The sequence below is a fragment of the Idiotropiscis lumnitzeri genome, chromosome 1 (genome assembly GCF_059441095.1).
Source record: "Idiotropiscis lumnitzeri isolate Australia: NSW breed Sydney's pygmy pipehorse chromosome 1, RoL_Ilum_1.0, whole genome shotgun sequence".
Lineage (NCBI taxonomy): Eukaryota > Metazoa > Chordata > Actinopteri > Syngnathiformes > Syngnathidae > Idiotropiscis > Idiotropiscis lumnitzeri.
The window spans coordinates 37,331,310-37,475,488 of NC_142391.1; the positions used below are offsets into that span (position 1 = coordinate 37,331,310).

At 40.3% G+C, this 144,179-nt stretch overlaps 5 protein-coding genes across 13 annotated transcripts; 3 read left to right on the plus strand and 2 right to left on the minus strand.

Moving 5' to 3' along the window:
- Positions 1-3,009: 3,009 nt before the first annotated feature.
- slc20a1a (solute carrier family 20 member 1a) lies at positions 3,010-10,067 on the minus strand. Its single transcript, XM_088299392.1, has 11 exons — positions 9,943-10,067; positions 8,649-9,190; positions 8,399-8,539; positions 8,191-8,276; positions 7,983-8,079; positions 6,810-6,929; positions 6,522-6,722; positions 5,941-6,400; positions 4,800-4,985; positions 4,636-4,720; positions 3,010-4,220 (listed from the first exon to the last, which is right to left on the minus strand). Exons 2-11 carry the CDS (start codon positions 8,998-9,000, stop codon positions 4,065-4,067), a joined length of 1,884 nt encoding a protein of 627 aa, XP_088155518.1. The 5' UTR covers positions 9,001-9,190; positions 9,943-10,067; the 3' UTR covers positions 3,010-4,064.
- A 2,463-nt stretch (positions 10,068-12,530) lies between these two features.
- Positions 12,531-16,086, minus strand: vgll4l (vestigial like 4 like). Its single transcript, XM_088305966.1, has 5 exons — positions 15,886-16,086; positions 14,494-14,614; positions 14,110-14,383; positions 13,365-13,446; positions 12,531-13,232 (listed from the first exon to the last, which is right to left on the minus strand). The coding sequence occupies exons 1-5, from the start codon at positions 15,986-15,988 to the stop codon at positions 12,931-12,933; spliced, it is 882 nt and encodes a 293-aa protein (XP_088162092.1). The 5' UTR covers positions 15,989-16,086; the 3' UTR covers positions 12,531-12,930.
- Positions 16,087-18,864: 2,778 nt separating this feature from the next.
- syn1 (synapsin I) lies at positions 18,865-28,402 on the plus strand. Its single transcript, XM_088299404.1, has 14 exons — positions 18,865-19,127; positions 19,421-19,753; positions 20,856-20,916; positions 21,431-21,522; positions 22,031-22,187; positions 22,281-22,370; positions 22,644-22,706; positions 22,798-22,940; positions 23,016-23,090; positions 23,173-23,275; positions 23,353-23,481; positions 24,135-24,204; positions 25,422-25,857; positions 26,749-28,402. The coding sequence occupies exons 2-14, from the start codon at positions 19,431-19,433 to the stop codon at positions 26,882-26,884; spliced, it is 1,878 nt and encodes a 625-aa protein (XP_088155530.1). The 5' UTR covers positions 18,865-19,127; positions 19,421-19,430; the 3' UTR covers positions 26,885-28,402.
- An 8,043-nt stretch (positions 28,403-36,445) lies between these two features.
- unm_hu7912 (un-named hu7912) lies at positions 36,446-44,148 on the plus strand. The gene is made up of 2 exons (XM_088299418.1): positions 36,446-36,684; positions 39,701-44,148. Exon 2 carries the CDS (start codon positions 39,750-39,752, stop codon positions 42,945-42,947), a length of 3,198 nt encoding a protein of 1,065 aa, XP_088155544.1. The 5' UTR covers positions 36,446-36,684; positions 39,701-39,749; the 3' UTR covers positions 42,948-44,148.
- Positions 44,149-45,182: 1,034 nt separating this feature from the next.
- gapvd1 (GTPase activating protein and VPS9 domains 1) lies at positions 45,183-72,869 on the plus strand. 9 transcript variants are annotated; one of them, XM_088299429.1, is made up of 29 exons: positions 45,183-45,339; positions 49,573-49,791; positions 49,915-50,182; positions 50,276-50,848; positions 50,950-51,033; positions 51,113-51,247; positions 51,730-51,922; positions 52,495-52,575; positions 54,442-54,599; positions 54,793-54,922; positions 57,615-57,740; positions 57,976-58,149; positions 60,945-61,082; positions 62,597-62,731; positions 63,374-63,493; positions 63,719-63,796; positions 64,429-64,775; positions 65,179-65,266; positions 66,008-66,040; positions 66,590-66,661; positions 66,815-66,943; positions 67,628-67,754; positions 67,826-67,938; positions 68,240-68,399; positions 68,481-68,668; positions 68,801-69,014; positions 70,038-70,110; positions 70,196-70,393; positions 70,593-72,869. In XM_088299429.1, exons 2-29 carry the CDS (start codon positions 49,607-49,609, stop codon positions 70,731-70,733), a joined length of 4,461 nt encoding a protein of 1,486 aa, XP_088155555.1. In that variant the 5' UTR covers positions 45,183-45,339; positions 49,573-49,606; the 3' UTR covers positions 70,734-72,869. The 9 variants fall into 9 exon arrangements, with proteins under 9 accessions (XP_088155555.1, XP_088155619.1, XP_088155571.1 ...); XM_088299493.1 differs by having other exon boundaries at positions 64,654-64,775; XM_088299445.1 differs by having other exon boundaries at positions 54,445-54,599.
- Positions 72,870-144,179: the final 71,310 nt, after the last annotated feature.

Below are 144,179 nucleotides of genomic sequence, written 5' to 3' on the forward strand. Positions count from 1 at the left end.
CATTGACAAGACTCACACTACACCATTTAGACCCCAGTCAGATGGCCAGGTTGAACGCTTCAACGCTACTCTCCAGAAGATTCTGGCCTCCACCGCGGAACGTTGCCATTGGGACTGGGACCTTATGGTTCCTTATGCTGTCATGGCCTACAGGGCAACTAAACACAGTTCCACCGGGTTCACTCCAAATTTCATGATGTTCGGCAGAGAAGTGAGCGAACCAGTGGACCTAGTTGCCGGATTGCCACCCGACCCAGACATTCAACCGTCCGTTCCAGAGTACGTCAAACAGCTGCGTGAACGGCTGGAGCTGGCCCATCTGATCACCAGAGAAGCTCTGGGTGAGTGTGTTACGCGTGCAAAAAGACAGTACGACAAAAACTGTTGCCATTCGCAGTACAAGATTGGAGATCCTGTGTGGTACCTTGTAAAAGGTACGCACCACATCAAGAACAAAGTGAGGAAGTTCCTTCCGTCATATGAAGGGCCATTCTTTGTCCTTGGACAATTGGACGACCTGGTCTACCGTATTCAGAAGAACCCGAGATCCAAGGTGAAAGTTGTTCACCACGATCAACTTAAACATTATCGCAGCCGTGAGCCCCTGGACAACACCTGGGCTTTGGACCGAGCTCAGAGGTGAGCACCTACCGAGGTTCCTCCGCCAGCTGTGGAGGATGGCCCAGCAGACCATGATCTAGGCCTGCGTGATTTGTTCTCAAGCGTGACTGACGATCCTGGCACCATTTCACCATCTGCATCTGACCCCACACCGGTTGTGCTCATTCCATCCTCCCCTTCCCATGGAGACCATGAAAATGGTGGGGGCGCGGTGGGTGAGTCACTCCAGCTGGGCCTGCCAGTCCAACGACCAGGACGTCCCCGCAGGGCACCTGACCGTTATGGTGCCTGGGTGACTTGAATGGTGTGAGGAGCACTTGAATGTTCTAGGCAGTTCTCAGGGCCTTACCTAAATTTTATACAATTTTTCTACTTCGTCCATGTTTGAATGGAAGTTGTTTATATATGCGATTTTTCAATGTGTTTCGCTGTTGAAAAAAAAAACCCTGCCAGTGCTACGCTTCTGACCTGTCACTGTAAATTGCTTTATCTCAGGAATTCCGCCGGTCGCCTTAAACTGATTACTCAGGAGTGGATTTTCAGCTCCTTCCTCGTGGCGCTTATTTTCACCGTGGTTAATATGTATTTTCTTATATGAACCTATTATTGTTACCAAGCTGTCATTTACCATACCTCGCTTGTATAAGAGAATGATAATCACAACTGTCTTTTGGGCTCCAAGCCTCTTATAGATGTTGTAGGTCAGCTCGTGTTTCTGTGCTGGAGTGGAATTGTTTAAATACCATCCAGAGTGGGGGTAGTGTTGCAAGTATGGTGACAAGCTTGCGTGACGTGTGGGGTGCGCATGCGTGGAGGAGGGAGGGGGCGGATGTTGTTGGAGTGTTGAATGAATGAAAGGAGGAAGTGAAAAATGGAAGAGGGAAGAGCATGAAAACAATAAAGCGAGGCTACAGGTACACCACTGTCTCCCTGCTGGCGTGTTATTATTGATTGGGAGGACTCCGCATTTCGACGACGTGCGCCGATCACGATCCCCGGGCAACTCCGGCCGCGAAGACGGACTCCGCATTCCGACGACGTGCGCCGATCACGATCCCCGGGCAACTCCGGCCTTGGAGACGAATCTCCCCTGCGCCCCCCCGACCACGGTCAGGAGGAAACCGAGCAAGAACGGATAACACTTGGATAATTAGGCTTTCCATTTTTTTTAGGCTGATAATTCTTTGATTTATGAAAAAAAAGGTAAAAGGTGTTAACTCAATGCTTAGCACTTGATATATTTCTGCAGGAGATATTTTACTGTTTTTTTTTTTCTGGAAGTGGCAAACTTAAATTCCTGGAGCCACATTTTCTTGAATGTGGAATAAACGCCTTATATTTGTTTGACTGGCAAATGTGGGAACCTTGCTAAATATTTAGTATATAAGTGCGCTCTGTTGAAAATGACTAAATATTGAAACTATATAAAAATGTGAACATAGGCTAGTTGGACTTTGGTTCTGACCTTTTAATTGGAAGAAATTTTAGTCGTGGACCTCTGTGACTTTTAATTGAATACCTCTGGTGTAGTGGTACATCCACCTGACTTGTATGCGGGCAGCGTGGGTTCGGGTTCCCACTATATCTTTGCTGCTGTAACACTTCAAATTTCCCCATTGTGGGACTAATAAAGGACATCTTTATCTTTATCTTTATCTTTATCTATTTCTATGTCTGCCCTGTGACTGGCTGGCGACCAGTTCAGGGTGTAGTGCGCCTTTCGCCCGTAGTCACCTGGGATAGGCTCCAGCACCCTCCTCCTGTACAAGATAAATGGTGTGGATTATGACATGACATGATCTGTATCAGCCTTTCCGCCATTTTTGGAGGTCGAGATCGGAAAGATTACAAATTTGAAATTAAAACACTAGGAAACAGCTTCCTAGTTCATCTTACAGTGTAGTCGGTGTGCAAAAATGAGTGCCAAAAAGTTGACAGAGATTAGAGAAAGTTTGACTATGCAGTGGACATGAAGCAATGTAAAAATAGTTGTCATTACCACAATGTTCCCTTCATAATAGCCAGCTTTAAGTGGTCCACACACACTAAGAAATGGACAAATGAGAACAAAGCGCCACATACTTTTACACGCTTGTGAATGTTTTTTTTTTTTTAATGAGTTTTGTGGACACAAGTAAATTTAGCAACTATAAATCAAGAGTATTTGGTGTAAACATGATTGAATAAGATCATAAAAAGATCAAGATTAACTTGAAATTATGTTCAAGGTTATTAAATGGAAACAACATTCTTGGATAGGTTAGTGAATTTAGTATAACATACACATTGTTGTTCTAAAGGTTGTTTCACTAGTTTGCTAATGTTGCTAACTAAAGTTAATCATCAGTGAGCAGTGTGAGCACCCTTCACAGACACACTGAAATTGACTCTTTGTCGCTGACAGTAGTTGTCAAACTTGCCACACATGCTGTGATGAGTTTAATTTTTACCCCGATAAAAAGTAAACAAGAGAGGAAGTTGGCTGGCAAATACTCACGTAAGCAGGATAGTAATATATAACAAGTAGCAGATAACAAAGACAAATGAATCACATAGTCGTAGATTTAGTCACCACTCAACATGATTCTCTCCACACTAGGTTTACCTGAAAAAAGTAAAGGTTTCAAAACATATTGGAGAGTTACCTTGGGTCCTTGACAAATTATCTTTTTGCACTGATACCAAATTGGCACCTTTAAATGTTGAAATGAAAATTTGTCCCTGCTATCTGTATTGTTGCAGACAAACAGAGCAAAGTAATTCAGTGTTTGGCATTGACGATACAAAGCACTTAAACATTAAAGCTGCCGAACATAACAAAGCCTTGACCTTCAGCATGGCAGCTGCGGACGATTCCCAATTAAGGTGCATGATGTCACGAGAAAACAATCCTCATTGTCGTTTTAAAATCAAGATTTGACATTTTCTTAACATTTTATATGGATGCGTGTCAACAAAGATTGAGGGTACTGTATTCACTACTTAATCACTTGCACATTCTTTGAAATCACAGTTATAACGTGTATGGAATGATAAATACATAATTATGGAAATTATATTGTCACATAATATTACGTACAAGTCGGTTGTCATACAGCTCTACACCACTGTAATCTACAATCAGCATAATTCTAACACAAAGTATAATTAACTTTATACCTCTCTGACATTAATACTTCAGCTCAGTTTGATCTTGATATGTACATTAGTATCTAATAAAGTGTTGTATGTGCATCTCACATTGCTTTGTCGTAATCATTCATTTCATATTTTTAAATACATCATGCAGATAGATGCAGCATATAACATTTCTTCTTGATCTTATTTCAAAATTACAGTCATAACAACATACTTTATTACATAAAGTAAAATCAAACAATTTCTCCTCAACAAAAACTGCTGGCTATCGATTGAGGTTATAAAGCAGGGAGTGAAGATTCTGATCACAGAATGATGTGTATGAAGAGAGCCATGATGGCAGCACTGATGAGACCTGAGATAGGAACAGTGACAAACCAGGCAATGAATATGTTCCTGAACAAATGCCAGTCCACGGATTTCCTTGAGCGCAGCCATCCCACAGCAACAACAGATCCCACCTGCGTTCACATGATTTGGTGCATTTTACAAAATGTTGCTGGTCCGTCATCCGTCAGTAGGTTGGGTAACTGTCCGTCAATTGCCATTTTTCATGACGAACCTAACTGCAATTGTTAGTTGGTCACTACATCAGTTGAGTATGTCAGTAAGTCAGTTGGTTTGTCAATTTGTCCTACTGGCCCCTCTCCAAAAAATGTCAGCAAAACAGAAATCCGTCAGTGACGGATTGATAGACTGTCACTGACAGACGCGAACGAAAATCTACTTCCGTCAGTGCTCAGTCCGTTATTTTTAAATGGTGTCCTGTCATTCGTCAGCAAAATGGGTGTCTTGCAGTGACGGACCAGTCCATCAGAATTCCCATCTCGGGTGCATTCATTCAACAACATAATTGTTATCTTCGATTTTCATTACCTTGCAGTGTGTTGTGCTGACAGGAAGCCCAACATTGGATGCCACCACAACGGTTAGGGCGGAGGCCAACTCGATGCTGAAGCCACTAAAATGGAGGATAATATATAAACATGCTTCACCTGTGTCATGTAATGAGTGTGAGGCAACACAGTACTATATCATACCTCGAGGGTGTAATGATGGTAAGATCTTTGCCCATGGTTTGAATCACCCTGCGGCCCCATACCCAGAGTCCCATACAGATGCCTACTCCACCAAATAGAAGTAGCCAGATAGGAGTTGGTGCATTGGATGCAACCGAGCCACTCTCGTACAAAAGCCAAAGGGCCACAAGTGGACCAATAGCATTGCTGGAGAACAAAATATGTTGTGAATCAATTAAAATTACCCCCCATAAAAATTGATAGTTTTTCACCTTATCTCCAAGGGAAAGCCTAGACACTCTGCGGGGGGAAACACATTTCGGATCTTATTCTTTCATTTATGACCCATAGCTCTTGACCATAGGTGAGAGTAGGAACATAAACAGTCTTGTGATTTGAGAGTTCGCCTTCCGGCTTGACGCCCTCTTCATCATGACGGACCGATACGGATCAGATACCAATCCACCTATCTCCCTTTCCATGCTACACTCACTTGACCTCAAGATACTTGAACTCTTCCAGTGTTAGAGTAAATGACCTGAAAGGCAGGATCTTATCAATGACCTGGAGAGGGTACGCCACTCTTTTCCGAGTAAGGATCATGGTCTCAGATTTGTGCTGATTTTCATTCCAACCACTGCACACTCACATTAACCACTCCAGTGAGAGTTGAAAATCACGGCTTGAAGAAGCTAACAGTACCACATCATCTGCAAAAAGCAAAGATGTCACGCTCGACCACCGACACCCTTTCCACTGCACTTAGAAATGCTGTCCATATAAGTTATAAACAGAATCTGAGGCAAAGGGTAGCCTTGGCAGAGTCCAACTCTCACTGGAAACAAACAAAACTTATTGCCGGAAATACGGCTCAAACATTGGCACTGGTCGTACAGCGATCGAACAGCTCCGAACGTCCTCACACCACCTTCCCTGCTAGAGAGGTGACATTCCATGCCCCCCGCCAGCTTCTGTGGCCAGCTATCTGACCGTCAAGGGCCCCATCTTTGATCGCCGCCCAGCTCACTGCACACTCAACCCCTAAGGCCCATCCCATTGGTGGTGAGCTCATTGGAAGTGGGACCCACATTGCATTTTCAGGCTGTGCCACCAAGCGCTATAAAATAGATTGTATTACTACTTGTACATATTCCAGTCTTACCTGACGTCATTGCCACCATGTGCAAAGGAGCCAAAGCATGCCGTTAGTATCTGCAGGAACTGAAAAAGGGAGGACACAGCTGGTTGGTCGAGCTCCAGCTCATCTTCCTTAGGAGGATTCACCCAAGTGGACTCCTGTGTCATGTTGGCATCCTTCAATGAACTTCCTCTAGCCATTGCTGAACTGTAGCTGCTGTAGCTGCCCACTCTTGACCTACTCCTCCTGTCATCGTCCTTGTTCTTAGGTTCTCCCTGGATGCCGTAGATGGCCATGGTGTAGGAGGTGTAGCTGTTGTTTCTCCGGATTGGCCGCTCCTCTGTTTCACTGTCACCGATGCAGTCACCGACCTTAGCCATGTGTAGCCTGTGTAGCAGGTCTTTGTAAAGACTGGCGTCTTTCTGGATTGCATGCATCTGTCCACTATGAGGGTCTGTGATCACCATGGGATCAATATTACTATCTGGAAACATAAATCATATCATTTCATTTGTGAACTTTCCTAAAGGGTCAAATTACTCTCTTTGACAACTTCAAATATGACTGAAAACTTGAATTAATTAAGTCAATCCAATATTCCTCACCATTACTAACATCCACGTCTTTGGACTCCTTGTCTAGGTCAGCCTCTTCGGACCCTCCAAGTTTAAAAGCAACATTCTGACTGTCTTTTGGAGGGCTTTCGGGTTGTGGGTGGTGCAGTACTGATGAGTCCACTGCTTGAGTATGATCATTAGTGTTCTTTTCCATCAGAGGAGTCTCACAGGGACCAGCACCTATTTCTACTTCTCAAGAGCCACATGAGAGATCTTCAGCTGCATGTACAAAAAGAATTCAGTCTTTTGTGTTTCGTTCCTAAAATAAATACTCACGTTTTATCTTTCTCTTTAGGTATGGACAGACTTTAAACCAAACGACCAATGTTGTGATGACACCACATCCTATCGAGATGCAAAGCGTACCCCACCATGGCACCCTGTCAAACCCCAGCACTATGCACAAATGAACAAAAGGCGCACGTCCATCTCTGCATCTTTTATTAATTATAAACAATGCCCTCTGCTTCTAAAGCTGACACAGGTTCTTTTGAATGAGTGAGACATTTTTTAAAAGACCATTGTAGGGGGAAATAAAATCACAAAATTCAAGATAAATATGTATTAGAGAGAAGATGATAGGCCAATGATGCTGCTGTAGTCCGTCTGTGAGTCCCAGTTAGCCAAACGGCATAGAGAACGGACTTAATGTTACCACAACGTATGCCGATGCTGCGTGTTTGCTTGTGCAGTTACTGCGAGTGACGTGGAAATTATGATCCCGACGCGGAATGGCTGTCACCAGCGAGGGACGGACCGGGCCCACGTGGGTCGACTTGAAATACTGATGGGAACTTAAGTAGCGGACTAACAATGCCCACCTCTGAGGTACAGTATACGCTTTTTCGAAATTCATGGATTACTTTTTTTGAACAAAAGTAATAATGTTTTTGTCTTCTCTTTTGTTGTTGTATTTACAGTGCGCTGACAACAATATCAGTAAAAGTACATTCATTTAACAAGAGAAGCGACTTGCAGTCCTCTAAAAAGATTATAGTTTTATTATAGTTTATTTAGGACACCAGTCAGATAATTGTTTGTTGTTAACATGTAATCTTTTTTATTTATTTATTTATTTTTTTTGCTCTCGATAACTTTAGGAAAATGAATATAGAACAATGAATGGCTAATTTCCTAACTGTGCTATTTTATTTTGTAGGCAACTGCAGTTTAACTTTATGGGTGTAGCCCATCTTTAAAATGCATATCGCCTCCCTATGAATATCAAACACACACATGAGGGAAGTGTGTTTGTAGAAGTTTGATGCAATGACCGAATGTGAGAGTTTCTGCAACACTCTGACAGATGATAAATGCTGCGGTGAACGTGTGCTGGGTTATGGGGTGGGATAAGATCAGTGCAAAGCCACTCCTCTGTGTTTTTACAAAGCAATAGTTATGGTTTCTTACGTTCATCTATGGTGTTGTGTGCACAGTGGAGTCACTCACTTGGTGCTCCTGTAAACATGATTGAGAAGAGGTTGATGCACACAGTAATGGCGTAGAACAGTGGAAGAGCTCGGAGGCCATTGGGGAGCGGGTCAGCCTGCGGCATTAAAAAGGGGAACACTTGATAATTATGTACTGAGATGTACTGTACATATATGCCTGACAACAGAACTGATTTAAATGACAATGACAAAACGAAATGCCTTACCTTAATTAAAATGAATTTGCGGACAAAGTAAAAAAGAACCCATGACAAGATGCCAGACAGCACTGGTGACAGGAACCAGGAGGCCACTGCCAGCCCCCCCCCAAACAACAAAACAGAACATAATGATAAAATAATAAATGTTATTAAACATAATAACATGTCCAATTTACACATAATTCACCTTTGAGTAGAAAAAAAATACACTCACCTATGCGGAGAAGCTCCACCCATTTGACCCCATGGTGACCTCTGGCTACCATAGAAAAACCTATTGTGGCTCCAACAATGCAGTGGGTTCCAGAAATAGGGAGCCTCAGGAAGGATGCGGCCAACTGCCACACGGCCGAGCCTGGAAAAGCAGAACAAGGCCTGTGCTCCAATGTTGGGAAGATGTCTCATTTTCTTCATTCAAATTTCCGGTAAGCTCAAATAACAAGGCACAAGAATAGACTGCTTACCAAACATTGCGCTTATTGACCCCGCCATAAGGACATGTTCAGAGCCGTTGTACATCTGGACGTCAATGATGCCCGTTCGGATGGTTTCACTGACTTTGGCCCCCAGCAGGACCGAGCCCACTGTCTCAAAGATGGTGGCCAGGATGCAGGCCTGTCGCAATGTGACCACCCCAGAGCCGACTGCCGTACCGAACGAGTTGGCCACATCATTGGCCCCAACGGAAAAAGCCAGGATAAAGGCAATTACAAAGCCCAATATCAAGAGCCACAAGTAACCGGACATGTCCGACTGGGAGGTCAGAGCCACCGTCGTGGTGGCAGCAGTGACGGCCACGAATGTGGTTGAATCCATTATTGCCTTGTAAAAGAAGTTTCAATCAACTGAGTGGAGTAGTATGGAATGACTGTCATAAAAATATTAATATTAATCTTGCTGCTATCTAGGTATGTATGGCTTGTCTACAGGGACCAAAACAAGATGGGAGGATGTCTGGAAGAAAGAAATGGCATCCATTGTGACAGTAAAACCGTGGGGAGGTGTGCTGCAAAAACAGAAGTGCATGGGTTACTCAACAATAATGCAAGAGCCATAAATTATTGTTTCTTACATTTACAATATGTTATCATGCCCATAACATTGCGTAAGTTGGATCAAGATGACATTTTTGATTTTACAGCAATGCTTTAGGAAAGGGTGAAGAGGGAAGTGGTCTTTGATAAAGGGAAAGTAAATGTCATTACTAGTGAGAGAAATGAAAAAGCATAACTCCAGTGTTATCTGTCAGAGCCGTTTTAGTGGTGGGTGGGGGAGCAGGGAGGTGGTTCATCAGGTCATGCTTCTGACTTCAGTAAGCATAACGTACTCGCATTAGTACCAAGAATAGCAGCAACAAGTCGAATGAAATCAACATTGACGTCAGGTGACATTGCACTTGATTGATTTTTTTGAGCAAGATAGAGTATGTAATGTTTTAAATTACAGAATGGATAAGGTTATCACGTGTCTATCTGTGACAGTTACTAAATGTAATGATAGTTTTCGTGGAATTCCAACAACACCAGTTCTGCTACAAAACATCAGAATAGAGTGCTTGAGAGCTTTGAATAATTGGACCTTTCAAAGTTGCCAGAAGTCAGTATTTAAGAACAAAGTGACCATCACAATAGAAAATAGTGGCATTTTAATCTCCTTAGCTGCTCTTACATAACACAAATTGAATAACATTATGGCAAAAACACAAGAAAGCAAGCACAGGAGAGCAGAGGAAAGTGAGGATAATAAGTGTGTACTCACGTTTGTACGAGGGGTGGAAGTTTTCTCTGTTCTTTGTTGTGTGTCCCACTGTTAGGAGCAAAGCAGCCTCTCTCTCCACTAGCAGGGGCTATGCCTCCACTGAGGAAGGTGCCTGCCGGTCTACCGTTTATATACTGAGCAGGTTGAGTGCACGCCTTTCCACTGTGGTCATGAGACTTCTGCTGCCCAAAGCTGATGCTTTGCCTCTTTGTTTGCATGGTAGACACAATTAAAGTGGTCTTCAAGGAATACCTGCAGAATAGATTGTGGGACCCCAATGGTATAATTTTGTTGGAGTCAAATTTATACAACAATAAAAAAAACAAAAATATAAGTTATTTAGGCTTACTAAATGTGTAGACTTTAATCTTACAGAGTACCGTTTGCGTGTCAGCCCACCTTTCTGAAGGTGCTTTAGAGTATTTGTTAAGTGATTAATTAATTTATCAAATTATATTGTAACTTTTCTAGGAGAAGATTTAGTTTCCCACCCTCACTTACCAGAACAATGCACTATTAAGAGAAATATAAATACCACAAACCTTTGCAGATTGAAGCATTGTTAATTAGACTAATCAATTAACTAATGCTTATATAAGTGACTCATGTGTAAGCATGGAAAGAGTGAAGCCATCTGAAAATGTGTTACTGTTCAACCTATTATGCACCCACTATTGGCTCATACAGCAAAAAATATATACTCAAGCTCCATTGTGCGTCAGCAAAATTTTTATACTTGTTTCCGAAATGCTACAGTGCCTCCAAATCTGCTGATAGCTTCCTCCTTATTACTCATTTACTTTAGTGCCTGTTATAGGAGGCAGTTTAGCTATGTAACAAATAATGAGCCATTATTGTATGACATTTCTGTCAAGGATGTGACCTCTAATGGTGGGGATTCTCAACTGAGACTGACATTTTTGACAGTTTTAACTATTAATGTTTATTCAGAAAATTATTTTTAAGTCATTATGAACGATAGTTTAGCCCAAAATTACAAGTAGGCAACAATAGTAAATTGTGGAACATTTCGTACCGCCAGATTTTGCCTGTGTAAATTAGTTGTGTTTGCTATAGATAAACACATGCAAATATTACAGCACTTGTTATTTATTCTACTTAACGCTTTATTTTTATTCTTGAGTTTGCTCAGTTTTCACTGCTCCCATATTTAGGTCATTCGAGATTCTATTGTTTCCTCATTGGCGATTGTATTTCCTGGAAGATCTGCTATTCTGACAGCTGGAGCTGTTGTCTGATTTGTTGACATTAGGCTAATTATACATAACTTAAATTTGGCCAATTTTCCTGGATTATACACTTACATTGTAATTGACACTTTCTGAGCTCTACTCTGATAAACACTGTTTTGGGGCTATAGTTGAGGAGTAAAAATGATAAATTTGTTGCTCTTCCGCCAAAATGCATTGAACAATACATGTTTTGCAGCAGCGTGAGAATAGGTTATTCTGTCATTCTTATGGCTGCTTAGTTTTGGGTGGGTAAAAACATCTTAAATGTCTTATTCTGTAATGAAGTATCATGATGGAGTATGTATATCATTCAACTCTTGCAAAAATGAGCAATAATCACACAGCAGACATAATAATAGAGAGTCCTACCTGCATGATCTAAAAAGATCCAATGGTCTTTTTGAATAATACTCGGAGTGGGATCCTTTTAATTGTATGTTACCGTAATTAATGTGGTTATGATTTGATATCGAACACAATCTCTTTCCTCTTTCCGCATCAAACTCACGTTGTTGCTGTTAATGTAATTGCCTCTAGATGGTGCTAGAGCCACTTACTCACAATCCCCAGGGCAACTCATGTTCCAAGTAGACATAACCAGTTTTAGCACTTTGTGATGACAAGCAACACTCCTCGATTCAGTCCACCTTCGATGCTCATTTGGGATGTTAGAGGTGGACAAGCAATGCAGTATTTTGATATAAACAGGGGTTTAAGACATTTTACTCTCTAAACTAAGATACATCATTCATGAAACCCCACTTTTAAAAATATATCAAACATGAATGAAATACAAATGAAGTCATAGTGAACCTTTTGAACATGATCATATTTAAGGCCTGACAAGATAGGGCATGCAAATAAGTAACTGAAGCGCGCGGCTAGTTCTCAAACCCAACCCTTCCATTCCCCTCTTCCCTCCCTCCATTCCCTTGCCAAACAGGATCTGTAGGATCTCACAGTCATTTTCTCAGGAGACAGGAATGTCAGAACACAAGGTCTCGTGCATGTTTCTACACGTAGGCCACATTCCCTCAAATTTACAGTAAAAAGTCCAAAGTGTGTTGTTCACACATCTATTTAATTTCCACTTAGGTGTTTTACACCTCTCTATGTAAAACACCATATGTGCACCGGACGTGTCCCAGACGTATACTGACTCACCACACTTGTCTGGGGGACTGCCCTTCCCAGTTTTAATCACAATACTCACATTCCAAAAAGACTTTTTTGATATTTTGCTCCCATTAAAATAACAAACAACTTAATTAGCCATACCATGGGTATGTTGCGAATGAGAGGGTCCATGAATAATTAAAAAAAAAAAAAATCACCTTTATTTTACATTTTTATTTATTCCAAACATTTCAAAGCCTTTTAAAGGTCTCTCTTTTGCATAAAAAATGGAATCACAAAAATACACATGAAATTTACAATAGGCCTGCCAGGTAAACCACAAAGATGAAATTAATATAAATAGAATGAAATGCAATGTGACATTACAAGAAAAAAAAACATAAGAAATGTGAAGGATTTATTTGATGATTCTTCTATCATACCAGTGGTAGGCTGAAGAAAGAATTTGAATGATGCTATAATTGCCTGAATCAGTGAAGGCACACAGTAGTCCAATCTGACATCACTCCTAAAAAACTGTCCTTTGTTCAACAAGCAGTGTGGAAAACTTGCTATGTTAAAAGTCAATTCTCTGCCAAGGTCAGAGGTCAAATTTGAGTTAATTTACAGACCAATGGCTGGAGGCTGGTGGCGATTTGCTTGCAGATTCTTTCATGGATGGATGTGGGCTTTGCAAGTAGGCTGGTGAGTGAGTAATGCTCGGACTGCTGGGGGGTGTAGATGAGCAGGAGGAAGACTTGGACTTAATCTGCAGCCACTTATCTCCCAAGGCCTTGGCGAAGTGGTCATCGACCGACACGCTGATAGAGAGCTGCTGGGAGTGAGTTTTCTGATAATTTGCTCCAAGGCTCCGCTGGAAATGCTCCTCAACCACATGGTCATAGTTGCATGTGGAGATTACTGAAACAGAAAACACAAAGATAAAAACTCAACAAAGAGCCTCCAGTGGCTTTGTGAGAGGTTTCTTTCTTTTTTTTTTTTTCATTATGATGCACAATCAGGTGGATGGGTGATTACTACAGTGAGACGGACCTGATGACTGACTCTGGTGGACATCGGAGCTCACGGTGGGCTTTCTCAATGAAGAGACACAAGTGATCACAGACGGGCGTATCTGGAAATACATGTATGGTGATGCTTATTTTAAAATAGAATGCCAGTGAGACCTTCCCAAATTCCAAACAATGCAACAATTCCATAACTTAGCCATTTCTTTTGACATTATATTTAATGAATTGTATGTGTATTACCATCAAATTTAGGGATTGGTATCTCATTCGACAATGTAGCCACTAATTTTACAGTCCTTACCTATTTTATTTCATTTTATTTCAAATTTTTGTGATAAAATCTAATAGCATTCATAAACATTTTTTTGCCTTGAAGTTGCCATTTAAAATTGGTAACATCTCAGAAATAACTCTTTCGAAAATAGCGTATGAATTTAATATGAAAACAAAATGATTTGAAAACTGCTTGAACTGGTTTTGCCAACAGAGGACAGAGTGCATCCGCAGCATATAAACAGCAGTTTGTTTGGTCTTGTTGATGGCATTCCTTCCCTCCATTGCTCACATTTTCTTCCCGAATCTGGCTGGGTTGCATAGCTTGGACAAGCTAGGGCATGCGTGTGTACAGCTGGATTCACAGACTGCACAAGATGTACCATGCTGGTAAACTATAAAGGCACTAACTGAATTCTGTGTACTTGCCAGAGGTTATGACATCCCGATTGACCTTGAAATTTGATTTGGTTTCTTTTTTCCAAAATCTTTACCTGCATCTGACTTGTGCTGGCGTTTTTAGTTTTCTCTTCTGTGCTCTCTGGGTCCTGGTCCTTTCTCGGTTTCTTGATGAGGGCAAGAGGTTCATCCATCACTGGGGTGTAGTACACATGAGAGGGCACAGGGCTGGTTGAACTTGGTGTTGGACTCCAGGTGGAAGTGGGACTTTGAGGGTTATTGAACATGACGGTTGGTGGTACTGATGCTGGTACAGTTGGTGCTCTCTGAGTACCTTTACCATTGCTTCTGCTAAGCACCCGCTCGCGCCTGAAAAAAAAAAAAAAGTCAATGAATAAATAAATAAAACAAAAAAGGCAATATTACCATGGGAAATGATGAAATAAAAGTATGAGCTTGAATACAATCGTTACCCTAACCTTTCCTCCAGAGTCAGACATCTATCATGGTTGCGCTTGCGTTTGGGATACACTGTTGGGGTCCGAGTTCGTTCATTTGTCATATGTCTGAATCTGTCTTCACTTCTCAGATGAGGCTGACCTGAAAAAATAAGAAAAATAGTTTATGAAAGGGGTCGTTTTAACACACTGTGTTGATCATTAGTTAAAACAAATTCATAATTGTGATGGGTGAATTGTGGATCTAATTTAACTGATTTAACTTTAATTTAACCGAAGAAAAGGGCTGCTTGTTTTGATACAAGACATTGAGCACGCATGACTGTTTTCTTTTGTGTGAAAAACATTTTTGCTTTCCCGGGCTCACCGTTAATTGAAAACTCCGTTAAGTTGCAAAACTCGATCGACCTGATCTGTGAGAGTTACAACACTACACAGCTGATTCAATGCTAACGGTAAATGTTGTTTTTCGGCGTAATACTGGCATTTGTCCCAGTCACACCTTCAAAGGGGCAATCAACACATTTTCTAATGATGGGGCAACACAGTTTTGTCATCGATTGAATTTCCTCTAAAAGACAAGGTGAAACATAGCGACAATAGCTACATATATTTTGTTACATTTTGGTCACATTTATAATTTGAGAATTTGTGTTATGAATGCATGTCATTTACCACAGTGTATTCACTTTGCCCGCATGTTGCGAAAAGACCTGCATAGTAAATCATAGCATGCGTAATGAGACATTTGAGACTTTTCTTTGGCTATAGCGGTTGCTTAGCTAGCGTGTTCTAATTCACATTGATGCCAGTCGTTCATCTCCATTCAAATCATGCAGGAAGTGCGCCAAAAGAAAACTAATTTGCCACCAGCTTACTGATTCAAATACAATGGAGGATGATCTATTTTGCATTGTATAAAAGGCTGTCCACAGAACCTTAATGCCTTTTTTAGTGCTCCCTCCACCTGTGAGCTACTCCCTGCCATTGTGGAGACGAGGGTGGTGGGGGCAGGTTTAACCACACCTATGCTGATTTTCTACAGCCTCAGGCGTGGATATTTCCCTCATTAGGAAAGGAATATGGTGCATTATCCTTTCATTTGTTCTTTCAATGACGATTGATGATAAAAAAAAACAACTCAGGTTTAGCATGACAACACAGCTGATAGCATCTAATCTCAGACATTTGACAAAAAATATTTTCTGTTACTTTGGAAACCACACCAATTCCAGTATATGATGTGATAGAATATAAATAGAATATAGAATATAGATAAAATATATATATGACAATTTAATGACAAGTTGAAACATTTGATGATTTCTGTGATCATTGTGTTAAAATGACACCACTCAACCATAGCATTACTGTATGCAGATTAAGGATTTAAAAACAAAGAGGAAAGCTTACCCTCTAAAATGTAGACCTTGAAGCCGCTGCTCATACGAGTAATGTAGTGGAAGTTTGCCACAGCCATGTCTGATTGCCTTCTTTCAAGTGAAGTCCAAAACATAGAATGAACACCTGACTGCTAGAGAATGCGTCACACAATGAGCCTCAGTGGTGGACTGTGTTGGAAAAGGTAACGAGATTGTGGGTCTGAGCTCTTAGCCAGGTAACGTATCAGGTGAGTGCAAACAGAGGATGAGGCTTCCCAGGGACACATTCCCTGCATTCCGATTGGCTCCCGGGAGAGCCAATCAAAGGCTCTTCATTACACTGCGTTGTTGTTGTCCTTTAGGAGGTATGCAAGGCACAGGTCGAAGATTGGGACTCAAGCTCAGAGGCTGACAAATGTCAAAATGCTGATGATTGTATATGAATTAGGATGTGCTTTCTACTGCACAAATTACACTCATGAATTTATTTTAATTTGTCCATGGGGCATGTAGAAAATGATGATGCTTTTTGTCCACCAGCACCAGCAACCCCCCGCGCCCCCACCCCACCAACACCAACTCCCCTCCCGTCTGGAGTGCAATCTCACCAAACAGCATTTTTTTGTGTCATGAGCCCACCATAGTTCCAAGCTCTCCTCAAACGTGCCCATACACGCACACATCTGCAATGTGCCACACTGCTAATCCACAGACTTTTGTCCCTGACCACTCAATGACACCCAAGTCTTGGAAATGTTACTGCTGCATGGGGAAAAACTGAACAATGCCTCCTGGAATGTTTTTAAAAATTACAATGTAAAATCAATGCAGCGATGCGCCTGTTTTGTATTTTATTAAATCAGTTACTCAGCAAGATTGGGTCAAACGTTGCAAAAAGCTTCTCATTGATGCGCTCAAGTGTCAACACATGCAACATTACATTTAGCTCAATAGCACCCTCTTTAGGCACACTTTGCATCGCCACCACCCGATGTACATGGAAGTGTTCCTTTCCAGTGATTTTTGAGTTTCACATTGGAAAAAAATCTCACGGCGCACCACTTAGCAAACAATGTACAAAAAGTGGAAATACAGGTTAAGTATGTACCTTCTGTCATCTAGTGGAAGAACATTTGACTGTTTTGCCTGTATGGTTGCCATAGTAAACGATCAAGACAGTTATTAGAAAGTAATTATTTGTGTTTAAATAATTGAAATTTAATAACTTAAGATCTTTTATGGCACACTAATGTGCTACGGCACACTGGATGATATATATATAATTTGGACCTGTAATACGAGGCAATTCTTCTGTTATATGAATGACAATATACAAAAAGTTAATTGTATCTACTGCCATCTAGTGGAAAATCATTTGATTGTTCTGCCTGTCATTTTATGTCCCTGGCGCGGATAGACGTGGAACAGATTGTCTGAATTCACATTGATTGATTGATTGGTTGTTTCATTCATTCATTCATTCATTCATTCATTCAATTTACACCTACCTACACAATAATATTTTTTTATTCAAAGCGATAACAAATTGGAAGAAATGCCCGACCAGACAGTGAAAATTCTCAAATGGCATTATGCACAGAAAGATATGATATTAAGAAACCAAACACGTCACCAGTGGACTCTCAGGATGGATTGTGTGACAATTTGTGAAGGAAAAGCTTGCTGGGGTTGATAGCTTACTTTGACTTTCTTACTTACCTTGCTTATTACTGCGCATTGCGGTTTTCTGTAAAGACCTGAAAAAGCATTTCAAATGAAGAATGCAATCTTTTGAAGTCAATAGGTCGCAGATTTGATGCATTTATTGCAAGTAAGGGTTATGCCACCAAATATTCACTTTAACTTAATTTAATAATGTCAGTTCCAATATTTTTTTCTCACTTGAAAAGGGGATGTTTCAAACAAAATTTGCTGTGTCCCGAGTTGTTTGACATGCCTATATTGAAATGATAGTTAGAATTCTCAATGTTTGCCCCATATTCATCATTTGATCTGAAACCCAACTATCTTAAGTATACAACAAAAATATAGGAATTGACCTTGCCTTTCCAATACTTTTGGAGGAGACTGTATACATCTTAATAGACGATGGCTCAACAATAAGACGTGTAAAGTTGCTCCCACGGACCATCTGAGTAACCTGCGGGCTTCCCCAAAGATGGGACATTGTTGTTTGAAATAATGATATGTTTCTGTTTCCTATAAATTGTTAAATCATTAACATGATCTGTGTGTCTCAAACTGTTCTTTGCATTAAGCTGTACCCAGGAGCTCGTGTGACGTGGGTGAGTGTAAAATGAATGAATGGATGAATGAATGGATGGATGGATGAATGGATCAATGAATGAGCTAACTTCAAATTTGTAGCACATATGGGAGGAAACGTTATATTAAGACCACTCTCACTGATGCGGTGCAGCTCTACAGCACAGTGAACATTAAATCTGTCAATTAAACACCGTGTGCATTTAATCTGAGAATTATGTTTTTGCTTTAGCTCTTGCATCGCTCACAAAATATTGAGAAGCTATGTGGCCGTAAAAAGAAACGGGGAAAAAAACACGTGTTGTATGAAGTCTAAATGCCACGGTTGCTTTGTTGAGCATATAGGGGATGCGATAGAAAATCAACATCCATATGCCTGTTGAGGCAACAGGAAGCATCATGTCTGACAGAGTGACGCCCCTTTTTGCGCCTTCTCTGCTCAGCATCACTTCGCGTTTTTGCTCATGAATGTTCCGTCAAGTTACACGCAAACTCAACACTTACCGGAAGTGCTTCGGGCAGCGCCATCAATAATAACCAAATTGTAGGTCCTGTTATATTCTAAACGTAACCAATCAAACATAAATCCACATAAATAAGCGTGGCGTGATTACAAAACAGAAACAACATTGTGTCGACAGCGCCAGATTAGCAGGTTAAAGCCAAAATAACGGCACCATAACGGAAGTGTGTCATTCCAACCCTCGCACCTTTACGCAGATCCCTTCTTGCAGGCAACACCAACCCCTCCCGGCAGCTTTACTCGGTTCCACGGTGACGCAGGGCAATGGGGAAAAACTGTGACTGGAGGGCAAGGACGCAGGGCACGACAGTGAAAAGCAGGAAAGACTTTTGATTGATGCACGACCTTCGAGGACACGCGTGTCAATTGTACTAGGCCTCCACGTAATCGAGGGTGCTCCTCCCTGTGGAACACTGTAACACATCAACATCGTTTTAGGGCGGATCACTTGGCTACACTCCCAGGTAGGCTTCATTGAGTAATTGCATACACTCACGGACCGTATTTTCCTTATCGAATCAAATCTGACTGCTCACCCCAATTTAATCCTCAACGAAGCGCTCTGAAATACTGCATCTATTTTATTCACAATTTAATGGACTCTGTAAATATATATTTGCTAATAATTGAGCATAAATGTAGTTTCCCGTTTCAGTACATGGGGAAAATAGCCCGTGATCTTTCCAATTAGTCTTGACAACTTGTGCGACGCATCCAGTGGGCGGACACGTCTTTTTCTTGCCTCTTTACACCTCAGAGTCTCCATAATGAACTACCTTCGTCGTCGACTCTCGGACAGCAATTTCATGTCCAACCTGCCCAACGGCTACATGGGCGACCTACAGCGGGCCGAGCCCCCGCCTCAGCAGCAGACGAGCCCAGCAGTGTCCCCGGGGCCGGCGGAGAGGCGCCAGCCCGTCAGCCAGCAACAGTCTGCGGGCGGAGGCTCCGGTTTCTTCTCGTCCATATCCAATGCTGTCAAGCAAACCACGGCCGCCGCCGCAGCCACCTTATCCGAGGCTGCAGACCGGGCGGGGGTCTCTAGCAGTGCTAAGATCCTCCTGGTGGTTGACGACCAGCAGACCGACTGGTAAGAGCAGAAGCGCAGCCGCCTCTAGACTGCATTGTTGGCCAGTGGCCACAACGTGGACAGGTAGAAGGTCATGAGTCATCCGGCACTGAGTTATCAAACGTCATATGAACAAGTGTCCCGTTACCTTCTCTTTTGAAGGCTATTAGCATATTGCAGCACAGAGCGTTTTTCCCCATGACAGAAATACTCCTCCATGTTTTGCATGTTATGAAAGGTTGCATAGCAATGTCAGCACACATACCTTGAGCGCAAGTTAATTGACCTATTTTTCCCACAAAGCTTAATAAACAAGTGTTAGTGACAATAGTTTCTATTTTTACATTTGATATGTAAAAACTTAAAAATAAGACAAATGGGATATGCCAATGTGACTGAGACCATCATGATGATGCAAGTTTTGAAAACTGATCCATCAAAAACAAATCTGGCAAATTGGTTCGGCCTTTCTGTGTTCTGGCTTATTTTTACCGGGTCGCACATTCCAAAAATGTGTGCTTTATGCATCCATCTATTTTATTTATCGGTTATTCTCACCCAGGTCTCCCAAATGAGGTCAAGGTAGGATATGCTCAGCTAGTTGGGCAAATACAGCCAAAAAACATTCACATTCACAATCACAATTTGGTCTTCAATAAACTTACGGGGATGTGGGAGGAAGCCTTAAAAACACTGGAAGAGCATGCCAAACCCACACAGAATGGCAGGAGCCCAGATTCAAGCACCCAACTTCACAACTGGGAGGCATTTGTGCTAGCCGCTTGGCATTCATGCTTGCCATATCTCAAATTTCAATTTTGGTACAGATTTGAGCAAGAAACACGACGTAGTCACAAAATTTGCAGGAGGCCACATCAGATATGAATGAGATGGCCTCTAGGGCATTGAGCATGAAGAATGAATGTTCATTGAATGAACTTTTTCCAGCCTTGAATAATAAATAAACCGCAAGTACACCAATTTTTTTTTTTTTGTTCCGACATCTGTGGGGCCCGCCAGCCAAGTCCAAAGTGGCCCGCGGAGTAGTACCGGTCCGCGCCCCTGTGGTTGGGTTTGAGGTTAAGGAATAAACATTTTATTTCTATCCTTGTTTCACATATAGGGTGAGAATTTTCAGAGGAAGAAAGGTCCACGGTGGAGAATATGACATCAAGGTCGAACAAGTAGGTTTTACAAAATCAAACTATTAATGTTTATGTTCTCTTTCACATAATCTAATGTAAAGGCTTTGCCAAACAACAATCAAATTTATCCAACTGTGAGGTGTTGTTGTGAGAATGTTCTTATTCAGTACCTGACTAAATTAGATGTCCTGTAACATCATGAGTAAGATAGGATTATATTAGTAAATCATAACATTTTATAAAAAGAGCAATGATTACGAAATTGCTCATTTCTAATTTAGATATTATTCCTGACTTTGATGATATAGAGATATTAAAAAGGTTGTTCTTCATCTTGTGTCTGTCTGTCATGGTCACTTTGTTTAGCTTCTAATTTCGCTTTTATTTTCCATCATTTCCCATATTTGAAGAGCATTAGGAGGCTGACTGACATTTTCTGATTGCACCTTGCTCTGTCTTGATTGTTTGTCACAGTCAATCACCTTTAGTCAATGTGCTTGTACAGTATATGAGATTGTTTGTCGCGACTAAATCTCGTCACTGTTGTTTTCAGGCAGAATTTTCCGAAATCAACCTGGTGGCTGACTCATCCGGCACTTACACAGTCAGCATTGATGCAATTAGGAACGGCCATAAGATTAACAAGTAAGTGCAAGTGTTTAGTATGGCTGAAGAAATTTTATTGCTGATAACGCACACAAGAACTGAAAATTGAACAATGGGAAGATAGTTTCCTATATTTGTATGCGTTTTTTTTTGCAGTCAAATCAGAGTTGGCTCTCTGCTATAGCTCACCCCAGAGATGTTTGGTGGGGGTTGAGGTCAGGCAACTTTGAGGCAATCCAAGAATGCCTTTATGGACTTTAATGTATTCAATAGAACACATACGTGTTGGTACAAAAACAGTCAAACTAGTTATAAGTCCACAATCTACTCCAGCTCTCTCACAAAGTCAGCCGCGATAGATTCCAGCTCACTCGCGTCCTTCATGAGGACAGTATAGAAATGAATAGGCGTGTGTCTCTAGTTTTGGGCCCTTGAAGAGAATTTTCTCAACACTCTTGTTAATATAGATAAGAGTATTATCACACGTTGTATCTGTCGTTTACCATATTTTTATTCTTTGTAACATTTTTATAATGTGATATTCCAGGTCCTTTAAACCGGACTTTGTACTGATCAGACAACATGCCTTCAGTATGGACAAGAATGGAGACCACCGGAACTTAGTTATTGGTCTGCAGTATGCAGGACTGCCAAGTGTTAACTCTTTACACTCTGTCTACAATTTCTGTGACAAACCATGGGTGGTAGGTTGTTTGATATTCATAAAGCCTTATGCTTACTTACATATTTATACTATTGATGAGATGCATTTTGAAATATGTTTTGCTTTTTTCTAGTTTGCACAGATGTCGAGGCTACACAAACAGCTGGGTCCAGAGGAGTTCCCACTGATTGAACAGGTTTATTATCCAAATCACAAGGAAATGGTAAGATGTGACACTTGCTTATTTCTTCCTCCAATAGAACAGGCGTTGGTGGTCATCTCTGAAAAAGTCCAACATGTCAATATTCTACTGTGAGACCAATCACAGACCGTCTGTGTCTGGTCTCACGAAGTTGAGTTTGGTTAAATTTCCGCATTTGTCACATAATGAATGTGATATCATTTCATATAATCCAAAATGTCTGACAGAAAGGCCAAATAGATGCTTCCTGCTTCATGAGAATCTAAATAATTTTTTATTTTACTCTTTTATTAGATAACATCCTCCCAGTTCCCTGTTGTGATAAAGATGGGCCATGCTCACTCAGGAATGGGAAAAGTACAACCACATTTCAGATTCTTCAATTAGAACAAATGAGTACATTTACTTACTTTCTCATTTTTTAATATTTGCATGCTTGCTACTATAGGTGAAAGTGGACAACCAATATGACTTTCAAGATATTGCCAGTGTTGTTGCCCTGACCAAGACATACGCCACATCCGAGCCATTTATTGATGCCAAGTATGATGTCCGCATTCAGAAGATTGGTGAAAATTACAAGGCTTACATGTGAGGGCCTCCTTTAATTTAAGATACCATCTGCACGAAAAGAAAATGCTCACATGATTTTATTATCATTAACAGGAGAACATCTATTTCTGGCAATTGGAAAACCAACACAGGCTCATCAATGCTTGAGCAAGTTGCCATGTCAGACAAGTAAGATTTCACATTATATTAGTTGCTTGTACGGCACAATGCATTATTCAGGCCAACGGTTATGAATGACATGATACTACAGGTACAGGATGTGGGTGGACACTTGTGCCGACATCTTTGGAGGTTTGGATATCTGTGCTGTGGAGGCTCTGCATGGTAAAGATGGAATGGACTACATAATAGAGGTACTGGAGAGCAGGGCAATCAGATTAAGGGAGGGCCAGTAAGAGATCTATGAATGCATTGTCATCTTGTTTCCTAGGTAGATGACTGCTCAATGCCACTGATCGGGGACCAACAGGATGAGGATCGTGTACAGATTGCAGAACTGGTGGTTTTGAAAATGAACCAGATGATTCAACCAGCTTCAAGCTCTTCTACAGCACCACAGGTACAGAAAGCATCAAATATTTATTGAAGGAGAAATACAAATTAAACAAAGATATATAGTAAAATATTATAGCATAATAATTATAATATTTTAATATATTATTTTTTATGATTATTATTATTATTATATAATATTATTCTAATACATTATAATAAAATGTAATATATTGGTATCCAATATATTATTATCAGGGAAATGTACATAGAGATATATTGTACGGTATTATATTATGAAGTAATTACTGAATTTTTTTGCAGCCAAAATTTATAGATTTTATATATATATATTAAGATATATGTAATTTGAGTTCACATATTGACTGGTCTCTTCAATGTTAATTGGACCATTAAAAAAAAAAGAAGGTTGATTAATACATCCATCTACAGCCTGTCATCTCATGTCATACACACCTTTCCGTGATGTGGAGTTTGTGCACATTGCCATTGGCCCCGTGGGGCCATGAGCCAGGTCTCGCTCTACTGAAGCATTTCCTTACACGACCGGTTGTTTTAGTGGTAGTGGAAAATGTGAGCACTGCATGATAGGCTGCTGCCATGCAAAAATAGCGAGGGGCGCAGGAAACATGCTATTTGGGGGCAAAGGGTCCCAATTAATGTTTGTTTTCCATAAATGTCTTGCTGTTTGCATTTTAGAAAGCAGTTTCTCCTCAGCCCGTCTCCCAACCGAGAATTCCACAGTCTCAACAGCGACCCTCACCTCAGGGTAAGAAGTAATTGAATACACTACAAAGACAAGATATTCAATGTTCAAACTGATGAACAATATTGCTTTTTTTGCAAATATTCTCTCAATTTGAATTTGATGTCTGCAACACAGGTCAAAAAAGATGGGACAGGGCAACAAAAGACTGGGAATGTAGTAGAATGTTCAAAAAACGTGTTTAGAACATTCTGCAGGTGAACAGGTGATCTAACTGTTTATCGTAATTTTGAAAGTCAAGGTTTCAATAATCACTAATTCTGTCCGTCAATGGTGTTGAGCTTTATTTTTTCTTTTTGAGGGGTCTTTTTAGGCGAACATTGTCCCGCTCCAACATGAAGGGCTGCTTGTAGAGATCACTAAAAGTGCACTAACTCTAGCTCTTCCACATACGCCTTTTTGCGAATGAATTGTTTTGTCCTAAACCAGCGGTCTCAAACTTAAACTCCAATCCTAGAGGGCTGCTAGAAGTTTCCCCCCTGCAACTTACCTGATTGAAATGATCTGCTCATGATCAAGTTGTTGCAGGAGGAAACCTTTAAAACATGCATGAAAGCAGCCCTCGAGGACTGGAGTTTAAAATAACAAGAAAACAAACTAACATGTAAAAAACATGTCCAGTCCAGATCTGTCTCCCTACCTTATGAAGCACAAATGATCTCAACAGAGACTGTTGAACAACTGAAGTTGAACATCAAGCAACAACAAATTACAAATGGGAACAAATAAAATCTTAGCGTCCTCAGTTCCCATCCAACTTTATTGACTTTTGTAAAAAGGAATGATGGAACGTCCTTGTCCCAGCTTTTATGAAATGTGTTGCAGGTTTCAAATTCAAAATAAGCAAATATTTGCAAAAATAATGTGCACATTAATTATCTTGTTTTTCTAGTGTAATTATCTGAAAATAGCATGAAAAAAATTTGCAACTCATTGCATTTTATTTACTAGGTTTTCATCCCAAATTCATTGGAATTGGCATTTGTGTTCAGATATTATTGTTTGACTGCCTTTACCATATTAATGTGTGCATATCTGCACTGTAAGGAGATCACCGTTTGCCATTGCAGTGTTCGGTTTTAAGTGTCAGACAGAATACAGTAGTACATGATAATGCTTTTCCAAACATCATGTAAATTTCTGTAAACAACAACTTTTGCTCCCTTCCAGTTCAATTCAAAAAGTCCATATAATGCATTTTAAAATTTTTTCCCCAACAGGTGGTAATCAACAAGGTGCTGCTGCACAGGCCCAGCAACCTGCAGCGAGCCCGAGTTCAGCTGATCCTAATTCCCAGACCAAGGTCAACCAAGGGCCTCCGAGCAAGGGAGCTCCTCAGCGAAGCCAAGGAGGCTCTCCGCAAGCTCAGAGGCAACAGTCTGCCACACAACAGCAACAAAGACCTCCTCCAGGGGGTGCTGGTCAGAAACCTCAGCAACAGAGACCCACCCAGCCCCCCAGACAGCAATCCCAAGGGGGGCAGCAGAGAACCGCTGGCCAGCAGGGGCGCTCTGGTGTGACCACCACCCAGCAGCCACGACCAGCTGGCCAGGGCCAGGGAGCTCCTGGGGGACGGCCACCAGTGCAACAAAAGCCCCAACCCCCACAAAAACCCAGTCCGGACAACACGGCTGGGGGCGGTTCCCCCCAACTGAAGTAAGTAAGTGTAGTCATTAATGAGTATTTATGGTAGGCTACAATACATGTACTGTATATGACCAATAATTTGTCTCCTTTTTAATGATGAGAAAACCTCACACCTCAAATCTTACTTTGTTTGCATTGATATGTGCATGAGTAACATCGATTTTCTGTTTGCAATGATTCACCGGTATGTGCATGATTCTTGTTCTTCAACAATTTCAAAATATTACATTTCAGTGATCATGACCCATCAAACGAATAATTGCTGAAGGTGACGCCCGGTTGTACATGAAAAATAGTTTTGGTGCTACAGTAAAACACAAAACCAACGAAAAAAACACTTTCTATAATGATTGTCCACAGTCTAAAATAGCATTTTTTTTTTCTTTTGTATTGTGGAGGGTGGCATAGCGGCCGACTCACAATGCTGAGGTTGGAGGTTTGAATACGGGTACTGCCGTTCCTATGTGTGGTTTGTTAGGGACGATTAAAGGAATGGACGAAAACCCACTTCCTTAACATCTCGTCCTCCATCCCCAAAATGGGTGCCAGGACGGACGGAAAAACCTTTCTGTCCCTGGGACGAAATTTCCGTCTCTGTTGATTACCAAGATAAATGTTTTTAAGTGACCAAAATAAGAAAATCACATAATGCAATTATTGTATAAAAATAGAGTGAAATTTTATTAATAGACAATTGTGTCCATCAAGTCTCACATAGCATCAAGTAACATCATTCATTTATGATTCATATCACTTTCAAGCAAACCCTTAAAAAGTCAGGGTTCAGCTTGTCCTCTCTCTCTCTTCTTTTCTCACCATGGTCCAGTCTTACCATTCCATAAGTTTGCTGCATGATGTTAATAGTCTCTCCCTCTCTATTGCCACCTCCTCTCTTCATAGCAAATCCCAGTCTCTTAACAATACCTTCAACATTCCAGAAAGCCCCACGCCACGAGCCAGCCTTAGCCAGGCTCAGGTGAAGGCTGAAACCATTGGCGATCTACGCAAATCTTTTGCCAGTCTCCTCTCAGACTGAGACATCATCATCATCATCATTATCATCATCCTTATCTCCCACTCCCACTGAAATAAGGATATGCAATTTCAGCAGGATGTGGTCCTCATTCACCAAAACCCCCCAAAAAACATGATGTTGAAATGTACATAGTCACTAAAGAGCGCCTAGAACAAAGAATACAAAACACTTTAAACTTGAGTCTGAAACATTCCTGCCTAGCCACAATTTTAAATCATTACACACACGACACAAAAGCCTGTATATGCATGAGCACACCCAAGCGAGAATGGCAGCAAATATACCGAACTACTTCCACTTGTTTATTGGCCCTGCGCCTCTTCAGTTCAAACCTATTTTGATAAACCAACCAACAAAATCAATTACTCTCATAGTTGCACACATCTCGAGCATATAGAATGTCCAGTGTTTGAGTTGTTGGACAGTAATGGTGATGTTTTAGCTGCACGTCAACGGGGGGCAATGGTTGCGTTTTCCAATGCTACGCATTGGTGCTTGTAAATGTCTTGTCATGTAAGTCAGCTTGTTTTAATAAGCCTGGCCAAGTTAGCCTTGTAGATCTTGTGAGTGCGTTGCCCCTGCTTTATTCCATTTTTTTTCTACTTGCATAAAAACAAGAGCTTAAAAAAATGTCTAACCAAATGGCGCTCACTGTCCACTTGATTGTGACGTGTTTTTGTGAGTCTTCCATTCTGTTTGTGTTTGTTTACCAATAATGAGGGCAAAAGCATGCATTCAAATGAGGTAGGAGTGTTTTTCTTATTTACATTGCATTTGCACACAGTTCAATGCATAATTATACTTGAAATCAGTGAAATTAACTGACGCATAGTCTGTATTTTCAGTTTTACTACTGTAACATTTGACAAGGCAGCAACTTTGGCGTGGAAAAACAGAACAATGCACTGGGATGCAGTAGAGAAAGATGCAGTTAGCAGATGCATTGAGCAAAATATATTCACGTAATTTGAACACATCTGCACAATTCAAATCAATGTTAAGAAGAAAGGTCTGGTTAAATGAAAAATTATGCACTTAGTGAATGGTTGCCCGTGCGTGACCAGAGAGCCCCGCCCCCCCCCCCAAAAAAAACCAATAAGCCAAGTATATTGTATGGTCCATCTGTAAAATAAAGACATACTTTCCTAATAATTGTGTAGATTTGTAGTTGATAAAGCACGTGTGCTGATATAGTCGTTGCTTCACTTCTGCACTGAAAACCACATCTTTGGTACATCCTGACTGTAAGGGAAAAATAAACTCCTCACTCATCATTTTCGAGGCACTAAAATGTCTTCCAGGGGGAATGGAATTATTTCCACTTGAATGTGTATCTATAATGGCAATATCTTGCTTTTTAAAGAAGATCCAAAGTGTAAATGAGTCCGGCTTACCATGTAGATTCCTCATGCTGTCCTTGTGAGTTGTAGCTACAGTGACCCCTTGTGCTATGTGGTGCATAAATGTGTGAATGTTCTGTAACTGGTCAAAACAAATAGATTGTTGTGTTGGTACAGAACGCCAGATTGTCGCCAATATTCTTCGGCTGATATCTGTGCTAGTTGCTAATTGTTTGATTCTGAACCTCATTTTTTTTAACTACTGAATGATTACATTGTGCAATTGTTTTTGAATGATTGTCTATTTGAATGAAGTGTTTTTCTTTCATGAAGCAATATGGTGCTTGTGAGTTAATACATTGTTTGTGATTCAAGGCTTCGGAACTTTGGAATGACTTTCCAGTGTGCATGTCAAATGTTTGTGTCTTTATTTATTTATTTATTTTACTACAATCTGTCATGTCACTTAGCGTGACAGGTAACTGTAACTGTTGTCATATAGTAATTGTATCGTTAAATATTGTTATATATTGTTTTACTATTTAACATGATAAATTGCCTCTGACCTGTGACACAGCTGTCTTTTTTTTGTGTTGGGAAGATTTCATTTATGATTGCTTCATTTGACAGTGAATGTAACGTTTTGCTTTATGCCTTGTTTGCTTATTGTGGAAAGACAAAAATCCTTGTAGCTGTGACATCATGTGATTGTCAATCGATGCCTGCCAAATAACAACAAAAAAATATATAGATGTAAATGGGGGGGAAATAAAACGCTAAAGTGCTGGCTTATACAAAATGAAAATATATAATGTAAATCATGGTGGATTATAAAAGTGTATGTAAATTGATGTTAGATGCAATGTTTGTATTATATGATGTGCAAATGAATGTTACTGAAATATGCACATGCCTAATAAAGTCAATAACCAACAAAAATAATAAAATGGACTCTAATATGCAGGATAACACTTTAAGTCATTATGACCACTGGTTATAAGATTTTTTTTTTACTTATCTCTATAACCAAATATTATTCTGTGCTTTATTCCGTTTATAGATCGCCTTACATCACGCAATTGTACTTGCACGCATCTGACCACAAGGTGGCGGAAGCCTGCATTTTACGCACCCTGGCCTGCAACTGCCAAGAACAAGTTACTGCATGCATAATTCATAGGATTTAGAGCATCTGAACATTTTTTTTTTAAATCATTTAGTGCTTTACATTTGCATGAGCTGTTGCACATTTACCACGTGCTTTGAAAACAGTGACAAAGTGACAAATACAGTAGAGCATTGTTGAAAGCTTATTCTTAACACTCTATAAAGTAGCTGGAATGTAACAACTTTCCATATGAATTTGTGAATCCATTCATTGTATGTGTGCCCACTGTGGATAAATGAGGGTCTTAAGACACTGCTTGCTTGCTGTATTAAAAATACAGCATATTTTGTCGCCATTACAATACCGTAATGTTGTCTGACAAAGACTTTATTGGTTCAATTGACAATAGGCGCAAGACTCAGAAAGTCTTTAAATATTGAGCAATTACCCGGGATATGCTGTGGGTGGCACAGTGTGCAAATGGTTAGCGCATCCGCCACAGTCCTGAGGTTGAGGCTTTGAATCTGGGCTGTGGCCTTTTTAGGTGGCGATTGCGATGGGTGTTCTCCCCCTTCTCATGTGGATTTTCTCTGGGTATTCCGGCTACTTAATAAAAACATGCTTCTCAGGTTAATAGAAGGCAGTAAACTGTCCTTAGGTGTCATTGGTTGTTTGTCGCTGTTTGCCCTCCAGTGTACTCCATCTCTTGCCTGATGTCCTCTGGAGAATAGTGAGGGTAACTGGTTTAGAAAGCGGATGCTGGCATGGGCTCACTTATTCATTTAACATAAACAGCGAAAAACATGAGAGTCCCATTCAACCATTTTCAAGTAGAACAGAGATTTTAATCCAGGCCTACTTGTTTAACATTACGTCTTCCTAGAGGAGTTGTTGTATATGCAAACACACTCCATATACAGTATTTTCAGTGAATGTCAGAGGAATGGCTTTGAGTCCAAAAACAGATACTGGGTCTATCTTGTCTCATAACCACTATTGCATACGCCTGCCTAAACATGATGGCTGTTTTATGTAGTGTGAAATAGGTTTCATTCTTCATCACCAAATGGAGGTATTTCTTGCTGCTGAAGCTTTCATTGCAGAGTTAAGTGCCAGGAGGGCAAAATCCAAATTACAGAGAAGTTATATGACTCCACTCCATAAAGTCATTGTCTTTTTAACGTGTTATATGCTTGCTTGTATTTCTTATAACATGGCCAGTAGTCGATTGAATTATTTCAAAGTAAATTCAAGCTTGCTTAGACGGGGTGATGCCCATACAACCAGAGAAGACGCAACAAAATACGGTATAACAGACACATACATGTTTCAACCACTCACGTTCTCATTCTATAATATTACAGGTCTCAAGTGAAACACTTTAGGGATATTTGTACTTTGTTATGAACAGAACAAGGACAAAAGAGAAAGTGCTTGTCGTGATGCAGGGAGCCTGACGACTTCTTCAAGAGATAGGTTATTTCGAGAGTTGACCCATTTAAACCGCCCTATGAAGCTGAGAATACACGTGCATCTGGATGACTGCAGCTGCCAACCGCAATAAGTAATTACATGCTGTCCATTTAAGGCGCAATTAAATCAGCAAAATGAAGAAAGTGTCAAAGCTGATTTGCAAGTTCAATTTGATGGGTGGCTGAGCAAAATAAACAACTGTATTTGATTGCATGTTTAAATGTCTTTTGATTTATTTTTCGCCTTTCACTGAAATCGAACCATATTTGGTAACCTAAATGGTTGTCCAACGACAGAAATAATGATGATGGAGTACTGAGACACTGTCAACAATTTTAGTATTCTTTGAAATTTTTAATGGACAGTTTGGGGAGAGCCTTTTTCTGCAGCTTGATTGTGACATACGTCCATGGAGGCATAGTTGGATGACTACGGTGTGGAAGAACTCATTTTCATAAAACTTCAATGGGATCCTCAAGATGTGATCCAACATGTTGTATAAAGTCTTCTGTGGAAAACTGATGGCGGGTAAAACCTGATCACTTCATCGCTACAACATTATGTGTATGTCATTTGCAAAGTAACACAAGAGCCCTTCAGTTTTCAGTGAGAAATTTATTTTGCAATATATTTGTCAATGCCATTGCCTACTGTAATTCATCACAGCAAGGGTTGTGCAAAATTTTGAATAATTATAAGAGCAGGTAAGAAAAAAATATTATACACTGGCAGTCTCAACCACTGGTGACGGGCCACGGTCAATTTCGCTCCATACCCATCATCCTTCTACCAGCATACTCACTTTTTGTCCAAACCATCAACGTCGGCTTTCTCTAACTTTTTCCCCTAAAACATCTAACCTTGGCCGTCCCACTGATGAGCTAATTTCTCAACTTATCCATCCTGATGGCTCCTTAAATAAACCTCAAAATCGTAATTTTCGTGAACTTCAGCTCTGCTTTCTGTTGTTTCTTCAGAGTCACGGTCTCCAATACCGTATGTCATGCGAGAAGAGAATACCAAGCCACCTTCTTGCATTATGTATTTATCGTGACTGGTGATTCCCACACAACAAGACTGCTCTGCACAATATGCTGCGAGCAGCTTCTCCAATAAGTCAATGAAGCGTTCATCAACAAATGTAAGCCCTTGAGAGCGTACTACCAGGTCACTAACCTGGTGTTGCTCAGTCTAAAAGTAGTTAAAGAATTAATCTATTCCACGACTAAGACTGCATTGTTTTTACCCTTGTTATGGTGTTGGCGCTGGTTGGTACATTTAAAAATCACAGTGGATACGCTGTAATTGTTGCAGCAGTGAATTCTTCTGTCCCCCTTTACAAGGCTTTGGCTGATCTTTGTTGCTATACTCACTATATATTCATTAGTCAGTGCGAAATTCACTTGTTTCCCTCAGCTCGCTGCGTTTGAATAGTAAAATTGACTTGTACCAGTCACAACACACAAGCTAAATCCTTGGCCCATGAGGAGTAGGCCCTTGCATTGTACGGTTGTTGAACAGAGCGTAAACACGGTCCAAGAAGGGGATTACTGTTGCATCCTCACTGGGGCTACAAAAGCATTGTTGTCTTCCATTTAATAAAATGGACATGAATGATGGCTGTATGCAGAAAAGGAAAATAATGAAATCAGTCACTGTATAAAGAACGAACGAAAATGTGATGAAGAATATTTTTCTGTAGGTGTGATGTTACAGCATTACATAAGAATTTCACAGAGACACAGTGCAACCACAAATAATTCAAATGATCAGAAGCCCTCTACAACCACTTCCTATTATAAACTTGTCCACATCACAGAGTGACAGATGAGGAAGGATGAGAGAGGAGTGTGGGGTAAAGATTTAATTAAGCCTCACCATGGGATGTCGCGGAGTGACTCCAGAGAGCAGGACAGAGGAGTTTGTGTTTGCTCAGTGCAGCTGGGAATAATATCCACTCTATTCTAAACGTTGACCCGCATGAGTGTGGGTAGTTGTCAAGGCATCGTCCCATCTTTCAATCTTCCCGGAAGGTGTCTCCTTATGGTACACCTTATGTTAACACGTTAGTTGGACATATAGAAGAGGATAGATAAACATGCCACAAAAAGCAGGATTGGAAACAGACTTCAAATACACTGCATGTTGTGATTTCAAACAATGACATGGATTTTTATAGTCTGGATGACTCCCATCAGCACATTACTTCATTCCCTTTGAAATCTATTCACTCGCTATTGCTCCTACTCAGTGTGTGTTGCCATGGATACCACTCCCAAATGATTTGGCTCATATACAGATTTGTTGTGTTGTGAGTGTTACTTGGAGTGGATGGGAATGTTCTGTTTTTTCCTGAAAACAAAGTCATCATACTTTGCCAAAAATGATTTAATTTAGAAGTAATAGTGTGTGTGCATGTGTGTGCGTGCATGCGCGTGTGTGTGTTTAAATATCATTCCATTGTAGTTGGCCCCAAAACTACTCCACCAATATGCCACTTCATCTGAATGGAAATACTGTAATAACTATATAATAACTATGTATAACTATAATAGATAGATAGATAGATGAAGCCTATCAAGAATATTTTAATCAATCCAGATTCTACACTGTCGCAATGAAAATGCTCCTCAACTGAGCTTTAAAGTACTGTAAATCTGCTTTACACTGTGCTCAAACTTTAAAATGAAGTCTTGGATGAGAGGAGTGGACAGAGGATTATTTCGTTGAAGATTTAAACGCTTCAAGTGGACTTTATTCAAGAAATGCTTAAGACAGATGTTGCCAAGAGTTTGCGAAAGCCCTTTGCTGCTACACTTAAGTCGCTATCTCATCCCATCTACTGTAATTAGATGTAATTCAAAAGTTTTTTTATGCGCAATATTGCTTTATATTGAGACGTATTTCCAATGTTGTTTTTTTTTAGCTTTGAAGCAATAACACATTACACAATACTACCATCACTGCAAATTGCAGCCACAATAATAAACAGGCTGTTAAAGAAATCGACCTCGAACAGTGTCTAACATATCTTTGGAAAAGCATCAGTTTCTGGAGGACAAGAAAATATTTCTCCAAGAAGACCACCGACTTCCCATGATTTTCTGCGATTCTCCCGCAACACAGTCCAGCGAAGATTTGTTGGCCTAACATTTGCAGCTATAACTAATGTGACTTCTTTCTGTCATCCGACACATCATTATACCGTTGTTAAAAATGACTCAAGCTGAGTCAGACTCGAGTGATTATTTCATGAATTGCAATTGTGTGCACTCTTTTATGAAAATGTGAGGGTGAATTTCATCCTACTGGCTTATTAGGACAGACTACAGTAGTAGAAGCAAAGTGGAGCATTTTTTTCATTAATGTTAATACTTTGATGGATTGAATGGTTATTACTCCTTCAATTGAAGTACTTGTAATCAAGAGAGAGCTATTGATTTCCTATCCACAAAGCCTTCAAGGTGCCTGAGACACCTGCTAGCAGCCAGCTGACAGGCACTTATGCCTGCAAACCAACAGCTGACATGAACTGATGCCAGTGCACAGTGCTGCATGAGGGTGAGTCACACATGCTCTCATATGATCCACTCTGTGGGGTTCTGAATGCCACACAACATGATTTCCACCGTACAGTCATAACTGTGATATGATGCGGGTTTTCAGGATTGTTTTGTAACAAGGATGCATGAGTTGATTTGTGCTCTTCATCAAGCATGTGCGAGCAACAAAACTGCATATCCTGCAACAAAATGATTTCCAGGCTGATCAGCACAGCTCGTCTGTTGTTGTGATTTGTATCTACCGTGGGAGCGCTTCACTAAGCACATTTCCTGCAGCAGTCACATGCCGTGGGCAGGATGGGGCTCACAGCCAACTATCCCTACCATCGATTACAATGATGCAGATTCGATGGAAAGTTGAGAATGACGCCACAAAGGGAAAGAAACCAACAAAAGTGTGATGATCAATTAATCTGATGTTTCACAAGATTGCTACCTGGTATGTTTTCTACTTGTCTGATTGCAAACTTGATGTAAATGCACAATTACGGCCCTCAACCACACCATAATATATGATTAATTTTCTTTACACACACCAGTAATGGACCTCGTAAACCAACCCGGGATTGTTTTTGTTTTGAGATTGTTTCACGTTTTGAATCAGATTAGAATGATTTAGATTAAGATACTTTCCACTCGTGTTTTTGTTTCCCGAGTCTTTCACTCTTTTCTGACATGCTCCTCGTGTCCTCCAGTCAGCCCTTTCACTGCTTGTTCCTTACTCACCTTTAGTAGTAATTCTGAGTATTTATTTCCGCCTTTTATCTTGGTTACCATGTTGCCATTAAGTCGTTCCTCATTCCAATGAAGAATATCTGCATTAATTTTTGGTTTCTGTTAGGCACTGAATAGGGGTGGGTATACTTATACTTGGTGCCTGTACATTGAGGTTCACCACAGAGGATGAGATAGTAGCCTCCCTCCACCTTCGAGTGGGGGCGCGGGTCCTGACTGTTGTTTGTGCCTATGCACCAAACAGCAGTTCAGAGTGTGTCATCATCTACACCGCTTATCCTGTACAGGGTTGCAGGGGTGATGGAGCCTATCCCAGCATACTATGGGCGAAAGGTGCACTACACCCTGAACTGGTCGTCAGCCAGCCGCAGGGACACACAATGACACTATCACTGAGTGGGAACCGATCTCACGCTGCCCGCACACAAGTCAGGCAGGTGTACCAGTTCAGAGTACCCACCCTGACTCATTGTACTCCATTGTTCTGCGGGGTGATTTCAACACTCACGTGGGCAATGACAGTCAAACCTGCAAGGGCATGATTGGGATCAACAGCCCCTCCAATCAGAACCTGCTTGGTGTTCTCTCATTGGACTTCTGTGCTCATCAGGGTTTGTCAATCTGAAACACCATTTCAAGCATTAAGAGTATCCATATATGGACTTGACCAGACCAACCAAAGCCACAGCTCGACTCTGTGGTTGTCTCATTGGACTTGTGGCTGCATGTCTTTGACACTCAGGTGAAGGGTGGGGCGAAGCTACAACTGCTTCTGGTGGTATGTTGGCGCCAATGGTGGTGGAAGATGCTGGTCCAGCATGGCAGATGGGTTTGCTGTGAACATCTGTCTAAATCCCCTATCAGTAGCAGTTTCAACTCTTTACCTCTGGCAGAACTTAACCTACGTCCTGGGGGAGCTGGACCCTCCATTGTTGAGGTGGTCAGTGCCTGTCTGGCGGCAACCCTCAAACCCGTTGGTGGATGGATGCCGTCAAGATGAAGGAGGCAGCATATGGAGAGAAATTCTGTGTAAGGAGTAAATATGAAAGTCACCAGAAAAGTAAGTAGTCAGGTCAAATCAATACTTGAGAGCTTAAACAAAATATTTGTAAATACTGCCCACCACTGCCAACATAGGCATTGACATTGGCTTAGGTCTTCTATAGATAGAGTGTATTCATAGGGTAAAACGATTCTGTAGCTCATGTTAGGTGATCAGCGTCATGTAGCAATACTTCATTTGTTCAGCACATCATCCGCGGACGATGAAACTGCATCACTTGGAGGACACCCCCAGCCTTAGCCACACACGCACTGGAACGTAACCACGCCTCTCGACGCAGACTCAGTTATGTCCCCCTCCTCTTCCTCCATCTCGTACAAACACACCCACGCACGCTCTGTTCCACATTTAACACGACTGGAGGGAACGTCTTGAAGCTGATCGATGTAAAGCATCCGAGACAGGAGATCGACGCAAGGAGGCTCTCGGCAGGTGCGGCAGGCTGCAGCGCACATCGCCCCCTCCTCCGACTCCTCCGCCTCACCGTCTCCTCTCCTGATCAACTGCATGTGAAACCAGTAAGCCTTGACCTTCACTTGCCAAGTCTTAATTTTTGAGAACTTAGCCAAAAGTCAAGTAGCCGCTTACTTTGTCCCGGTTTGAACCCGATGATTGTCTTCTTTTTCCTGCGCAAATGATGTCATTCGCGTCGTACGAAACGGGCCCATGGTGCCGCAGCATCAAAATGAACATCACACTACAAACTGACGACTTAACGCCGAGCCAGTGTTTGCAAGCTTTAAGAAATGGCTAACCTCATTCCAAATGCAGCATTACGTTTTGCAAAGTTTGGCATTTGGTTGCCCAATTATCAACCAAATCAGAGAATTATCACAAAAGATTTCACGTAAAAACAGATAGTACAACATCAGGGCCTACCCTTTTTAAAACACGATTGAGTTGCAAGTATCAATTTGCTGATTCAGTGTCCATTTTGTCAGAGATTTTGACCCTTGTGTGGTGAATGGTGCTGTGTGCTGTAACTATGGAGACAGGATGTGGCATGCGATTTTAAAACTTGAGGGGTGAGAAAGAAGAAAGAGTGAAAGAAAGGGGTTGCACAGCTACTGAGAAGCTGCATTTGACCGTGAATAAAAAAAAAATACTTTGCATTTCGTATCTCTTGCCTGCCATACAAGTCCTTTAAGTGCTTTGGAGGAAAACCTAAATAAGTGCAAACCTTGAGGCTGATTCTGCATGGGCTTGTCGAAGTTTGCCAATGGTAGTGCTTTTTTCCTGTTGCAGATTTTTATTTTATTTTATAATTAATGGTGGTATTAGCCCATGATTGTGTGTCAGGACTGCGGAGTCATCACAGCGCATTCAGTGTAGTTGTATTGTATAAGTGACAAAGCTTGACTGAACTGAGCATTCAGTCTGCTATTTTAACATACTTAGATTAGTGCAGGAGAAATAGATTAAATTACGATGACTACACAATTATTGTGGAAAAAACATCTGATTTAAATAAAATGTAGCTTTTTTAATACAAATGCATATACTGTAAGGGCATTTTCTCATATACTTAAAAAAATAGGCCTATGAAAAGAAAAGTGCAATGTTAAAGGCTTGGCTGCTGAGATTATTTGAGGGTGAGCAAATGTGATATTTAGGTGTGTTGGCGAGACATGGCAGGGACATGGCTGGTCAGTTCTCGCTCATTGCAATGAACAGATGGCAGCTCAGGGTTAGCTCATGGGTGAGGGCCAATAAGAGAAACTATGTACGTGTTACACATGAAAAAAAAAACAAGAATTTAAGGACCCAAGAAATAGGCCTAATTAAATATTCTCAGTTCTTCAACTGAAGATTTATTGCTTTTTGTATTGCCTTGATGACTATTATTATTCGTTCAAGCCAGTTAATTTTATAGCAGTGCTACTAGTGTTTTTTCAGTATATCAATACAGTATAATAATTTAACTTACATGATAAACATCTTTGTCTGTTGGGATAGTTGGATGGGGGGTTGCTTGTACTGAAACTGAATTTAATTTCTTATACGGACATGTTATTTGGAGTATTGCTCCAATCCACATTGTTGGAAGAATGGAGGTTGTGTTTGGTTAACCATTAATGGAGTCAGATAATTAATTCGAACTATTTTGGTAAACGAGTTTTTAACTTTAACATAATTAAAATGGAATTATATTGAAAATGGTTTTATTTATTTACATAAATTTTTCACAATTGTGAACCTGTTTAAAAACGTTTGCGCACACCAATTTACTTCCAACACCTCACCTCTTCATGTATTTGGATTCGTCATCCACTGAAATAATAATGGCAAAAACAGTTTTTGGGTTATCTTACATGAACCAACAAGTATACTGCTAGCGAACAAACATGGCATTCCACATTCTTTTATCAAAAACTATTTCGCCTAGGCCAGTGGTTCTCAATTATTTCCTGCCACGCCCCATCGTACCAAGAAGAAAACAATTCGTGCCCCCCACCACCTTTTTTTTTTTTTACATTTCATACTAATGTACATGTTCTTTGTATATTATTGTTAGATTGTCAATAAAATATCCCTTAACAAAGCTAAATTGATTCAAAAAATATATCATTTTAAGAACGACTATTGTGAGGATCTCTGAACTTAATACTGTTGTGCAAATATTGATGAGATGATATATATTTACAATACAGTTTGTATTAGTTTTTTTTAACTTTATTAACATGAACAAACCAAACAGTTATAAATACGTACAGAATACAGATAAGACAAAAAGAGCCAGGGGGATTTTAAACAAAAATTCTATATAAATAAAAAAAAGCAACAGTTTTAATGTTTTTTTTTAAGTTTACAATACGTTTGACGTCGAACCTCTTCGTCGTGATGACATTTCCGTGTTCCAGCCTGAGAGCGCCTGCTAAATTGCTAACGTAGCCGTCGTCTTATTTTATGTTTAGATACGTAATGGTTGCAATACAACATTTCTGTTCATAGCTGCTGGCTCTCCGCCCAAACGCGGTTCGAGTCAGACTTCTGTTAAAAGTCAAGCATACATCGAAGCAATTCATTTTAGCGATTAGCGCGCTTAGTGCCTCCTTGCTCGCCTCCTTGTTTATAACGCTACTTGTTTGCAGAGTCGTTTATTTGCCATCACGTAGCTTGTAGCGGCGAAAGAAATCACTTCCGGGTCAACGAGCGACAGGGCGATGCTTTTTTTTTTTTAAACCAGTACTGCGTGACAGGGCGACACTTATTTTTAAACCAGTTCTGCGTGAACTAGGGGCACAAACAGCTTTGACAAGCTTAAACTAGCGTTGTCTGAGATCGCCTTTTTCGGTCCCAAAACTATGCAAAAAAACATGTTCCCCAGGGTCCCACCCTCAGCATCACACCGGGGGGGGCATCCCCCACTATTTGAGAATCACTGGCCTAGGCTGAGGTTTGTGATGTAATCTTGGAGACGTATTAGAAAGGGGGGTTGCAAGCATATGACATTTACATAGTAAAGTGCATTGAACATTTAATCTCATTCAATCTCAATTGTATTTGACTCACCATATCATTTCCTTCCTTCAGGCTGTGTTGAAATGTCACACTGAATGGAGGCCATCGAAGTTCCATTAAGATGACCCGGACACATCCACCTGATATCCTGACATCTACTCTATATCAGGACATTCCTTTATATCCAACCACCGAACACGCCATTTCTGCTCACTCCTCTTTGCAATGTGACTTGAAGATGATTGATAAAGCAGAAATCATCAACAAAAGACATTGCCGCAGCTTTGATTTTCTTGAATCACTGGACGACCCACAGTCTATGTCTTCCACAATGGAGTATCCTTTAAAGCGTCCAGAACAGCAGACATTACAGAAAGATCTAACATGGAATGGTCTAGATCAACCAGGATATCTTCGCTTCTCATCTCCAGATTTATTTAACTACAGGCAAATCCAACAACACACCAGTCAAGATAAAACCAGCCACCTCACGTGGTCAGATTCTGTAAATAGAAAAAGATCTCGAAGTGCTCTCAGAATCAAATCTACGCTCACCCCTGTGCCCATCTCTGTGTCTCCTGTGGAGGCCAACCAAGTCACCGATTCACCAGACACTTTGAGGTCCTCTGAAACGCAAAGAGAAGCACATTCCTCCAATAGGGCTTTTTTGAATGAGGTCCACCCGATTAAACTACAACCCCACTCTCCCCTCTATGTCTCTGACTGTTTTGATGAGGGTAAATCAGAAAAAACAGCCACAACGCCTCATGTCCGGTGCCGTGTGGACATTAAACCAGATGCTGCTGTTCTTCAACACACATCTAGGCAGATCCCCAATATCAGGCCTGAACGACTCGCTTGGCAACGATACTCACAGGCTAGTAGCTGTCGAGGTTTGTATGTACCACGACAGATTTCCTCACCTACACCGACTCCGAGTGAATGCTACAATGGAGATTTTAGACAAGGATATCACTACACTACAAGCATGTCTCCTGTCTCCTACCAGCATCTGGACATGTACCGAATGCCGTCACAAACAGCAGTGTATCTAAATCAGGAACAAAGAGCTTACTCAAACCCAAACATCCCAACAAAGTTTTTCTATACAGAGGACCCAGTACGCTATCCAGTTCATCCCTATTCAAGAGCATACTTTCAAGAAGATAGGTCCAGTTTAGCCAGCCGTGGAAGTACTATAACGACTCAGTATGAGCCAAGGAATCGATGGGTACATACACTTCCTCTCAGATCATACTACACAGATCATTTTTCAAACCAAGAGCCAACACACTCTGTATATAGTACTCCCTACCCTACGAGTGAGACAGGGTCCTGCTTTTCTCAAACCCCCTCAAGTTCGTACTTTGGGGATGACCCCCGTTTCAATCCATACCACCAAAGTTGCTCCAATCTATATTACAACAAGCCGTTTAACTCTCAGGAGGAGCGGTACTTTCCATCCAGGCAATACCACACAGAAGGACGGAGACGCGCCCGCATGTCACAGGCCTTTTCAGATGACTGGTATCGCTCAAGTATATCTGGTTATTCCAACCAGTCTTCTCATCTCACCCCACCGAGAGTAAGTACGGACACTGGTGTACCCCCGTGGTATTCTACTTATGGCACAGAGACAGGTAGACTTAGGACTGAGGCCAAAAACCACTCCAAGTCTTGGGACAATATTCTGTATCCCACCCATGACAGAGACCAATCTGTGCTTCGTGGAAGAAGCTATGAGAACCTATTCAACCAACCAAGGCATGGTGCATCTCCCAGTGTCTCATCTCAACCTGTTATCCTGAACCTTTCAAGCTCGCCAAAGCGCTATGCTGCCCTGTCTCTCTCTGAGACTTCGTTAGAACGAGGTCCAAGCAATCCATGGAAGAATAACAAGAGTGGCCACTGGTTTGTGACCCCTGAGATCACCATAACAGACAATGACATATGTGCTGGTAACCGTGAGCAGCGTGGTGTGCACGCTGTCAACTGGAATACTCTGGACAGTAAAAAGAAATTTGCCCCAACGGTGATTGATGTTAAGAAGTCATTTAACAAAGCAGAAATGACCAAAGAAAGGAAACGCAACAATGTCTCCCTTCAGCAGAGTCTGGAGCAACTTGATGAGTTGTTAGCTGACTTAGTGGTTGATTACAAACCGCCAACCAGCAGGAAGCCTAGTGGGGACTTTTTGGATCAGCTTAAACAACTGATTACTGTAGATGATGAAAAAGTCAAGGGATCTTCTGAGATTGAAAATCTTGAATGCCTGAACACACAGCTCCCATCTTCAAAATCCAGTCCTGACACAATCAAAGACCCTGATAGTGGGTGTGATGCTTTGCAAAGAAGCGCAGAAGAATGTTCTCCAGACCACAGCGTGGAGGAAGATGAAACCATGGTGTGTGCTAACACGAAGTGCAAACGTTCTGAAAATATGTTCAATGCATGCTTGTACTTCAAATCATGTCATAGCTGTTACACCTTTTACTGCTCACGAAACTGTCGCAGGGATGATTGGGAGTCCCACAAAGAAACGTGTCTGTATGGCCGAGTGAGTAGTGTGTGTCGGCACACTATCAAGTTTTGCAGAGAAAATTCTGAGATTCATAAAGCCTTCTCTCGTATTGCTAAAGCTGGTTACCTCTCCAGAGGCAGAGGTGTTCTCTTTCTGGGTTTTGCCAATCCAGAGACGGCTGAAAACTTTCTCCAAGTTGGACTTGAGGGCCTTGTCATGTCGCCCACATACCTGTCTCTCAGAGAGCTGGATGGCTTTAAAGACAATTTAGGTGAATACTGTAAGGAACTGCAGCAGGCAGGTAATGAGTATGACCCCAATGAATGTTTCCTCTTGAATGTATCTGTAGCTGTTGGTGAACTAGTGCCTCACAGACCCTCACCAAGGGTCCAAACACCAACAGTTCGAAAATATGCAAAGGTTTCCTTGGCTTCTTCAAGCCCAGAAAAAAGAATACTGAAGAAGGAGAGTGAAATGGAAACTCTCATCCTTACTCCGCCTCCAGGGACGCCAGCCATTGACCAGGAGGGGGAGGAGGGAAGGAAAGCCAGAGAGGTGTGCTTTGTCAACATTCAACGTGAGCTCAGGACCAGAGGAGTGTTCCTTCGACACGAGTACCCCAAAATATATAATCAGCTATGTGAATTTGTGGAGAGCAACAAAAGGTTCACCCCAACAACCATTTACCCATTAGATAAAAGAACAGGGAAGCAGTTTATGTGCATGATCATGGCTGCATCAGAGCCAAGAACATTAGACTGGGTGGACACGCCCAATCTTTTGGATGATATTATCTAGGAGAGCACAGGATAGGAATTATAATGATGTCAGAAAATGTAAATATTGTACATAAATTTTAATTTGGGAAATTGATGATTGACAGAATAATTTGCATACGGCCAATTGCACTCCCTGTTTGTGACCTTTAGCACACCGACATTGCCCTATCATACACCCATGCACACAAACACCCACATACTTACGCTTACTATCGCTTTGATTTTCTTGCTCTCGGAGAACTTTAAAGACTGCATGCAAACTCGGCACAACACAACATTCCATGTGTTTGAATGTGTATGAATTATTCAGTTTCTGCTCTACAACTTACAAAGCACACCACATTTATTGTATTCTATATGCACATCTTTGAGCCACATAATAGACACAAATAAGTCCCACAAAACAAATTGATGTGAAATTTCCATTATACCCATGTAATATTAAAATTACAACAGGTGACTAGTATTAAGAGTATATTACATTATTATATTTAGTAAACTGTATTTGTGTGGCTATTTTTATATCAGTCTTTTAGTTAATTGTTTGATAGATGAAGTACAATCAAGACAGCATTTTTACTTTTCCACCTATGTATTTTAAATGAAACATGCTTGGTCAAACTGCTTTGTTTGAAAGTGGCCTTCATTTGAAAACGTGTATTTTAAATAAAGCAAAGTATAATTTTTAAATCTTTCTTCTGGCTTGACAGGTTGTCTTAACAACCCCTTTAAACCATTCAATTATTTTGCTAAAAGCATGTTATTTTTAATTCAGGTATGTTATAAATATTACAGAATTTAAAACAAAAATTAAGATATTACATTTGTTATAAAAAAGAGTACGTTACCTTAATGATTATAAGATCACTTGAATAAGGCAAACTAATAGTGCAGTATGTTTTTAGACAATATGCAATACGAAAGCAGAAATAAACAAAATAGTAAAATGATTATCATTATTGACATGTTTTTTTTTTCTTTTGAACTATGTTTTGTGAAGACTTATTTTCGGTAACAGTAAATGATACAAATGTTCCTAAAAAATCTGCAATGCTAAACCTAGATATAGCCTATGCCTGCTTCCGTTGTTATTGCTGTCCAAGCTAACATTGCTCTTTTACCGGATTATATCTTTGTGCAAGATTTAAAATTTATATTTTGTGATGTTTATAGCTTATATATATAGATATATAATAAATGGAATTGAACAAAAGAAATCATTTGGTTGCATTTATTTTACATCCACACATTTTAGTTCTTTATTGATCCTTTTTGTGTTTTTCTATTTTATTTGTTCGATTACTCAAACATTAAATTCACTGTCTGCTAATTATTTCCCTCAAAGTGAAAAACACTATATTAAGGATATTTTTAATGGTGCATGATTTTTTTTCAGATTAAGTCTTATGAGTGTACAATGGGGGGCTCAATCGCTCAAACGTAAGTCTATCATCGAGCTTTAAAAAAACAACATTTTGAGCCATCCGGCTCCAGGATTTTTTTTCTCTCTCCGGCTAAATGGGGGGATTGACCACTGCATCCGGGGTTGGGAAAATAATTCATAAATATATTTTAGAATATCAAATAAAATACTGGAGGGGCTTAACAGGGTAGAGCTACGGAGATTTGTGATGGAGCTGGAGCACACCTTTGGTCCGAGTGTCGCACTATCTCTGATTTTGTGTCATCTCAAATGATTTGCCCAGTCAGCTACAGATCTTAAAGTTGTTGCACTGTTGCGCATTACTGATGGCCAGAGTATGCATTGTTTTCCCTATTAGACTGCCATCTAGCGGGGTAATGCGTTCATTGCCGCGTGGTTGTCAGTATGCTGCAAAAAAAAAAGAAGAAAAAAAAAGGCTACGTGAAATCTTTAAAGAATGAAGTGAATGTAGCGTAAAAAGGATTTCAATGATGAGTCAATTTCGGATCATTGAAATAAATAATAACTGCAATGCAATTAATTCAAATAAAGACAAAGATCACTTATTGTGAAAAACGGTTCCGCAGCAGCTCTTAAAACTCCAGGTAAAATTTGGATGGAAGATTGAAATTACGAGTGACGTTTATCACGACTCATTAAACCCCAGAATCGAACTATTCATTCTATTAGAGAGAGAGAGAGAGACATTAAAAGTTATAGAAAAACAATAATTTAGAAAAATTGTTCTCGAAATGTCAAAACACGAGCTGTTTATGTATTTTTTTTTTACTCTGCCTTTAACAAGGATTGCGCATGCGCGCTGCGAGCTTCTCCTCGTGATGACAGCAAGTGACAGTCCAGTTTCGCTCCTGCAGCACCCAGTGAGGGACGGCCAACCGCAGACAAACAATTTCTCGAGCCTGCTAAATCTCATGATCGGCTGTCTTTGGTAGTACTGCGATACAACAACACATCACATTTAAGTTCGGTGAGTTGTCCGAATTACGTTGCATCTTTTGTTGAGCTTATATTGGGCACTGTTTAGCTTGCAACCAAAGCTAAGCTAACATAGCTAACCGAGGTTAGCTCGTCGTTAGCTTTCCGCACTTGACTAGCAGAGGTTAGCAGCCTAACTTGGTGAATGTTGGCAGGCTAATGTTTGTTGTCTTAGGGTCCTTCTAACAAATCAGTCCGAACGCCGGACACTTTAATATCTTGGCTTCTGTCGATGTTGCCCAAAGCTTGTATGTGAGTAGCCCAATGTAGGAGTCTCGGTTTATGTGGGTTTATGTTCAACTACGTTTTGACAGTATTCGAATGAAATATGCTTGGTTGGTCGGCTTTAAAGCTACTGGACCGGTGCGCCAACGCAATAATTAATCCCACACACAACTGGTTTGAAACATAAATTTGTGTTAAACGTGCCAAAATTGCTAAGCTCATTTTGGCGTATTTAGCTTGTTAATTCGCTTATAAGATTGACTGAACCTTTTAAAAAAATAATACTGTCTCTTCAAATACCTTTGTGGGTTATTATGACACTTACCACCGACCTGAGTTAAACTACCATTTTGCTGTTTCGTGAGATGCAGCAGGTTGTTTTTTCCCCTCTTTGGTTGATGTGCTGAAATTGTCTTTCACTACAGTTGTTGTTACTATTTAGTGGGAGAGGCGCTCTTCTTTACGTTTGCCTACTTCCCTCAAAGAATCTTACCAGTCATTCATGTATTTTTCTTATTGATGTTTTAAAGAGTTAAGGCAAAAATGTTCTTTACAATAACGTTGTGCCCCACCAATAGTCTGGTTGCAGTACTGTGATTCATATTGCGTTTATGGAATATGAATTAACCAGAAAAATTCCTTTTTTCCATCTCAGGAGGCTGCCATTTTTTTACTTGCTGTTGCCTGAAAAGACCTCACATTGACTAAAAGCGCAGATTGCTAACGTCACGTGTCCAAACCTAGGAAACAGGTAAGTCATGATGACCCTGAGGCACTGTGATGTCATTTTCAGGGGACAGCAAGTGGCAAAATTGGAGCCCCTGGGACAAAAAAAACTGTTGCGCATTTCTACCTCATTCATATTCTACAAGCGCAATATTAATGCAAATCCCTTGTTTAGACTAGTGGGGTTGCACCGACCATATTACTGTAAAGAACATTTATGACTTGACTTCCCCTTTATCTGAGCTTAATTCAGACAGCGGCACAGAAATATTCTGTTCAGATCAGAAAGTGGTGTAATTTTGTTTTCAGCCATTGTCATGGGAAGAGATGATGCTACTTGTGTAGTTTGCTGATGGGCAGTGTCGGATATTATCTGTAAAGGAAGTGAGAAGAGGATGTTGACTTATTTGCTTAACTTTGTGTGTGAGTGTGTATGTGCTAGAGAAATACTGTTACTTAATGGTGCTGTGATGTTTGCACATGTTTTAATCTTGGAAAATTTACCAAATAATATTGGTGGTTGTTCTATTTATTTAATCTACTTTGTTGCCTCTACCTGAATTACCGGTACTGTATTGTCAAGTGTGTTGGTCTTGAGTTACCCCCTTGTGTAGTTTCTCTTTTGCTTCATAGTTCCTCCGTGGTCTACGAGTGGCCCACCAGCAGTTAAATGCAGCTGGTACTGCTATCATTGGAACTTGCTCAGGAGGCCTTTTAATAGATGCCTGTTCACCCCCCAGCAACTCACTTAAGGCTATTTTGTTTTTCAGTCCCATCCAAATATGTCAGGAATGTGCTGCTTTACAAGTTCTGATGTGGAAGTTCATCATGACCATCCTACTTGACTAGTTACCTGTCAGTACATTAAAACATCCAGTAAAAATATGTAATGTATGTGAAGCACGATACATGCATCCCGGTTTCTAATTAATAAATCGGTTAAATCTTAACCGATTTTGAGACCCAACACATAACGAGCGTGGGGAAAAAAAGTAGTAGTGGCAATAGCATAATCCTCTGGTTGATTTCTTCAGTGGCTCTGCCGAACTCTATGATGGCGCAAAGATTTGTAACCGTAAATATTAAACGTTTGTCATTTATGATTGTCGGTCCAGATCTGGGAGGGAGAAAAACACTCACCACCGCTCGCACCACAGGATGAGCTTTGATCAGTCAATCAAAGAAATTGAAATTGGCAAAATGCATGAATTTGGTCCAGTTGTCGCGATGTTTGTCACCTCACTTAAGTGAATAGGCTCAAGCTAAAAGAAGAAAACCAATTTCCATAACGTCTTCCTTAGAGGTGAGGCATGGAAGATCATTAAATATTTGTGAAGATTTAGACAAAGGAATTTTTCCCCACCCAAAAATGGTTAATCTTGGAAATTGAGACATCTATAACACTTTTCCTCTGTAGAATTGTTTGGCCTTGGCAGCTGGCTACACTGCTGGTCAGTAGTTCAATTATTTCTTTTTTGTATATTGGCACAAAACAATACCAAAAAAAGTCTCAAAGACAGTTTAGGTATTTTGTTCAGAAAGAACATTCGCACAAGAGTTTTCTTAACCAAATTTAAAGTGTGTTGCTCAAGACCCGAGGGAATATTGATCCACGTTTTAATGATACCTGTTTTAGAATAAGTTTGCAAACAGCAGTCTGCTCTTTAGACATTGGTGTGATCACTATTCCTCGTTCTCCTTCCAATGGAAGTCCATGTATGGCTCATCATTATGTGTTTAAATCTGCATAACCAATTTAATTTGTCAGGCACATCACTTCTAATGCTGTGGTTGTCTATTAGCTTACGAGCTTTGTCTCTGCCTTGCAGCCGTTCCATTTTGAAGGTAGTTTCCAGCAGTCTTGTCTCATTCCAATCCACGGAACCTGAACTGTTTACTATGTTTCAAAGCATCCACAAAGAGAGACTATTGTGCAGAAGATTCCCCAAGTAATCATTCAATTTTCATGCTTTTTTTGCTCAGTTTGTTTGCCTTGGCTTTCTATGGCTTGAAAAGGGAGAGTGATTAGCATTTTCTACTGTGTTGTGATTTCAGATGCTCGCGAAAAATGTGCTTTCACTGCTACTTTGTTTTGTGACACGTGTTGTTGAGCTCCTTTAAAAGACAAAAGGAAAATATACATTTATTATTTGGATTGTAGTGGAAACAGGTGTCAGTCTGGAGAGAGTGGCGGTATTGGTTAGTACATTTGCCTCATAAATGGTTACCAGGTTCTGTGTTCATATCTCATCTTGGGCCTTCCTGTGTGGCATTTGCATGCTCAAGGGTTTTCTCTGGGTACTGGCAACCAGTCGAGGGTCCTTCCCTCTCACCCGCAGTAATTTGGGATAGGCTCCAGCGTTCCCGTGATACAAATGAGGTCAAGCAGTATATATCTCTAATCTCGTTGCACACTTGAGTACAATGACAATAAAGGGATTTCTGATTCTGATTCTGAAAGTGGATGTAGGTGGCAAGATTAGAAGAAAAAATTGTGACCTTAAGGTCAAGTGACTCAATGTGGTAAATTTATAATGTCAAACTACTGAGGGAATTATTATTTTTGTTATTGGCATACATATGATGACCTGACAAGTGAGTGATTTAAATTAAGTCACTATGCAAGATGGACCATAAGTTTCCATACGTAGGGTTTGTATACTTATACTAATACATTTTCCTATGTGAGGAAACATATGGGCCACCCTGTATATAAAGAACCCACATATGTTGCAGGATATCAGCCACTGTATATTTGAGTAATGAATCATAAGTTTGCATCTGTTCTTTCCAGAGGAAACCACTGACGTTCACAAACCTCTGACATTTCCTTTTGCTATCATTAACATTCATTATTGAATTCAAGCCAACTCATCCCATCATACTGTCATTACTGAACATTTCTCACGCTTGTCTATGTAAAGGATAATCCAAGCGTTATTTGTCGTATTATGTTCCTCTAAACAGACTTTGTAAACACCGTTCCCTGAACTTCCTATTCAAGTAAACACATTTGGCTGGATATATCTCAGTGCGGTGTTGTTGGTTATTTCTTTCCATTTTTTGCTTACTATGTAATGACAGTCAAAGTAGCTCTTTTTTCCCCAGGTCAGTTAGTCATTTTAAATGTGAACATCAGAATGGATGGATGAATGGTCACTTCGGTCAGCTTTTTATCAAGAAGTTACATTATTCTTTTTCGTTTTTGGTCACTAAGAATTAGTAGTGCGGAATCGTTTTACTTACATAGTTGCCTCTCTGCTCTGTGTATTAGCACTTTGCCTCAAAGTCTGTGAGAGCTGGTGAAGATGGTGAAGCCAGACATTCATACTCTGGCCCACCACCTGAAGCAGGAGCGGCTCTATGTGGCATCAGAGAAGCAGCTGATCCAGAGACTCAACAGCGATGTCCTGAAGACTGCCGAGAGGCTGTACCGGGCCGCATGGATTGCCAAGCAACAGCGGATCAACCTCGATCGGCTCATTCTCACCAGGTCAGATGACACTTTAGAATCTTCACTTGTTTGTAGAAACTTGGCAAACTATTGATTGATATTTTCTTGAAGGGAGATGAGATGGATCATAACATGATCTCTTATCTTTTTCTGCCATTTTAGTGTGGAAGCCTCACCAGCTGAATGCTGCCAGCATGCCAAAATGCTGGAAGACACGCAGTTTGTTGATGGCTACAAAACTCTTGGCTTCCATGAGACCATCTATGGTGAATTCCTGGCTCGGTTAAGGGAAAACCCCAGACTGGTGGCATCATGTCTCGTGGCAGGGGAAAGGCTCAACCAGGAGCACACTCAGGGGGTCATCCACACAGTCTTCACCTCACTTTATGGCAACTGTATCATGCAGGAAGATGAGAGCTACTTGTTACAGGTATGGCCAACATGTCCACACGCTTAGTGACCAGTTTAGACATCACACAGAGATAAAATAGAATTGTCTTCCTTCCTCCTTGACTACTCCCAGGTGTTGCGGTACCTAGTAGAATTTGAGCTAAAGGAGAGTGACAACCCCCGGCGGCTACTGCGACGAGGCACATGTGCCTTCAGCATCCTTTTCAAGCTCTTCTCTGAGGGCCTTTACTCAGCCAAACTCTTCCTAACTGCCACCCTCCATGAACCCATTATGCAGTTGTTGGTGGAAGATGAGGACCACCTGGAGACAGACCCAGGCAAGGTGACTGAGCGGCTGACTCCAGTCCAGCAGGAGCGCTTCGGAGAGAAGGGCTCTGAAGCGTACAAACAAAGAGTACAGGCAGCCGTGGAGACCAATGAAGCAAAGTTAGTTGCTCTGGTCAACAAGTTTATTGGTTATTTGAAGCAGAACACCTACTGCTTTCCCCATAGCCTGAGATGGATTGTGTCGCAAATGTACAAGACATTGTCATGTGTGGAAGGTTTAGAGGTAGGTGAGGTGCGGACCATGTGTACCGACCTACTTTTGACCTGCTTCATCTGTCCGGCAATTGTTAACCCGGAACAGTATGGTATCATCTCAGATGCGCCCATAAATGAAGTGGCTCGCTTCAATTTAATGCAAGTAAGTAGATTGTGAAGTATATATTTTTTTACCTTTTCACAAGGCTGCTATGTACTGTGTATTGCATGATATTCACATTTTTTTTTTTTATCTTTTCAAAGGTCGGCCAGCTTTTGCAGCAGCTGGCGATGGCTGACGACGATGCTGACCCGAGACGAAAAAGTTGTTTGTCCAAATTTGATAAGGTAAGAATTTAATTCAGGTGTATTTTTTATTCAAACATTATTTCTAAAGATTGTTATCAAGGAAATATTTTTTTTCCAGAGTTGTGTGGCTGCTTTTCTTGATGTCGTGATTGGTGGAAGAGCAGTTGAAACACCACCCATGTCCTCAATGAACCTTCTCGAAGGCCTAAGCAGGACTGCAGTCTATGTTACGCATCATCAGCTGATAGCATTGGTAACATTTTTGCTGCTACAATAAAATCTTAAATCATATCGTTCAAATTTTAGGGCTTCTTTGGGTCACGTTAGCGTTCCGTTCCTATGACGGCAACAAAACCCAAATTTGTACACAAGTCAGAATGCGTTATAGTCTATTCCTAACCTAACCATACCATAGCACTAGTAAAGTCATGATTACCGTTACATAGCCGTCTCGGGTTGCCAAGTCACAGTTGGACATAAAACACCAATTATATAACTATAATTGAAGAAGCCTGTGATGTATGACACATGAAATGTTTTAGACAAGTATTTCTATAAAAAAAAAATTGGAGTTCTCCAATTTGCCCTAATCAATCAGTGTTATTCAGCATATGTTCATCAATCTCTACCTATTGCTATTGTGGATGGCAACTGATCAGAATTTGAATATTTATTTTTGTCGCTTGTTTGGGATGTGAAAACCTCAACCAAGAATGTAATTCTCTTCATGCATAGGTGGATTTTGTGCGTAGGGTAATGGCTGGAGACCACCTTAGGGAGGAGGAGCACATGGCCCTGGAAACCCTGTTGGCCAATGTGCCCCAATCACAAACGGGGAAGAGCAGCAGTTTGGAACTTACCCCTTCCAACACCCCCCAGCTCTCCCCTTCCACCACTCCTGCTAATAAGAAGAACCGACTCCCCATAGGTACCGACCTCCTCTGCCTGCTCCTTTTGTTTTTTAAAATGAATTTATTAGTATGCTGAATATGATGCAACCGCTTGTAAATTCTTCATTTGCAGGTGTGCGAGCCATTTTACACTCGCTTGTTTAAATGCGAACTAGAGGAACAATTACAATATTGTTTGTAATGAGGAGCAAAATAAACAAGCTGGGCAGTGAATGGCTAGTTAGAGCCCTATGTTTTTATAGGAAGTTAATGAGCTTCTTCCCATCTTGTTCTAAACATAATTAGCTTGGTCTGGATTGGGGCTCAATTACAGAAATGACAACCAATTAAATTACCAAATATAAATGAACTCAACTTTAATTGGAATGGGTGGAAAAGATGCCTCAACTACGTTCATTACTATTTTCAAGACAAATGGTTGTAACGCAACGCCTTCTTAATTAGAAGTGGACCACTTGCTTATGAAATATGATTGTTATACACAAAGTCTGACTACTCAAATTACTTCTGTGAGATGTATTCTGTATTCTTTCTCCCGCTCCCTACCTTTGTCGTTTTCCCCTCTCTTGTGCTGCCAATGAATGACCAGGACAACATTTAGCCGCTCTAACATCCTGGGACCCTTCAACCACCTCCCTGTCTGCTCATATTCCATTAGTAACCCCTTTTGGTGGGTAACCTGTCAGTTGCATCAAAGCTACAAGTTATTCTTCTTGTGTTTTTATCTGGCGTTTTGTTAGCATCCTGCATGCACCAATCACCATTGGAGTTCGACCCTGGTGCTGACACTGCTCTGCTGTTGTACATGTGCTTTGCGTCCTGCTTGCTTAACATTGCATCGTAATTTGGTCCATAAATTAGGCCAATATTTTTGTCGCTCCTTGTGTTATGTAACTATTCATATCCACAATTCGTATTATATCCAAGATGAAAATAAAGTTGCGCAAATTCGAGGTAGTCACAGACCAGTAGATCAATGTCTGCTAGTCTGCCATTGAATCATATAATGAAGTGATGAAATACAGTGGGACGTAAAGGCATACGCCATACTAATGTACCTCAAAGAGCCAATCCTGAGACTTTTAAAAGGGAAATGATAATACCTCTAAAAGGCAATTTTTTAGCGCAGTCCCAGCTTTAAGAATGAAATACCAAAGCGGTACCACGGAACTTATGAGGTTAAAGACGAGCATTTTTTAAGTTGCTGGTCGACCTCAGGTTTATGTGAATTTAGCACACATTTCTCCCAGACAAAAGAAGATTGAATGAATCCATTCAACTGTTCAACAGTTCCCAATAGAAAGCCTTGTTTACATTATGGTGCAGGCAATTGTTCCATTTATGTTTCACGGTCATTAGTGTGTTTCTGTTTTCATATTACTCTCATCATCTTTTCTAATTTGATGTTGACTTATTGTCCAGTTATACTTTATTTTACATAGAATCCAGTACAAGTTTGTTCTTAGATGTTCCCTTAATTAACTCACTCACTGCCAGCCCCCAGTTAAAATACTTTTTGGCTACTATACCCGTCAATGGCAGTGAATGAATAAAAGTCTTGTGCATTTACTTAAATCTCATGATGAACTCTCAAGTGGCATAATTCATGACTATAGTTCAACCTCTAAATTTTGTGTGACCATTAAGGCATATTTTTCCCTGATATTTTAGTGGGTTTAGAATTTTTTTTTTTTTCTTGAGTCTTCTGCTCAAAATTAATTTGCGATGGAACGTGACATCGCAACAAAGAACTGCTCACTAAGTTTCATATGGCAAAGGCTTGGACCAATCGATCCATTATTGGAAACGTTTACTCCCTTTAGTCACATTATCTCAGAATTAAATTAAATTATTATTAAATTAAATTAAAAATTAATTAATATTAAAGTATCAAAGTACTACTTTCCAAGGATATTTTGTCTGCCCTTGCTCCTCCTTGACTTTAAACTGTCTATCATTCTCAATTGTTCCAGTGTTCTAATTAAAAAAAATTACATTGGCAGATTAAAGACTGCAGTGTGTGAGTGACACTTTTTTTGACTATGTACCTTCTATATAAGATAATTTTTGGTCGTAGAATAATAAACAACAGGTGTTTTCTGCCAATTTTTGGTCAACCTGCATAGGACTTAAGTTGTTTCTTTCTAAAATGGAAAGACTCTCCACAGAATCAGTGCAGGAATAATAGCTACAAAAACCAGTGTTATATTCTTCAAGCCCAATTTTTTGACAGTAACGTTATGCTTTGCTCTGTGCGTGTGCTGTTATCGTTATTGTGTCAGGGAAATCCATTTTTTCTCTTGAATAAGGCCCGTGCATACTTGAATAATATTTTAACTCAAACCTTCATTAAGATGGTTTTTATATCGATTAACATCACCATGAGTTAATCATGAATTGCTGCAATACCTCATTCAACAAGTCCAAACATAATTTATCTTGAAGATGCACTCAATTAAATTACACATTAAACAGAAATGTTTTAAATTATTGTCTGAATGCAATCTTGACATTTTCCTCTCCAACCACCAAACAGCAGCAGCTCGAAGCCGCAGCCGTACCAACATTGCCCAGGAGGGGGAAGCAGAGGCTAGCTCTCAAGAGTCGTTGCAGGAGCTGATGCCAGAAGAGGTGCTTGTGATATCGTTTGGAAATGGCCCTCAGACTGTCCCTGGAATGATGTCAGAGAATGAGGTAATGTGACTTGAATTAATGCATTTTACTGAAGTAGCGGTAATGATGATATAAATAAAATGACAAATTTTTTTCGCCCTCACTATCTTGTCATCCATTTTATGATTTTTAATGGTCATCATAATTCTTAATATCTCATGCAAACTCTTATTTGGAATCAATATTCTTGACTGTACTGTTTTGTCCACCATAGGTTTTGAACTTGCAGATGGCTGATGCTGCTCAAGGCGACAGCCATGCAGATGACACAAAGCTGCATGGTAAACCAGACAAAACGCTGCGCTTTTCACTCTGCAGTGACAACTTGGAAGGCATCTCTGAGGGTTAGTTTTCTGTCTTAAAGTCAAGTAAAGATATTAGAAGGGCACAGAGACGAGGCATGTCTGCCAATAATCATTGCGCAAATCTACAAAAATATATTTGATTGTTCTTTCACTATACCTGCACTAAATCATGAATAGATTATCTAAAAAAGTATCACAATATTAGCTCTATGTTGAAAGGCGGACGGAAAAAATTGCTGTTGTGACTTCTTCGCATGGCTCTGCCTCAAAATAGCAATGCCCCACATGTCCCAAGTTTTATATTCATGGTCAACTTAACAGTTGAATGAACAGTTGAATGAATTAGTTTTTTAAGTACAATTTCAATTATAGTTGCTTTGGTGCATTTCTCAAATCTCAGACATTTTTCAAAACACACATCATTGTGACATGTGTGCACATCACAAATAAAGTTGCTGCCCCAGGGGTCGAATGAAGGAGCACAAGGACGAACGGCAATGCCTTTACCTTTTTAACTGTATTCATACCTTCCCTGCTGGATATTAATATCGCTTGACTTTATCGACAGTGAATTACAGTACATCTGAACTTTTCATCGCCAGTTTATGTTGACCAGAATTGTGCAGACAACAACAGACAAAACTTGGTGAGGTTAAGTGCCTCAGAAAATGGACAGATGCATAGCAAAGACTGTCATTTCATTTAATAGTCGTTATTAATTACTAGAATAACGGCCATGGCTCACTGGAAGTGCATCCGTGGTGAGTGATCTTTGAAATGTCTTCACTTGAAAATGACCATCACCACTCAAATAGGGTCCTGCATTTATTTAAAAATACGTGCGTGCGCAGGTATGTGCAAAAGTCACTTAATAATTCTGTGTTGTTGTTTGAAGCGCTAATATTAAATATACAGTAAAAGGCTAAAAGTATAGTAAGTATAAACAATTAATCAAAATTCAATTACGATTACAATTATTACACTCAACATTTACAAAATTGATGTAATCCTAAAAAACATACAGTATTTATTACATATATAAGACATTGTTTAAATAGTACTCATTATACAATGCATATAGTCAGTATACCTGATTTCAAAACTTGAGCGTTCTATTAAAATTGTTCTAGAAGCAGTAAACATTTTCTTCTGCCAATTTCCGGCCAGTGAACGGGACGCTAGAGAAAGACGGAACAGGTAACGCGTATGAGGACGAGTCACGAGGCGAGCAGCAGCATTTTTGTACTCAGCGGAGCTTGATGGAGGATTGGCTGGCTTGAAAATAAAGTGCATTACATGTTCAGTGTTGCCTCCGGGTACTCCGGTTTCCTTCCACATTCCAAAAACATGCATGGCAGGCCGATTGAACACTCTAAATTGCCCCTAGGTATGAGTATGAGCGCGGAGGGTTGTTTGTCTATGTGTGCCCTGCAATTGGCTGGCAACCAGTTCAGGGTGTCCCCCGCCTACTTCCCGAAGATACCGTATTTTCGCACCCAAAAGACGCGCCGTGTCAAAGGGCGCAACACCTGTTGAGGGCGCTATTTCTGTCTTTGTAACATATACTGGACGCACCGCCTGACAAGACGATAGCACAGCTGCTGTTAGCATAGCATGAACTTGGCAGAGCTGCCCACACTGACACAGCCGATAGCAGCCTACTATGCCCCAATAACATAAGCAATCACCCCATTGTTGCAGCAGACGCCAAGTCTCTATTGACAATAGCTGACATTGACAATGGCTCAGGCCAATATTAGGTGCATTGGCAATAGCCTACAAAGCAACGTCAGGGGAGCGACTTGGCTGCTTACCACACTCCTTAGAGTCACGGTTTAAAAAAAAATAAAAAACTCATCATACAAGCAAACAATGAAACATAGAAATAAGATTAACACAAACATGTATCTCTCATGCCATCAATATACCCAAAAAAAATGAAAATAACACAAAAGCCACTCAGCCTTAGCTAATTCAAGCAATGCATTCTGGGAGCAGAGACCCACAATCCCATAGCTGTTTAGAGAGATTTGCATGGCTGTTTAAAGAGATGTGCTGTTATGCTTTGGACTTTTTGTCTGTTGTCTAAACCTGGGACGTTTCTTGCTTGCAATAACATAAATGATAAGACAGACTAAAACATTGTGGACAGCTGCCCTTTGTCCAGCTTTTTCCAACACCATCACCCAAACATTATAGTCAGATGGTGTATTTGTCACGGTCGATTGTAAGCATGGACAACTCACTCTTTGCCCAGCAGGGTGTGCTAACATGCACTTCCAACAGCTCGTTGATGACAAGGGCTGATGGACGTGAGTGGTACTTTGTCCATTTAATGGACGCATCGACTGACAGGGCGCTTTGTTTGTTAAGGGGAATTTTTGTGACTTTAAAGTGCGCCTTATGACTGCGAAAATACGGTAGTTGGGATAGGCTCCAGCACCCCCCCGCGACACTGGTGAGGAGAAGCGGTACAGAAGATGGATGGATGGATACATGTTCAGTGATACAAACATTTACTTTTGATAGGTAAACTAAGGAACTGCAAAAGGAAATTGCTTTTACAAGGGAACCATGATGTTTTGCTATTTGCATATATTGTTTTGAGAAATTCACTTAGAGTTTTGAAAATTTCAAATCTGATCAGAGAAATGTTCGACTGAGGAAAAACTGCCAAATAAAAGTGAAAGTGAACTGGACATCAAGTTGTTCTTTTAAATCTGTTCCTCAGGTCCATCTAATCGTTCAAATTCAGTGTCATCTCTTGACCTGGAGGGCGAGTCTGTTTCTGAGCTGGGTGCTGGACCCTCAGGAAGCAATGGGGTGGAGGCGCTCCAGCTTTTGGAGCATGAACAAGGTGTGTGGCAAAGTTGAAAATTATTTTTAACTACCCCTGTCATTCCTGCTTCAACAGGTGAATTAGCATTTTGAAAACATTTTAATTTGGGAGTCTTAGTACTGTGGTGTGTGTTGAACGCACTTTTTCCTATCCCGTTTATTTGCTGTCAAACAAGGGTGGGGAGAAACAGTCAATATTTTATATTTGTATGTGTGTACAATATAAATAATACTATATGGTGCGTTTCAATCAGCCACTACTCAGGACAACTTGGACGATAAACTGCGCAAGTTTGAAATCAGAGACATGATGGGCCTAACGGAAGATCGGGACATCTCTGAGACAGTCAGCGAGACCTGGAGCACTGATGTGCTTGGCAGTGACTTTGACCCCAACATGGATGAAGATCGACTTCAGGAAATAGCAGGTATGGCCCGGTTTTGCCACTGCGGAGTAATTCTTCTCTGCTTTTGGATATCGTACATTCAGTTTGACCTTGTAGGGATTGTTGTCTCTGTTGAACAAATAGTTTCAGAAAATGTCACCACCTTATGGCCCATTTGTGAAATAATAGCATGAGGTATATCTATTCCTGAACATGGAATTCACTGTGTAGGTCTGCAGGAGAAAAAAAACAATTCTGTGTATCGTTTGACATTTAATGGTTGAAGTAAAAAGCTAAGATGGCAAAATGAGGAATATTTGGTTCTTCCATTCAACAGACACATTTTATTTCAGATTTTTTTTAAAATTTTAAATAACAGGAACGTTGTTCAAAATTTATTAACCTCAGGAATCTTAGTTACATATTCTCAGACTGAACTAAGATCATTTCCAAATGCATGTAGCATTACTAATTAACAATTAATGGTTACAAGGCCAAATTATTTGAAGTTATCTAAGAGAATATATGACAATCTATGAATGAATGTTTTTAAATTTCAGCTTGTGAATGTCACATGTCTGAACTCAGAAAACAAGTGAGCCGTGACGGGTCGGTACCTGAGCCCTTAGGCACTGTAAATTCAAATTCAGTCGACATCAAGTGGGAAAAATAAAACTGGATTTTTCTGTTGGAATCATATTCCACAAATGTAGAACAGGGCTCTACACTAACTTTTGCACTCGTAGTGCTGGTGCTTTTCAGTTGGCCTCACTGCACAGGATTTGGTCGCACCCTTTTTTGGGGAGATACAGCATGATAACCATATTTGCTGTATAGTCATCTCATTTTGCAATCTGTTGTTTCATATTATGTAAAAATTGACAGTGACTGAAAATATATTTGCCAAATATTGTACTGTAGTAACTTAGTTTGCAACAAGTAGCGGCTGACAAATAGTTCAGTTCTATATAATAACTCTGAGAAGACTAAAAATGAATCAATACCACGGCAAAAACAGGAAAAAGCATTAAAATAACTGAAATGTAAACAACTTAAAACTCAAGTTTAATTTACTTGTATTAATTCAACAAAATAATATATGGATACTTATTAAAATGCTTTTGATAACATTGAACATGTTTATTTCTATTCGTATCGATAGGAGCATTAAAACTAGCACTTGCACAAGTGCAACCGGATGAAATTTTGACGAGTAGACTCTGACAACTGTCAGCACATTATGTGATACCAATCAGCATACTGTGTTTAGGTTAGTGAGTGCACATAGAATATACTATTGTAAAGAAAATGTTTGACTTGACTTCCCCTTTAAATATGCAGTGACTCCAAATGAAAGTCTAAGAACATTGCATTCATGTGAAAATGGCAGAAAAGTCATAGGTATCAAAATCTTTCCCTTCATGTGGGGGCTTTTATCATGTGTCACAAAATATCCAATGGATCCAATGTGGTACATTAAAATAAATTTTTATTCTAGATAACTTGGAGAAGACCATTGAGTGGTTCATTCTAGTTAAAGCGCCAAGGACCAATCTTAAGGCTTGCCCTAATGACTTCAAGAATATCACAACAAGGTGTTTACATTGTTGCAATGGAGAATAGAGAATCATCAACTGACAGTATTTGTGAAACTATTTCAGTATTCCTTCAAATTATTTCATAGATTTTATCTTGCACTATTTCTTTAAATATAGTATTGATGTCTCCATATTTCCCTGCCTTAGTGCTTCTGTTACCAAGCTCTCTTTCTCTCCATCTTCCTCCCTCTCTGACATTCATTTGGTCCCTGCAGTCTTATTGACCTTGGTTCCTTCTCATTTGCATGCGCCATTTTTCATTCTTCGGAATATGGCGTTGGGGGACTTTTCCGTCATTAAGTGAATTTACAGCGATTTCCTTATGTGTTTTCTCCAAGGGATTGGGTTATGAGATGCACATTAAATATCCATTAATACCTCATTATCCCACTGATAAGATTACCATGATAATGAGGCAGAAATTCTAATTGTTTCGCTTCTTGTTGTGCCACTCATTTAATCATCCACCTGAAAGACAAGCACTCTTGAACATTGTAAACATGGACAGCGGGATAGAACTCTCCCATCACAACATGCTGGCGTATGTGCTTGCTCCCGGTGCATGTGTGTCATGAAGTGGAAGTATAATGGACGTGCACGAGCGCCTATCACTGGGCGTCTTGAGCCTAGAACACTGATTCCGACATGTTTTTTGCCACTCCTCTGCATTCTTCTGCCTTGCTAATTTGTGTTCTCCGGAATGCTAGTGGACAGTATGCAGGACACTAATTTGTTTATGAGGAATGTGAGTGTAATCAACAGCTCAAAGTTGAGGCCCGGAAGGCCAAACCAGGTGATATCTTCCCAATTACCTCTAACCTTGGTGACGCATGTATAATTCTGCTGTTTCAAGCATAAAATGTACAGTATTTGAGCTCCATCTTTCTCCATCTGTGCATGCTGAGCAACAGCTCATGTTTCCTTTTTGGTGAGTGTTTATGCTCACTGTCTATCCCACAGCTTTTGTTTCTTTGTGTTGGTACGTACCAGGATTCTTGATAATCTCCTTCCATTTATTACTGTACTTCAATTTTCAACCAATGTCATTATGTTTCAGCTAAGATTATTTTGATAATTTTTAACCAATTTTCCGCTTAGGTGTTGTCTCAAACTACGAGGATCATTAAAACTCAAAGAGAAACTTTAGAAGCTTAAGAATGGAAAAAATGGCTTTGACAATGAAGGTGACTTTTAGGTACAGAAGGAGGGTCAGTCTTTTTCCTCTTATATTTTTCTCAGGGGCAGCTGCAGAGAACATGCTCGGCAGCCTGCTGTGCCTCCCAGGATCGGGCTCAGTGCTGCTGGACCCCTACGGCTCCACAATCTCAGAGACCACAAGCGAGGCATGGAGTGTGGAGGTCCTGCCAAGTGATTCAGGTGGGGTCTCCTGAGTTCATGCGGCTGACCGTTTGTTGTCTTGGGTCATTCTTATGATGCCTGCTTTTTACTCCCGCAACAGTCATTAATATGTGTTTCCATGCACGTATTTGTATGCATATTCATGTTTCTACTCCTTTTTAAGTGGGGGTTGGGAGACCAGGTGTGGTTGCGATATGTGTTCCACACCTACAATGTGTGTACACATCTGTCATCATATTTGTATGCACTTGCCTGTCTTTCAGGGCAGATCCTTGTGTGCCAATAAAAGGCAGCTCCCCGTTTCCTTAGAGGGACCACCAGGTGTGTTTGCACCTGTGGTGGAACAGTGGGGAGGGATGCACAAGGACAGCAGCTGTCTTCAGTCAGTTTATATGGCATCCACACTCATGTACATTTTAGCGTGCCATGTTGGTGATCGCATTTGGATATCAGTTGTCCAGTTAGAAGTCAAACGCACACATTCTCACTTGACACTTTATTGGCTCAACCTGCACGATACAATTAGTGCTGTTACGACAATCCTGCCAAAGGAAAATAATCAGCAGTTTTGATTGATACCATCCAATCAATGTGTTAGTTGAGCGGTTTACTGTAGTATATAGAACACTACTGCATACTCTCTTGAGCTACATATTTTACGTAAAATTAGAACTTTGTCAATCCCTATTGAGTGTTCTAGTCTTTGCACAGACGTAAGATCGTAAGGCACAGATCTTGTGGGATCTCATTAGATTAGATTGTGTACGGTATTTGTGACTAGTAAGTGATTAGGCAAGCATTATTTACAAACTAGAGTTTCAGAAATTTTAAAGAAAAGCAAATAAATATTTCTATATATTTTTTTTGTTTGAATCATAAGATTCCAATCTTTATGAATGAGATATGGACTCGGCTCTGTATATATATTTTTTTAGTTCAAGTTCTTTATAAACAGCATTGTATTGTTGGAAACAGTGTCTTATGTTTATTTAAATTGTACACCTTTTAATATATGTTCTAGATGGCATGCATGAGTTTCCTCATTGCTTTTTTTTCTGTTTCTGCTTCGGTTCCGCTCAGTAATAGTGCGATCAGAGGCCTTTTTTCAAATACTGTGCTTGTTTCATGGTTCGGAAGCGGAAAACTACACTCGGCAGACCACTTCACCAGCACATTATTACTAACGAGCATGCAAATGAGTACTGCTGTTCATATGGAGCCTCTGGGTTCAACCCAACAGCTCCATTGGGCAAGCAAAGAATTGGCCTCACTAGCTTTATGGTTTTGTTTGGCTCTTATCACTCGTGATAATGTATCCTTTAATTCCATGCATATGTGTGTACTTGGCAATAAGAGGTAGAGTGACAGAATGACCACTATGTAGCAACCACCACTGCTGTATCTGGAGTAGCAACTGTGCTTTAAGATTACACCACAGTTGAAAAGGGGACTTTTACCGCACTACAAGTAAGAAGAGTAGGTTTTAAAATCATCTTTTTAGACTACTTTTTTTTTTTTTGTACCATTTACAGAAGCCCCAGATTTGAAACAGGAGGAACGGCTACAGGAGCTTGAGAGCTGCTCCGGGGTGGGAAGCACCTCAGATGATACAGAAGTCCGGGAGGTCAGCTCTCGACCAAGCACTCCTGGCCTCAGTGTCGTCTCAGGTAAAAAGTTAAACTCTAGTCATACACACTTATACAAAGACAAACACTAACAGTCCCGATTTGCTTGGAATAATACTGTTGTCCAAATGTCCACACGGCCCTGAGAATTAGATTTTGCCATTAGCCCAATTTAATAGATTTTATTTCTCAATGTTTAGCCAGGTAAGTAATTTGATAACAATTTATTTACAATGCTGACCTGGAGGCAATTTATGGTTCTGTGTCTTACCCAAGTACACTTTGCCAGTGGACAGTTGGAACCGGTAGTCGAACCAGCAATACTTCAGTAACTATACGACCAACTCGTCAACTGAATCACAACTGCCGGCAAATGTAACCTCTACCCACTGGCTGCATTGGATGCCGTCTGTATCTGTATCATTCTTAACACTGTAACCCATGGGAGCTTACACCATCATTTTAAAGCACCCACTAGGTTCCCACCTGAGCAATTAAAGTAGTCTAAAGAGGAAAAATACACAATCTGTTTTTGTCTTTCTTTTGACCGCAAATTCATTTCCCATTGGATCTTGCTGCTACTACGTTGCTTTTGTCCTGAGCATAAACAACACTTTGTGTGTGTGTGTGTGTGTGTGTGTGTCTGTGTATGTGTTTTTTTATTTTTTTATTTTTGCCTTGCAGGTATCAGTGCAACCTCAGAGGACATCCCCAACAAGATAGAGGATTTGCGCTCAGAGTGCAGCTCAGACTTTGGGGGAAAAGACTCTGTGACCAGTCCAGATGGGGAAGAGTCAGGCCACGGTAAGAGAGTGTCACATCCCCACTAGGCTTGCTAAGTCATTAGTCCAGTTCAAAACAGCGGGAACCATCAATCGCTGTCACTTCCAGAGTGGTGCTAATCTAAATTGCTCTCTCGTGATCGTGATAGCTCAACAATTCCACTTTTACTGAGAAATATTGTACAGTTGGATATGTATCGGTGGTGGATTTGTAATGGTTGTTAATTATCTTATATCTGCTTTACAGGGGCACACCAACTGACTTCACCAGCCTCACAAGCTGATTCCTTATTGGTCATGTTTGATCCGCTCTCCTGTGGGGAAGGTAAATTTAACTGCTAAAATGCTTAACAGACGATCGGGGTTAGAAATTAGTGTCATTAAAGCTCAACCCTAATGTTGTGAGCCCTCAGCACAGCTTGAGCAAAATAACCCCAAAGTATTGCTGTTCTTCCCCACACATTTTTTTATACCAATTTAATTCGGCCCAGTTTTTTTCCTCGTTTTTTTGTATGGATTGAGCAAGATTGTGTCTTTGCAATGTACGATCAAGATTGTTTGTCGAGGAATGTGATTGGTTGCATGTCTGTGGCAAGGTGAAGGGATGACAGGGTGAGAGATCTCACCCCCAAGCACTTTGGCACAGTCTCCTTGTCCCACTGTGCTTATAGCAAATAAATAAATAAATAAATAGAGGGGGAAAAAAAACGTTTTTGGAAGCTTTTCAGGATATGAGAGGGTGTACCCTTGGAACAGGTGGCCTAGACTGTTCCCATGTTTGTCTTTCCTTAGCATTCTCAGAATGTCATGATTATATGAAAGGACACTTCAAATTTCATCAGTATGTTGTTCATAATTTCATGTCATCTGATCTTTAATTAAATTAGGAGGTGTGCCAAATGCCTAGAGAGTTTACATTTGCTTTATTTTTTTTCCCGGTGACTTTTATTATCCCAGGTTCCGCCACCGGGACAATAGTGAGGCCTAAGGTGCACTATGCCAGGCCTGCTCACCCACCCCCTGATCCTCCCATCCCTGAAGCCAGTGCTCTTGGGCAGGAGATGCGCCACTCTCTTGTCATGCCCCACAGCTTGGCGCAGGCAGAATTTGAGCACAACAAGCAGCGCCACTCCTTCCCTGACCGACTTGTCCGTAGTCGCAGCTCCGACATTGTTTGCCCAGGCCGGCGACCCACGAGTGACCCGGGGCTGAATCGCCGTGTTCCAGTTGAAGAGCGTGACTCTGCTGGAGCCTTTGCTTTAGGTCCATCTTCATCGCCCAGTAAGGACTCCTTGAAAGGAGAGGTAACTATCATGTCCTATGACATTTTACATTAAGGTACATTGTTTTTCAAGATCACGGTGATGTTTCTCTTTCAATATCAGTTCGTTTAATTTTTGTCATAACAAGATTGGTGATTCAATAGCTTGACTTATGGAGGGTTGAACTGTCAAACGCTTACATTTACAGCCCATCCTTCACCTATTATCACAAGCTTTGGGCAGCGATTAAAATTTTTGCAGAAAGGCATGATTGATTGGATATGTGCAAGAATGTGACTGGCCTGTGCAATACTGCATTTTCACTTCTTGATGTTGCAGTGAACTTGTGTCCAAATACTATTGTATTTATGGATCTGGCTTATAAGATTGTGTTCTACCTCTTAATTATTATTTCAACATACAAATGTCTGATTTCCATTAATAGGTTGAGGACAGAAAAGACAGTGATGATGAGAAGTCTGATCGTAACAGGCCATGGTGGAAGAAACGTTTCGTGTCAGCCATCCCAAAAGGTCGGTCTCCTCTTTGCGCAATGGACGAGTCATCCTTCAAAAATAACGTTTGTTTGCAGGGCTCTCTCATTTCTTGTTTCTTAAAGGAACTTTTCTTAATCACAAGTGACAGAAAATCTCACACTTTAAAGAGCAGCACGAAAATCCATTTCTAAAATAAGAATGATGTATGTTCTATATTGCCAATGTTCCAGTTGGAAAATGATGCGTTTTGTTTGTCAGAGTTACTTTACAGACGCGTCTAGTCCCTTTTCGCTCACGTCTCACTAGCTGTAGATTTATATAGTGTTCAAAGTTAATCACTCATCAGAGGAGCGTTCGCTGTGTAGATTGTATGGCCGCTAGCCCTCCCAGCTGTGCTGTCATCCAGCAGCTAATGGTCATTAGATGGACCTCTCTGTCATCACCACTGATAAATGGCACATCTCTTGTTGCAGTTCTACTCTGCCACCATATCTCATGCATCTGTCTGGGGAATAATGAGCTGCGCCCACACAGAGTGACTGCACATTAGTCTTGGAGATAATTGTGTTTCTTAAGTAAACATTAAATTGATATTCATAAAGTGGGTGACACATGGTAAAGTTGGGAGTCGTTGGAGCCTGAGCCACCAGTCTGCTGCCAACCTGTGCGAAGTGCAATGTGTTTGTCCTGCTGCTCTGCCCGACAACACCATTGGTTGTCCTGCAGAGTGGCAGCCTTTCTGCGAAAGGCCAACCCTGTCTATTGTGTCCCTCACAGTGCTGTATTGGACGGCTGAGAGTGACGTCCCAGGTAACGCTGTCGCCATTGAGCTAGCTTTACTGCTGGGGCTGCGCGACCATGCTGCTTAGTAGATGTTGCCGTTTAGAGTCGTAGATGTCACATGGTGCATTTTGAATGCCCACTATACTCATCCATGCATCTTGTTCCATAGCATTATTTTGCAACCTTACTGTGTTGACAATACAAAATATTAACATTTACATGACACTTTCACCCAGGGTTTCCTGTTTCTCATCAAACGTTGGACTCTGTACCTCAATTGTTTGTCCTGTTTTCACCATTTGTGTTAATAGGATAAGCCCCCATAGACATTTGAACTTCATAGACCTAATTATCCATAATGAGTTTCAGTGGACTTTAATGATGTTCTGGTGGCTTATTCACAATTTTAATTATAATTTTTTGCTTCTTTTGGTAGTTTAACTGGAATGAGATTTTACATCAGTTGCCTTTGCGCATTTAAATTGGCTAATAAATTCCACACGGTCAACCTGCCACCCAGTCATTTTGAAATTGTTGTCACACAATACAATTCACACAATCACATGTTTTTCACAGCTCCTATTGCTGCATTTCGAAAACGAGACAAGCATGAGAAAGATGATATTGCTCCGGAGCGAATCCCACAAGGTTTGTTCATCAAATATCCAAGTGTGTGAATCAAATCCACCGTGTTGAGTTGTATTGTAATGGTTTTTTTTTTTTCTTTTGTGTGTGTGTGTGTGTGTGTGTGTGTGTGTGTGTGTGTGTGTGTGTGTGTTTGTGTTTTGGTTGCTTCTTCAGATGACCCTTTACCCAGACAAAGCTCCCAAGTCCAGGCAGCGGAAGACATCCTGGATAAGTACCGAAACATAAAGAGGACCAGCCCGAGTGATGGAGCCACAGCAGGAGCATCTTATGAGGGTGCTGGAGGTCAGGATTAACAGGATTTACACGATTCTTCAAATCATAAAAAAAATAAAATAAAATAAATAATGATTATCACTTGCCTACTTATGTCTAATACTTGAATGTAAACTTAATTACAGTAGGTACACCACCATCAGATATAATGGAAAGCTTTTTATGAGGGCCTTATATAAAGCCATAATACAATTGAGACCTCTGGAAAAATGCAGTACGGTTTAATACAACTGTAAAACACAACCACCAAACTTAACAATATTGTCTTTGCTGCTCCATTAGAAGAATGTTCTGTATTTAAACCAAATATGATGTTTCTGTAAAACATTGCCAAAGCCTGTGTAATGGCTTCTCAAATCGCCTGGTTTGTACACAGGAGCCGTTTCACATTTTCTACCTCTTTGTATTCCCATTTCTGCCTCTGGAATGACAGTGTATAAAGATTAAATAAAAAATTAGTCACATTACACTAGCTACATTTTTGGACAGTCACTCAAAGTCAGTTATTGATATTGTCAATTTGGTGATATGCAACATAATACTTTGAATGATATTGAAACGCTTTTGCGTTGTTGTCTCATTAACTTAATTATGTTAAGAACTAGCCAAACTTTTTTTTTTTTTTACAATCTTAAGAATATGGTCAGTCGACTGTAGAACTGTTAACATTGCAATTTTCCTTTGTTTTGACAGATCTTTGCGTTGAGGAAAGTGTTCATGACTCTCCAAGAGATGATGCTCTGCAGAACATTTCTGCTGATGACCTCCCAGATTCAGCCAGCCAGACAGCCCAGCAGCATGGCTCAAAGTTTTCTTTTAGGTATAACATTTATAAGTCAGCATACACACTATTATTATGCATATTAATCACTGATTGTTACTGACTTCTAGTGACGCCAAGAAAAAGTTGCGGTTGGCATTATGTTCTGCGGACTCAGTGGCTCTGCCTATTCTGACCTCTACAACCACTAGAAATGGTTTGCCAGACCACATGGACCCTGAAGGTATTAAACGTCACAACAAATCCAACATTCTTGCAGTTTAATTTGATGTGCAGGGAACACAAGGAAGTTGTGCATTAAGAATGGTACAATTACAGATGGTACATCTAATAGAACACTGTACAAAGCAGGTTTCCACTGTCACATGCTCATGTTGAGGAAGCTTATTAACTGTAAAACCACAAGACTCGGTAGTTGTTTCAGTCCGTCACATTGTCACGCAAAGGTTGCGGGGTGATCGGATTACTAATTTGGAGGTTGCATACCTTTACTGCATTTCTAATGATTCTCTCCTCCCTCACAGACAACGAGATTGTGTGCTTCCTCAAGGTCCAGTTGGCAGAGGCCATCAACCTCCAGGACAAGAACCAGATGGCCCAGATCCAGGAGACTTCGCGTTGCGTGAGCCGTTTCGACCCCCGCACCTGTAGGAAGCTGCTTGCTGCCATTGCAGAAGATTACAGGTACCCATCACAATTTAGGCATCACGTGGATGTTTAATGTCTCAGTTATAAAACAAAGTCCTTTGTTTGCGTTTCTGGTAGAAAGCGAGCTCCATATATAGCCTATTTAACGAGATGCCGCCAAGGCCTGCAGACCTCCCAGGCCCATCTGGAGAGGCTCCTCCAGAGAGTTCTGAGAGACAAGGAGGTAGCCAACCGCTATTTTACCACAGTGTGTGTTCGCCTCCTTCTTGAACACATGGAGTCCAGGATGCTTGACTTCATCAAGGGTACCTCTCGTTTTCTCTAATAGTTGTAACAGTATGTTTTTTTTTGCCATATTTGACGAGGTTCATAAAAACTCTGCAAAAGAATTTGTAGCAACTTGTCACTCCCTTTCGCCCCTCCCGTGTCCCTCTCAGCGTTCCAAGTATGCACAGCAGCAGATGACAAGACTGCAGCGGTGGAGGATTTTCTGCGCTACTTGTACGGCGCCATGGCCCGTGATGCCATTTGGCAGTATGCGAGTGAGGACCAGCTGCAGGATGCCCAGATGGCCATCGAGCGCAGCGTTATGAACCGCATCTTCAAGCTGGCCTTTTACCCCAACCAGGATGGAGACATTCTCAGAGATCAGTTAGTAGTTGCACTTTCTCCAGTGACATAATTCTGTACACCATAATCACTCTGTGATTCTGTTTCTGTGAATGCGGAGAGAAAACCATTTCTACTAATGCTGTTGTGCTTCAAAACATTTATTAAATATTTTTGCCTGTAAATAAACTGTGATAGCAGTGTGGAAAAACATGCCACCCGTTCAAACAGATTAACTTTTACGTTTATCAACCCAAACTCTTTAAAATTCCAAAATATGTATTACAAAATCAAAAACTGTTTACAGAGCCCATATACAGTTGCAAGAAAATTATATGAACCCTTCTTAATTAACTGGATTTCTGCAGGAATTATTTATAAAATGTGACGTGATATTTCATCTATGTCAAGACCTCTTGATCTAACTAATGCATTACTTACATTTTGTATACATACTCCCTCGGAGTAGCTGACCTGTACAGATGATGCAGAATGTTCAATGGCGGCAAAAGATTCTTAGTGTTAGCTAAAGACTTACTGAAATCTCTGGCACATGCTTAAGTACTGTTTCTGTTGACAAATCGACAAAAGCTAAGACAGTAACCAGGCTAGATGTCATTGGCTGACTCCACAGAGGAAAAGAACATTGCTCCCGATGTGAAATTTGTAAAAGAGTGCCACATAGCTATTGGTTGAGATTGTTGCCCAAAGGAGGATCCACCACATACTAAATCTAAAGCTGCCCATAATTTTTCCACCTGCACTGTGATGTTTACATGTTGTTCAGGAGTTCGTCTGTTGTTCTTACCTAGAATATGATCTGTAATTCTATTTAGAAATTCATGTAATTAAATCTTGGGTGAAAGCCTCTACACATACGTACGCATGTTATTTACAGTACATGCCGTCATGGCTCTGTGACAGCATTTCACGATTTTCACAATTTTTGAGGACATTGTAATTGTAGTATTCTGTACTTAAAATTTGTATCAACCTGGTGAATTTTTAAAGGCAGCTGATTATGTTGTTGTATTTTAAAGAAATAATTTTCCCCCACACCCGCAGGCTTTTCCATGAACATATCCAGCGGCTGTCCAAAGTGGTGACCGCTAATCATAAAGCGCTTCAAATCCCGGAGGTATGAACACTTTTTTTTTTCTTCCGCTGCTGTTTTCTCCTTGACGAGAGACGCTCAACTGTGCGTTTGTGTTGCTTGGTTGCAGGTTTACTTGAAGGAGACTCCCTGGCCCTCTGCACAGTCGGAGATCAAGACCATCAATGCCTACAAGACACCCAGAGACAAAGTCCAGTGTATACTACGCATGTGTTCCACCATCATGAACCTTCTCAGTCTGGCAAATGAAGACTCTGTCCCCGGAGCTGATGACTTTGTTCCTGTGCTCGTCTTTGTCCTCATCAGGGTGAGTCCTCATGTAGTCCTCCTCCTCGTCATCCTTCTCTTTAATTCACATACTTGATATCATCTTTTTTGAAACATCAACATCAACCAAAATAGTTGATCCTTTTTGTAACATGAACAGTGTAGCATGCAATTTATTTATTTATTTATTTTCTTTCCTGAGCTAATGTCAGCCCATTCCTGCGTCTCCTCCCCTCCAGGCAAACCCGCCTTGCCTGCTGTCCACCGTTCAGTACATCAATAATTTCTACGCCAGCCGGCTGAGTGGGGAGGAGTGCTATTGGTGGATGCAGTTCACCGCGGCGGTGGAATTCATTAAGACCATCGACGATCGCAAGTGAAGCAGAACAGCCACCTGTATGGGCAGACTGTGGGGGAAGGAGCTGGGAGACTGGGAACCTTCCCAACCAACTGCTCCCTCTGCACAGCTTTTGAAAGCTGGCCCTCAGCCTGCTCGTTGTGTGTATAGCTTGTACATAGCCACAGACGCTCAAAGATTACAGAATATATATTACTGTTCGTATGTGGACAAATCCAGGTTTTTGCCATGGTGGGAAAACGGCAATGGTGTTAACATTGACCTTGATTTGGGGTTTTCTTTTTATCTTTTTGTCTCTCAAGTCATGTTTCACTTTTTGGGTGTATGTATTTGGACTTTTATATAAAAGCAGTTACGCAAATTCAACCTAAATGATAAACCTCTTCAAACCTAAATGATAAAACTTATTTAAAGGTACCAGAATTAGTTTGTGTGATCGTCTCATTTTATTGCCCCTGAGAGTGAGAAGAAAGTAGTTTCACTTAAGTTATATTAAATTGTATGTTAGAAGCACTGTAACAGGATGAGATTCAGTGACGCTCACCATTGTGAATTCCCACTAACCACCTACTTTATTCCGTTTGTGAATCAAATTATATGGCAGCTTATTTTAAGTCCCTCTCAACCCAAAAGCGTCCATTGATAATTTGGACGTAAGGGCCCGTATATTTATTCTATACTTCTATGTAATGCTTTAATTCACTGTTTAAAACATGCATATCATGCCCATTTATGAGGCAAGGAAGCTATCCTGATGAATGTGCCAGAAAAAGTGAGGAAGGCACCTGAGTGGTCCCGCCTTAGGAAGACTGGGTGATGAGGAGATACAGGGTCGGCTTGTACACATCTAGTAGTGAAGGTGTTAAAGATACTGTATATTGAAAATAGTGCCTTTGTTTGGGCCGCCCTGTACACATAGAAGCGCAATTGCGCACACACGCTCTTCACTGGGCCAACTGCATTCAGCACATCTTTCACATGTTACTGATTGCCAAGACTCAGTCACTTTAATGAACATGAATTTGAACAAATTCCCCTATTTGGTAGTCGCAGTGTTATCTGGATGCTTGCACTGACTGCTGCTTTGTTCAATTACACAACTAGATCACTTCAGTGGTGGTCAAAGCCTTCCCTTAGAATTGCATTTGGGGGCGTTTTTCTTTGAAGTGAACAAAGCTTTTTTTATTTCTCAACTACAGTATACCTGAGAAGTAACTTCATCACCTGATTGGAACTCAGCTCTCTACCTCCTCATGCATTCAAGAAAGGGACAGGCATTTGTGCACTCGTTTATTTTGTTTGTATGGCTCAGTTTCTGTGCACTGATGTGCCATGTGTAATTATAGTTTTGCTAAGCCATTACTTGACCTACAGTTAATGAGCTGACAGCACAATACACAGTAGATAGGGAGAGCAAATAATCAAAGCTGTTCACTTGTAACTGCCTTTCAGTTCATACGCTGTGCCGTTTGTTTGTATTCTTTGTCCAGTGGGCACGTGAGAGGGTGGTTGAACCACTGGCCCCTCTTGCATGAAGTCACTGAGTGGTCTGCACATTTTTAGTCGTTATAAAGAGTCACTTCCTGCAACGGGCCAGTGAGTGACCCAGCCAGAGGATGCAAAACATTTTAATTGAAACTATGATTTATTTTGCACAAAACATGTATGTTCCTTAAATAAATTGCCAGGGAGTAGTCCATTTTGAGACCTGACTGTTACTTTAAATGTGAGCTTATACAGTTCCAGTCTAGAGTAGCTATATGAATCCTACACTTTTTTTTTTTTGCAGTCTGTAATCAATTCCAGGAGAACCATCCATCCACTGGAAAATCAGCTTATAGGTTGCATCGTTACTAATTGGGTTCATGGGAAACACATACTGCACAAATCTACAAAGCAGCTATTGTATAAATGACTTTGAATGAATTTCAGATCAGAATAAAAAACTACCCAACCATCTTTTAACTCCCTTAAAACATTGCTCTGCTTCCTGTGCAAAGCGCTGAATGGCTGAGCAGAGAGAAAAGAAAAACTGCATCTAATTTTAAACGTAAGCTTGCTCACCTATGACGTGCAGGGACAGTCGTTTTGTCTTTATTGTGATTATGCGTTATAAAATTCTTTGGAAACAATAAAAGAACATCGTGTTTTCCCCCTTTATACCGTCTGACACATTACTTCTGTCATGTATCAATTCCATCTACTTTTGATGCACATTATTCAGTGGCTTGGACAGTTGTAGGTACATCTGGACTGTGCTTCACACAATAGAATAGATGGCAGGGAAATTATGCATGGAATATAATTGTTGGCGGGGGCAGTGGAGCAGCAGCAGCCAATCTAGCGGCCGCAAATAGCAACCCCTCTGCAAACATTTTATTACTGCTGACAAGTGTTCAGCAAATTGTAATTGGAGATATCCTCTCATTTTAAGCCCTCCTTACTTCACCGATTGCCTTCTCTAATACTCATCTCTTTTTTTTCATCATAAACTTCTTTACGGGGTGTTATCTATCCCCTGATGATATCTGGAAATTGCTAATTTAAATTCAAATTTTGGGGGTGGAAGTTAATTAGTTGCACAGACCAGTGGCTAGATTTTGAGATTTGATCTTTTTGACTGAAGCTGTTCAAGGATACGAAAAGGCGTGCTGTTTTGTCTCAGAATAACCCACCCATTATGATATAAGGTTGAGCTAGTAGTTGTGGATGAGGTGTAATTTTCAATTAATGAATCAGGTCTGTTCCGTTGAGAGGTTGCCTAATGCACATTCAAGATGGCTTGTTTAGGCCTTGTTGATGCTTGAGATCCACACAATTGTAGTTAAATTTAGAATGTGTTCCAGCCATGAATGTTTTGTATATTGAATTTGTGATTTTTCGATTATGAGTGGCCACATTTTGAGGCACTCACACTTGTCAAACAGATTCCACTGATGCTCGGTGTTATCTTCAGGTGAGAAATAATGTAGCCTACTTTCTTACTTTTTCAATATTGACTACATAAGGGAAAATAACAAATGAAAGGAAGACACGTAATATTATGAGCAATGTTGTAGTTATCAGAAACTCAAATATAAACGGTCTTGATAAGCAAATTTAGTGAGCTGTAAATGTGAGGCAAAATAAATGTGTATTTTAAAGTTGTGTCATGAAATAATGTAATTACAGATTACTAATGGTAAACACTAATTGTCATCACCTCATTACTGAGCTTCCTTCAACAGCACATGGATACTTAGGAAGGAATCGCATCAGCTATTGGCACATTGCTGACTGTTATTTTCTATTCTAGGTCTGCTGCCAAAATCAGTTTTAGGTGAATTGTGATTTGTAAAAAAAAAAAATGCATGCTGTTCCACTTGAAGCCTGCAGATGGCAGACACATCATTCGCCAGCACGGTCGTGTAGATGTTGGAGCAGCTCAAGACAAAGAACAACACTGTTCACGACTACGTGACATTTGAAGCAAAGGGATTTGGCTGTCGCCTAAAGTAAAACAAAACCGAATGTATTTTTTTTCCATTACGGACCTACAATAAATTAATAAAAATAATTATTAATATGTTTATTAGTCGCATGTTGAGTGTGGCAGAACTACGTGAATTAGGTGGTGATGGAAAGGAAAAAGACAAAAGTAAATTTACAAGTTTACTGGAAAAGTCCTTTGAGTAAGGCACAATAACAAGTGAAATTCTAAAATTGGTAGAGGTACCTGAATGAAAGATGATAAAGATGAAAATGCAAAATACAAATTAATAGGTGAGATCAGAAAAAAGTTTTGAGTAAGGTGCAAAAGCAAGTGAATCATAGTAAAAGTATTATAAGCCGAATGAAAGGAAAATACAAACAGAATACAATAAAAAGCAAATTGAAAATAAACATGGACAATGTAAAAGCTCTTTGAGGAAATGTGGTAGAGGAACTACCTGAATGAATGATAATGGTTAGGACGAGAAAGACGAAATAACATTAAATTACGCATTGCAAGGTGATTGTTTTGTGCCTTACAAAAACTGCTTTTACAACACTAAGTCAAGTAGTAGAATGAATTATGAGGTTATGGAAAACAGTGTAACGTAAACGAAGAAATGACAAAAGTGCTATAAGGTAACAGTATAAAAGCATTTGGAATAAAAAGATAAAGATAAAGATGTCCTTTATTAGTCCCACAATGGGGAAATTTGAGGTATACAGCAGCAGGACAAAAGGACAAAAGCAAGTGAAAGCCATTTAAAAACTAGCCGCCATCCACTATTCAGATGGAATATAATGCCGGTGGTGGTCCAATCTCATCACGAAGGAAAAAAAACAAACAACATAAGGCAAAAGCATGTCAATTAAATTAAGGATAAGGGGGACAGAGGATGGGAGTCTAAACGAACATAATGCCAAATACACATATTAAAACTAAAATGAAATAGCCGCAAGACTGCAAGCAGACGAGGAGATTAAAACTCAAAGGGATGCCACGTCTCGGCGCCCTGAGGTGGTGATTCTGTTGAGATGCAAACAGTGAGCACCAATTCTGTGTAAGGCTAAACTGGCAAGACAAAGAGTTGAGAAGGAAAGCTTTATAAAGAAAATAATCATCACCTTTTGTTCAGTACATGCTGTAGGTACAGTAAATAAGACTAACATGCTATTGCATCACTCCCAGAGACAGAGATTTTGCATCCTTTGGTACCAATCCTTTTATTCAAGCATTAAAAATGGAAACATGAGGATAAATGACACTACCCATATTTTCTTTTACTGCTCACGACAAAGAATATCAATTAGGGAAATGTGTCAATTACAGTGTTACGGCTCTTCCTTCATATTGTGCTTATATCATTAAAAAAAGTGTGTGGGTGTGCGTGTGTGTGTGTATGTGTGCGTGCGGGGGGGGGGGGTGCTATCAGCACAGCTAATCACCTATGAAGGAACGAGTGGGTGGCGACATCAAATTGAACCATGAAAATGGAACGGGAATTAGATGCACTTAGCCGTCAGATGTTAATGGCAGCAATCAACAGCCAATTATCCGGCATACTTGAGTACCTTGACAAGCACAGGTGTAGCCTACAACTAATACAAGTCTCGCGCATGCATTTCCATAAATGTAATATTAAATTCCCACTCTAAAGGAAACACGCCTATTTCATTGGGGTTACAATTAAGCAGTTTTCAAGTGTTTGTACCTGAGGCTAACAACTTTTATATTTCACTCACATACAAGCGCATCAATAAAGCTCTTGCCTGCAGAAATGGTTGCACACACACGCAGACTGACTTGAACATTGTTCGAAGGATGCAGCATTTTTATGTGTTCCAAGTGGACAGTGTGGTGGTGTCAGTGCCTGGCATGACCCTCACAGTGGACATGATCTAGGCTGATGATGGGCTGCTGATGCTGATCATCTCTGTCACTAGGGTGGATTTCAAGGCTTAGCACTGACTGCTGCCCTGACAAGTCACACACACACGCACACACACAGTCATGCGCCCTCCCCGCCCATATGATTATCCCGTCCTTACGCAACAGGTGACGGGTTTCCCTGAATGTCATCTGTGTCATTGGCCTCTGTTCAGAGACAGCATTCAAGACCCAGAGAGAGCAGGCTGGCAACATGCCCGATCTAAAAGTGAGCTGTCCTATCACTGACATCAAGTAAGCTGAAGATGTCACGTCTTCATCTTGTGAGAGTTCAATCCGCCTTTCAAGATGGATCAAATTCTCTGTCCCGTAGTGTCGAGACAACACATCCCTTGGGATAGCGTGGCTTAACAAGAGTGTAACTTATTTTGGGGGTGAGACTATACACCACTGCAGCGTCCTTTTGTGATTTTATGCAAGGGTTACCAACCTTATACAAATTATTAGGCACTGATTATTGTGATGGGCTACCAGGGTGACACACTTTTGAGATAACACAATTACTACAATTACTATACCTTTAATACCATTATTAGGAAATCACAATTTTCTGTTACTGGTCATGTTGTCCATGAGCACCATGCGGTTGACCTCTGCGGTATAAATTGCATTTATACATTCGAGGCCCGGATTTAAAAATGGCCAATGGCATATCAATGCAAACATATTTCATAACATTCGACATATTACAATAGGACCATTGACAGTCCATTAGCTATTAAGAACGACCTCGTCTTGCTTCCTCCTTTGTTTGCCCTCCAGCCACGGGACTTGTTCTACTTGACTCCTGAACCATTTTAATATCAGGCTGCTGTGGCTTTTCCTTCCTTTAAGCCACTATCTTCATATTTCTGCTTCTGTCCTCCTAGAGGAAGAGATATGTTGGTACACAGCTTATGGAGTCAGTGACCCTTTTAATGACCCTTTTAAACAAGATGGTGTGACTGAGAAATATGTTTAATGAATTTGACAATGACATTGTATATGTGTCACGTTGCAAATTCTTTGGGGGTTCATTTGGAATCCTTTCAATAAATTCAGCCGATATTTTGCAAAATTCCAACAAGTCTGTGTATTACAACATGCCTGCTCAGCTTTGTTTAGAGCCGAGTGCAACATCTTGTTAGCAGTTCATATTAATCACTTTGGAAACGCCATCAATAAAGCAGCCCTACGGAAAAATGGCAATTAAGCATTTATTGGCCCGATGTGATCAGTGTTGTCCAAGGTCATGAGCAGCATCAATGGCAGTGTGTGTGTGTGTGTGTGTCCAAATACAACGGGTGCGTGTTCATCTTGCTCAACTTTTACTTCATGACAAGAGCCTCTATAAAAGAAGCCGTCTGTGCAGATACTGCACAGGCACTTACTCACGCAGGAGTCCACAGTGCTATATATTAATTAAGGGTTTCACAAACAATAATGGTGACAATAAAGACAGGCCTCCCTCTTTGTCCTGCACATTCTGCCGTCAGACGACATTAGGAGGCATGTGAGAGGAGATAGGGGAGGGGGACAAGGGGGAGATAGAGCTCCTTCTCTCTAGAATGTAATCTCCCTGATGTTACATGGTGCAGCCTAAACTGATAAATTGCAGATTAAATGGCGGCCACACTCCACTTCACCCTGCAGCCCACACCACCCCCTTTTAGTTCCTCACATTTTTTGCTATTCACTGCCTTCTTGGCCTGTCAATTCTGCCTAATCGTGAGAGGCACTAAAACACCAGGTCTTGACAGAGCCAGATCAAGAATGATGAACATCTCTCAATGGCAACAGACTCATGCCCCTAACTCTACTCGAAGGCTCGCATCACTTATGCAGAAATCAGCGGCGGGCCAGCATCCAGGAATTATGCCTGCTGACAGGAGATGCATGAGGTAGGCATTGTGCAGCTCGAGCAGCCTTGACAAGTTATACTTAACTGCGGCGACGGCGACCCCGAACACAAAGGATACAGCGGCTTATTAATGGCCGAGCATCCATGTCAATAATCCCTGCTTTTGGGTTGTGTCCAGAGTCGTGCATCTTGCCATTACTATTAAATGACGCTTGGTTTGAATGCATATTTACGTGCACACACACACACACACACACATGCACACTCACACATATATATATATATATATATATATATATAATAAAAATATCTAAAATATATAGACCTTTAAAAACAATTCCACCAATCACTAGCCACATATTGTGAATTATTATCTGTCCTCACCAAAAAGCTTGAGTCCCTGTAACTGAATCCATAAGCCTGCATTATAGGGAAAATAAGTCATTAAATTTCTTAACCGCATGTTGCTGATGTCGTCCATGGAAATATTTGTAATGTATATTCTAATTTCTCTGAATAAATTAGGCAGAAATGCATTTCCATGTAAATTTATTCAAGGCGGGGACAGTGTGTGTAGGGGGGGGGTGCAGTAAGATCTGCCAGATTATGCATAATTGTAGCATTGTAGCCCTCATTTCTACATTTACTTCTGTGTTGCGTGGTCATTAAATTCTAAAATAATGGCAGCCTCGCAGCTTCTTGGTCCTAATTGCCCCTTTCTTACAATAGCCTTCTCGAGACAATATGATAAAGTGTGCTGTAGGATCTATTAATAAGACGGCATTTCTAATTGAGGAGGACAGTCTTTGGAGTTGTGCTCTCACTCGATGCCACTTGCCGTGACTTTACTCACTCAGTCGTATTGTGCTCCCTTTTGGTCTTTTTGACGCCTTTGATGGAACAAACAACGGAATTCTATGCATTCCTGCGATATCGCTTGTCAGCTCCAACCACACTCACCGGTCGTAACATTGTTGTCGAAGGGTGCACTGTATCATACTGAAGTGTGATTTCCAACATTGTTTTGCAAACAGATAAAAATAAAATTACTAGACCGTACAAAATATAACACCTCTCAGTATGACACAGTTAAGTTGAACAGCACTGCAAACTACAAGTCTTAAAATATGTTGGCCGAATGAGATGGTCAGTATAAAACATGGGGCGATAAAGCATGGTTTAATTGCCAGTGTATTTGTAGACATGCAGACAGAAAACTTATAAGGGTTACTGTCGGTGTCTTCTTTGGATTTACCATTGCCAAGATGAAAATTGACAAAAGGTGTCAAACCATCACTGCCTGTACTAACCTTTTACATTATTTGTCTCACGTTGGTAAACATATTTTAGAGCTAGGTTTTACTTTTGTTACTACAATATTATTTTGGTTTGCACTGCATGTTAGTTTGTTGTCGGACATGTATTTTTTTTTTTTTTTAATAAAAACATTCTGTCTGATTGCTTCAAGATATCACAGGAAAAGAGGAAGAGGTCAATCTTCGTGATTTGTGAGGTAATGTTGAGTTGCACCAAATTATTTCCTTCTTTTAATAACTGGTGACAAGGCAACTTGATCACAGCGCGATGATATTCATCCACCCTTTTGCCGCAGTGGAGGCCTTATGTTGGCAACTTAGTATTTCTGCAAAATACATTGCAACCTGAGATTCTAACTAGAACTTGCATGATAGAAGGTCTTAAAAGCGCAGCACGTCCACTGGGAGTGAGACTTGCTGGACTCATCACCAATTCCCCCCCCCGGACCTCGCCCACAACACAGGACAGTGTTTCCCCCAGCCTCACCCACCCAAAACATCATCTGAGCTCGTTTTGCCGCTGACGCTCAGCCATGCTTCATCTCCACATCCTTAAAAGCAGAAATTAATGACAAGCACAAAGCGGCTCATTTATAATTGCTTCATTATACCGTTGCGTTCTCCTGACAATAATGGTGTCGCTGGTGTTTTTCTAATTATATGGCATTTTTTTTGCTCGTTATCAAGGACTTCAGGTAATTGCGGCGAAAATAATGACTGCCCGCTTCCTCTGTCTCTCATGGCTTGCACATCACAAACAACCTCCGCGCAACCCACAGCCTTATCAAGGAGGTTGTTGAGTTGCCTTTTAAAGCTTTTACACAGCCACTCATCGGCGGCCCAGTGGCCCCAGCGTCTCTAATGAGCAACTTGTACTCGAGTGTTTAACTCAAGGTTTATGACAGATCACAATTAGCTGCTGTTTTTATTGCATTCAAATCAGAGGAATTTAAACTTTGTTTCCGTAGATTGCATTTAATTGGGAACTTTGCGTTGAAGTGTTTTTAAATAGTTATAATAGTTCATTTTATAAAGAAACATACAAGACCTTATTGTATTTTTGCTTAACATAGACGGAATTTGATTTAGTCACACTACATTAACAGTAAGCACGAAAATAACATGCTGGGTTAAAAAAAAATTATCAAAGTAAATACATTAACAACTACACCCAAAATTAATTGATAAAACAGCAAAATAGCAATCTACGCGTTTATCCTGCTGCAAATCCCAAAACAATATATTTTTTAGTGAACATGCACGTGTAAACATGCTTTCAAAAGTGTTTTCTCTCACTGCACATTTAGTACTATTATCACTGAACTCTCTTTGCTCATTTTCAACCTATCAACCGCATTTATGTAACCCAATATTTTTTAACAACCAATATTATCGTCCGAACGAGTTAGCGTTCAGTGATTTTCCTAACAAAATAGGAACAATCCGACCAGTTGGCATGTCTGCGTACAGCTATAGCATGTGTTTTTCGTACACCACAAGAAAAACATGCAATTCTGTGTCCGACAAAACAATTAACATTAGCAGTGCAAACAACTAACAAGCAACAGTGTCAGTGCCAAATAAGCAACAATTAACAGTAATATTAAGCTGATTTGAGTCAACTTGCCAACGCTGCAAACTGTTAGCTCAACCTACAAGCACATACTCTACTTGCAGTAAATTGAAGCATATTGGATTCTCAGAATTGAACAGACACGTAAATATACGACAAACAATTTTCATGTCCCAGCATTGGCGTGAATTTGGATTTTTCCCTATTGTATTTTTCTCTTCACAGCTTTGACCGGAAACTTTACAGATTCATTGATACTGTTTCAACGTGTTGGTCTCATACATGCTCAACCATGTTTGTCCCAAACTGAAAAAGAAACAAATAATGCAAAGACAGCAAGTGAGAGAGTATGAGTAAGGACCGACTGTACGCATACCAATATGCATGTTGTAAAGATGCATGCGGCTCACGTATCCGACCATCATATCAGGCCGAGGACGCCGAGTTAGGTGATCAGGTTGGTGGACTGAAATTGTTTTGCACATTTAGAAGAGCTCTTGAGAGTCAAATGTCATGAGAGGTTACTTTGTCTTGGTGACACAGTGTCACGTGACAATGTCTTTTACTCAAGTAAACAAAATGTTTTAGATTAAAACTATTGACAAATATTTTATGACGTAAAGGAGTAAATGTAACGCATTACTACCTCTTCTTCTAGGTTTCAAAGCGGTTAGAGCAAGGCACAGTAGATAACGTTCACACTCACACCATGGGGACTTGCAAATCTTCAATTCTGAATGTTTTTGGAATGAAGGAGAAAGCTGGAATATCAAGAGAAGAAACATGAAAGCACGATGAAAAAAATGCAAACTTGATGCAAAAATATGAGCTATGACCCTGAATCTCTTTAACTGTGAAGCTAATACGTTCTCCACATCTTACATGGTAATGCAACATTGCTGCTCTGACTCTCATAACACTTACTAAAAAAATATTTTCCTAAATTATATGAGTCTTTTGATTACTTATGATCTTTCTAGACATACTTGAAAACACACTGCTTGTCAGTCCGCGTGCCATCGTGCACAGTCTTCTTCAATTTTGCATACAATGCAATTTACAATTCATCCAACTCCATGCGGGCTGCGAACATAACCCACAAGTTGATTTGAAAAACACGATTTGCAGCAGTGCAGATAACATAACTAAGAATGCCAGCCGAGCAGTATTATTTCAGTCATTCTGTGTGAAGAAGCGAGATTAGTGATTTGCATTTAATACCGGCTGGGCTCTGCTGTTCCTTTTTCATGCAACATTGCCGGATATGGATGATGACATTATAATAATTAAAGAACATTATGGACGGAGGGAGCTTTGCTATTTGCTATCTTGTCTAATGGCAGCCAAACACTGTTATTTCTATTTGAAGAATGCATCCATGTGTGAAATAATAATACTCCCTCCAGGAATACCATTGTCATATTTATTTGGTAGTATAAAAAGATGAAACGGAAAAACATAAAAAAAATAAAAAAAAAACACTCTTCATTTCATCCTTCTTTCCTTTGTTTTTTAATTCTGCTGTTGCAGCATCCAGGACCATTGCTGTCTGCAAACCTCAGAGGCGGAATTAATTAGTTGCTAAGAGAAAGCTGCCAGTGTTGGGAGCTTTCGGAGAGCAGGGCAGATTTTAGTTTGCTCTGAACTTTGCTAATTATCAGGTAGGATGTAATTTCCTCTGTTCCCAAGAGGCACCCAGCGGAGAGCTGCACCAACTAAAAGGAGGCAAATGAGGCAGAGACCAGAAATAAAGTCTGAAACATTGACTGCTGGGAGCAAATACTTTTGTTACTTGTTCTTTTTGTAAAGTGGACGCTCTAAAGTCGACCTCTGCAGTCATATAGTGCAGATCTTTGTGAGAAATACACAAATGTTAGATTATTTGATTTTAGCTTGATTTTAGGTTAACTTATTTTTCTACTTGTATTAATAAAAATGCGATGAGGAAGAATGTGCTGCCGCTGTATTCCTCAACACAAATTTACAGCTTTGTGTCATTGTTTTTTTCACAAATTAAAACATTCTGTGGACCAAATGCTGATGGTGGTACTGAGGACTAAGCGCAGCCTCAGGGGGGGATCGTGTCTTTTCTGTTGCTGGACCTTCCCTATGGAATGAGCTTCCATTAAATGTTAGGCAAGCCCCCTCTCTGTCCGTTCGAAGACACATTTTTATTCTTTAGCTTTCGAACCAACATGAGACTGTCACTGTTCTGCTCTTCTTCTGGCATCTATTGTAAACGTGTTTATGTGTTTTAATTTGTGTTCTAATTACCCGCTAATTTATATGACGGCATATGGAAAGCGCTTTATTACAGCTCCAGCTGTTGTGAAATGCGCTATATAAATAAAATTGTATTGTATTATATTGCATTGGCAAACACGATTACCCCTCCACGTGGAACAGATTATTACTATTCCAATTTGTCGCTACGTGGGAAATTATTTAAAAAGCACAAAATTCTGATTTTGCTGATTTTTTTTTTTTTATTATTTACAAATACATACATACATACATATATCCATCCTTCCATCTATCCATCCATTATCTGTACCGCCTCTACTCATAAGGGTCGCGGGGGATGCTGGAGCGTATCCCCGCTGTCTTTGGGCAGTGGTCGGGGTAAACCCTGAACTGGTTGCCAGCCAATCACAGGGCACACAAAGACAAACAACCATCTGCGCTCACACTCAAACCTAGGGACAATTTAGAGTGTTCAATCAATCTATTATGCGTGTTTTTGGAATGAGAGGAAACCGGAGCACCCGGAAACCCACACAGGCACGGGGAGAGCATGCAAACTCCAAACAAGAAGGACGGAGCCGGAATTGATCCCACAACTTCTGCACTGTGAGGCCATCGTGCTAACTAGTCAGCTTCCGCAACCCCCCATATATATATATATATATGTATATATATATATATATATATATATATATATATATATATATATATATATATATATATATATATGCCTGGCAATTTGTGACATAAAGTAGACTACAATTTAGAGCAGCTAAAAGCAGGGGGATTGACACACACGGACACAAAGGATTGGGTAGGAAGGCGGTCTCAAAATGTCCACTTCACAGAGATGATCTGTAATCGCCTTGATCAACAAGGAAGTGGAGGTCCACTTCCAATTTCTTATTTTGCACAATCACTGTGCGTGTGCCTCTTCTCCACAGAATTTAAATAGAACAATTGGAGCCGCTTTCTGGGGCCAGGAAGTAAGTCGGCTGTGTTCACTCCCACAATGACGCAAGCGCCCCTTTCCATCCAAAGAAACCACCACCCATGTTCACAGATTGCACTTTGAGCTAGACTTACGCTTGGCACAAAAATAGGGATCACCGCGTGAAGGTTTGGGAGGAAGCAGGACAGGGAATCATCAAAGCATGCGGTTTATACCTTTTATATCTAACCCGTGTATGAGCAGTGACAGGAACTGTGTTGAGCTGCCAGCTATCCCACATGCATCACATTACAATTGTGAAGTGGCTCTGACGAAAGAGGAGCATGAATTGCTGCTGACCTGAGTGAGCAAAAATGACACTTATTCAGACAAATAGAGCAATGATCCGGGCAGGAAAACAAGACGGATGCTTGAAGTGGCAGCACATCTGGAAGAGGCCGCTTTCTCTCTCTCTCTCTCTCTCTCTCACTTTCTGTGCTGCTCTAAAACTTGTGACATTTTCCCAAGATACCAGACATCTAAAATCTAGTGGCTGCACACGTAATAGCCCAGCAAACACACATTTAAAAAACTCTGGAACAGTGGTGTGTGAAAAATATACGTAAAATCACTGGATGCAGAGAGGATCTGTGACATCAATTTGCAGACTTTTTCTCTCTGTGTCCTAAGAAGTCTTAAGAGGCTTTCTTGTTGAAATCTTTGCAAACTCTTTTGTGGGCGGGTGTATGGCCATGGTTGTGGCGTGTAATATGCACGCCCCCAGTGCATTGAGAAAAGACCACTTCTTCCTCCCAGCTTAATTGTCCCACAGAGACTCGTGGAATTGGATTCTAAGTGGAATACCAAGTCTCTTTCTTCAGCCTCAACCCCTACACCGCCACTCTCACCCTCCTCCTCCTCTCTCAAGGGCTGGAGCAGGCATTGGGAGACTCTTGATTTGGTCCTGTCTTTATTTCATCACGGGCGTCTCCTCAGTGTGCTCCTCGCCTTGGTGTTCGAGCTTTAGGCTTTATTAACCCCCCTAAGCATGAAGTACCTAAGGGAGGTCAGACACTGGTCGTTAAAAATCTATTGTGACTTGTCTGAAAAATGAATAAATGAGCACATTATTTCCCTGGTTCCCCAGCCCTGGTGCACTGTTTGTCTAATCAAGTGCGAGAGCAGCCAGAGTCAACCAGGGTTGACATGCACATTTTATTTAAGTTTTTGCCTGTCAGAGGAGTTTAAACGCGTAATGAACAAAGGAGTGGTGATTTGAAATATAATCCCATTACACTGATGAAATTACAAAGACGCAGAGAGTTCACAAATCACGCTCATTGTTTTCTATCATGAGCGATGCCCCTGTTGAGGTTGCGGCGGCGGGAGAAGGGCAGCCCAGGAATGAATAGTGACAGGTCTGGAAAAGGATGGGAAGTGCGGCACAACTCGGCCTCGGGCGCCTACCTGTGCGGGGGGATGCTAAGGAGCTTTGTTCCTGCCTTTCCCGCTGCGAAGGAAGAACCAATTTAGTCGATCCACTGCAAAATAAAAGACAACAAGGAAAGCTGCTTCTGCTCAAAGCTGACTTAGTGGTGTATTCCAGTCGGAGTTGTTTTCCAAAATGTCAAAAGAAATGATATTAATTTTCGGTATGCTGCAGATGCCACCTTGCACTGTGTCAATGTGTGTTGGTCAACCTTCATTCCTCAGAATCCTCAAAAGAGGGTGCTGGCTGCTGAGCTGGTGGCTCGGGCTTTTAGTTCAGCAGTTAGTGCACTCGACTTCTGACCACTGAGACGGTGGTTTTGTGTGGGTGTGAATTTAGGGCAAGACCATCCTGGATGACCGCCGTTACAAATATAACATTTCATCAATTCGTGGAAATTCAAAAACCACAACAACAGCAACAAAAACAGCAAAACAACAGCAAAATATGCATTTGTTTAAAAACAAAAAAACAAAAAAACGCAAGCCTTTTTCTGTACTCTAGATAAGTCAACAATTTTTAAAACCAACAGAACTACATGGTGATAACCAATAATATCGATTTGTGAAAATAAAATAAAGAAAATCTGAGATTTTGACCCAACAGTGACCATAGATACAAAATCTCATATACTGCAGGGCTACCCTTCAGGCATCAGGCAGCCTCCAAGGACCACATGAATATCCCACGTGTCATGATCTGTTTTGTTGATTTAGATATATGTTTCATGGGCTGTCAAAACACTGGAGAATGATAATTTTTGCTGGTCGCTGGTTTAAAGAAGGAGTGCTTTTGATATTTGCAAGCTGGTCGGTCACATGGTACCTGGAAAGATGCTTGACTGAGTCTTAAGGTATTTTGGGGGGGTATGGTATTAAATCGGCGGTTGCACAACGCCGCGGAACATGTCATTTATGCCAAACTGTTGGTAAACTTGAGCCAAAAATCATGTAGTTGCATTCCACTCGAGTAATCGGTGAGCCATTTGAGCAAATCTTGATTGATTGGGTTGGCCCACTTCCTCGAATCAGTATTTGTTGACCCCTAAGTGTGCTGCAACACACTTCCCCGAAGCTATTCCGTTACGCACAATTACAGCTTGGGCTGTTTGGACTCCCCAGGGTTTTTCAAACTGACCAGGGGACAAACTTTATGTGTGTTTTTGCTCTGGTGCTCCAGCAGCTGTCAGTCAAGCACTGTTACTTGGTCAGCGTGTAACTCTGAATCAGTAGGAGCCCTCGAAAGCTTTCGCTGGAGACTAAAGGCCATGTTTCAAGCATACGGTAAGGAGAGTAAATGATGATGAAAACTCTCTCCTGTTGTTCTGCTGTAAAAGAAGTGACCCCAAGAGTCTTGTGGTTTCAGTTTGTGATTCACAACACAGGTGTGATAAGAAATCAAAGCAACAAGTGTTCTCCCTCCGGAGGAAAAGTTTAGTATTAGTATTTTTCCTGGATCTGTTTTGTATCCCCTCTCTCTCTCTCTCTCTCTTACTCGCACTCTCTCTCTCTCTTTGAAGTTTCCATCTATCCATCCATTATCTGTACTGCTTCTCCTCACAAGGGCCGCAGGGGGTGCTGGAACCCATCCCAGCTATATTCGAGGAGTTGGCGGGGTACACCCTGAACTGGTTGCCAGCCAATTGCAGGACACACAGAGACAAACAACCATCCGCGCTCTCACTTATACCTAGGGTCAATTTAGAGTGTCCTATCAACCTGCCATTCATGTTTTTAGAATGTGGGAGGAAACCGGAGGACCCGGAGGAAACCCGCAGGCACGGGTAGAACATGTAAACTCCACACAGGATGGCCAGAACCAGAATTGAACCCACGACCTCTGCACTGTGGCACCATCGTGCTAACCAGTCAGTCACTGTGGCGTCATGTTAGCCAGCCAATGAGCTTTAAATAATGTTTATGAATTATGAAATCTTTATTGTGAGTGACAGTGTTCACCAACCAAAAGGCCGCACAGATGAAAGAAAAAAAACAAAACAAAACAGTACTACTGGATTATTTATTATTCAAGGCTGAAAAATATTGTAACGACTTCCATCTATACAACATCAGATGTTAAGACGTTTAGCTATCTCCCGTTTCTTATTACAACACAGTGAGTGTGGGCCGTCGCCGACGCCAACAACAGACCAACAACCGTTTTTAGTTAAGAGTCACGCGGAACTTGCTCTCTCGCTACCTTCTCTCACATGCACACCCCGCCCATTCCGAGTGATGCATTAAAAAAACATGGAAATAACATAACTCAGCAACACACTCAGCAAACCCCCCCGAACCACCTCCTCCCCCTCCGTCCTCGTTAGCGGTCTGCAAAAGTTAAAGATAAAGATGTCCTTTATTAGTCCCACAATGGGGAAATATGAGTTATGAACTTGTATGAACTGGCGGAATAAAGGTTGGAGACCACTGGTGTTTAACATTACTAGAACATAAAATCGAATGTTGGCTACATATACAGTATTGTACCTGTGGAAATCTCTGCAACAAAATTGTGTTAAGTGGGGCATATTATTGCTACAACTTCATTAATGAAATGAAAGCTGTTCATGTAATCCGCAAAATACCATTTATCATTTGCTAGTGCACTACTTAATGTACAAAATCCAACAGCGAGCAGGTGTGAGAGGACGGTCACTCCAGATTGTATCGTGTATACCACCTTCCCCTCAATTCACATATTAACATTTTTGGACGCGTAAATGATGTGTGCATAAATGCCGGTGGACGACATCACAAATTATATCTGAAACGTTTCATAACAATTTTTACATTTTGGGCAAAATGTATAGGATTCAACCTAAAATATTTTTTTTAGGAAAAAGCAAATGCTCTACTTTGATTTTATGCTCGAAAAAGTTGCAACTTGCTCAGGGAAAAATATTGGAGAAAGTTCTGTTTTAGTCTTCTCCAGCTTTAATTGGAGGCCTCATATGCCCCTGAAACAACATCATCTGAAGCTAATAAGACTTAAGAAGTACATCTGACTCTAAAATGCTTTCCATTTATAACACTAATGAACTGAGGCGCGCAGTAGAGATGGCCAAACTGCAGAGAAATGTACAGTACATTCTAGAGAATTCCCTTATGCTGCATAAGAGGACATAAAACATGTCTGAAGACAGGAACTTGTATCGGCTTATTCGTGTTTAATTGGAGTCTGTGAGAGATGCAAACTAGCATTTAATGCCCTCCCCTGCTGTCTGACTACAAGTAGCATCAGTGTTGCCTCCCACTGATGCATTTATCCCGAAAAAAATTAAAAATCAGAACACAAACAGCCACATTTTGGACACATTTTATTATACGTTTTATATGTTGAATAGTAAATGCATGTACAATGTTAGTTTTTCTTTATTTTTGGCACAGTAAAAAAAAAAAAAGTTTTTATCAGACCTTGTGACCCTTGAGAGAGGAAGTGAAACGGATAATGGATGGATGGATGTTTTAATCAGAGTTTAGTGATAATATTTAATTTTTAAAGCTGTTCATAAATCCGAACAAAAAAAAATATTTTTTTTTTGTTGATGAACCCAGTGAATAGACTGGGCCCAAAACTTCATTGCCTTTTCACCCACAGAATTTCCCCATTATTACAGGTGCTGAGTCAGCAAAAGCATCAGCCATATTAAAGGGATTTATGGTGTTATCCTGAAGTCATCAGTCCTGGGATGTTGAGTTCTGTCTGACTTAATAGAAAACCAACAGGTAAAAGTAGAGAGGCAGGTTGCATTAATATGATGCATTGCATTATTTGGAGGCAATGAAGGCGACTATTTGATGAAATGCAGAGAAATCCCTCCATAACAAACTGGGATGATCCTGGAAATCATAAAAGTGGACTCTGCACTCTTGGCTTCTGTCCTAAATTATGTTTACATCTAGTAATGCATGTGCTTCAGGAATGTACTGGACAAGAATATTTATCCGAAAAAGTGCAAAGAGGTTATACCATAACCACCATTTCGATGTTACTTAGAAAACAAGAGTGGACTTGATGTTGCATTAACAAACCCTTTCTTCGCTGTTCTTATTGAGTATGACCATTAATCATAGCCTGCTAAACATTAACCATAACTGACAAACATTTATATACTTTTTTTTTTCTGTTTTATTGGTAAATGCTAACGACTAGGCTTTGATTAGCTCCCAAGAAAAATGAAAACAGATTAAATAAAGAATACTTACTTTTCCCTTGGCTCTGGAAAACAGTTCTGTCATCAGCTGTCCACACTCATCTCAGCTCGGGGCTGGAGCTGGCGGCTTTATTCAATCTGACAGAGGAGAACTGGGGACTCTTTCTCCTGGCACCCCGGTACACACCACATTGACACTCTCCTCTGAAGTGGCACATTAATTCTAATAAAGCGCTGCCTTACTAGGGCCCGTAAAGACCATACCAGGACTGCTTGGGGTGGGGGTGGCCAGACACTAGTATAAATGCCAGGCTTAATGAAGGGAGGCAGTGGTGGCGCAGGTGGTGCGGTTGTGCAGGTGGAACCTCTCGCCCCAAGGCTCCTGGGTGAGTCCGCTGCCACCTCCACTCCAGGGGGCACAGCAGCAGAAATTGCATTTTAATTACCAACTACACCTTGTTCTCTCAATGGCTGAGCGTCTTGGGGGGGTGCATCTTGCTTGTTTACAACTAGAAAGCTACAGCATAATGCCCAAACACGAATACGGATCTTTTTGTTCATGCTTGGCCTGTCACCACTCAACATTACGAGTTCTCGACATGGGAGAGGAGCATTATGCTTGAATTATGTCCGTCACGCACTTTGAGGGGGAGGCGTCCATCCAGCCCAAGTGATTTCTACACTTCGCATTAAGGAGCTCTATCCACAATGAGGTCCGCACCTGTTTTCTGTTTCCTCATCCTCATGTTGGAGGAAATCATCTTTCGCTTCCTCTTTGCATTTCAACCTCACACGTTTGACATTTGAAGTCATTTTTGAGTCAGAGGTTCTGGTATATGAGCGGCTTTGACAAATGGAGCACGATTCTGTGACCCTTGGCGGTATAACAATATCTCTCCATGATGAAGAGCAATCAAAATATTCTACCCATACTTTTGTTGGATTTTGGACAAAAACTTATGTAACTGAATTATTAAAAAAAAAAACATGTAGCTGTCCCTCAGCTCACTGAACAATTGAGATGCTTTCAGGCAGGCGCTTCACTTAATTTGCAGCTAGGTGCAGTCAGTCATCGTTTGCAGCCATCAAACACGCTGAAAACTAAGTAGAAACAAACACAATCTCAGTTCCAAGATCACAACATACAGTGAAGCATACCAACTGTTCATGTTTTTATAAACATAATTACCTTGCTCGCTTGCCAAGGATAGAAAACTAAGATTTAAATCGGTTTCGTCCTTCTGAAGGTAACATTCAAAGATTGGAAGGTGAACAATGGAATGATAAATATAATATAATTACATAAATGAAAGAAAGGAACATCTCCCTTTGTTTGTACTGTGCATTATTTTGAGATTCAGGAGTTATGTTCAGAGTCTTTTGGTTACATTTCTCTGATTTGTGTGCTTGAAACTCTATCTCTCCAAAGTCTCTGGAAAGATCTCTTATTTCTCGTGGTGAACTCTGGAGCCCACTTCTGAAATGTGACCTCAAAAGAGGTGATGGTAAAAGCAAAGTGACATTAAAATGATTAGCTAAGAGAAAGCATTATTTCCAGTTTCAGAAGTCAAATTTTAGTGTTTTCTTGAAGTCTTTGGCATTTTCTTACTATTTTTTTTGGTTTCTGCATTTGTGCACTATGCAATTGAAAGCCCATGCATATATGCCCTTACGAATGGGCCCGTGGTCCATCTTAACCGTAGCTCCAATTTTTATTTGTCGTCAGCGGGACTGGAACCGTGACCTTCCTGTTCCGCAGCCCAGCACCATACAAATGAGCTACTGCCACCGTGACAGCATAACTGGGGACATGGGGTGGCAGGGCAGGGCAGGCAACGGGGTGGGGGGGTCCAGTTATTGCAAAAAGACAGTTACCTACCAATTAAACGCAGCCCACTTTCTGCTGTACATGCTGTTCTTCTATTAGCCATAATGTATTGTATTGTCAGGACAAGGAAGTATGAACTACCTCCCCACGTCACGTCTGTGGTCTTCATAATATTTCTTCTTGTCAGCTATATATTGTGCCATAGCAAAATAAAACACATACAAAAGCCAAAGAAAACTAGAGCAAGATTGCCGGTGTGGTTATAGTTGGACTTAGGGGACTGGTTATAATATACATTATGTGCTAAGGTGAAAAGTAATATCAAAAATCAATAATTGGGAAACAGATTTATTTTTTCCCGGCCGACATCATAAATGTGTTAATTATATGTAAATTCTTACCCCCCATTTTTTTTTCAAGAAAATGATCCAGTCGACAGTATTATCCGCCATGATGCGCAGCTTAGTTTAGTTTTGTTACATTTAGTTTAGCTGAATTTAGTTTAGTAGATTATTCGGGCATGGAATATTCATGGAATATTTGGCAGATCCTAAGAAGAAGATGAAGCAGAATCTTGCAGAGGATAACCCCACCACACATCTTGTAGTGGAGCAGGGGTGTCTAAACTTTTTCCACCAAGAAGTAGTCATCTGCTGCTTGCTCGAGGAAAGAAAGCATGGAGTTACAGAAGAACGTCGCTAAACACATTGTTTGTTGTTTTTAACAAAGTCAAAGTCGCTGGGGATTGAGAAAGTCTTCGGATCAGTCCGGAGAATGCCTCAATGATTGGAGTTTATTACCATAAGATCAATGATTTGCATACTTCATTGTCAGTCAAAGAAAGATTCCACCTCAGACAGATCACCCAATAATGATGCAGAAGCTGAGCATCGAGGCCAGACCGCTACCCTAGAGACCCCCTCTGCATGTCCAATGGGCCGGATAAAGCTCAACATTTTCCCAATGACTGTCCAGTCTCATGCACTGGAACAACCCACTCTCGGCTCCCTCATCGAGCCAGTAGATGCTCAGCGTCCGAGCGCCTTGGCGGCGCTTTTAAAATTAAATATCAACAGTTGACATGTTCTCTTTGTTACAAAGTTTTCTTTTTATATCAGTAACTTTTTGTATAGAGAAAATGAAAAACACTAATAATAAATAACTATCGGATTCCGACCGTCAGAATTTCTCGCCGCGTTTATAGTCGCTCGAGGTACAATCCGGGACCTAGGCAAAGCAATCTCCTTAATATTATGACCAGGAGTCCTGTTGCGCGGAATAACTTAGATAGACCTATTTTACTGAAACTCGGTTTTTTAAATATTAGATCGCTTTCATCGAAAGCCTTGTTAGTTAATGACCTTATTAGAGACCATAATCTTAACATGATTGGTCTTTGCGAGACCTGGTTAAAACCAAATCAGTTTTTACCGCTAAATGAGGTTTCGCCTCCAAACTTCGTGAGCTCGCATGTTGCGCGCCCTCAAAAGAAAGGCGGGGGTGTAGCCCTCATTTCCGAATCTAACCTAAAACTTAGTCCTCGTTTTAGCAATTCCTTTAAAACATTTGAAGTTCTCATTATGCGATCCTCAGCCGAGCTGCCGTTTTATCTTGCCGTTCTTTATCGTCCACCTGGCTCTTACTCCGGCTTTTTAGATGAATTTTCTGAATTCGTAGCTGATTTAGTAACTCATGCGGATAATATACTTATCATGGGCGACTTCAACATTCATATGAATCTCCCGTCGGAACCACTTACGGTAGCGTTTCGGACAATCATTGATATGTTTGGTTTCACGCAAATAATAAATGAAGCAACGCATATAAATGGCAATACGCTAGATTTGGTATTAACCCGAGGCTTAGCATCTTCAAAAATAATTGTATTACCATATACCAGTGCTATATCTGACCATTACTTTATCAAATTTGAAGTCTTGGCTCACTGTCATCGTTCTGACCATAATCAAAATTATAGCAGCCGTAACATTAGCTCCTCAACCATCGTTGCGCTCTCTGAGCTACTCCCTTTAGCAACTGCTTCGTTTCCTAATTATATTGGTACGATTGATGATCTCACAAACAACTTTAATGTCGCTTTGTTAAATGCGCTTGACTCCGTCGCGCCTTTAAAAACTAAAACTCGTCCAAAGAGGCTTACTCCGTGGTTTACAGAGGAAACGCGCGTACTGAAACGATCTTGTAGGAAGCTTGAGCGCAAATGGCGTGCGACCAAACTTGAGGTCTTCCGTCAGGCATGGTGCGATAGTTTACTAATATACAAAGAAGCGCTTAATTTAGCCAAAACTAATTATTATTCTAGATTAATTGTCTTACATAAAAACAATCCTAAATATTTATTTGATACCGTAGCAATGCTAACGCAACAGCGACCAACCTCGGATAGCTCTTCCTATTCAGCTCACGATTTTATGCAATTTTTTACTCAGAAGATAGAATGTATTCGTGATGAGATTAAAGACACTGTTCTTAAAATTCCGTCGAATTCCGCGATAAATGGTGTTAATAGGGACATTAGGGCTGATAACTGTCCGATAACCTTATGTCAATTTAAAAAAATATCTCTTGAGAGCCTAACAAAATTGGTTAGTGCGGCAAAACCGACAACTTGTGTGCTCGATCCGCTTCCTGGCAAACTAATTAAAGAACTGTTTACGACCCTAGGACCGTCTGTTTTAAATATAATTAATCTATCACTTACCACGGGTGTAGTACCAGCAGCTTTTAGGACCGCCGTTATCCGACCGTTACTTAAGCAACCAAACCTTGACCCAGAGAGTCTCATCAACTATAGGCCGGTTTCAAATCTTCCGTTTATTGCAAAAATTCTTGAAAAAGTCGTAGCGCAACAACTTAATGAATATATGACTGCTAATAATCAATTTGAACCTTTCCAATCGGGTTTTAGAGCCGACCACTCTACTGAGACGGCCCTTGCTAAAGTTACTAATGATCTTCTCATAGCTATGGACGCCGACACCTCATCAATATTACTCTTACTCGATCTTAGTGCCGCTTTTGATACCGTTGATCATAACATATTATTAAAACGCCTTGAAACGTGTGTTGGCATTTCAGGTTCAGCGCTTTCTTGGTTTAATTCGTATCTGTCGGAGAGGACGCACCGTGTAATTCATGGCAATACGACTTCGGATCTTTGTAAGATCATATGTGGAGTTCCGCAGGGATCGGTACTTGGACCTCTATTGTTTAGCATCTATATGCTACCGCTTGGTGATATTATACGGAAATATAACATTAGTTTTCACTGTTATGCTGATGATACGCAATTATACATGCCGTTGGATATAACGAATCCCCGCGACTGCTATAAATTAGAGGCGTGCCTTGCCGAAATTAAACAATGGATGTCTTTCAATTTTTTGCGTCTTAACTCAGATAAAACCGAGATGCTCATCATTGGACCAGCGCGTCATCGGTACCTTTTCAAAGACACCACTCTGAATATCGATAAATGTAATATTATCCAAAAGGATTCAACAAAAAATCTCGGTGTTATATTTGACGCAACTATGTCTTTTCAAATGCACATTAAAAATATTACTCGAACTGCGTTTTTTCATCTGCGTAACATTGCTAAAATTCGCCCAATTCTATCAACGTGTGACGCGGAAATCTTAATCCATGCGTTTGTTACGTCTCGCCTCGACTATTGTAACGCTTTGCTCTCGGGTCTCCCCATGTCGAGTATTAAAAGTCTGCAGTTAGTTCAAAATGCAGCAGCTAGACTCTTAATTAAGACGAGAAAGTTTGATCATATTACCCCGATATTAGCCAATTTGCATTGGCTTCCGGTCCACTTGAGATGTGATTTTAAAGTTCTGCTACTTACTTTTAAAATATTGCACGGCTTAGCACCTTCTTATCTCGTTGACCTCGTGGTACCATATGTTCCGTCCCGAAACCTTCGCTCACAAAATGCTGGTCTTTTAGTGATACCGCGAGCCAAAAAGAAGTCCGCAGGTTCTAGAGCGTTCTCTATTCGGGCACCAATGCTTTGGAATGCACTTCCCTCAGATATTAGAGGCGCCACCTCAGTAGAAATGTTCAAAACACTATTAAAGACGCATTTATACTCTTGTGCATTTAGCTGAAATATTTGTTGGCCTGTTTACTGCCGCTTTTTTTTCTTTTGTTTTCTTTTCTGCCCCCTTTTCCCCCGGCTGGGGGATTAGGTGACGGTGACCCACTAGGAAGTTTAAGGCATTGACCAACTGGGCATGCACCTGTTCCAGTGATGTCGTCTTCCTGCAGCGCGACATTTGATCAATTTATTTATATACTTTAGCATCTAATTTAATTATTTGTTGGCCTGTTTACTGCCGCTTCTTCTCTTTTCTGCCCCCTCCTTCCCCTGCTTGGGAATTAGGTGATGGGGACATGCTTTGAAGATTACGGCACTGACGAACCGGTGATGGCGATTCACTTGGAAGTGGCTGTACTGAATTTACACCAACTGACCGGTACAAGATCGAAGGCTCATCTTCGGATATGCTGCCATGGATATTACGGCCCTGGATGAGGACCCACTCCACTGAAGTCATCTTCCTGCAGCACTTCATTCAATTGACTCTCACATTATCTCATCTATTATTGCATAGCATCATTGTATGTGTCAAATGTTGCCCAGTTGGCATCCATTGCAGCCTGGTCATCCTGGAAGGGGGATTCCCCCATCTGTGGTCCCTTCTCAAGGTTTCTCACTTTTCCCCTAATGAGGTTTTGTGAGTTTTTCCTTGCCCTCCTGGGGGTTAAGATCGGGGATGTCGATTGTGGCTATGTAAAGCCCTTTGAGACTGTCTGTGATTAAGGGCTATACAAATAAAATTGACTTGACTTGACTTGACTTGACTAATAAAAACAATAACAATGGCATTCATATTTGCTTTGGGGGACCCATGTTACCTTCATAGGCAGTTCCTGTGCGTGTAGACCCGGCCAATGAGCACCACCTCCAGAGGAGGACCCCAGTCAATCACGGTGTCCAATTATTTTCCTCATCATGAGGGGTCTTTGAGCCATGCTTTGTCTTGTCCCTCATCTAGGGCCTGTTTGCCACGGGTGACCCTGCCAGGGGCAAAAAGCTGCAACAACATGGCTCCGAGAACCATTGAGACACACAAACACCTCCACCGTGATACAGTCCAGATAGGCAGATTCCTACAACATTTCGAAAAAGGTTTCATTGCTTCACCTGATGTTTGTCTTCTTACTGTCAAAGGTGAAATGAGGTAAATAAAAAAAAAATCGGAATCCAGCCTCTTCCAAACGTGCATAAAAATCCGATATATATCAGCCATATATGTGTCAATGTGACTCCAGCGTAAATGGACAGATAAAATACGTTTCAATTCAATTTCACACCTTTAGTGTGTTCCACTTTGTCCGTTTCACTATATTATTGTGGGCACGCGTGGCAAGTTTTTTAAAATTCTATCTAGGCATCTGGAATACTTGATACTTTCAATGCCTATCCACAGTGTGTTTTATTTTTTTGATGTGATTATTTTAAACTGGCTTTGGTTAAAAAAAAAAACATAACCATAGTTGTTCTCTTCAGGAACATGTTTCAGCTGTTTCTACAGCCTACGGAGTAGCTATACAGTATCTGAGTAAGCTTTGTGTTTACTTAAGTGAAAAGACTGAAAAGGGTGGCATGCGTCTGACTTGTAAATTCGGCTTTCCGCTTTGCTTACCCACCCAGAGAAAGGGCAGAATATTATTTATCTAATTTCCCCTCCTTTCTTTTCTCTTTCCTCCCCCTGCATGCCACCCGCCCTGCTTGCCAGCCGGGCTATGAACACATTGTGGGGCCTAAGGGCAACACTGTGGCCAACCTGCACTGTGTTCACATGGCTGCGCAGACAGCGAGTGAGGAAAACTGGCACGCTGAAACCAAACAGGTGTATGATTCGGAGGCGTGAGCTGTGAAGGGTGAATTTCTTATACAAGTCAATGTGTATTTCAGGGGGGCTGGGGACCTGTACCAGCAAAAATTCATTTTTTTGTGATCTGCCAAGCATGTATGTATGTATAAAATAAATTTCTGTCAATTAGGGATCACAGTATGAATGAAAATATGTTTATTTGTATAATATATCTTATATTTTTTCACAGCATACACATAAACCAGGGGTGTCAAACTAATTTTTGTGGATGGGCCACATCGTAGTTCTGGTTTCCCTCAGAGGATCGTTAGGACTGTGAACCCACATAAATGTGTGATCACCTTACATTATCACATACACACAACACATTGATGGAAAGCCAGTTTTGAACTCATAAGCCAGTCAGTAATTGTTTGTTCAACAATTCTTCAATTTATTTTAAAAGGGGAGGATCGGTAACAAATAAATGGCAATAGCTTCTATTTTAATGTTGTTAACAGTGAAGAAGATGTGCTCGAAACAGGAAATTGACGCATTTGATTTGCCCTTCGCGGGCCACATAAAATGAGGTCGCGGGCCAGATCTCGCCTTGAGTTTGACCCCCGAGACATAAACTATCATTGATTATTGTGCAATGGAATCTTGTGAGCTATCACTGCAACTATGTTGTATATTTGTTCCTAGTTGATGTCTAGCGCATCTTTTTTTTTCCATCTTCAATAAAATTGAACATGTGTTTTGGGTCAGTTATTTCTGAAAGGACAATGACAGGACGCAAATACAAATTTCCACAGAAAGTTACTGTGCAGTATAGTGCAGTATATACATTTGATTGACTGAAGAGTTTTTCACAAGCAATTGACCTTAATGGCAGTGTATTTTTACTCTCCCAACGTTAACATCACCATTAATAACATTTGTTGTCTCGTTTATCTTTGCTATCTGCATTATATTGTGAGAAACATGCCAACACAAGTTTGTAAATATGAAAATGTATCTCTCAAAGTGTTTGCAATGAAACGCATTAAATTTAGATGTTCATTTTGGGGTATTAAAAATAAACATTTAATGAAGAGTATGAGATCTCTTCCTCTGTGGGACTGTTAATTTATACTGACTATATTTATCAGTGGGATGACTTCTGCTTCGTGTGGGAGAGGTCTGTCTGTCGTTATTGTTTACGATGATATGTTGGGGTAATATGAGTAGAGCCTCAAGAGACCTACTGTGCTTATGTTGTGTTGACCTCCTTTGAATTCATTATAGTCTTTAAATTTCGCTCTGAATTTGTGTTCTGAGATTGGCATTACTGTACGGTCTATGAGCTCAATTTCAACATTAGGCTCAAACTGCCCAATCTTAATTAATTTCAATACAACGGCATGATCAAAAAGCCTTATTATGAGACAGCGTAAGACAGGATTGAAGAAATGGAACACATTTATTTTCTGAGGTAAAGTTTGTTTTAGAATGCAAAATATAGCACATCATGTCAGTGAGCTTTACATAGCCAGAGAGTTGCAATAAGGGAATTTGGACTTAAAAAATATTATTGTTCTCCTAGTGACTTCCTTCCAACATAAAGGACAACAGTACACACTATGAGCTGTCTCACTCTCACTTTAAGTAACATTACTTTCAGTTTTGTACTTTCTATAATTTTTCCAGTTCCACTGTGTCTAAAAAAATTAACAATAACATAACATAGAATAAAATGTGTATTAATCAGTAATAAGTCACAATTGTGTAATGAGTGGAGAGGCTTCCTTCATTTCTACACCAGTCAAGTTACTTGCTCAGCAGCAAGCTGTTAATTTCGGGCTCCATGTGCTGCTTGATCACCAAAATTCAAAGGCGAATTATTGAGGGAAATTTCATGCCACAGAAGGATAATGATGATGATGATGATGATGTGGATGGATGGCTGATGCCACATCAAATTCAGTGGATGTCAGTAAATTGGAACATATGTTACTTAAACTATAACATCATGATAATTCTCCTCCAAGATGGCTCATAAAGCTGGAATTTATTAGCCTAAATCGAGGGGGATGATAACATAGATAATTTTTAATGAAAGGTTAATGCAAGAATCAAAAGATAAAAATGGACCCAATGGCCTTGTATCGGCTATATTCTGCCTTGTAGCTAAAATCGGCACAATTTTCATGCGCAGAGGGGTGTTCCCCTTTCATTACATTTAATAGCTTCAAGCATAAAAATATACGGTTCCCTTTCATGGCTAATAAAACCGCAGATCTTTACATGATAAGCACATTGGAGACAAAGTGTAATAGAAATCAAACTGGAGTGAGGATTCTTGAAAATATTCCCTCCACCCCGGCCAAGTGAGAGTGAGTGTGCTGAGCTGCTTGTGAGCCATACCTCCACCCAGCAGGCTCCTGGAATCTATTCTCTATTCCCACACATGCGCTTTTAAAATAGGCCACATTGCAGAAAACGTGACTTTTCACCATTTTAATAAATGGAAGCCTGTCTGTGTGTAATTAATGGAATCCGAGCACTTTTGTCACATCTGTGCGCCATTGCACTGCGTGAGTAATTTATATCTATGCCAGTGTGCGTACGCTTACTGTCTTTTGACTGTCAACAGCGCTTCCATGACATGTTTACCAGGTCAGATCTGACCTTCTTAATCCTCCTCGTTATTAATACGATAAAGCCCATGTAAGGAACAATGAATCAAACCACCGCCTGACTCTCTCTTTTTTTTCCTTACCTTTCATACATATTAATTACATGGAGCTGCCAAGGGCTGAGGAGTGCATTAGCATGTACTGTACGTCCCAGTGCAGACGTATAAGTCCAATAAGCAGAGCTGTTGTGCCCCTGCAGCGTGAGCTAGTTCCCCTGGATTAGCCTTATGAGGCTGAGTGGCAGGAACTTGAACATGACAGAGCAGTGATACACTTTCTTGTCCACACAATTATCTGTGTCCTACTTTTAAAGCTAATTCTACACACTACCCCCCAGGTTGTATGGGAAGCATCCTGGTGGGGGGCATCAGTGGAGGGTGTCAGTCACAGGAGGACCAGACTGCCCCGGAGCAAAGCTGCCGGTCCCTTTTCTCAGAAGGAGTGGGGGACTGTGGGGGTGGTGGAATAGTGTTGAAGGGGGGCGCAGGATGATTGAAATAGAACTTGAGATGTAGGACACATAAATAAAGTCTTTTTTTTTTCTTCCTGAAATACACTTCCCTCGCCTCACATTTACATAATACTCCACCGTGCACTTCCTCGCTTCGATCAGCCCCAAGGTTTATGGAGTCATGTGGCGATGTATGTCGCGGCAACGTCGCCCTGTAATTCATAGCAACCTTCAAAACATTAGCAGGGACCCAAATCTTTGTATTTGGCGCATATACAAATATTTCTTGAATACGTAAAATGAACCCAAATTTTGGCAGTTTTCTTCTGTATGTGGCTGAATATCACACAATAGAGTGAGGAAATGAAATAAGGAATTGTGTTAGCAGTGTTACAAAAAACTGTTCAATTAGCTCATTTTTGACTGACGCTGTCAGAGATATGACCATATTTAATTACAGTTAAACTTGATAAGGGTAACATTCATTACCGTACAGTCCGAGACCGCTGCAAATTACAAATGCAATAATACACATAGAATTAAAAGTAGCTTCCTCACTTTGTCAGTACGCCACATTTAAAGTTGGAATTTTTCAAAATAAAAATCATACGTAGCCGCTCTAGTGAGATGCAGGTAGACCTCATGTTGCTTTAGGTAAGTGAAAATAAAAAACAATTTTCCTGTCGAGAAATCATAGAAAGCAGAGCTGTCTTGTGGAGATTGCGATGAAAGGAGAACACTCTTCTGTTTGGCAACAATGCTATGACAGCAACTCAGTTTCACACTATTTCAGTGTTGTCACTATTTGCTGACAGAAGTATCACATTCATTAGCACACATTAGTTGATAGGCACAGTAGGGGTTGAACAACTAAAGTTTTTTTTGTGGTTGATGATCGTCTGATAAAAGTCGAGTCAAAGTCGATTAGTTGATGATGTCACTGGTATTTTTTTACAGCGCTGTACATAGGTGTCTTTGGGTAGCGTGTAATAAGATGGCACATCGGAGGCATGCTTAACAAAAAAAAAAAAACATTTCTCTGTTAGTTTTATTGGATTTGAGGATAGACTTTTGTAAGAGATTGTGCTTCCTGTCTCGTTTTTGGTTCTTGTTAGCACACAGTTGTTGTTTATGCGTTATTGGACAATATATTGGCGACAAAGACGGAGCTTAAGTTCTTCCCTGGTTTCTAGCCACTCGTCCCGTGGTCCATGGTCTTGCATGAACAACCCATTGAATAGTCAGTTCAACCCTAGCACACATACACACATGCACACCCCCCCACACACCCACAGCCTCCATAAAGGGATAGACGCCTATACAAGCTTGCTGAATGAGACCATAGATGGTCTAGCCAATGTGTGAGGGAACGGGGCGGATTTGAAACAGATGGCAATGGCTGCGTACCATCAGCACAACAGAGGGGGACTCAAGATGGCCACAGGCCCCCTCGCATTAGCGCCGTTCAGGGAGATGCCTTATCATCCCGTCGTGATATGCTTTTAACAACAACCAACCCCCACCCTCAACCCAACCTCCTAGCGATGCTGAATCAATCATCTCTGCACTTATAACATCACATTTAAATCCAGGGGAGACCCTAGAACAGATAAGACAAATTCGGATCTCAATGAGTAAACATATTCCATAAAATGGAAATGAACCAAGTTATGTTAAAGGTTATGTTAAATGTTTTTTTTTTGTTCAGTAAACTGAAATTAGTAATAATTTTCTTTTTTATCCATTCATTTTGGAGAAATTAGAAAATAAATGACGGCTTGAAAAAAACTACTTTTAATGAGGAAAATGGCCCCGCCCCCCTCCGCACTCCGCATGGTACTACAATAGTCAGCCAACAGAGCGATTACGAACTCTCCATTTGAAATTCTTGTACTTTCATTACTTAGAACGTCCAAAAACGGAGATCAATTGGCACCAAAATTCATGTGGACATTCCTACCTATGACCACTTCAACATATCAAAAGGATTAACCTCTCCGTGGCTGATTTATATGGGACTGAGGAACTGTGGACGTGAGCTGAGGTACATAGATTATGCTGTTAGGACAGCGCACTGCTTCTTTGCTGATCACGGTGAAGACGCATGGCATGAAAGCACCATTTTGACTGAAGTAGGAATGAGTATACATTTTGGTGGCGATCGGTTGCCGTTTTAGACAACATAATTGACAATTCGAGCGATATTACCTCCCTGCTGTGACGTAGACAGCTGAGACTGGAAAAAAATAACAAGAAAGAGGGTATGTCAATTAGTCATGAATCTCATCACAAGAATATTTAAATCACTACAGAGTGTTTTATGGGGGGCATTTTAGTACTGATGTCATTTTTAAATGCAAACCGATTATATACCTAAGTGCCAATGTTAATGTCAGTGAAGCATCCCTTTAAAGAAAATGCTTGACGGGCTCTACTTGGCCTGTTTGTGGATTGAATGATGCTGCCGTATACAAAGCTTGCCTGGAATATAACTTTCAGCCGCCTTGCTGTATGATTGCGAATCACATCGCAATGCGCTGCTAATTAAGCTTTGTGAATATATAGTCGTTACACAGACACATAGACATGACACAGAATAAACATATCTTCGTAGTTCTTCACACATATGTCGTTTTCACTGCCTTCCTGTGTTGAAAGACCAATTTTGTCTGAGAAAATACATAGATGCATAATTATAGTGTATCAGAGATGGATTCTAAATTACGTGTGTTACGGTAGCACTGTGTGTTGCAAACAGGCTACTGAAAGAGCAGCCAAAAAAAAAAAAAAAAAAAAAAAAACAAGAATCATGTATCTTTGCAAGTAGAAATTAATAAAAACACGATGTCAAGGAGCTAGAAAAAATGGTTTCATCTAATGGATTCCTCACAGAAAACAGCTTTTAGACAATCAATCTTGCCTGTGAAAGCCCAATTATTTAAGTAATTGTTCCTCACAACTGCCACAGGAATTTGTCCTTTGAATGTACTAAAAGTAAGCATCTTTTGTCACTTGCAAAATGGCTCGTACCAGTTTTATTGTGCTCATATCTTCTCAGCTGCCGTTCACGTAACAACTTAACATCACTTTCTACATTTATGGAGCGATCCATTCTGTGCATGTCAAAGCACAGCAGACATTGTATGTGAAAACACATACAATGTCAATCAGGCGTTTGATCTGACAATACAATAATTGAACTTCATGATTCAATTACTTAGTGCTCTTACCCACACTTACACAAAGTGATGAAATCAATCAATCAATATAAACAGCAACATTTGTATTGTGTCAATTTGCAGTTAAAATATACGTCGCAAGAGTTGCTTACTGTAAATTATCCTATACATGCCTATGTGTACATGCCATTTCAATAAATGAGCATTATTCATCATCATCATTTATTGTAATACAGTAGTCCTTTTCAACTTTATTGGGACACTTCACGTATGCCCGTCTATTGAAAAAAATATTACCTTTAAATCTGTATTGATAATTGATGACAAGAAGAATGGCAATTATATGGTCATAGATTATAATTGTTTATCTGGCAGGAAGTATAAAGTACTAGACTTGTTCAAAGTAAAATGATGTCAATACTAGGAAGAAAACTGCCACATGCTTGAATTGTTCAAAAAGGAAATCATCAATCCAGACACCAATGGACTTTTAAAAGACTGCCTTATTATTACAATTTTATTTTACTGTTAGTGTCCAGCTTACCAAAAGGGAGCCTCAAATGACTGCAACGATTAAGTGTGGAAGCTGCGCCTGATGTTTCGGTGAGAAGGAAGAGGCAGATGTCAAAACCCCGTGGTGCACAAACAGCATCATTTCAAGCAGCCCTTGTTAGTTTGGCTTCTTACTGCAGGTCGCTGCTGCCACTAAACTGTGGCAATTTTTATGGCTCCCCGACCACACACACACGTACACACACACCTACACCCACAGTAGCCTCAACAATACACTAGGAGCAGTTTACACACTTTTGATTTGGATACATCTCATGTTATATAAATCATAACAGATAAATCAAATAATTCCACATGGTTTTGTCCTTGTCATTCTGTCATAATTAATCCGAGTGCAGCGCACGCAGGTAGATATTAATTGATCTTTATGAATTATGTTGACAAATTATGGCCATATGCATCATGGAAATTGCACATTGAAATCAACATGAACAAAGACTTGCTTGGTATTAACGCTAAAATAAATATTTTGAATCATCAAGATATCAGACACCTTTTTGCTCACTTTTGTGACCTGCAATGGGTGACTGATTTCAAATCTTAGGTTTATTTGATTTTTTTAATGTAATGCTGCAAAATGTTGAACAAGCCACGCTACGGGCCTGATTTACCAAGAGCAATAGGAACCAAACCAGATGCTTAATTGCATGTTCACTCTAACCGATTGCAGATGTTGTTGTGGGTGTGTTGCACATGATCTACTATGATTACATTTTTTCCCCAAGATCCCAAACAGTGGGTGCAAGTTCTCTCTCTCCAACAGACTGCGTAAACCTTTGGCAACATGAATAAAAGTGATGGAGACTGCAGTATTTAGCAAAGGCATTTGCACTTTAGGTAGCGCTGATGGAACATTTGGGGGAGTACCGCCCGACTTCCATCAATCCACTATCGGAGCCACTTTTCCTCACAAGGATCACAGGGGTGCTGGAGCCTATCCCAACTGTCTTCAGGCAGTAGGCGGGGTACACCCTGAACTGGACATGCTAACCAGTCACTACCGTGCCGACCACTGCAAGACAATGTCATTAAAATTTGGATCAGCACTCCCAAAAAAAACTGCTCTGGCAGAGACCCGCACCAACTGTCATTTGACCCAAAGGCAAAAAAAAAAATGCATAGCTGACATGGCATGACTCCTTCTTGTGACTGGCTCCAAGTCAGCCTAGGACCATCCAGAAGCTCCAAAATGTAATTGCGCAATTGACGAAATGCAACATTAATTCTTATTTCTGGCATTTCAAAGTGTTCCCACTGCCACTCAATTTGACCAAGCAATAAGATGCAAAAAATGAAAGAAGTGTCTATATATTACCAGTGTTCTGTCCTCTAAAATCACAAATCTGTATGTTTAAAAGATAAGTTTGGCTTCCAAACAGTTCACCCATTTTCAATAGTGGTTAGAAAAAAAACGTTAAAGGCTTGATTTTTTTAGATTGGCCCAGCATAGGATTTGACCCCAATACCCCTGTGTCCAAAGTCAGGGTGGGACTCAGTGAGTCACGTAGAGAGTTGCAGCTCTTATCTGTCAGGCTTTCAAAGGAGCGATTGAGGTTTCAAAAGCAAGGTGACAAGGGAGCTATTAAAATATTTTTAAGATGACAATGATTACAATCCATTCAATGAATTGATTTCTAAAATGATTCAGAGGTATTGTCTTGAGTTATGAACTTCCACCATGCACATCCGTGGAGCGCTGCATTTGTCTGCCCGCACCTTGATTAAATTCATCCAAATCACGTTCCACCACCTATGCCTCGTGTTGAATCTGTTTTTGCGGGTCAAAAATCTATTCTACTTTTTGTTACCAAATTTGTATCAGATTGAGGTACACACATGCTGAACCACTGTGAGCAAATTGTTGGATAACTCGAGGGTAACTCCATCCGTCCGAACACCCAAACAGCTGCTCTAAACATGGTAGACTAGCCTTGCGCTGGCATAGAAATTAAGTTACGCCTGTTTTTATGCCTGCAGCATGGTCGCTATTGTACCACAATAGGGCACATAAGATAAACTCAAACTTCATGGCGTGGAGCCCAATTCTGATAACTTTAAATGACAGGTATGCACACAAAACACGTTTACTAAAGTAATTATGGTCCAATGTGTAGGGACTCAACTAATTGCGACTTCCTAAATCTTCATTCCTTTGTTTCGATTCAAGCGCCTCCCAAGAGTTTCATAGAAAAAAATCAAGGGATTGATCGAGGTCCAAAACGGGAGGAGGTAGAAATGTTTTGTGGAAATGAAATGGCGCTTCTCGTTCTCATTTCTTGGAGGTGTCCAACAAAGAGGACTTCAGGCTACCAATGAACCGTCTGTGAGGCAGAATTATTACTTAAATGGTAATAAATAAACAATAATAATAAGCATTGCCATCACCATCATCATCATAATTGTCGCTTTCATTTCATTTGTCCTAATTATTTGACAGTCTCACTTACAATAAAAATTATAATAATCTGAAAGGAAATCATGTCGAGTGCTATTTGTATCACACATTATACAAGTTTATTCTCTGGGCAGCTTATGGACCAATATTGATATTGTTGAGTTCCGTTACTATGGCAACCATCACACACAAACTGTGGATGAGATAAGGCCCTCAGCCGTGGCCTTGAGGGAGTCGTTAAGCATCTGTCTCCTGACTCCCCCCTTCAGTCTCTGCATGGATGGGTGGGGGTCGCACATTAACAACAAAGGTGGCTCACCCATGTTTGCTCTGCAAGGACTGACCATCATCATGCTAAGCTGACAACAACAAAGATTTTGGACGTGGTGATGGATTGTTGTATCTATCTTGTAGTTTGTAGAAATGATTGCTAGAGTCATTAGAAAATGTTGGTTAATTCGATATTTAAATATTTGTGCTCCATTTGAATAATATTAATTGAGCTGTTACAAATTGTTTGGCTTATATTTTGTTGCTATTTTCCTGAAAGTACATTGATAATTAAAGACTTTTTAAGTATCGTGGCACCATTTGGTGCCTACTTTTGGGCTGTCGTAAAGCGAAGGTAGCTGCCGTAAAGTGAGGCGTTGACGATTAGATAATAAGGAAGACAAGTAGGAAACGGGGCAACACGTCTGTGCATTTGTGGTGCTTGTGTTTTTGTATTTGTGTTTTTGTTTTGTAACACCTTTATAATGTGTTTTAAGAGGACTCAAATGGAATTGAAGCGAAGCCTTTTTTTTTTTTTTCAACGACACCATCGTCATTCTTTTGTTGTTGTTGCTGGACAGAAAGGCCCGTCGATGAAAGTCATGCCCGCCACTACAATGATGATCGCAGTTCCCATGTTAATTAAATTTGATATGCTGTGATTGGTAAGAAAAAAAAAAACATAATTGCAATGTAAGATGCAGCTAGATTCAAGATTCAAGAGTAAGGTAATGTCAGTTATGCGTTTTTTTTTTTCTCCAAAAAGCGCTATTAAAATATTTCCACATTTTAAAAACAAAATAGTGTAAATACAAAAACTAGTTTTTAATGGATTAGGGCATCAAGAAAATGCAAAATCAAAAATGGAAAAAAATGAATTGTTGTGTGCGTGAGATAAATTGTCAATCTGATGCCCTGCATAATTTGCAAAGCAAGTGACCATATTTTGTTCCGTAAACAAGAACTGCACATCAAATTTGGGGCAAGCGGTTGACCATAGAATGTTGGAGTGTAATGAAAACATGACCGTATGAGAAAAGTTCACAAGTTGCTACTGTTGGGTTTTCTGGTGCAATGACTGATTTCATATGAAGCAAACACAATTATAATAGTTGGAATTAGAAAAGTATGACATAAAATTAATAGATAAAATACCACAAATCACAATCATGCAGTGATGCGTTTAATCTTATGTTACAGCCTTTTTATCATATTGTATTTGTGACTAATGCCAACAACAGTGATACATTAATAAAGATTGTTAAAGAAAAAAAACAACCACATTTCTGGCTCTGCTGGAGAGCGTCCAGCTTTTTCTCCTGCTGAATGAATTAATCACTGTGAATACACCAAACAGTGAGAGCCAGCTAACAAGAAGCCCCTGCTGCTTGACCACAGCATGTCAATGTCAATAACAACAACATTTACTGGACTCAAATCTGCAACATAATGAGAACAACAATTTCGAGGCCTGGCTCTCCTTAAGGTACGGCTACTCGGTGTCGGCGGGAACCTCTTTGTGTTTACACTGTGCCTTCCTGCTGCTCAGCGCAGAGCGTCAAGCTGCGGTCCACGAGACGCTGCGGCCATCCGAGTGGACCTGCTGAAGCCAGCCAGCCTTGCTTCGGAAACAGATGATAAATAAATCAAAGTGCACTAAGCACTGCTTCCACATGGCAATCGCCTCCTTCATAGCGTCTGCACCTCATCAATCACGGCATTGTCTGCTTGAAAGGCGAGCCTTGTAAATGTCATATCCACTCAAACCCAAGGAGAGGCGGAGCAGAATGCAGCTCAGTTTTTTTTTAATTGCATAGTGTAATTAAACTAAAAAACCCTGCAAGGCTGCCTTTTGACAGGACAGATGAGGACCCCTTTTAATAGGGCTGTGAAATGTATTTGTTAAAAGGATGAGGCAATGTGTACTATATGATTGGGTGCCCTTATGTGTCATCCTTTTAATTTATGACTAAAATAGCAAAAAGGTAACTTGGTTGAAAAAAAAAAAGCAATAACGCTTTTAAAAATGGGCTCAATTAATACAATTTCCCCACCTACTTGCAACATTTCTTGGAAGCAAATGAGAAGAAAAAGTTGCATATATTAAGCATACTAATCAAACATATATCAAAGCATATGTTCAGCAGCATTTGCGCAACATTCATCTTGGAAGCCGACGATTAAGAGAAGCAAAGCTTGTACTTGATTAAAGTAACAACAAAGAGAGGCCAAGCTGTAATATTGATTACATGCATGAACGGGATACGGGTCACTTTGCTACTCACACGTGCTTTCAATTTAATTTCATTAGCCGCGCTCTTTTTTGATGTTCAAGCATTACGTAAACACCATAGGAATACAGCAGTAAAAAAACAATACAAAACAAAACCACTGATACATTTTCACATGTGTGAGGTCATAAAATCAGCAACACACATTTGTGTGTTAAGTTTGATTTGCATGTTTGGTGCTGAGCACCTGGCGTGAGAGAGGTCTCTCCTGAGAGGCCCACTAAGGCCTCCTTGCTAAAGATCGATAGGACAGGGTTGCGGTGATAAATCAGCGTGCTCGAGTGATGTCTGTCATAAAGCTCCCACCACAGTCACAGCTCTCAGCTTTATGGCGCCGCTGAGTGTTATTGCAATCTTTTGATAGCTTTGGTTAATTTATCTGATTACAAGAGCGACCCAAAGAACAAGCTGCAGTCAACCTTTCCTAAGTATTGCATCAAATCAGTTGCTGTGTTTTCTTCTATACAAAGCCATCATTGAGGCACGCTTGATGCTTAGCGGTGACTTAAGCCCCTCTTTCTTTTACATGCTTACTTGGCAAATTATTGACGTCTAGGTGCGGCAATACTTTCAAGTTGACAGTGTGAATGTGCAATGTGACACGGGATGTGTGGAATGGAGCTGCGGATAATGACCACATGACTCGGTGGGTGCTTTTTTGCTCTCTGAACATTTTTTATGACATTCAGCTCGTGTAGGTCATGTTTTGATTGTTGCTTGTTAGTAAGATTACCGACACTGTTTTTCCTGATTAAGTATGAACTTTGTTGCAGAGACAAATACTATAAAGGTAACAATTCAGGATTTTATTTGACACTTTTTAAAGTCAAATTTCGATTTTTTTTTTTTTTAAATACACATGTACCTTAAAAATAAAGTGCATTTTTATAAAACAGCTCATATGATTCCTAATGACATAGTGCACTACTATAAGTTTGGATGAAGTTGTGCATTTTGTTGTGAATTACTGCTTTGCCCTAAGTAATAGTGTGCTATCTATTCTTCAATTATATAAATTATTATCCCCGAAAGGAAATTAAAATTTTACCTTGCTCTATACTTTTTTATTACATGCATTACACCACACAAAGGAGCAATTTATACAGATGCAGTCAATGGAGAGCTGGTAGTTCTGGTAGTTTTTGTGGTGGGTTCGATGTCTTAATCACTAAAATCTCGGCAGTATAGCCTCTGTCCAACAACCTATTTCAAACCAAAAAGAAAATATTAAATGGCCTTGGAAGAGGAAGTTTAGTCCACCAAAAACTCATTCTCTGCTGTCAACGGGGTGCGTTCGGAAATTCACTCTGAAACCATAACACCACTCTTGAGAGTGTGTGATCGGAGAGGCCGATAGTGCCCCCCTCCCATTAATTTCTACGGTACAAATCAATCAGCAGCTTGTGCTTGAATTGTTTTCGTCTGAACCGCCTGACGTGCTGAGCTATGACGCCTCGTTTTGGGCACTTGGAATCACCAAATGACACATTTGAACCACGCTCAGAGTCTCGAATGGTCGGCGTGAACCAGTGTGTGCTCGGAGTGTGCTTTCAAATTCACCCATGATAAGGGAACGGGAATCTGAGTGCAAGTCCAAGCTCTACTGTTCTTGGTCTCACTTTTTGTAAAATAAATTTCCCCCAAAAACACGACTTATACTAGGGAGCGACTTATATATGTTGTTTTCTTCTTCATGATGCATTTTTTTTTAACTTATTCTTCGGAGCGACTTAAAGCTGAAAAGATGGACCTCAGCAATCCTCAACGTCTGACTTATTTTAAAACAACTATAGAAAAAAATCCTGCCAACATTTCACTCTTTTGGTGGTACATCAGCTCATCTGCTATTAGGGACTCAAAATGCTCATTTACCACTACATCAAATTCATTCGTGAATATATCCACCTGGTATAATAATAATAATAATAATAATAATGTTAGAGGTAATGAGATTAATTGGAGAAGGTTAAAAAAATGCTTTTTTAAAAACAGTTTTTAGCTACGTTTGAATTTTCTTCTTCTTGTTTACTGGTACTATTCACAATATATCATACGCGTTCGTTTCTTCTTCAGATGCTGGCTTGGGCTGTGCAATGAAATCTCGCCAGACAATATAATAGTGAAGCCTGTAGACCTTAACCAAAGGGGCATTTGCCAAAAGTGAATGAACACGTCTCCGAGCTCATGGTTTTAAATGAAACTGCATAAAGTGTTCTATCTACTGCACGCCAGTGTGAATTGTGCTGGAAAATCTATTTTGGAGGGCTGGGCTTTTCAATTCCGAGGGAAAAGACTGACTGCTGTAGTGACATCAATCAAAGTGGGACGCCGTGGTGCTTTGCAACATAAGTGGAAGGTCCAGAGTTCACCAGTTAAAACAGGCAATATATAAAAAGGTGCAGAGAAGCAGCTGAGCTGGGGGCAGACCGTTGTTGGTCTCGGCTATCTCCTCAGTGGAAATGTTGGAGAGGTACCCCCTCCTGTATTAGCTGAACTTCATTAATCTTCATGCCATCTTCTTTAACTAGTCATGTAGAACGGCTCAATAGAAATTCGTATAATGGGGAAGGCCCAGTGCCAATTACTTGGTTAACATAGTGTTCAGCCCCAGTGCAAAAAAGGAATGAGATGGAGGAGGAGAGCCGCCTTGCAGGGGGGAGAGATGCACAGCACTCCAATTGACAAGAGGTTTACAATGGAAGTTCTTCCAGTGATATTTGACCTTTCAAATAACTTCAAAGTCTGCATAGAATTATCAGGTGAGTACTGTATATATTGGATTTGGACACACATGGGAATCACAGCTGGATGATGACCAAAACACTTTAATGGGCTTGTAAAACAAAGAACATAATTGAGCATGCCACTCTACTCACAGTTATGTCAGTCTGGCATGTTTGCGCTGGATCTTCGATTAAAATAACAATTAATTTCTGCGACACATCATCTAATGGTGAATGAGTTTGCTGTTCTTTTACGACGAATGCAAACCCTCCGCAAATTCACAATCGCAGAAAATGTCAGTTTCTTCCATTGTTGCCATTTCGCGTAAATATTTAACATATTATTCCTTACATATTCAAATAATTATATTGGGGTAAACATTTTCATGAACAGTATGCATTGTTGTCATTTTGAGTCTCCATGTGCTTTGTGTTCATTGCTTATCTGACTCGAGGGGAAGTTATCCACGCAAACCACTTGTCATGACTGCTGTCAGAACAAGTGTTAAACAGCACTTATTTAATTGCATGTGATTAAAATAGGACTGGGTCAGTTTGGGAAGAGGCCTTGAGGCTATGGTTTTATTTGGAGGACCAAGATTAAACTCAAGTAAAATGGAAATGTCACACCGTCATGGAAGATGCTGCGGGAGTTGTGAGAAGGATAATATTATTGTGATGTGAAGTGATAATTCCGCCCTGTCCACCCTCATTATCCAGCAGCCTTGTGTGTTTCTGGCTCGCAGCTGTATGTGTGCACACACATGCCCTTTCCTTGCACCACACACTCACCGCACATTCGCATAGCAGCAAACGTGGGGAAAAACATTTGGCAAGTTTGGCATTTCTTTTTTTGTGTTTGCAAGACATTCAAATTAGGGCACAGTGAGTGTGCGTGTGTGCTCTGTTGTATGACGGAGAAAAAGGAGTGGCCATGCATGAGCGAGCGCCTCCTGATGTTGCGTTTGCTAAAACTCAAGTGCACTCAGGATCAAATGTAGTTTCTCACCTTCATTTGGAGGGGTGCGGGGAGACTCGAAAGAAAAAGATCGGATCCCAACTATGCAGAGGAAGCAACACAACAATGCAAGCATCTCCAGAAGCGACGGAGCAAGAAGATGATGTGGAGAGGCTCCACATTCATGCAGACCGTCTGAGATAAGGCATATTTTTGTCTGGCAAGATAACGGAGAGAAAGCAAACATATTACAGGGCTCAAAATTCTCTATCTATAGCCCCTTTTCATGAGTCCAATAATTCATTCATTCATGGCCTCTGTTTCCCCTGCCTCTCGGAACATCTGCCTCATACATACATCACTGCGCTGATAAAGATCGCAGACAGAATTGGTAATACACTGTGAATGGGACACTGCGGCACTGATTAAATAACTTTGGTGGCTCGCTAAAATTGAAACGGCCGCGGGATGAAAGAGGACTTATCGTGCTTTATTAAAGGCTGCAGAGTATGATTTTAAGGTTTAGGGTGATGTACACAGTTTTAGATGAGATGTCCAGCCAAGCCACTTAAAAGAGAAAACAAATATGACCTTCTTTGACCTCTGTCAATGGCTTTTCCGCCTACACACATAGAGAAAATATATTACGTGCTTGCACTGCAAAAAAAGTCCAAATTGTTTGAGGAAGAAAGGAATTGTTGATTTGTTTATATATTTTAAGAGCTTGAGATGTCAAACCAAAACTTACATTGGCTTTTGGCCTCTTATTCATGCAAATGTATCACCACAAAGTCTGTCGATTTATGCTGGGCGAGGGAATCAGTTAGATTATCAAAACTTAATATTGTTTATATCAAACTGGCGTAACTTTTGCATACATTTTCGTGTTGATCTGCTGGACGTTGAGTTTTTGGACTTTGTCCAGTTCCCCCATGTTTTGTGTTGACAGAGTTTCGTGCAGGTCAATACGTAATTTCAATTTTTTTTTAGTACAGATACAACTGTGGGCTATTCACTTTGGACCTTTGGGAATGATTTTCAGGTGTTTTGTCAGTTTTGATAATTTTGCTGATGCGAATTTACAAAGTACGTATACACTCAATTTGATGATTGGAGCTTAATCCCTCGGCTGCACCTAGAAACTCTGTCGATGAAATTTATTAACAAAATTGGTGACAAAGGGCAGCGTTGGCGGTATACAACCCTCACTGGAAACAAATCCGACTTACTGCCGGCAATGTGGACCAAACTCTAACATCAGTGGCACAGGGACTGAGAAACCGTATTAGTGGGCTTGGTACCTCGTACTTCCAAAGCACACCCTCCAGAACTCCCCGAGATCCACCGTTGAATGCCTTCTCCAAGTCCACAAAACACTTGTAGCCTGGGCGACCTCCCATGCACCTTCGAGGACACTCCATGGTCAGAACGAAAACCGCACGTTTCCTCCTGAATCTGAAATCCGACCTTGCGACGGACCCGCCCCTCCAGTACCCCTGAATAGATGTTACCAGGGAGGCTGAGGAGTGTGATTCCTCTGTAATTGGAGCACACCTTTCTTAAAAAGGGGAACCACCACCCTGGTCTACCAATTATTTTACTGTCCCCGATGTCCACGCTGTAGAGGCGTGTCAACCAACAACATCCAAAGCCTGTCGGAACTCCGGGCGGATCTCAGGCTGGACCCGTCCCCCTACCATAAGGCGGAGGGAGGCTACCCTCCCGTCCACCGGGATGAAACACGGGAAGGGGTGCCGACGTTGCCTTTTTGGGCATGGGTGTACCAGGCGCTCGCCAACAAGCCCCACCTCCAGGCCTGGTTCCAGAGTAGGTGACACACGTCCCGGGTAAGGGAAAACGAGGTCCAAATATTTTTGTTGCCATAAGGGGTCTTGTGAGTCGTGCTTTGTCTGGACCGTCTCCTAGGACCTGTTTTCCCTACTAGGGGCAAAAAGCCCCAGACAACTTCGCTCCAAGTATCATTTGAGCACGCAAAGCCCTCCACCGCGGTAAGATGACGGCTCATGGAGGGGACATTTTACATTTTATTCTGGTTTACTGGTCCCAGTAAACAGAGTAAAATTTGAGAGTAAAATTTACTCTGAGAATTTTACATTGAATAATTTAATCTCAAATTGTATAATTTTTATCGGGACCAAATTTAGTCTTTTTAAAGAAAAATGTATTCTAATAAATTTACTGTGTTGTCAAAATTTCAGTGGGGATTAACTGTTTGAACGCTTGTATGAATATATATTTTTAAGTGCATTACTTTTACAATCAACCCAGCTGGGAGGGTTGTAGTTGCTTTGCTCAGTGGCATGAATATCGAATTTAACCCACAACCTAGTATTTATTTTTTTTTAGCACCATACATGCCCTGAAATAAACTAAGCAGTCATGTGTAAATATTTCCTTAGACGGGCATTAAATCATAGTTGAAGTTGAACATTCAACACTTCTCATTCAGTTCTAGCTCAACCTGGCCATGATAATTTATATTTATGGATTAGGCTAGGAAAATACGTTTTATATTCCCTATCTCCTAATTGCCAATATCACAGTCAGGTGATTTCATTTACAAATGAAGAAGACTTTGCTCAAAATATTTCTCTCAACTAAGATTCAATTTCCATAAAAGCTGGCAATGGACCCTAATGGAATTCAGCCATTGTAGTTTAATCCGCACTGATGCTCTAACAGGAATGGTGTGCACAGTATGTCTGCAGCCCAATCACGGCCAATGAAACAGCATCCGTTGAACAGATGGCAGTGACACGAATTAAAAGCACAGAACAATAGTAGAATATAAACCAGAAATGACACCCAAAGTGGCTGTTGATTTATAGCCATTGTGAATTTGGTACTGGGCTTCCATGTATATTAGTGCTACAAATCTGGGTCCATTTAGCAGGGAGATGCTCATACATACATCACCGACTCCTGCTCCAAGCCAAGGTCAGTTCTTATTGCATCAATCTTCTCAGCAGAGGCTACTCGGCACAGCAGCAGTTTTGTAACTGTCGCAGCTGTAATGGAATCTTTTTTCTTGCGCTTCATCTTTCTCTTATCACATGAAATATATATTCAACTTCTCCTCTTTCCTTCATTCTCCTGATTCTTTTTATTTTATCGGCAAAACATTCCCAGAACCTCATTTTTTTCCTGCGCTTCCAGTTTCCACCCCGGCACGCATTTTTACACTTTAGCTCTCAAACCGCTGGGTCACTTTGTGCAGGAAATATATAGATACAATAAAATGGAGCAAATGAATAGATGGGCTTGATAACAAATGTTGTCCTGTAACAGGTTGAATTTCAGCAATAAGATGAATGTTATGTTGAAATCCTCACTAATTGTGAACTTTATTTGTAATTGAGAGACCCAAATACAGAATATCCACTTGGTCTGGCAGTTGACACGTAACCGACCTTTTTTTTTTCCCCTTCCTTTTCACGTGTGTTACTGAAGGACTTAATACTATGTGGTTAATGTGGTCTCCAGACTCATAAAGAAAAGAGTTGCTGAATTGCCAAGTGCCAGTTGAAGACATTCATGCTGAGTCAGTTTTTATCCTGATTACTCAGGCTTCAGCCTCACGTCGTACTTTAATAAATGAAGATATAATCAAATCAATCATTTTAAATAGCAGTGGAACATTTACAGCACATGAAGAAAAAAAAAGAAAACACTTTTAATTGATGAACTTGACCTGCTTTTCCTTGATAACAAATTTCATTTGTTCCATAAAAATTATGCTCAAGTGACATTATTTGACGGGATCTTTATCACCTGCAGAGTAAATAAGAGTAATTTATGCTGTTTAATTTTGAGCGCGGAATATAAATCATGGCTCTGTCATACATTACGGAGCTCACATTGAGCAGAAAGTGAAGAGGCAAGCTGATTGGGTTGTTACGGCAACAGTAACAGAGTTGTTCTCCACGACTCTACAGATGGGATGTAGGTGATAAACGACACCTAACACCTTGCACAGTCAAGTGTCCAAGACTTCTGAATAAATCATAAGGTACGCATCATTAAAAATCGGATAAGGTGCAATAACAGATTAGATGTGCAAGTGAGTGATACGGCTTGCAAATGATGTGGTTTTACGTACTTTCATTTAGTTGCCCTGGTCAGCAAGGTCATGATTTTATGGCTTTTTGTTTTCGTGAACAGAATTATGCAAAAAGAACTCAACTTAACTCATACAAAACTTGGTGAATGGCTGGAGGCAAGGAAAAACTCATTAAATTCAATAACAGTGCAAATGTGTAAATTTTAAGGATTTTTTAACATTGCGGGAAATGCCATTTTGCAAATTACGTTATTATTCCATTAAACTTTCAATACAAATTTATAAATCATAAAGTCAAAGTGGATGGTTGTGTATGAGGCTGGATTTCAAATTGTAATTATAATTATATCATATTAATTCAGACTTGAAACATTCTTTTTTTGCCGTTGCGCAGGTCTGTGCTGAAATAAAGCATTTTCATTTTTCTTTTTTAATTATTGCGCAAGCTCCATTTGCACAGCTGACCAACATGAACCAAAACCAGCAAAGTACACTGCACTATAATAAGAAACTGTCAAGACATATTGTGGTTTGATATGACAAGATACAATGAAAATTATTACCGACATAATTGAATCTGTGAAAGATGATTACAAACATAACGGCGCTGTAGGTGAAGCCTTGCAGCTTATTGAAGCAGTCAAGAGCGGTCTGCAGGCTGAGAAGACCCTCAGCTCGTCTGTCAAAGAGGCAGCATCTGACAAATATCAGTCTGAGGTGACGAATACATGACAGCTGTCAATCATCTCCTAATAACAGGAAAGCAGTGCAGCTCACAAATGTGGGCTTGACTTGTTAAGCCATGCGGATGCTCACCTTCCTATCTGTTTGACTTTAATAATATATCAAAACTAAATGGAATTAAAAATAAAAATAACTTAAGATTTACTCTCTCACCATTGACGTAATCATAGGAATGATACAACTGAAATGAAAAGGTTTTGAAATGTGTGGATTTTTACAAAGATTATATACTTAAAAAAAACTGACTCATACATAATAAAGTAATATTTGACTTTAAAATGATGTAAAGCTAACACAGCAGGATGAAAACAAACACTTTACACTGCTCACAGTTACTCTTGGGTCTACCTCTATATATGTTCAGCTATCCATTGGGCGGTGACTCATTCGAGTCACGGGTAAGATGGCTTTCGGCAAGAGGCGGGGTACTGGTTGCCAGCCAATCACAGAGCAATACATGTAGAAACAACCACACACTCACATTCACACCCATAGACGATTCAGAGCCTGAAATTAAGTTGCATGTTTTGGGAATGTTGGGGAAGCTGAAGTACCATCAGAATATACAAGCACAGAGACATTTCAGTCTGGATTCAAACCCCCAACCTCTGAACTGTGTGGCAGATAAGGGAACCATTTGTTTGCTTCTGTAAACCACCACAGTGAATTTGAACTGAACAATTGGGATATACTAAGTGTAGACGGTCAGCTTGCATAAAAAAAGAGTTCACAAGAATATGGGAGCATACCTACCAATCAGTTAAGAGAATCATCACTTCAATTTATTGCGGTAGACTTCTGGACCTAATTTAACATTCATCTAATTAACATATTAAGTATGCACATCTTTGTTCTCCGATGTGTTCACATGGATCGATTCACGTTAAAATAGAAGAGTATAATTGGTTGCTCTGTGATGAAGTGATGCCTGCGTAATTGAAAATGTCTTGCTTTCTCTGCTATTTTCCTGCTCTCCTTTCTGTTATGACTGTTTGGAAGCAGCTTGCTGCTCACCTAGTCTCAACGCCCTAGTGTTGACCTTGATGTTAATGGTAACAAAAGACATTTCAAAATGTTTTGTGTAAAACATTAAACGCATGACAGAAAGAGAAAGGAGGATTTTAAAACATTACAATAATTGGAATTAAATTAGCTACAATAATTTGATTAAAATGATTAAAACCAAGCATCAATCTAGATGAATTAAAAGATAGTGTGTAGGTTATAAGACAAGTAAATAGAGTCATACAAATGCTGCAGTAAACAATAATATTTTCAGCCCTGATTAAAATGAACTGACGGAATGAGAAGACCTCAGGCCATCAGGGAGTTTGTTCCGCAGGTGAGGAGCATAGTAACTCAATGCTGCTTCATTTCGTTTGCTTCTGGGAATGCACAATAGAAATATCCCAGCCAACCTAAGGGATCTGGATGCATCGTAGGTTTAAGTACTAAAACTCTTTTGGTCCAAGACAATTTCGATATTCATAGACCAACAGCAAGATTTTAAAATGGATTCTTTGACTCACAAGAAACCAGTGTAGTGATTAGGGTAGGCTATGAGAGTGGATATAAAGTTTTCTTTAATTTTTTATCTTTTGTATAACTTATTTTAAGACATGTGATAAGAGGTTTGAATAATGAAAAAAAAAATCCATTATTAAGGTTAGCTTGTCGCTCCTTATTCGCCACAGACTTGACTGTGCTGATTAAAACTAACTTTGGCCTTTTTTGAAACCTGCGTTTTCCAAGTTTCCCTTTGAATTCACATCTGACTTAAGTTTGCCCTTTGAAATTGTTTAGTATAATCATTCTGGATTTTGCTCTGCACAGTGTGTCACATATTTAGATGAAAAAGGATTAATAATGCTCATCTTCTCTCATCTCGTGTGTCGCAGAGCTTTATGAGTTCCTTCGATCCCTGATTTCAGAAGCCATTAGTGTTCTGCCTCTTGAGAGATGGAAGGCAAAGCCAGCAGCATCGTGCGAGTCCTCCTGCTCTAACTGGAAATGACATATTGTCAATAAGTATACTGATTATTCTGCCTATTTGTTTTGTGCCGTGCGGTTAACAAGCTTTCTTATACAAAAGACATTGCGAAAACCCAATAGCCATTCTTTATTGTTTGCTCTGATGAGAGTAATTGAGGGGTTTATCTATAGAGGCGGCTTAGTTGAACATTTTGCCGCAGAGCATCTCTGTTGTGGTTGACTTCCCCCATCTGTGGCATGTTGCAGCACAAACAAGGAGGAACCCAATAAAACTTTTGGGGAATGAGAGGCCGGTCTACTCCGCCTCAATTTTCAAGTGGAGTGTTTACGTTCCAACGTCAGCTGTCCTCCCAATTCAGCATTTATCTCCCCTGAACTGTCCTAACCTTTTCAAGCTTTCACTTATGACAGATTCCTGATCCCGCGGGCCAAGCATCAGAGGAAGTTAGCTACAGTATGGTCCACACAACTGTCAGCAGAAGACAGAGCCTACACATGTCCTGGCACACTGATTGGCCTCTTCCTGTACAGCCACATAAATCGCATCATATTCAGACAGGTGGGAGGAGACTCTGACAGATGTAGCCATGAAGATTTGAGGTGCTGATGTTTTAAACGGATTCTCTTCCCAATATCTGGCCCTGCACCTCTTCAACAAGCCACAGATGTGTTTACATAACAACAGTCCTATAAAATCTAAGACAGAAAATCCAAGTATACCTTTCATATGCAGAGGGCACATTACAAAAAACAATCCCTACTCATATTTTTGTAAAGAAGTACACCTATATTCATATAGAATATTTACTTTGTTGGAGAAGCTGAAAGGGAAACTTGATCCAGCTTTTCATTGGATTCATATATTAGGCATGTACGTAAAAATTAAATCAGGATCTAAACCGCCCCCCCCACCAAACGCAAATCAGACTCTTTAATTTACAAGAAATTGGCATGTCCCCTTTTGGAGCGCTGTCATTTTTTCCGTCTCAGCTATCTATGTCACAGCAGGGAGGCATATTTAATATACATATTACATATGTAATATTGCTTGGTTTGTCATTCGGTTGTCTAAAACGGCGACCGATCGCCACCATTTCAACCTGTGAAAGTATAAAAGTGTTCTGTGCAACAATTTGTTGACATCCAACGTGGGTTCATATGATCACCCCCACAAAATAAAAAATACCGTCCCGATCGGCCCTCCACTTACACAGGCTGAAGTGGAAAAGAGCATAAATGCGGACATGAACCCTGACTGGTTATATTTCGGATATTTAGCTACACTAAAGTTTTGTTAAGTTTCTGGAAGCAGCAGGCGGCTGGCGGCAGACAGGCATATATACTTTCACATATCTACACTGAACACTAAAACATTCCAATCTGAGCCCCATTTTCTATGACTTGATGTCTTTTTCAAGACCCAAATCGATCATGCAAATGAATGGACAGAATTACATTTTTATCTGTTAGTATTTTTTTATAGTTGAAAATACATCGTTTTTGGAGCAAAGCAGAGTTAATTGTTAGGGATTTTAAAGGCAAAGATTAAATATTGAACGTTTCAAGTTAAATCCCTAGCCTCTGCTTAGCGTCAGTACACAACAAGCACAAGGCAAACAGAGAAAATATGAGCTCTCCTCTTGGATTTGTGCGTTCCTGGGGGAATAACTGAAAACGTAATTTCCAAGCAAGAGTCTTAAATGAGCGTTTCTGAAGCATTCTTGATTGACTGAAGCCTTACAGCTTGTCATCTAATCAGCCAGCTAACCGAGTCTGGGCTGCACGTACCTTGCCATTCATGTTATGTTGTTGTTGGAAAGCTGATGGACTAATGTGCTTTCTTTCCCTCACAGCTAACAATGTCAACGCTGTGCCTGATGGATATGGAATCTGGATGTGCTGCTGACTGCTTACAGCTGAACTCCCAAACTCCCTACTGAACTCCCATCAGGATACTGGGTTTGCATTACACCAGTCGATATAGTTTTTTCTTGAGTCAAATTTCTATGTTTTTTTTTGTTGTCAATTTTTAAAATATATTTTGTATTTTTACAGTTAAGTATCATTGTTGCATGCTTTTATTGAAACATATGCGTGAAATGAGGCATGGCGGAATTAGAACTTCTAAACTATCAATGGATCCAGATGTTTAACTAGGCTAATGACTGCCTGGCTAACAAAGACATGGGCAATAATCCTTGAGCTGCATGCGAAGTAAGTAAGACTTTCTCTAAAATGCTCTACTACCAACATACATAGCCAACATGTACCATACACATACAATCCCTTTATGGAAATAATGCTAAATACACTCTAAAAACAGTCGAGTCAAAAATAACCCAATTTGACCAAGCATTCTGAGTTGTTTTGACAAAACAACCCAATTTATTAAAAAAAAAAAAAGTTTGGTCCAAAACAAGCAGCAGCTTTATATTTTTGAAACATTTTTGGAATTTTTGTCTTTAAATCTGCGCAACAAACTCCCTTTGAGTCCAACCTGTGTAAATATATTACATTGTGTTGAATGAGCTGCTCTGCGGTTGAGGCCGTCCCATTTAGACAGACATTGACGTGGCACTTTCACTACGTGCTCTAGTGACAAGGCGTGACAATAGAGTTACATTCCCCACCTGAGAAGGCCACCCTCGTGTTCATGAGAAGCAGAGGGGATGAAAAGTGACCATGAGGGGTTGGGAGTGGCCCAGGGGTTGAAGGGTGAGAAGTCGTGGCAGTGTTGTGGTACAGCCACATGTCTGGTTTGAGGAGAACGAGAGCTGACAGAGGCCACCTCGAGAGACTCTTCACTCTCCATCACAGTGCTCAGCAGAAGAGGCAGCGTCTGTCAGGGGTTCCCAATTCCTACAGAGCGCCCTCATGCTGCACCTCCCACCCTAAACACCTTTAGTCAGTTTCACAAAGCTCCTCACGCTGCCAGAAGCCTCCAGACTCATTGGCAATGCATGACCAATCCCCACATAACCCGCCGAACATCACCAGAGTTTAGTACTCAACAACGTGACAGACACATCCAGAGGCTTCATTTCCACACACTCTGCCATCATTAAGATCATCTGATATAATCTTATACAGCATCAAATAGAAAGCACTGTATGGTTGCATATCAAATCATCTTAGATTGTATCTGGGCGAAATCTTAAACTATAGAGACACATAAGATAAGATGTCTCCCCGTAGGAGGAGACTGCCCACATCCCAACAACCAATTTGACCTGCAAATAGAGATTCCCTCAACCACCACCCCCCAATTTGAAAAAGGGCTATCAGTTTTAATTTGGCAAACTTTCCCCGTTTCCTTCAAAATTGGGAGGGAGGAAAAGGGAATGGAGAGAAGCACCAACCACCATTCCAAGTTTTATCTGCACTACGAAATGCTGTTATCTCAGTGCGGTGTCAAGAACTCGATCTCTTTTTTTCTCTCCAGGTGACAGGCACAGACGAGAGATAAGATTGGAAAGGAATCCCACTCCACTGAGTAAATAAATAATCAATACTCATCTAAATGTAAATGAGAAAGTAGCACCCTTTGATAGGAGGGTTTTTATCAACCAACCAATTTTCTACAGACACTCACTGGGCCTCAACCAAATCACCATCATTCAGCTCCCATGTAATGGATAAGAAAGGGGCTGGGGGTGCACGGGTTCGGGGGAGGAAGGGTCATCTGAGATCACTTCAAAGCTGCATCAACAACACACAAACGCCAACTACTGGAAGCTTTGCTTGGTCACATATTTACTGCTTACTATTCTTCATCAGTATGACAACAAATATTTGTTTGGAGAATATATTTGAAAGGTATAAATAAGACTGATGTAAACCTTATTTTCAAAGCTAGAGGAAGTCGTAATGACAATCAGGAAAGTTCCTTGGCGGCTATTTCTGCAATGGGGTTGCTCATAGTTGCAATAACAAGCAGAATTATTCCTACACGAATCTGCCTGATTCCAAAAGGGGAACCCATGACCGACATACCAAAGTAAATTAATATACACAGTGATGGTTTTTGTATAATTTAACGGTATATTTTTTCCTCAATTGTATATTGTTGATTTTTCAATACAACTTTTTGGCAGTTGAATTTGGACAGACCACAGTAATCATTTTAAAAGTCACTTTATTTTAAAGTTTACATAGATTTCTTCACTTGAGGTTTCTTGGCATTTTGTTATTATTATTTGGGCCTCACCAAGGCCAAAACCCCTTTGAATGTTCCAACCCACCGTCTGAGTTGATCTTATTTTGTCTAGCTATAAATTTTCAGGCTCATAGGAGCACAATATAGCTCTTCAATATACATGATTGTTTTTAGAATCTAAAAATGTTTGAACAACCCTGATGGTAGTTTGAGGATTTTGTATATGCAAGAGAGTAGTTTTAACCGCTGATATTTTTCCTGTCATGTGACTATGCCATATTAAGATAAAAGCAAGAACAATATGATGTACATTTTTTCTCCGACAATGTTGAATTTCAGAAAGAAAAGAGCACATCCAAGCAGAAATCCAATATATACTTTTTTTTTTCTCACGTTCGGGGGTTAACATTTTTGATAGCTGTGCACTTTCCTAACCATTTTTGATGTTGTGTATGGGACAAGATTACCATTTTATTGTCATCAAAATGCACTGCTCGGACTTTGAATTGATCCAATGAAACCCCTCAAATACTATTTTCCTCATCCTCATTGCATTAGGTTTTATTTCATAACTCATAGATGTCAATAATGGAAACCATTATATAGTAGTATGCTCAATAACAGAATTTTCCTGCTTGAAATGCATGCAGTATTGATTTCCAGTTTTCTGGGTCTATAAGGGCAAATGGCGTGGCGGAGGCTGATTTTACTGTACTCAGTCAGCAACATGGCGGGCACACAGGATGAAATTAAGAGTATAAAACATTTACAGTCGCAAAACGTCTATGTAAATACTTGTTGAATAGTCAAAATTGGAATCTGAAATATCTTTGTTTTCTTTTCAACAGTCTTTTGTTCGCAATCATTTGCAAGAACTAAATAAATGGAAGGCTGGCATTTTACCTGAGTTGCACTTTCATGTATCTCAGTGGATGAACTTAAAAGATAGAAATGTGTCATACACATAAAGTCATGAAGTCAATTTGCTCTTCAAACCAATTTCGCTTGACCGGTGGTCAGCACTCTACTGAATGGCCAGGCTGTCTTTCAAAATGTACAATGGGGCAAATATGAACTCAGGCACCAGCATTGTTACAACAGCTGCATCGTGTCTAAGGGCGTACTGTACCATACAAGGCTCCAGGTGATTCTATGGTCCATGGCCAAGTTGTGCTTGATTTTTACAGTGCTGAATCGGAGTGACAGAACAAAGCATCACACATTGTGCGTCTTCCATTTCTCTCCCCCAGATCCCTCCAAGCTAGCCTTCCATGTCCCGTGGGAAACAGAGCCATCCAGCTAATGTGCCATAAGCTGACAGCCCTCGTCTGAAATGTGTGTTAAAGAGCCAGCTTTGGAGACATAAAGGCATTCTTCTAAACTGATGCAATTCCTTCACATAGTCAAACCTCTTTGTACCTGCAGGATGCCCACTGCTCTGTTTGCACAATTGGAATTGGTAGCATATGTAAAGGAAAACACATTCCTATTGAACCTGCAATGTATATTTCTAAAGATAAAATTCTGAACTTCTTAAGTCACACTAATACAGAAAAAAAAGTAGAGGATAAACTTGGAATTTTCTCACAGATATGTATACAATTTAGCAAGCACATGAAATTGCTCCCAGTTTTCCAAGCTGGGTTGTAAATCTGCTCAAGGAGGATTTGCGGGCTGTTCTTCCAAACCATTTAAAATCAAACAGTGCTGCAAGGGTGAGCATACTTTAAAAAGAAATCTTGACAGGCTAGTGGAATGCTAATGTCACAGCAGCAGTTACACCATGCACCAGCTGCTTTTGTTTAAATCTGCATTAAATGCATTCATACGTCTTAAACTCATTACATCATCTCATGCACTTTTAGCCCTTGATGGTCTTTACACAGCATACTGTGCAAGATAGATTATGACACTTAAAACTTCAGTTTGTCAATGGATGCATCTTGCTGAATAAGTTGCATCAACATTAATTTGCTCCAATAACAATTCTATGAATATTATTTATCTCACATGCAATCATCATGTTAATGATATAATACTGAACTCTGCACACTTTAGACCCCTACAGGCCCACCAGGACAAATTGGTTGGTGAAACTCACCAGAGGTATTCAATTAAAAGTCACAGAGGTCCACAACGAAAATTTCTTCCAATTAAAAGGTCCGAACCAAAGTCCAACTTCCCGAAATGTCTAGCCTATGTTCACATTTTTATATAGTTTCAATATTTAGTCATTTTCAACAGAGCGCACTTATATTCTAAATATTTAGCAATGTTCCCATTAAACACCGTTCCCAGTCAAAGAAATATAAGGCGTTTATTTCACATTCAAGAAAATGTTGCTCCAGGAATTTAAGTTTGCCACTTCCAGAAAAAAACTGTAAAATATCTCCTGCAGAAATATATCAAGTTCTAAGCATTGAGTTAACACCTTTTACCTTTTTTTCTTAAATCAAAGAGTTATCAGCCTAAAAAAAACGGAAAGCTTAATTATCCAAGTAAACCAGGTGAACATGTTCAGTACACAATCAATAAAAATGGCTGTCCTCATGAAAAACTAATTCAAAATGAGCTTTGACACCACCTTTTCTTTTGAATATTTTTTTCACTTCTCTGAATGAGAAAAATGAATTTCTGACTGCCCTGCCAGTGACTTAAATCTGGGTTGGAACGGAGTCAAGGCCATTGGGATTTGGTAGATTATTTCACACATCTGGGCTTTGTGTTTTCCTTTAAATAATGTTTGTGCAACCGTATTTAAGCACTCCTTCACAACTTCCCCATCACTGAATGTTTTTTTATGTTTCCCCAAAATCCATGATACTTTTACTGAATATTCGTTTGCATGCCGCTGGGATGTAAACAAAAATGTAAAAATCTGTTATACTGCGCTCGAAGTTCGATGTTTTTGAGCGCTCACCTCAAACTTCAGCGGATAACTTTGCAAAACAGGGCGGTGCTTTGTCTCGTAGTGGCGCTTCGCAATGTTGCGACGGTTTCGGAGCGAATGATGCACACTGGTTTTGAATCTGCTGCAGCCAGAACGCAACTAAATTTCTCCGTCCATTCATTTAAAACAACACGCATCGACCTCGCTAACTTTTTAGCAAGGCATACTGTCAGCAGCACTTTTTTTTTTTTTTTTCCGGTCTGCTGCTCAATTGGCAGTGGATCGTAAACAAAAGATTTCATTGGCTCAAATCAGTGAAGCATTTTCCGTATTTACTAGTTTGCGAATGCGCCCTGAAAAAAATTCATCATAGATTGGCCATGGGTCCGGTCCGAACCATCCGCCATTTGGTGATGCCTGCACAATGAAGAAAGCTAATGGGAACAATGAAAAAGTCAAAATGAACATATTCATTTGTATGATTATATATATTAGCATTAATGTCAATCTTACTAATTAATTAATGCAACTTACCGAGTACAGTAGGTCATGATAGTGAGTGCACCCTTCACTGCTTTGTAAATCTTTATTTCAAAAGGACAACGGTGAAGAAATGACACTTTGCTGTTATGTAGTCTAAACTGCTGGCAACGTTTTCTTCACGGTGTCATGTGATGTGTTAGTGTTACAGGGTATCAGGTGTGAATGGCAAGCAGGTGTGTTACATTTGCTCTCACACTCTGATGCTGTTCAGTGGAAGTTCATCATAGCACTTCATGGCAAAGAACTCCACGAGGACCCTAAGAAATCATTCACAATTGTTGTTCAAAGTAGAGTGGGTCTAGGCCACGCGTCTTCAATCCTGTTCCTCAAGGACCGCTATCCTTGCCTGGTTTCCTGCTGCAACACATCTGATTCAATTATGATCAGATAATCTGGATGATGATCCTGATCATTTTAATCAGGTGTGCTGCAGCAGGGAGAGATGACAAACAGACAGGAGAGAAGCCTGTGAGGAACAGGATTGATTGGGATTGCCAAAGCCCTGAAATTGAGCTGCAGTGCAGTGGCCAAGAGCCTACAGCGATTTAACAGGGCAGGATCTACTCAGAAGAGGCTCTTCATGGTTGAACAATTAATTCATGTGCACCACTTTCGCGTCATATTAAGAGGTCGCATTTGCAAAATACATTTCGGATTGCTGCCAGTGTTGCTGCGGTGGTTGAACATTTTTGGGGTTTAGCCTTTCAGTGCTCAGGTCATGTCACGCACTGCATCAACTTTGTCATCCCAGATGGAAGTCATTGATGTTGTCATGGAGAAGTGGAAGAGGATTTTTGTGGCAACCTGTGAGTACACTCCATGTCCAATAGTAAACCACTAAGACTGTGCTGGTAAATAATGGTGGTCACACAAAACAGGAAGGATTTGGGCACAATTTGAACATTTGCATTTAGGAGTGTACCCTTCTCAGTATTCTTGACCTCGGACAACGAATTATGGCATTCATTTTCTTTGCTGAGGCTTTGCTTTTGTGTACTTTTTCAAAGTCTACTTTTATCTCATGCACTGAATCTATCGCTAATAGCTAATCACAGTGATCAATTATCACAGAGGCAAATCCACTACAATCAATGGCTCATGTTGCCTTTTACTTAGATTTATGCCTGCTTGTATTATGGGTGTGCGTCCAAGATTGTATTTGTGTATTTTATAATTTTTGAAAAAAATTATAAAAAATGTATATATGAAAAAACAAAAAAAAAACTTTCCAACTAACAAGAATATTGCATTCATGTGAAAATTGTAGAAACAAAATACAAGATACAAAATTTTCCTCTAGCTATGGGGACAGCCAAGGGGCTGGCCACAGAGTGACCACCCGGTAGCTCCGCCCCTGCAAGGTATCTTCATTTTTGTGTTGCAGCTCATTTGTGGTGCATGGGACACAAAAATAAGTTACCCTCCAAACTTTTTTTAAAGAGTAAAAGTACAAATAATAAGACTCCAATGTTTACTTTGATGAAAATGCAATTGTAAAGGTCTTGAAAAAATGCAGAAAACTCTTTATTTATGGCTAGTTTGACACAGTGCGTGTGTGACATCCCTGGCCCAACGAGGTCGTCTTCAGACTCTGAAGATGGCGATGACAAGCTGTCAGTAAGTATTGGCCAGTCTGTTTTTATCCTTTAATTAAAGGAGTCTCACATCGCAAAATAACAAGGTCAAAGTATTCTTCAAGAAAACTGAAAAAAAATACATCCATCATGTTACTAATTTCACCAACGTGATACTACTGTCTCTGACTCTGCGGCTACTTCTGCAAATATGATTGCTTGGAATAACATGTATCATGTCAGGTATATTTTTTAAGAATGATAACCTATAATGTAATCATGTAATTAAAGTATTAAAATAACAAAATGATAACATTGAAAAATATGGCTCTAAATATAAACAGCAAATCATAAGTATTGTTGGCAGCATATATGTCGAGAAAAGAAAATGAATTAGTGTTACCCTTACTATGTCCTTTTCACTGAATCAAGGCTGAGACTGTTCTTGAGTCTTGATTAAAACATATTTTGTTGTTTTATAATAGTAAAAAACAAACAAACTAATATTTAAAAAAATAAACGCAGTAATATTAAAAATATCACACATCTCCTTTTTCAGGAGCCTCCATGCTTCAATTCTTAAACATATACATGGCAAATTACATGTATGTGAGAAATTTAAACCAATGGCCTAATTATTTTTTACAATTCCGTTAAAACCTTCAATACAGAAATATTGAGAGTTAATGCAAACAATTTGCAGCATTGTAAACTGGTACATTTTCTTTGACTGTCAGACAGTAGCCTATATTAATTCTGCATAAGCAGTTATTTCCTACATCCAGTGTATACATTCTTGGATAATGGTGGCTATGAGTGCATGACTGTTTTGTGTGCTTTAGTGTGTGATGCCAGATTTGCTTTCATCCACGACAAAGAGACTTCCCGGTCAGAAGGAAGATTTTCAAAGCGTAATGCTAAATCAATTAAATACTCGGTTAATTTGTATCAATTCACGAAAAGTTCATTGCAAACATGGATATTTTATTGTTTGATACAACATATTAAAATTTGCAAAAATCATGACCTTGTTTGCAATTGTCCAGTTCCGTCTACTTCCGCCATGTCGTATCATGTCTATTTTTGTTTATTTTCTTTTCGGGTGAGTTAAAGACCAAATACTGTATAGAGAAACTATCACTCACAGTGAGTAGAAACTGAACCCAGCTGACGTCAGATGAATGAAGCAATATGATATATTTACATAGTGACTAAAAAATACATTAATGGAATAAATACAATGATTTGTGTTTGGTCACCAAATTATGCAGTTCTTGTCTTCCACTTCCAAAAGTATGAGCTGCTTGCCTCATCACAACCTTCTTGTCATTGTAACAAAAGCTGTACTTCACCACAGAGTAGAGCGGGGAGAGGGAGGTGGGGTGGGGGCGCAGTGGCTTCTTTTCATCAGCCCCTGAAAACAGGCTGTTTTCGTTCCCTCTCCAAAATGAAAGTGAAAGGTGTTGTATTTTGTGATCTTTGGAGTTTTTATTCACAAGTATATCACAGACAGTAATATTTTCCTGCTGCATTGGAGGTGTAATCAGATCTCTTACTGGTAATGTTGTCATAAACAAACATCATCTACGTTTTAATGTTGTATTACTTTTTTCCATTCAACAAGACGTTGTCTGGAGCACAGCTCTTCTCTTTTCTTTTGGTCATTTAGTCCTGTTTTGACTTTGAGTTGGCCTCTTCTTTTTATTAAAATTTTTAACTTCAAGGGGAATGGTTGACATATTTTTTATCTAAAAAGACTGAATGCCTTTCCTATCCAATACACCACAGAGATTTCTACCTGGAACAAGTAAATATTACGCCATAAATTTGAATTGTCTGGGGAATCCGTTGACTATACATGAGGAAGAGACGCACAGAGATAGGTCAATCCATCCTTTTTTACCCCATATGTATGATTTGAGCCTCTTATTTGACACCATATGGTCTAAACTAAAATTAGTTCTCAAAATATTGAGGATGCAAGCGAAAAAATAGCTTGATGAACACTACAAAGATCATAGTTTACACTTTGGAATGAGGCTACAGTTTGAGTAGTGTCTTTTGAAATAAGACAGCAGATATCTTATAATGGTGAAAATGAGACCAACTTGCTGTTAGGTCAAATGAAGTTTCATTTCCGATTATGAAGACTGCCTCCAATGTTTCGTTTTCAGTTTCATTACTTTACATTCACAGCGAAGTAGATAAATAAGCATTATATAAGATTATTTGCAGTCATGTACACAGTAGACAGTTGAGTTTTGTACACACATCTAAGGAGGCCCAATTTATGATTCTATTTTCTGCTATGTTGGTCTTATGTTCCCATTGGGATACTGAGACAATAAACAGTACAGTATATTTTTACATTTAATACTCAGTGGTTATTTGTTTGTTGTGTACCTTTAAAATCCAGGTAAGTGTTCTTCTGGTGTGAATTGCAGACCTTGTGTTGAACATTGATGCACTGCCTCCATTACCGCCCTGCCTCCTTTCGAGGAGTCGACGCTATTGTTTATGACACTGACACATGCAGTAATGGGTATTTCACTTCTGCACCCATACTGAGTGCCGAACGTGGAAACACAGATAAATATGGTGCGTACCCACAACATCAGTAAATTTCTATTTCATCTATGGAAATATTCAAGTGATGACAAGGAAACCAGTGATGTTATGTCGGCATACAGAAAGAGAAATATCATGAAATTGTTTCAGACAACAAGTACTAGTAATTCGACTGTAAAATACTGAACGTAAAATATGAATTTGCCCGTAACAAGGAAGATAGCTTATTTGTCATTGACAAAGCAATCCTCGATTATTTAATTGTGGACTATGATATTGTTTTTGCTGTATTATAAGAACACACATTTTTTGCATTACCATTGTCAATAAATAAAAACACAATTTCTCCAAATACGCTGGCTTCTTGCAACAATCCAAAAACATGCATGTTTGGTTCACTCCCAACTCTAAATTAACTACCTATTTTGGGCGTGAGATGATGTGCACAACGGACTGGGCAACGTTCAATTACAACCGTTCACCCTATGCATCCAAACTGATGGGCAATTTAGAGTCTCGAATTAAGCTAACATGTATTAGCTTGAAAGTGGGAGGATACTATCGTACAGTGAGCATAGCCTCACGTGCATGCAGAAAACATGCAAAGTTTAGATGGGAATAGAATTTGAACCACTGATTCTGACTGTGAGGTGTTCCAACAAAATGCTACATCATGGACACGGAAGTGGGAAAGCAAAAATCTTTATATACAAAAGTTGAAACCAAACTCACTGAACAGAGAACAGGGCCGGAAGTGGAAGTAGTTGAGCCCCCTACAAAAAGGCATTGGGGGAACACCAGAACACCAGTGGGAAGTCTGGCGACGTGTGACCGACAAACCAGAGCTTAAATATTGAAAGACACTCATCCATGCTCATGCAGTGACAAAATAAAAGCCTGGAACAACTCACCACCTTAAGCAACTCAGTCGCAAAACTGAGTGTGTATTCAGATTCAGAATAAAGATGTGCACCTGTTCAGGCTGCTCAGAGTAATATCGTTTAAAAGAAATGTTAACTGACCTCTTAAACAGCTGTTCCGCCTCATTAAGGTTGTTAACATAATTCATGTTTCCTATAAACAGTATTTAGATGATAATATAATTAATCCATCCATTTTTAACACCACTTGTCCGCTCTAGTGTTATAAATCTATCGCAGCTGACTTTGGGCAGGAGGCAGGTAACACCCTGGACTTCTTGCAGGGCCTAATATTATGTATTTATTTATTTATTTTATTTATTACAACGCCAATATAACGATATTACTCCGTTATAATCAAGCCTGCTCGATTGCAGATGTGTTCTTCATCCGTTTTGGGGCATGGTTAAGTTACAATATAGTGTGAGCCTGGAAGTAGTAAAAAATAAAAATGAATAGAAATCATTATTACAACTACTTTAATGGTGGAAATCAAATGAATGCAATTTTTAAAACTATGGCGACTTCAGTCGGCCTTTTCAATAACTGTTATTTCTGAGACTTCAAACTTTGTAGAATTAAAGGAAGAAAAGGCTGTAAAAAGAAAAAAAATCAGCATGGAGGAGTGTCTCGAAAGGAAAATTATCAAACATTTAAAGATGTGTCCCCGAGGATTTGAGGAACTTCAGAGATAGTGTACACGTCAGATGAATGCCGCGCTCCACTGTGTCCCTGCAGACAGGGGAACATGGCAGCTGTCACTAACAAGGAAAGTCACATGCCACTCTTCTCCTTTATGTTCAAATACAAACACAGACTCTAGTGTATTAGTGCCAGATATTTTCAATTATCTCGTGTCAACCTTTATCTGCTCACATTTACAGATGTACATCTGGAGTGACACTTTGCTTTTTCATATTTCAAGCACTACTGTACTTCAGAGGTGAAGGAGAAGAAGATCACAACAGTTTCATACAACTTTTATGTAGGTGTTTTAGATTCGGGTAGCCTGGGGGTATATGGCGCACACTGTTAAATTTTTTAACAACGCTTTTAGCAACACAATGATTGTAAATAAAAACGAAGGCTCCCGGGGAATGTTTGTCTCCGGGAAGACTTGTTCGCCAAACAGCTCATTCATTTCAAACGCATGCAGGAATTATCAGCGGAGATAAAAGACGGTTCAGCTTGCAGATAAAGAGGAATCAAGCACGTTCTTGGCGTTGATGGTATAAGGTTGTTTTAGGGCGAAGCTCTGCAGCACAGCGGGCTTTTACAGCTCGTCACTAGTCTCCTATTACAGTAAAACAAAAAGGCTTTTTTTTTTTCTATTTACATTGCAAACTTGCATCAACTGGAGGCTTGTGCACATAAAATTACCATAATAGGCGGTACCGAGATGGCTAATGTGCTTCTCTGCAGGGTAACACATGCAGAGACGTACTGAGGTGGAGACAATGGGGGAGAAAACAGAAAGCTCCTCTTCATCTCCTCATTTTTCCAGGCCCTATTTAGTACATGGGTGTGTAGCCACCTCAGGAGCAGCGAGGTTACCCCACATCTGGAGAAATGAGTTTGACCCTCTCAAAGGGCACAGGAAGTTGCCCCTGAAAGCTGCAAACAAAAGCAGCAGTGGCGAGCAGGAACCCAGAGCGCCATTCATCGCAGCTAATGACTTGTTCATTAAGAGTGATGATGGATAAAGACTTCTCACGCTGAGATGAAATCAAGATTTATATTCGTTGTTTCCTCACCCAACTTGTGGGAAGATCATCATCATTTAATTCTATCTCTGCGGCCGGTGATGGGCATCCAGAGAGCGGGCTATCAAACGGTGCAGTCAGCTGGCAAAATCCAAAACGTGCCGTTGGCACATCTGGAGCTTGCCGTCGCAGCTGAGGGTGAGCAATGGCTGCTGGCGGGTGGCCAAATTACAGGCAGAGACGCTTCAGGACTCCAGCGCCTCCACCCCGGCTTCTCCTCATTTAGATCATCATCATTATTTATTTGCTTATTTATTATTTTTTTCCCATTACGTGTGCCGTGTTGCATTTCAACTGCACTTTTTTTTATTTTTCCCCCAGCATCAGCGTATTATCATGCCGCACTAGACCCTCGACCCACCTCTCTGTAGGTTCTTATCTTTCGCTGGAAATAGGCCCCAAGACACTTCATCAGTGTCCTTCACCCTGCTATCTGCTGCTCCCAACTTTTATTAAAACTTCAGCCTTTATCAGCTCCTGGGTAATTCAGGCATGACAAATTGGGCACCAGATGCCACCTCCATTTGAGGCCGCTGTACATCTCTAGCTCCCTATCAAGACAATGAGAGGTGGCGGGCTGCCGCACGGTGCGATATTCACCTTTAGCCCATCACATCAGGTTTCCTCAACAAACTTACTATACCTGCATTCGGTTTCGGGCCATTCAATTATATATGTAAAAAAAAATAAAAATCATCAACATATTCCAGCTTGATGAAAATAAGCTTAGAAAGACAAGTGACTTTTTAAAATGACTCCCTCTGAAGAAATATTTATGAATGCGCACTCAGTGCAATAACTAAAAACCCAAAATAAATTCTTAAGCAGCTAAAAAATATTTATGGAGGATTGTATTTCCTGGGAAAGCGCAATTAGCTTTTCATGACGCTCTTGAATGCACTCATCTTGATGACACAGACAAGGAGAGCTTGGGCTTGCTTATATTTACTGCCTGCTGCCCCTGCATGCTTGGAGATGGAACCTAATTTATGATGCATTTAAACAGAGTGAATGTAAAGCAGACTTGTATGCTCTGTTTAATAAAACCATAGGCTATAGAGGAAGAGTCGGCCATTAGCTCACAAGTGACTGTGTGTGTGCGTGTGTGTGTATAGGCTAGTTATGAATAAAGAGGCTCTGCCGTTTCCCTCATCTTTTTTTTTCCATTCATATTTTTTTCCAACTCATCCTACTGAGAGGTGTGGGTTTGGATGGAACCCATCCCACCTGACTTTGGATACATCCTGGATTGGTCGCTAGTCAATTGCAGAGTCGCTATCTTTTTGAATGGTATTCAGGTGATAGGTAGTGATAGTATTCATGGGATGTGGTCCCTCTACCTGGATCAGCACATCTCATGGCACCTGAGGGGATTCATGGAGGATCCTGCCTGTAAATAAGAATTCATGATGGAGGGGCAGCGGGCGTGAAGCATGAGATTGGAAAGCAAAGATATCATAGTGGGCGGTTGGATCTTAGTGATGTTTAGCAGCACATAACTCCACACATAGACCCTGAACGTGTCAAGAGCTTGTACGCACGCTGATACACACAGGAGCAGCCATGTGTGAGTTTCCACTGGCACAAAACTAGTACATAAAGTTTTTAAAATAGCTTGCAGTCATCAAAGTGTGCTCTTGCAATGCAATGATGCTTCCATACCAAGCAGGCTTTGAAAGAAAAGAAGGCACAGCTTAGATACACACTTGTTACGTCAAGAAGGTTTTGTTTTAAGTCCTCAATTCTCTCTATTATCTATGTTTGGTCTTGCTAAGCCCACCGTTGCAGTGCTGGCCAAATCGCCAGCTGTGTTTCTGGGTTAAAATGTGTTTTAAGAGCTGCTGCCGGATGGTAATGTGTCGTGCAACCTGCCAACCCATGAGTATCCCGAGGCAAATGGGAGAAACAGTGGTTAAAACGCAAGCTTTTCTGGTCCAGAGCCAGAGCGTAATCTACCACATAAAGGCATGTTATAACTGGGGGCTACCCTTTGCGATAATCTGGCCCAAAGAAACAATTTTTAACAGACCTCCCTTTATTTGATGCCAATAGAATTTGGCAAAGAGAGCCTTGTTTTGTCAATGAACATTTATTATTTAAAAGGAGTTTACATGGCCATATTTAGGAAATTAGCCCACAATAGACTCATTCTGGAGTGACTTTCTCTCCCTCTTAATTCGGGGACATGGAGATCAGCATGAAAAACAATGTACAAACAAAAGTTCTCCAAAGATCCTATAATCAGAGTGCAAATGTTAGGCCAATTATTACAAAGGCAAATCAATAGGAACAGTTTATTAATGTCGCTGTCATTTTTTTGTTGTGATCTGGAGCATTTGGTCAAGACATCAACTTCATATTTAATATCTAAATTCAGTGATTGGGCTTTTTTAGCACCTCCCCATGTGTTTATTGGTTAAGAAATGCACATTTACTAATGAAAAGTAAATGGAGACTGACCTCAAAGTCCACAGCACGCAAGTAGCTATTGGTTTGAAAAATACACCAATTTCCTGCTTCATTTTGGCTATTTGTTATGTCAAGTAAATTTGTTAGTTAAACTGGATTTGGGTCCACAAGTCTGTGATGAATAGTGTCCATTAAGCTGGAATCTTACAAACCTTAAAAGTGAAAACATACCTAAAACAAGAGCATCATTAGGAAAATGAGCAAAGACCTGAGCCTGGTGTGTTTCTGAGCAGAGATGAATGATGGCATCACACCTCGGTCCATTATGAGCTCTATTTATACACCAGGACACAGAGGAGCAACACTAGTTAGAGCCTACACTCCAATTAGGTTATAACTGGACTGGGAGCATTTGCTTCTCAAAGAAATTTCAGAGTAAAGCCCGTGTCTTAAATCAAACAATCGACATGCAAAAAGTTCTTGTTAATTGCTCTTTCATTTGGCCTGAAATTCCATTTTGTAGTTTTAAAAATTGAGGAACAGATTCAAATCAAATGACCAAAACTGAACTGTTTTAAAGTTCAAATCTCTCTCTCTCTCCCTTCTCTCTTTATATTCAGAAATATGCCATTTTTGCACATTCTACAAACACTGACGATCAGTTTCTTATATATATATTTTTTTTAGCACATCAAAATCAACAAATCTCAATTAATCAGTTGCGACTGCACTGCATCATACTGCGAATGTTTATCATGCTATTGTGCCTCTCTTATATAGTTAAATAAATGAATGGATATTTTGGGACTATATAATGTGTAATGCTTTTTCTACACCACGCCAAACTGTAATTCCATATGCATGGCCTTAGACAACCACAATGCAGGCCAACAAACATCTCCGTTCATCTCATTATGCTAGACAAGCGGATGAAAGCACAATTAGCGTACAAAGTTGCTCTATCCCGCAGGAAGTCACAAATTTAAATTTCACCATCATCATCATCACCCTGTGAACAATTTGTGATGTCGAATTTTTTTGGGGGTTCAAATGATGGGTCCAGTGAGTGTATATTCCCGTGGAGACAGACGTGTTACTGTGATTGCTTTTCCAAATGGAAAAGAAGCCATAGCTCTGAGCAACATTACAACCAATTCTAACTAACGTGAATTAACTGGATGATTTTGTCTTTGATGTTGGCAGTCTATTTTTGTAATGTCACTTGTTATGAAGGTTTACATCACAAAGTACACGATTGTGTGTGAATGACCGGTCAGTGAATAGGCCTGGAATTCCCTGAACTCCTCTTCATCATTGGGCACAGTGGCCTCACTTGAAGTCGAGCGGAATAAAGGATTGTCTTCTGTATTTTTTCATTAGACTGTCCTTTTGTTACTGAATACATAAATCCATTGTGGCAAGATGCAATATGTATCGTAGCGCTCCACCTGCGGACGTCTCATAATGGTCGCCATGTCCCTCCAGTCAGGGATGATAAGTGAACCCCCCATGAATGTTAATGATAGTGATCATTCTGAAACAGCCCGCCTCTCTGTCTTCGCTCACAGCCGGGGTGTCACACACAGGGTGGCAAAGTTCAAGGCTCTAAAATGAAAACAAACACGCAACGAGACATATAAATCTATAAGAAAGAGAATGCCTGAATGCAAGATGGAGCAGGAGTAAATGTATGGATGCGCCTGAATCCGACCTTGACCAATAAGTCAAATAGTTTGGACGCTGAGATTTTCAGTTTTGCGTTTAGAAAGCACCTTGTATCGAGCTCAGGCTTCTATGGTGTTAAAAGTCATGTGTTAAAACAAATGACCACTTTTTAATGAGAAGCAAGAAGCATCAGTTTTCAAACATGAAAGCATCTCAACCACATTGTCTAAAGTGTATAAAAAATAAAATAAATATAAATATGTCACACAGCTCACTTTCCAACAGCGGGTGGTTGCTTCAGCCATATTGTACTCATCAGCCAGAAGTCAGTTCGTGCACGTCAGCATATTTTCCTCTTTGCCATTACTGATATTACATTACAAAATTCAAATATAAACCAAAATCAGGCAGAAATTATTGCAGCTGTGATTTTTGAGTGACTTAAGAGGTATAACCTTTCTTTAAATTTGGGTCAAATTCCAAAAGTTATGACCGGGGGGTTGCGCTTTAGAGGTTCCGTTGTAATGTAGGTACATTTTGTTATTTTCCTTCATTATCAGCATTTATGGAAATATGATAATGCACTAGCCAAGCGGCTGCATTGTTTTTCCATGCAGTAGAAATACGCTGCTCTTATTTAATTATTTTGGCTGGTAAACACTGGGGAGCAGGTGGGTTTGAACAGATGTGGCCGTTTACATGACTTCAATAGTCTGGCCTTCATATCTGCTCATTGCTCGTAAACACCTTTGACAACATGCACGCTTGCCGGAGCACACAAAGGATCGACTCAGCTAATTGAAACTGACAATACTGAGATCGCAATGACCCCTTTTCTATTCAGTCAAATTAAAGATGAGTTTAAGCATCTCCATAATCTTGAACAGCTCAACCAGCAAACTGGGATAATTTGACTTGCTGAGCGCAGATAACTATCCTGAAATTACAATCCTATTTGATCACATTTAAAGCCCATCATTGCAAGCGTCTGGGTGTCTTCTGCGAGCAACATGACCACCTCACGGAAGAGGCAGGAGAGCAAGTGCTGGTGCCAAGTCGTCCTCTCTACGTCTCGCCGCTTCCTATGGGTCTAACTTTGCCAAAGTCCTTGGAACTTGCCAAATTCGGTCATGCCTGCTTAGCTTCCTGGCCTAATTTTGCCAGAAAAGAAAATAAGACGCAGATGTATACAAACTTGGTGGTGCCAGTGGAGAGACAGCTAATGACTTCATCTTGACCCTGCGCTCATAGCAGGGCACAGGTGGGGATAATTAGAGCTCCCTTGCCGCTTGGTCTGTTCTTTTTCACTCTTGATCAACGGAAGGATGCTGTGAGATGAGCTATGCCCCTCCCAATATCATCATCACCTTCAAGATTGCAACCATACACCTGCGCCTCTAGACGCATGCCAACCACTGGTTTGTGTTAGCAACATCGGATGTTTAGAACGGGACACCAAGCCAAGAGATGTCCCGCCGGAAAAAGAGATCATGTTATGTGAGTGACAGCGGTGGAATAAATGAAACCACAATAGAGGCAATGAAGCGAGAGTCCATTTTCCTGATGTGAAATTATGACAGCACATGTTTTTTTTTTTAGGTAAGTAAATAGCTTAAAAGAAACTGTGAGGTGTCTCATTCCAGATTTCTGGCACATTTACAAAAGTATGCTTCTGAACTCCATATGTTTACAATAGCTATGGAAATTGACCTCTTGTCCTCTCTGTGGGAGATGCATGAGCAATTTTTGATGCTTAGCGCAAACGCTATCATGCAGCCAGGGTGCTTGAAAAGGCTGCAACGCTCTTTTTCCTCCGTTAGCCTGAGTGACAGCGGAGAGACATGTGTCTTCAGATGAGCGGAGGCGAGTCTCATTACAGCGTATTTGGTTGACATTGAGTGATTCAAGTGTTCCCGGACAATTCAGACACACTGATATAAAACACATTAAACGTCTTTCACAGCACTTTACCTGACACTGTTCATCTGCGCTCATCTGTTATCCCTGACGAGACCGCTTTTGTTGCTGCTTCAAGCACTGGATCAGGGCTACAGTGAACGCCAAGTAAAAAAGTGAAAGAAACTACAAATTACAGTAAAATACATTAACACCAAGTGAGAAATTAGATTCTTCGCTTATCCTATAGTCTCACAGAAATGCACATTTTACAGAAACAAAGATCAAGTAAAAATAATCAAGACAATATATAATTTATATCTCTATATTACTGTAGTTAAAATAACACAAGTGAATATGAAACAACAGTAAAAGGTAAAGTCATCTTTAGAGTAGGCAAACATTGGCCATGAAGTTCCTCCAAAAATAAAGATGCACAATAAAAAATGCATTATATTGCGACTGTACGTAGCGGTTCAAAAAAATAATGAACTACTTATTCGCTATAATAATTTTCAATTTTAGTTCATTTTCTGTGCCAGCGGTGTCAAACTCATTTTTGTGGACGGGCCACATTGTAGTTATGGCTTCCCTCAGAGGGCCGTTATGACTGTGAACCCATATAAATGCATTAATACAAACAACAAATTGATGGAAAGCCAGTTTTGAAATTCCTAAGCCAGTATGTAATCGTTTGTTCAACAATTCTTCAATTTATTCTAAAAGGGGAGGATTGGTACAAAGAAATGGCAATATCTCATATCTCAATATTGTTAAATATGAGGAAAATGTGCTAGAAAGAGGAAGATGATGTACATGATTTGCCCTTCGCAGGCCATATAAAATGAGGTCGTGGGCCAGATCTGGCCCCCCGGGCCTTGTGTTTGACACCCGTGTTCTGTACTTTATATTGATTTCTTTTCTTTGAATCCACTCTAGTCCATGACTTCATAGTGAAAATTGCTGAGTTTTCACATCTGTTCAAATACTGAATGAATACCGGCAAGACGTAAAGTCCAGCAGTGAGCAGGCAGTGGTCTCGCTTCACCTCACATTGTGCAATCATTCACAAACTGGTTTGAAGAGGCTTGGTGAATACATATTTCTGTCCGTTTTCACATCTCCAAAGTCATATTTTCAACGCTTACAAGTCTAGCAAAATACCAAAAGAAGGGAAACTACACCCATGCACATAGTTGAACTTCGCTTTGTGCTAGACTTGCGCTGGGAACTAAAAATAGGGACCTAAAGGTCTGATTCAAACATCATGTCAGCAAATAGCAGTTTATCGTTTTTTATATCAGGCTGCTAATTTAATAAAGCTCTCTGTTTGCCTGATAAATTTATAAATCTGAGTGAAACTCAATCTGAATATCAGTGAATCACCACACATCACTGGTGCAAAGCTGATCATTGATTTCTATTTTTAAAGACAATTTCAAACTCAAATGTGTTCAAAAATATGATATTCTAAACTAACATGGGGTCCTGTCCCTATCTCATGTTTGGAGACATTCTCATTAATACAAGAAGCAGACAATGAGACTGCTTTTCATCCAATTGGATCAAACAGTATTGTCATTTAATTGAGTGCACATGTTTGTTTGACTAGGAAAAGTTTTACTCAAAACCCACCATAATATTATTCTGACCCCGCAGAGAAAAAAATGCAAGTGTATGATGTACAGCAGCTTACCGAGTGACAGGCATAGAGTCACAATGACACAGAGAAGCAAGCAACGTGAAAGACAATCGCCGAGACGAAGACGTCAGCATTAAGCCCCACCTTCTGCATAAAGATTCACAGGAGAGAATGTTTTCCATTATACAAAACAATTCAATACCTGAGCAGTACAATGAATAGTTAGTCAAAATAAGAGTATTATCAAAAAAGAAAGAAAATAACAACAAGGGGTTAGTACTCGGAATTGACTGATTCAACTGTCCGAAGTTGTCAGCCCTTCGACTTTGACATCAAGACGTAGATTCTCACTCTTTCTGCAAAGACTTTGAGAATGGAGATATGGTGAAGGCTCTGCTTGGACAGGTGAGTGGAGCTGATGCCAAGCCTAGTGGTCAGTGGGTAGAAGTGAGAGGGCGGCTGTCACATCCAGCTGACTTCGCCCAGACAGATGAGACAATCAACAGAGTAAGGCCTGGACAGCATCCCAACCCTGCCGCACCAGATGCGCAGCTTCTCACAACATCTCAAAGTGAGCTTCAGCTGCAATGTGGGATGTTTGGATCGGAGGTCAGCTTATCCCAGCTGACGTACGGTGAGAGGTGGGATACATCCTGTACAATCCCCCCTTAAGACTCAAATTGCAAAGTTGAAAGGACGGGGTCAATTAAAGTGCAGATTTGTTTATCTACCCTATTTAAATTTATTTACACCCGACCCTGATCACGAAATCAGAATGTGTGTTAAAAAAAAAAAGTGAGTTGGGGCACAATGTATGGGAAGACCGATCACCAGACAGTCACACGCACACTTACAACTGATATTTGTAAACACCAATAGTATGCAAAGTTCAATATACATCTGTTTATCCTCAGTTCTTCATACAGAGAATTTTATCATGCAGTACAACATACAGCAAGTTTTTTGAATCATCCACAAAAAAAAAAAAATCTACCAATGAGGTTTATTAATAACTAATACAATTTGCTCTGTGATAGATGACCAATTATACTAAAATATCCAGATGCTGAAAATCAACACTGGTCTGTCATGAAAAAAAAAAAAAACTAAAGTAAAGAAAGAAATTCTGAAAGTACAGAAAATGTGAAAACAATGTAGTTTACCAGTCATATTTGAAGAAACTATTTCACATTACTTTCATATATTATCAGTTGCCTGTAGAGATGTGTGTTGGACAGCGGGCAGGCTGCCTGCGCACTGGTGTTACACATCACGTTTCTGAGACTAAATAAGCAAACTATAGCAGTTTCACATCAGAGGGAGACAGCGTGTGTCAGTGGCAGAGATTTCTCGGAGCACATGAGCTTCTTCCAGGTCCATCTAACAGCAAAGTGACATTTGCAGGTCTGGTGACATGCTGTTTAATGTGCTGCACCTAAGCAGCTAATGAGCTACGTAACCGGCACACCGATGTTAGCTGTGCACTTTTCTCCATTAATGTTTGGTGGCTTGTTAAACAAGCTCAGGTGCAGTACCAAACAGGTGTTCATGTTTGTAAGCCAAGCATTACACAGCGGTTTGAGGAAGGAAGGACGTGCCACTCGGCCTGTGGCTCAGTCCAATCATTCTCTTTGCCCTTGAGAACGGCATTTTCTTGCATCAAGTGTATAAAGTGTGAGATAATAATTAAATGCAAACTAAAATGGGTTGAATACAGAGACCATTTTTTGCTCTATCAATCATAAAGTAGAATGTGAGAAATGCATTTATTTTGAAACTGTCAGAATGTTGGCTGCAAAATTCGTATTGGATTTGATTCAGCAGGTGTACCTAATATTGTGGCCAATAAGCGCACTCGTTAACCACTTTACGAACATACAGTAATCCTGCTGCTCATTGATTATAGCAGAGAATCCCCCTCTCCACTTGCTGTCTATTAAGCGTAACAATTTTCTGGAGACCGCAGTGTACCCCAGGCCAGTTTCCAACCTCTTCCCTAATTGCATTGATTTTTATAACAGTAAATCTCACTGTGTCACAGTCTGCACTCCTTGGGCATGATGTACTGCTCCAGCCTACGTGGCTGCTCCCAAATTTGCAGGCCGAAAATTGAAAAAAGAAACGCTTTTGTCGTGATTAATGGTTAAATTAATGAATGGCTAAATGTATGCTAATTGTTTAATTGGTTGCCTGATCTATATGAGATAATTTATAAATTAAATGAGTTGATTTACAAAGTATATTGATTAAATGTGACAATGAGTTATATGGCTGACTACCTGATTTGCAATTTTGCCAATTAAATTCACAAAGCTCCTCAAAGTGCAGGTTTTGAAAAGTGTATGCTATTTAAAGTGATTCACAACAGACTCAACACTGTAGTTCACATTTATGGTTTCTGACAG

What these genes read in the sequence shown, in the direction of transcription:
- gapvd1 (XM_088299429.1), top strand. Translation starts at nt 49,607, where the DNA reads ATGGTGAAGCCAGACATTCATACTCTGGCCCACCACCTGAAGCAGGAG. An exon ending in CTCGCTTCAATTTAATGCAA is followed by an intron (nt 50,849 to 50,949) that starts GTAAGTAGATTG and finishes ATCTTTTCAAAG; the next exon opens with GTCGGCCAGCTTTTGCAGCA. An exon ending in GAAGAACCGACTCCCCATAG is followed by an intron (nt 51,923 to 52,494) that starts GTACCGACCTCC and finishes ATGAATGACCAG; the next exon opens with GACAACATTTAGCCGCTCTA.
- slc20a1a (XM_088299392.1), bottom strand. Translation starts at nt 9,000, where the DNA reads ATGGATTCAACCACATTCGTGGCCGTCACTGCTGCCACCACGACGGTG. An exon ending in GGTGGAGCTTCTCCGCATAG is followed by an intron (nt 8,277 to 8,398) that starts GTGAGTGTATTT and finishes GGGGGCTGGCAG; the next exon opens with TGGCCTCCTGGTTCCTGTCA. An exon ending in AGACGTGGATGTTAGTAATG is followed by an intron (nt 6,401 to 6,521) that starts GTGAGGAATATT and finishes TTATGTTTCCAG; the next exon opens with ATAGTAATATTGATCCCATG.
- syn1 (XM_088299404.1), top strand. Translation starts at nt 19,431, where the DNA reads ATGAACTACCTTCGTCGTCGACTCTCGGACAGCAATTTCATGTCCAAC. An exon ending in GACGACCAGCAGACCGACTG is followed by an intron (nt 19,754 to 20,855) that starts GTAAGAGCAGAA and finishes TTTCACATATAG; the next exon opens with GGTGAGAATTTTCAGAGGAA. An exon ending in TCTGTGACAAACCATGGGTG is followed by an intron (nt 22,188 to 22,280) that starts GTAGGTTGTTTG and finishes GCTTTTTTCTAG; the next exon opens with TTTGCACAGATGTCGAGGCT.
- vgll4l (XM_088305966.1), bottom strand. Translation starts at nt 15,988, where the DNA reads ATGTTTTGGACTTCACTTGAAAGAAGGCAATCAGACATGGCTGTGGCA. An exon ending in TGTCTGACTCTGGAGGAAAG is followed by an intron (nt 14,384 to 14,493) that starts GTTAGGGTAACG and finishes TTTTTTTTTCAG; the next exon opens with GCGCGAGCGGGTGCTTAGCA. An exon ending in CCAGCACAAGTCAGATGCAG is followed by an intron (nt 13,447 to 14,109) that starts GTAAAGATTTTG and finishes ATGTATTTCCAG; the next exon opens with ATACGCCCGTCTGTGATCAC.
- unm_hu7912 (XM_088299418.1), top strand. Translation starts at nt 39,750, where the DNA reads ATGACCCGGACACATCCACCTGATATCCTGACATCTACTCTATATCAG.